At 55.0% G+C, this 140,400-nt stretch overlaps 1 protein-coding gene across 1 annotated transcript; it reads right to left on the bottom strand.

Annotated features, from left to right (window-relative positions):
* Positions 1–23,943: 23,943 nt before the first annotated feature.
* On the bottom strand, positions 23,944–120,837 carry LOC147114469 (dynein regulatory complex subunit 11-like). Its single transcript, XM_085992166.1, has 3 exons — positions 120,608–120,837; positions 49,488–49,815; positions 23,944–24,732 (listed from the first exon to the last, which is right to left on the bottom strand). The coding sequence occupies exons 1-3, from the start codon at positions 120,616–120,618 to the stop codon at positions 24,583–24,585; spliced, it is 489 nt and encodes a 162-aa protein (XP_085848292.1). The 5' UTR covers positions 120,619–120,837; the 3' UTR covers positions 23,944–24,582.
* Between the last annotated feature and the right edge of the window lie 19,563 nt (positions 120,838–140,400).

Genomic DNA, 140,400 nt, shown 5'->3' with positions numbered 1-140,400 from the left:
TCGAATTCTAGAATGAGACCTGCAGAGGGGCTGGCTCAGTCCCCAAAACTCCTTCACACAGCGTTGAATCTCTCCAGAAGTCTCTCTCTCTCTCTCTCAGAATGCGTGGTGCAAAAATGTCGCCGACAAAAAAAGGCAAAGGGGAAGCAGCCGTCTTTAAATAGCGCTCCCCAGTCATTTCCCAACTGCAAAGCGCTCCCCTCAACCTGTCGTTGCTAGCGGCAGGCGGTAAGGCAGGGGGCGCCACTCAATATCCGGTCCGGGGCGCTACCGGGGCGTTGCACACTCGACTGATGTCACGATCTGCCGGCGCAGGAGATCATGGCGGTTAGTGTTTAGCGCCGCTGCAAAATGTCTGGTCAATTTCGCGAGCGGCGCAAACATCGCCGCCCCCGGGCGCTAGTTGCTTTGCGCCCCATTAGCACCCTCTTAGGGTACTAACTGGAGATGCAAAGCAACTGAATTTTTCCCCCAAAGAGACAGACAGACAGACAGACAGAGAGAGACAGAGAGACAGAGAGAGAGAGGGACAGAGGGAGAGAGGGACAGCGAGACAGAGAGAGAGACAGACAGAGAGAGACAGAGAGACAGAGGGAGAGAGGGAGAGAGGGACAGAGACAGAGAGACAGAGAGAGACAGAGAGACAGAGAGAGAGAGAGAGACAGAACAGAGAGACAGAGAGAGAGAGAGACAGAGAGAAAGAGAGACAGAGAGACAGAGAGAGAGAGAGACAGAGAGACAGAGAGAGGGACAGACAGAGACAGAGAGACAGAGAGAGACAGAGAGACAGAGAGAGAGAGAGAGAGATGCAGAGAGAGACAGAGAGAGAGAGAGACAGAGGGAGACAGAGGGAGACAGAGAGACAGAGAGAGAGAGAGAGAGAGAGACAGAGAGACAGAGAGGGGAGACAGAGAGAGACAGAGAGACAGAGAGAGAGAGAGAGAGAGAGAGACAGAGAGAGAGAGAGACAGAGAGAGACAGAGAGAGAGACAGAGAGACAGAGAGAGGGAGACAGAGAGAGAGAGAGACAGAGAGAGACAGAGAGAGGGAGACAGAGAGAGAGAGAGACAGAGAGAGACAGAGAGAGAGAGAGAGAGAGAGACAGAGAGAGACAGAGAGACAGAGAGAGGGAGACAGAGAGAGAGAGAGACAGAGAGAGACAGAGAGAGAGAGGCAGAGAGACAGAGAGAGGGAGGAAAAAGACAGTCAGAGAGAGCGAGAGCACAGTGTTAGGAAAGAATGGGATGACTTTACAAATATTCTATGAGAACAGACTGTGCAATAACAAGGTGCTTGTTATCGATGGAGGTCCAGTGATGGGGAACAGCTGTAGCCTGTCATTGAATGATGGACACTATCTGCTCATCTTGGGTCTGACGTGTTGTTGGGTGGTCTGTGGATTGAGGGAACCTCTGTGTATTTAGGGGAGGGGGAGTGGGAGGTCAGGCTGTGGGCTCCACCGTGGGGATGGGTTTGGAGCTGTCTAGTCCTCCAATGCCCGACCAGTCAGAGTGCAGCTCATCCCAAACCGGCTCTGGACCTCGAGAGGCTGGGCCTCCTCCCTGGGCAATGCAGTCCTCCCCAGTTTTGCGTTTGTGAAGGGCACCGGCGGCAAGAGGCGGGGAGCGTCCTGTGGATCCCCGGTGGTGAAAGCTTTCGACACCCTGAGATCCCCTCGATGGCCAGTGTGCGACTCTCCATTCCCATGGAGTGGCTCTCTCTGTGAGTGTGAGCAGTGTAAGTGTGAGCAGTGTGAGTGTGAGCAGTGTGAGTGTGAACAGTGTGAGTGTGAACCGTGTGAGTGTGAGCAGTGTTAGTGTGAGCAGTGTGAGTGTGAACAGTGTGAGTGTGGTGAGTGTGAGCAATGTGAGTGCGGGCAGTGTTAGTGTGAGCAGTGTTAGTGTGAGCAGTGTGAGTGTGAGCATAGAAACATAGAAGATAGGAGCAGGAGTAGGCCATTCGGCCCCTCGAGCCTGCTCCGCCATTCAATGAGATCATGGCTGATCATCCAAATTCAGTACCCGGTCCCTGCCTTCTCCCCATATCCCTTGATCCCTTTAGACTCAAGAAATATATCCAACTCTTTCTTGAATATATTTAATGAACTGGCCTCCACCGCCCTCTGTGGCAGAGAATTCCACAGGTTCACCACTCTCTGGGTGAAGAAATTCCTCCTCATTTCAGTCCTAAATGGCTTACCCCTTATCCTTAGACCATGACCCCTGGTTCTGGACTCCCCGGCCATCAGAAACATCCTTTCTGCATCTAGTCTGTCCAGACCTGACAGAATTTTATAGGTTTCGATGAGATCCCCTCTCAATCTTCTAAACTCCAGTGAGTATAAGCCCAATCGACACAATCTCTCCTCGTACGTCATTCCTGCCATCCCAGGTATCAGCCTGGTGAATCTTCGCTGCACTCCCTCCATGGCAAGAACGTCCTTCCTCAGGTAAGGTGACCAAAACTGCACACAATACTCAAGGTGCGGTCTCACCAAGGCCCTGTACAACTGCAGCAAGACATCCTTGTTCTTGTACTCGAACCCTCTTGCTACGAAGGCCAACATACCATTTGCCTTCTTAACCGCCTGCTGCACCTGCATGCTTACCTTCAGCGACTGGTGCACAATAACACCCAGGTCTCTTTGCACTTCCCCTTCTCCCAATCTATTGCCATTCAAATAATAATCTGCCCTCCTGTTTTTGCCACCAAAGTGGATAACCTCACATTTATCCACATTAAAGTGCATTTGCGATGTTTCTGCCCAATCACCCAACCTGTCCAAATCGTACTGGAGTTTCATGACATCCTCCTCACAGCTTACCCTCCCACCCAGCTTTGTGTCGTCTGCAAATTTGGAGATATTACATTTAATTCCCTCGTCCAGATCATTAATATATATTGTGAACAGCTGGGGTCCTAGGACCGATCCTTGCGGTACCCCACTAGTCACTGCCTGCCACTCGGAAAATGACCCATTTATTCCAACTCTTTGCTTTCTGTCCACCAACCAGTTCTCCATCCAAGTCAATACCTTGCCCCCAATCCCATGTGCCTTAATTTTGCACGCTAATCTCTTATGTGGGACCATATCGAAAGCCTTCTGAAAGTCCAAATACACCACATCCACTGGTTCTCCCTTATCTATTTTACCAGTTACATCCTCAAAAAATTCCAGTAGATTAGTCAAGCATGATTTACCTTTTGTAAATCCATGTTGACTTTGTCCGATCCAGTCACTGCTTTCCAAGTGCTCTGCTATTACATCTTTTATAATGGACTCTAGCATTTTCCCCACTACCGATGTCAGGCTTACCGGTCTATAATTCCCTGCTTTTTCTCTGCCACCTTTTTTGAATAGTGGGGTAACATTAGCTACCCTCCAATCCATGGGTACTGTTCCAGAGTCTATTGAGTTCTGGAAGATGACCAGCAATGCATCTACTATCTCTAGGGCCACTTCCTTAAGTACCCCGGGATGTAGATTATCAGGCCCTGGGGATTTATCGGCCTTCAGTCCCATCAATTTTCCTAACACCATTTCCCTACAAATACTGATTTCTTTCAGTTCCTCCCTCTCATCAGACCCTATGTTCCCCGACATCTCTGGGAGGTTATTTGTGTCCTCCTTTGTGAAGACAGAACCAAAGTATGTATTTAGTTGGTCTGCCATTTCCTTGTTTCCCATTTATAAATTCCCCTGATTCTGACTGTAAGGGACCTACGCTTGACTTCACCAATCTTTTTCTCTTCACATATCTATAAAAGCTTTTACAGTCAGTTTTTATGTTCCCTGCAAGCTTACTCTCATATTCTATTTTCCCTTTCTTAATTAATCCCTTTGTCCTCCTTTGTTGAATCCTAAACTGCTCCCAATCCTCAGGTTTACTGCTTTTTCTGGCCAATTTATATGTCCTCTCCTTGGATCTTATGCTATCCCTAATTTCCCTTGTTAGCCACGGTTGAGTCACCTTTTTTGTTTTATTTTTATGCCAAACTGGGATGAACAAATTCTGTAGCTCATCCATTCGGTCTTTGAATGTTTGCCATTGCCTAGCCACCGTCAACCCTTTGAGTGCCATTCCCCAATCAATCCTACCCAACTCGCTCCTCAGACCATCGTAGTTTCCTTTATTTAAATTGAGGACCCTTGTCTCGGAGTCAACTACTTCATTCTCACAGTGTTAGTGTGAGTGTGAGCAGTGTGAGCAGTGAGTGTGAGCAGTGTGTGTGTGAGTGAGAGCAATGAGTGTGGGCAGTGTGTGTGTGAGTGTGAGCAGTGAGTGTGAGCAGTGTTAGTGTGAGTGAGAGCAATGAGTGTGAGCAGTGAGTGTGAGCAGTGTGTGTGAGAGTGTGAACTGTGTGAGTGTGAGCAGTGTTAGTGTTAGTGTGAGCAGTGAGCAGTGAGCAGTAAGTGTGAGCAGTGTTAGTGTGAGTGTGAGCAGTGAGTGTGAGCAGTGAGTGTGAGCAGTGTTAGTGTGAGCAGTGAGTGTGAGCAGTGTTAGTGTGAGTGTGAGCAGTGAGTGTGAGCAGTGAGTGTGAGCAGTGTGAATGTAAGTGAGAGCCCCTCCGGCTCAGGGCAGTGGGGGAGCTGCAGAGATGCCCAAATCCGGTTTCCTCCCACAGTCCAAAGATGTGCGGGTTAGGTTGATTGGCCATGATAAAAAAAATTGGCCCTTAGTGTTAGGGGGATTAAATACGTGGGGTTACGGGGATAGGGCTTGGGTGGGATGGCTGTCGGTGTAGGGACCGGGTGCTAGGGTTTGGATGATCAGCCATGATCTCGTTGAATGGTGGAGCAGGCTCGAAGGGCCGAATGGCCTACTCCTGCTCCTATCTTCTATGTTTCTATGTTTCTATGTTTCTATCCCCAGAATGAATGTGGAAAGCTGCGGCTCTTTACTGGGTTTACATGGAGCTCTGCTGCCCTCCTGTGGCTCCGTAGGTTAACTACACAAGCTGCTGGGCTCTGGGAGCGAGAGGAAGGAAGGGAAACACACAGCAGGTTCAAGGGCCAATTGACAATCAGTCCCAGCCCAAACACAATCCTTCCCAGCCGTGGGTCTGACATTGATTCCCAGCAGTTTGGGTTTTTAATTTCAGACCAGCTCCTTCCCATCCTCCCTCTCCATTTTCCACGAGCAGTAAATATCAAAGGAACTAGTTGTGGCAGGGCAGAGGATGTCAAGTGTCCTGACTCAGCAGTACCCCATGGCATGAGTGCGAGGGAATGAGCTACAATGGTTGTGATCTTCCAAAATTCCATCGATTCTAGAACGGTCCCAGCGGATTGGAAGGTAGCAAATGTAAGCCCAATATTTAAGAAAGGAGGGAGAGAGAAAATGGGGAACTACAGACCAGTTAGCCTGACATCAGCAGTAGGGAAAATGTTACATTATTAAGGACGTGGTAACAGGGCACTTAGAAAATAATAATAGGATTGGGCCGAGTCAACACGGATTTATGAAAGGGAAATCGTGAGGTTGTAACTAGCAGAATAGATAAGGGGGAACCAGTGGATGTGGTGTATTCGGATTTTCAGAAGGCTTCGATAAGGTTGTACGAAAGGCTGATATTTAGATATTTAGTAGACGAGAATCATATATGTACAACTTCAAGTGTAGCCATTGACCAAATAATATTACCCATAATTACTCCTGGGTAACTAGAAAACTTGTTCAAAATGTAGCTGCGAGGGCAGTCAAAAGCAGTTTTGACTAAGTTTTGATAACAAACAGCAACAGACTGCGAGTGAAGGTTAAATCATTAAGTAACATATTATAATGCTGTATAGAACTTAGAATTCACTTAACAAAACTATAAACAAGATAACACTGAACATGGCAAAGTTGGTGGAGAAATACTGGAAAGGTGGGATGCTACCTTAGTCTGAGTGACAATGGTATTTTGGCCATTAGAACCAATTAAAAAAGGTGATTATGTTAAAGACCATATATGGACACTGGCCAAACCGACTTTTGATAAGAAAAGGGTTAAAACCTCGATACCCAAAGAACAACTTCACACAGATGTACTGCGAGGACAAAGGAACAGACTTAAGATGACATCATCTGTGTCCGAGAGGTTCCAGAGACCCAGGGCTGCGAGCTACTCGTTAAATCTATCGCCTAATGTTAAGTATATTACGCTGTATGCTTAATAAATCTTGATCTATTGCTCAAACATACTGGCTGCTGCCTATTGGTGTCTTGTCCAAGAACTCAGAGATCGTTAAGATCTTACAAATTGGCACCCCAGATGGGACAAGACAAAACGGCTAGTATTGTGTAATAGATTGGACCTCGAAAGTAGCTTCCGGATCAGCTGCTGCTCTTGAGGAGGGATAAACCCAGTGGGGAGTGGGGAGTGCCCCTGAATTGCGTGCCGATAGTTATTGATGTTAGAGGTCTGTTAAGAAAATCACCAAATGGCTAGTAAAAGTTGTGTTAATGCAAAAAGAGTAAGTTAGACAGAAGCGCCTGTGCGGAGGAAGTGCAGGTATTATTGACAGAAAGTTTAATCAAAGGAGACCGAGTCCCCTTTGAAAAAGTGATAAACTTTATTCTGGAAAATCTGTCTCAGAAAAAACACAACGGGTTAAGAGAGAAGCACAGCCAGGTGATTAAGCATAAAGTGCAGGAGAGAGAGGGAGAGATAAAAAAGGAAAAAGATCTAATTTGCAGGCTAACCAATCTGAAAACTCAGCAAAGGAAGGGAAAAAACAGGGATTTGGAAAGCCAGGAAAAGCTGCTGAGACACCGATTTAAAAAGAAAAAAAAAGAGAAACTTAAAAGTTTTACCGACATGGAAGTTATTAACGTCTGTGCCGAGACAAATAAAACACAAGATTGCTGAGTGAAAGGAAACTTAAAAAAATGCTAGAATTTCAGTTTGTGTGAAAATGTGTGTTAAAGTGTGAATGTTTTCCTGACTATGAATGTTTAAGAAGTTACAGTATTTCTTTTGTCTGAAAAGTATGTCTTTAAAAAAAAGATTCCGTTGTGTGTGTTTTAGCTCCACCCACTTCTCTGTGTTAAAAGCGTTTAAATCTTTTGTCTTGTCTTGGATTTTGGAAGTTTTAAGAATGTGCGAATAAGATTGTGCCCCAAGAATTGGAAAAAAAAATTTGAACTAATTTAAGCTAAACTGGTGTGTAAAAACTGAGAAGAACAGCAAAAAGTTTGTTTAACAAAAGATTAAGTTTCAGTCTAAGATTTAACCTTGGAGTCACGGTTGCTATGGTGAAATCTTCCAAAGCAGTTTGATTTGATTTGCTTAAATGTGAAAAACTAATTTTTTCTCCAGTTATATTCCATGTTTTTACAGTATTTTGGAAAGACATCTGAAGAAAGGACAATAAGAAATATGACGTAATTTACTGTTTTCTGCAAGAATGTGTTATTTTGTTTTGTTTTATCTGTTCTGTTCATGTTTAGTAAAAGTGTGAAAACACAACTGTCTTTTTTGATCGGGAAAGTTTTTTTAAATTTACGTGAAGTGACGCAATTGCGTGTGCCTGACATTTCGCTCCACCTTCTTAAAAACCTGCAAAGGAGTTAACCCTTTCCACTGACAGCTGTTTAAGTTCACCAGGCAGCAACTTTAGTATTACTGAATGAAATTTAAAGATATAGGGCTAGATTTTCAGTATAGGCAGTTTTGGGGCGCTAACTTTAGCGCCCGCCCGAAGTTAGCGCCCGCCCCAAAGTAGCGTCCCGTTGCCGGGAATTCAGTGGCTTCGCCCTAAGAGGTTGGTGGAGCGCTAAAAGAGGCGTTCCACTACTCTCTTTAGGCGCTAAGTCGGCGGTCCAGAGGGATAGCGCCCAGGCGGGGCGCAGCACGGGTGCGGTCATTTTTGCACTGACAGCAGACCCCGTGGTGCCGACCAGCTCTTAAAGGGGGAAGGGACGAATTGGTCTGCTGCCACGCCCTGCACACTGCAGCCTTGCAAAGAGGCCTCAACACTACTGCTCAGCCCCAGGGAGTCATGGCAACGCCAGAGAAGGCCCGTCAGCGTGCCCTGCGCTTCTCAGAGGGTGATCTGGACATAATGGTCACAGCTCTGGAGGTGAGGCGCAAGATCTTGTTTCCAGAGAGTGGGAGGAATCCAACCCACCACGACTACACCAAAGCCTGGAAGCAGATCGCCCAGAGGGTGACGTTCACCGGCGAGGCCCCCAGGACCCACAAACAATGCCGTAAGAAATACAACGATCTGACCAGGATTGTGAGGGTGAGTAGCCTTTCCAGTCTCCTCCTCATTCTTGCATGTACACCTGACATGATGGGCAAAGGGACCTGAAAGTCCTATTGGCCAGCCCTCAGCCAGCAGCATTGGGACAGTCATGAGCATCAAATGGCCATTCGGCACTCTACACTTTGGCCAAGCTATTCCACCATGGGAGGCAGTGGACAGTCCATCAGGGCTTCACTCTGTCCAAGCTATTCCACCATGGGAGGCAGTGCACACTACATCAGGGCTTCACTCTGTCCAAGCTATTCCACCATGGGAGGCAGTGCACACTACATCAGGGCTTCACTCTGTCCAAGCTATTCCACCATGGGAAGCAGTGCACAGTACATCAGGGCTTCACTCTGTCCAAGCTATTCCACCATGGGAAGCAGTGCACAGTACATCAGGGCTTCACTCTGTCCAAGCTATTCCACCATGGGAGGCAGTGCACACTACATCAGGGCTTCACTCCGTCCAAGCTATTCCACCATGGGAGGCAGTGCACACTACATCAGGGCTTCACTCTGTCCAAGCTATTCCACCATGGGAGGCAGTGCACACTACATCAGGGCTTCACTCTGTCCAAGCTATTCCACCATGGGAGGCAGTGCACACTACATCAGGGCTTCACTGCGCACTTACAGCCCGTCCTTTCTCTTGCAGGCTAAAGTAGCGTTTAATCGCCAGGCCCGTGCCAGGGGTGGCCGCGCCAAGCTGCAGAAGCTCACTCGGCTGGAGGAGCGTGTGTGTGTGCTCATGGGAGCCCGTGTGATTGTCCCCACAGCGTGCGGTGTATCCGACCCTCCACTGCCCGGCAATGGTAAGGACCTCGCCTTTTGGCCCTCTCGCGTCGCACTGGCCCATCCGAGCTACCTCCTTTGCCACTGTCCCACCAATGCGCTGAATCCCACCAGTCCTAACTCCCTCGCTGACGCCGTCTCCTCACTCTGAAGCTACTCTTGTGCATTCCTGCTTTCAGCTGGTGACGACCAGGACCCTGAGGCTGCCAGTGACAGCACCTCCGACCAGGAGGAGGAGGAGGAGCAAGCCGGACCTTCGGGGGAACAGTCACGTCCCGCAGGAGAGGAGGAAATGCTTGACACCTCCTCACTGGACGAGTGCCTGGAGGAACTGTCGCAGGGCAATGCAGCTTCTGGGACCAGTGGCGTCCAGCCACCCAGCAGCCGTGCGCGTGGCCCGCGGCCTTCCCCCCAAAGGGGGGAAGGATCAGAGGGGAGTGCTGCTGCTCGGCACACTCGCCGTCACCAACGCGGCAAGGGTCCCCTAGTTCGGCCCCCTCCTCCCCAACGGGAGAGTCGCGACTCCAGTCCGGACACCTTCACTTCGGAGGAGGTGCGGAAGCTCGATCAGATGGCCGACGACTCGGACCGGCGCCACACGGAGCTCATGAGCGTGGTGGGGCGCATGCCTGAGGCCATCGAGTCGCTGGCGACCAGTGTGCACGAGTTCGGGGCAGCAACTGCCGCGACTGGCCGCATGCTAACTGATGCCGTCAAGACCCTGGCGGATGTGATGCGCGCGCACACCAGGACCACAGGGCCACTCACTGCTGCCACACGCGCTGTCTCAGGCAGGCATCGCCAGGGCAGGCGCCGCGCTGGACCATCCCAGCAAGCCGGCCGTCGGCTGATTGCTGCGGATCTTGCAGTGCGGGCCCGGCCGAGTGCCACCGCGCCACAGCACCAGCCAGCGCATCCCAGACGCCAGCTGGCCCACATTGCGCCATCCGTCGCCGCCATTCCCCCTCTGGGGCGTCGACGGCAAGCGGCTGCAGCTGATGGTGGCCAGGCTCAGGTGCGCCACTCAGCAGACGGCCCCTCGAGGCCCAAACGCCGTGTAGGCCGCCCCCCAGCGGCATCTGGCGGAAGGGCATCTGAGCCTCAGGCGCCTTCCCCCAGCCTCGCAGCAGCCACTGGGCAGAGCTTGCGAAGGAGCAGCAGGCAGGGCAGGGGAGGCAAAATGCTGGCCAAGGTCTCGCCCTCGCGGACCACTCAGTAGAGGGTGTGGCCAGCTTTCCTTTAATATGGTGGTGGCCATCTTTATTTTGCCCATGGTTGTGCTTTTGGAGGGCTTTTTTTTTGCGTTAGGCCGACGTTGAGGCCCGGTTTCAATAAAGGTGGAGTGGCTCCTCCCCAGTTTGTGCGAGTGAGTCGTTTGTTGGGCTTTTTGTGGGGCCCGTTTATTGTTTTTGGGGATTCATGTGGGAAGGACTTTTCATTTTTGTGCAATAAAAAATTATCTTTATTCATGCAGTCTCCATGGTTGTTCTTCTTAGTGTTTGTTGGCTTCGCCGGCTGAGGGCTTGCGGAGCGGCTGCATTCATCTTCCCTCATGGCCCCTGGCCATTCCCTGACAGGGGGCTTAGAAGTACCGTGTAATAAGGTGGCGTCGTGCGGCCCTTGGCCCTGGTCGCTCCCTCCCGGGAACGTACTCCTGCTCCTCCTCCTCCTCCTCATGCTCCTCCTGCTCCTCCTCCTGAGGTGCTGGTCCAACGTCAGGTGGCAGTGCCTGAGTCCTGCGGATAGCCAGGTTGTGTAGCATGCAGCAAACCACCACAAATTGGGAGACCCGGTCCGGCGAATACTGGAGAGCTCCTCCGGAGCGATCAAGGCAGCGGAACCGCTGCTTGAGGACCCCAATAGTTAGCTCGATGATGTTGCGGGTGGTTTGATAGCTCTCGTTGTAGGCCTCTTCAGCAGCGGTCCTGGGCGCGCGAAGCGGGGTCATGAGCCAGGTGCACAAAGGATAGCCTTTGTCCCCGATGAGCCATCCTCTTGGGGAAGGCTGTGCCTGGAACATGTCATGCACAGTACTCTGCCGCAGGATAAAGGCATCGTGGCTGCTGCCTGGGAAGCTGGCATTGACTGCCATGATGCGCTGCTTGTGGTCACATACCAGCTGCACATTCAGAGAATGGTAGCCCTTCCTGTTGCGATACTGCTCGCCATGCTCCAGAGGGGCCCGCAAAGCCACATGCGTACAGTCAATGGCGCCCTGCACCAAGGGGAATTCCCCGAGTCTGGCAAATCCCAATGCGCGCTGATGCTGGCTCTCGAGGGCCATGGGGAAGGAGATGAATTGGCTTCTCCTTCTGAACAGTGCTTCGGTCACGTGGCGGATGCAGCGATGCGCGCCGTACTGGGAGATGTTTGCTATGTCCCCAGCAGCGTATTGGAAGGAGCCGGTGGCATAGAAGTTCAATGCCACCGTCACCTTCACTTCCACCGACAGAGACGTCCTGCACCTGAGCTTTGGCCGCAGATCTCGGCGAAGCAGGTGGCAGATCTCTGCAATCACCTCCTTTCGGAATCGGAGCCTTCTAACACATCGCGCGGCACTCATGTTTAGGTAGGAGCGCTGCTGGCGGTATAGCCTGACTGGGTAAGGCCTACGTGGCCGACGCCTGTAGTCCCCTCTGCCTCTAGCCAGGGCTGCCCCTCTCACAATGCGTCTGCGAGCCCTACGGATATGGCGCTGCAGCTGCGCGTTGGCACCCCATGCAGCCCCCATCAAATCCTGGCAAACAGTCTAATTTCCAAATGGCCACTTGCAGCGCTATTGCCCGAGTCCAAAAATACCTGGCTCTTGCTGCTTGAAACCAGTTAGCTATCCTCCTTGTTGTGTCTCCAGAAATGCGTTGCACAAGACTGTTTTCTGAAAAAAGGATGGCCTTTATACTGGAGAGGACATTCCCTTTAATTAGCGCCCCCCGGGGCCCGCGCTGGTTGTGTTGCGTTCCTTTTTCCAAACGCTCCGGCCGCCCGCCGCACAATGGGGCGGTCCGACTGAAGTTTGCAATCGGGGCGGCCAAAGGGCGTTGCACGAGGATGTGACGTCATTTTCTGCGCGCGCATCCGGGCGGGCGCTAAACTTTGCTCCGGCGCTAACGGGCAACTTAATTTGGGGCGGAGCGCAAACTGCGCTGCGCCCGGGCGCTACACGCATAGCGCCCGGAAATCACTTCTCTTAAGGCGCTAACTGCTGGCGCAAGCTACTGAAAATCTAGCCCATAGGACATTATTAAATTTAAGTTTCTTAATTTTAAGTTAATATTTCCCCACAGTGACAGAAGGAAAATTATGATTTGATAAATTAACCCCTTGGGCTCTAAGCAGAGCCACAATGGATTCTCTTCTTTCTATTATTATATGAAAGTTATCTTGTAAACTAATTGCAGCACTTCTGTCTCTAATGTTAAAACACTGTGTAAGCCACCTAGCCTGAGAATCACTTATTTCTGAAATTGGAAATGGAAGATAAATTGATAGAAATGAAATTGACATTGACAAAACCTGTCAGTTCAACAATACTGCTGTTTGGATTTTGGGATAATTTTGAAATAACAAAATGGACTCAGGCACTATATATTGGGTTACTTTTGGGAAAATAAAAGATCCTCTAAAATAATGATAAATAAAAAGTGTTAATAACTTGGACCAAATGAGAATGTTTGATATGTTTTCAATCTTAAATATTGTACTGGACAGTAAAGTTCCTCCAGGGCTCATGAATGAGATATGAATGATAATTAATGGGATGTGTAAAATGGAGAGAGGAAGTGATTGATGGTGCGAGATAGAAACAGGAGAATTACACCACCAACTGAGAATTTTCCAAACTTTCTAGTGAAAGTCAGGAAAGTGTAGTTAAGAACAGTAAATTGATAGCTTGCTCTTGGAGACATTTGTGTCCCTGCCTATAATGAACTTTTTAAGAAAACTTTGATAGTCCAGCCACTACCCAAGACACCAGAACCATGCGGTGGAAGATGAACAAAGACCTACAGACAATCTTTTGATAAGATCACCTGAAAGCTCGAGAATGGCTTGTATCGAATGGCATGTGTGGCATAATATGGAGATACCGATGAGTGTGCAAATGTGATTTGTTACGTATGAAGCAATTACCATCCGGGAATGTATGTTGAATCTGCACTGAAGAACGGATCTCAGACATGCTCAGTTACTTGACAACAGCAAGACATGTGGCTCAGGAGAGCGAGACAACCTTTAAAGCATTGACACATACTCCATCGAGAAACTATCTAATTGATGAAACAATCAGAATAGAGTTAAACACACTGGTACCTGTTTGAGGGATTGAAATTGAAGTTGAAGTGGAGAGTTGGATTGGGACAATTGAGGGCTAAGGAGAAATCATGTTCAGTAAGAATTATCCACAAGATGGATACGAGTAAGAGAGATCTGGAGAATCTTTTAAGTCCATGGTTTGTTGATTAGATGTTAAACTGTAATGTTTTGAAATGATTGTAAGACTGAATCTAACTGTGACTGTAATAATTGTGTTTTGTAGGTAACAGAGCGTGGGAAAAACCAGTGTGAATCCAGTATGAGGTGATTTTGGTGGTGCCTCCTGTGTCACTACTACCTCAACTACCATGCTTTATGGGTCTAACAGGACCTCTCCCATCAACTAACACATTTTTAAGTATGAGCTGCACAATTATGTGGCACAATTCGGACATACATTCCCCTGTTGCCTGAGGCTGGTGTCGGGGGCAGTGAGACCGGAGACCCAATGAGTATTTAAACTCACTTTCGTGGGCATTCTTACCAATCTCAGACCAGTGGCGGCATTCCAGAGCCACGTCACGATTCAAAACGTGATGCGGGCAGGAGGGAGCAGCTGATTGGGTGAATACGGCCAGGGAGTATTTATACTACTCTATAGTTTGACAGTTAAGGTTCATAGTTTATAAAGTTTAGAAGGTCTTAATTTTTTTGTGGTTATAGTTTCTAGTGCTAGTAACCAAGGGCCCTTGAGTATACCATTTAATTGTAGTGTAATTGGTGGTGTTGATTTGATTTAAGTTAATTTAAATTAATTGAAGGGTAAGTCATGGCAGGACAGCTCAGTACCGTGGTATGCTCCTCCTGCACTATGTGGGAAATCAGGGACACTTCCTGTGTCCCTGATGACCATGTGTGCGGGAAATGTATCCAGCTGCAGCTACTGGCAGATCGCATTGCAGCGCTGGAGCTGTGAATGGATACATACTGGAGCATTCGCGATGCTGAGGACATCATGGATAACACATTTAGGGAGTTGGTCACACCGCAGGAAAAGGCTGCACAGGCAGGAAGAGAATGGGTGACTGCTAGGCAGAGTAGTAGGTGCAGGCAGGTAGTGCAGGGGTCCCCTGTGGCCATCACCCTCTCGAACAGATATACCGCTTTGGATATTGTTGGGGGGGATGGCTTATCGGGGGGAAGGCAGCAGCAGCCAACTTCCCGGCACCATGAGTGGTTCTGCTGCACAGGACAGGAGGAAAAAGAGTGGGAGAGCGATAGTAATAGGGGATTCTATTGTAAGGGGAACAGATAGACGTTTCTGCGGCCACAAACGAGTCTCCAGGATGGTATGTTGCCTCCCTGGTGCAAGGGTCAAGGATGTCTCGGGGTGGCTGCAGAGCATTCTGGAGGGGGAGGGTGAGCAGCCAGTTGTCGTGGTGCATATAGGTACCAACGATATAGGTAAAAACCGGGATGAGGTCCTAAAAGCTGAATATAGGGAGTTAGGAGGTAAATTAAAAAATAGGACCTCAAAGGTAGTAATCTCAGGATTGCTACCAGTGCCACGTGCTAGTCAGAGTAGAAATAGAAGGATATTTCAGATGAATACGTGGCTAGAGGAATGGTGCAACGGGGAGGGATTCAAGTTCCTGGGACATTGGAACCAGTTCTGGGGGAGGTGGGACCAGTACAAACTGGACGGTTTGCACCTGGGCAGGGCCAGGACCGATGTCCTAGGGGGAGTGTTTGCTAGTGCTGTTGGGGAGGGTTTAAACTAACATGGCAGGGGGTTGGGAACCTGTGCAGGGAGACAGAGGAATGGGAAACAAGGATAGAAGCAAAAGACAGGAAGGAGAAAAGCAAAAGTGGCAGGCAGAGAACTCAAGGATTTAAATCAAACAGGGCCGCAGTAAATAATAGTTCTAAAAGGTCGAAGAGTGTTAAAAAAAACAAGCCTGAAGGCTTTGTGTCTTAATGCGAGGAGCATTCGTAATAAGGTGGATGAATTAGCTGCGCAAATAGATGTAAATGGATATGATATGATTGGGATTACGGAAACATGGCTCCAGGGTGCCCAAGGCTGGGAACTCAACATCCAGGGGTATTCAATATTCAGGAAAGACAGGCAAAAAGGAAAAGGAGGTGGGGTAGCATTGCTGGTTAAAGAGGAGATTAACACAATAGTAAGGAAGGATATTAGCTCTGATGATGTGGAATCTGTATGGGTAGAGCTGAGAAATACCAAGGGGCAGAAAATGTTAGTGTGGGAGTTGTATACATAACCCCAAACAGTAATGCCGAGGTTGGGGATGGCATTAAACGGGAAATTAGAGACGCATGCAATAAGGGCACAGAAGTTATCATGGGTGACTTTAATCTACATATAGATTGGGCTAACCAAATTAGTAACAATACTGTGGAGGAGGAATTCCTGGAGTGTATATGGGATGGTTTCCTGGACCAATATATCGAGGAGCCAACTAGAGATCAGGCCATCTTAGACTGGGTATTATGTAATGAGAAAGGATTAATTAGCAATCTTGTTGTGCGAGGCCCCTTGGGGCGGAGCGATCATAATATGATCGAATTCTTCATTAAGATGGTGAGTGAAGTATTTGACTCAGGGACTAGGGTCCTGAATTTAAATAAAGGAAACTATGATGGTATGAGGCACGAGTTGGGTAGGATGGATTGGGGAATTTTACTTAAAGGGTTGATGGTGTATAGGCAATGGCAAACATTTAATGATCGCATGGATGAATTACATAATTTGTTCATCACTGTTTGGCATAAAAATAAAACAAAAAAGGTGACTCAACATTGGCTAACAAGGGAAATTAGGGATAGCATAAGATCCAAGGAGAGGACATATAAATTGGCCAGAAAAAGCAGCAAACCTGAGGATTGGGAGCAGTTTAGGATTCAGCAAAGGAGGACAAAGGGATTAATTAAGAGGGGGAAAATAGAGTATGAGAGTAAGCTTTCAGGGAACATAAAAACTGACTGTAAAAGCTTCTATAGATATGTGAAGAGAAAAAGATTGGTGAAGTCAAGCGTAGGTCCCTTGCAGTCTGAATCAGGGGAATTTATAATGGGGAGCAAAGAAATGGCAAATCAATTAAATGCATACTTTGGTTCTGTCTTCACAAAAGAGGACACAAATAACCTCCCAGAGATGTCAGGGAACATAGGGTCTAATAAGATGGAGGAACTGAATGAAATCAGTATTTGTAGGGAAATGGTGTTAAGGAAATTGACAGGATTGAAGGCCAATAACTCCCCAGGGCCTGATAATCTACATCCTAGGGTACTTAAGGAAGTGGCCCTAGAAATAGTAGATGCATTGCTCGTCATCTTCCAAAATTCTATAGATTCTGGAACAGTTCCCATGGATTGGAGGGTAGCTAATGTTACCCCACTATTCAAAAAAGGTGGTAGAGAGAAAACGGGGAATTATAGACCGGTAAGCTTGACATCGGTAGTGGGGAAAATGCTAGAGTCCATTATAAAAGATGTAATAGCAGAGCGCTTAGAAAACAGTGACAGGATCGGACAAAGTCAACATGGATTTACAAAAGGTAAATCATGCTTGACTAATCTACTGGAATTTTTTGAGGATGTAACTGGTAAAATAGATAAGGGAGAACCAGTGGATGTGGTGTATTTGGACTTTGAGAAGGCTTTCGATAAGGTCCCGCATAAGAGATTAGCGTGTAAAGTTAAGGCACATGGGATTGGGGGCAAGGTACTGACTTGGATAGAGAACTGGTTGGCAGACAGGAAGCAAAGAGTTGGAATAAATGGGTCTTTTTCCAAGTGGCAGGCAGTGGCTGGTGGGGTACTGCAGGGATCGGTGCTAGGACCCCAGCTATTTACAATATATATTAATGATCTAGACGAGGGAAGTAGATGTAATATCTCCAAGTTTGCAGATGACACAAAGCTGGGTGGGCGTGTGTGCTGTGAGGAGGATGCAGAGAAACTCCAGTATGATTTGGACAGGTTGGGTAATTGGGCAGATTTATGGAAGATGCAGTATAATGTGGATAAATGCGAGGTTATCCACTTTGGTGGCAAAAACAGGAAGGCAGATTATTATCTGAACGGCAATAGATTGAGAGAAGGGGAAGTGCAACCAGACCTGGGTGTCCTTGTGCACCAGTCGCTGAAGGTAAGCATGCAGGTGCAGCAGGCAGTTAAGAAGGCAAATGGTATGTTGGCCTTCGTAGGAAGAGGATTCGAGTACAGGAACAAGGATGTCTTGCTACAGTTGTACAGGGCCTTGGTGAGACCAAAGCTTGAGTATTGTGTGCAGTTTTGGTCGCCTTATCTGAGGAAGGATGTTCTTGCCATGGAGGGAGTGCAGTGAAGATTCACCAGACTGATACGTGGGATGGCAGGAATGACGTATGAGGAGAGATTGGGTCGATTGGGCTTATACTCGCTAGAGTTTAGAAGAATGAGAGAGGATCTCATTGAAACTTATAACTTTCTAACAGGATTGGACAGACTAGATGCAGGAAGGATCTTCCCGATGGCGGGGGAGTCCAGAACCAGGGGGTCACAGTCTAAAGAGAAGGGGTAAGCCATTTACATAGAGTCATAGAGTCATAGGCCTAGAAATTCAGTATAGCCACTTTTGGGGCGGTAAAGTCGGGCGGCCGCTAAAGTTTGCGCCCGGCGCAAAGTCGCGCCCCCTTCGCTGATATTCAGTCGCATCGCCCCAAGAGGTTGCTGCTGCGCTAAAACAGGCGATGCACAACTATCTTTAGGCGCTATGCCGGCGGTGCTGAGCAATACCCCCGAGGCCGGGCGCAGTGCCGGTGCGGCGAGTTCTTGATTGACGACAGACACTCTGGCGCCGGTCAGCTCTTAAAGGGGGAGGGTGGATTTGTTTGCCTGCCACGCCCTGCACACTGCAGCCCTCAACCTAGGCCTGACCACTTCAGCTTCACCTGCACAACGCCCAGGGCTATGGAGAAGGCCAGGGAGAGAGCGCAGCGCTTCAGCGACGGTGGCCTGAGGCTGCTGGTTGGCGGAGTGGAGCGCAGGCGCCATGTTCTGTTCCCAGAAGGTGGCAAGAGGCCGCTGCCCAGCGCCTACCAGAAAGCCTGGAGGGAGGTCTCCAACAGGGTGTCTTCCAACAGCGTGGTTGCCAGGACTCCTGTGCAATGCCGGAAGAAGTTCAACGACCTCACTCGGGTTGTCAGGGTGAGTACCCTTTCCAGTGTCCTCCTCATCCTTGAATGTGCACCTCACATTATGGGCAAAGGGACCTGAGAGCCCTAATGGCCAGCCCTCATCCAGCAGCTATGGGACTGGCATGAAAATCACTTGCACATTCAGCACTTTACACACTGTACAAGCTATTCGACCATGGGAGGCATTGCAGACAAGATCAGGGCTACACACTGTACAAGCTATTCGACCATGGGAGGCATTGCAGACAAGATCAGGGCTACACACTGTACAAGCTATTCGACCATGGGAGGCAGTGCAGACAAGATCAGGGCTTCACACTGTACTTAGAGGCCGTCCTTTCTCTTGCAGGCCAAGGTGGCGCACAACCGGCGCAACCGAACTGAGACCAGGGGAGGCCGTCCTGACCTCAAAGAGCTCTCCGACCTCGACCAGCGTGTGGAGCGCATTATGGCAGGCCGGCTGATTGGCCCCATTGCCAGTGGAGATGCCGACCCTGTTCTGGGCACCAATGGTAAGGGCATCACCTTTTGGACCTCTCTCGTTCCACTTGCGCATGAGATCAGCATCCTTTGCCACTGTCCGACCAATGTGGTGAATGGCAGCACTCATGCCTCCCTCGCTGCCGCCCTGTCCTCACTCTAAAGCTACTCTTGTGCCTTCCTGCTTTCAGATGGTGAATCGTCAGGTGAGGAGGCGGGCCCTCAAGCTGCCACTGTCAGCCCTTCGGAAGACGAGGAGGAGGAAGAGGAAGCCGGCCCATCAGTGCCACCCTCAGCCGCGCCAGCCCATGGCGATGTAGGGGACACGTCTTCCCTGGAGGGGAGCCGGGGGGAAGGGTCGAAGGAGAGTGAAGCTCCGGGGCCCAGCGGCCTGCAGCAACGCGGGAGGGGTGGGGAAGCTCGGCGGACTTCTCCCCAGAGGGTGAGTGCGGCCTCCAGTCCTGCGACGGTCAGCGCAGAGGAGGTCCAGCTCCTGGAGGAAATGGCCGTCCAGGCTGAGCGCAGGCACAATGAGCTCATGGCTGCAGTGGCAAGGATGCCTGACTCCATTGAGTCTTTGTCAAGGAGTGTGCAGCAATTTGGAGCAGCACAGGCCAGGAGTCTGCAGGGCTTCGCGGCAGCACAGGCGGCTTCGAGCCAAGTGCTCAGTCGTGCCGTCCATTCACTGGCTGTTGTCATGCGGACACAGACCAGGGCCACACGGGCACTAACTGCTGCCACCCTCGCTGGATCAGCCAGGCATCGCCACGGCACCCGCCGCGCAGCAGCAGCCCAGCAGTCTGTCCTTCAGCTGTTTGCTGCGCATGCTGCAGTGCTGGCCCATGCGAGTGCCAATGTATCAGGCGACCAGGGAGCACCTGCGATCTGTCAGGTTGGCACCATTCCTGCAGCCGACACTGCCACTCCGCCATTGCAGCTGCCATGAGCCGCTGGACAGACTGCTGCCGCCCAGCCAGAGTTGGAGCAGTCAGCAGCCGGCCACTCCAAGGCCAGAGCTGGTGCAGGCCGACCCCCAAGGGCATCTGCCGTCACGCCATCTGCCCCTCAGCAGCCTTCCCCCAGCCTTGCTGCAGCCACTGGGCTCCCATTGAGGAGGAGCTGCAGGGCGGGCAGGGGCCAGGCAAGGATGCAAAAGGCATCGCCCTCGCAGGGCAAAAAGTAGAAGGTATGCTCAAATGCCTGTTGAGTTTTTGTAAGGCCGAGACTGGTGTCTTTCTTTCTTTTTGTAAGGCCGAGACTGGTGCAGTTGTGTTTTTGTAAGGCCGAGACTGGTGTCTTTCTTTCTTTTTGTAAGGCCGAGACTGGTAGTTTTGTGTTTTTGGAGGGGGCTTCTCCATATGAGGATGTAATGTGGGAAGGGCAGAGGTTTTCAATAAATTATTGTTGTTAAATTGCACTGTGCATGGTTTTTTGGTTAAGTCCTGGTTGCCCTGCTCGGCTGAGGGCTTGTGGAGTGGCTACATTCATCTGCTGACATTGGCACAAGCCATTCCCTGAGAGGGGGCCTAGAACCGACTTGCAATAAACCGCCGACGGGCGGCTCTTGCACTTTCTGCCTCCCTCCTGTGCTGGTCCTCCTCCTCCTCCTCCTCCTCCTCAGGTGGTCCTCCAATCTCTGGTGGCAGTGGCTGAGTCCTGCGGATAGCCAGGTTGTGCAGCATGCAGCAAACGACCACGAAATAGGAGACTCGCTCCGGCGAATATTGTAGGGCTCCACCAGAACGATCCAGACAGCGGAACCGTTGCTTCAGGACGCCGATTGTTTGTTCGATGATGTTCCTGGTCGCTTGATGGCTATCATTGTATCCCTCTTCAGCAGGGGTGCTGGGCGCACGGAGCGGGGTCATCAGCCAGGTACACAAAGGATAGCCTTTGTCCCCGATAAGCCATCCTCGTGGGTGAGGCTGGGCCTGGAACATGTCTGCCACAGAATGAAGGCATCGTGGCTGCTGCCTGGAAAGCGGGCATTGACAGCTAGGATGAGCTGCCTGTGGTCACACACCAGCTGGACGTTCAGTGAATGGTAGCCCTTCCGGTTGCGGTAATCCTCGGCATTCTCCAGAGGTGCCCGCAAAGCCACATGCGTGCAGTCAATGGCGCCCTGCACCATGGGGAAGCCCGCGAATGCTGCAAAGCCCATTGCACGCTGTTGCTGCTTGGCAAGGGCCATGGAGAAGGAGATGAACTGACGTCTCCTTTTGAAAAGGGCATTGGTGACCTGGCGGATGCAGCAATGCACGGTGAACTGGGAGATGTTGGCAATGTCCCCAGCAGCGGATTGGAAGGAGCCGGTGGCATAGAAGTTGAGAGCCACCGTCACCTTCACTGCCACCGACAGAGACGTCCTGCACCTCAGCTGTGGCTGCAGATCACCGCCAAGCAGGTGGCAGATCTCTGTGACCACCTCCCTTCGGAATCGCAGCCTCCGAATACACTGCTCTTCAGACATGTTGAGATAGGAGAACTGCTGGCGGTATACCCTGGGTGGGTAAGGCCTCCTTTCCCGACACCTGTTGCCCCCTCTCCGTCTAGCCAGGACTGCCACTCTCTCACGGCGTCTGTGAGCCCTTTGGATGTAATTGAGAAAGCCAGCGTTTACACCCATTGCAGCCCCCATAATATGCTGGCAAACAATGAGATGTCCCTGAAGGCAAAGACAAGTGGAAAGCTGTGGCCTGAAGCCACAAGTACCGGTCCGAGTGATGAGCCAAAGCAGAAAGCTCTCTACCTTGGTCTCTCTGCAAAGATCCGTCTCTCAAGAAGGAGTGCTGCGAAATGGCAGCCTTTTATAGTGCAGGAGGAGTGCCCTTTAATTTGCGCCCCCCGCGCCCCGCATCGACTGAGCACCGTTCCACTGTAACAGTCGCTAGGGGCGCCAAGCGCACAATGGGGCGAAGCAACTGAATTTCCGGTTTGGGGCGCACAAAGGGCATTGCACGAGAAAATGACGTCAGGATCTGCGCGCGCAGCTGAGCGCGCGCAAAGACTTTGCGCCGCCGCTAAATCTTGCGTGAAGTTGGGGCGAGGCGCAGATCGCGCTGCGCCCGGCCGCTAGCCGCCTAGCGCCCAACATCTACTCCTCCTAAGGCGCTACCGGCTGGCGCAACCAACTGAATTTCTAGGCCATAGAGTTATACAGCACAGAAAGAGGCCCTTCGGCCCATCGCGTCCGCGCCGGCCATCAATCCCTGTCTAATCTAATCCCATTTTCCAGCATTTGGTCCGTAGCCTTGTATGCTATGGCATTTCAAGTGCTCATCCAAATGCTTCTTGAATGTTGTGAGGGTTCCTGCCTCTACCACCCTTTCAGGCAGTGAGTTCCAGATTCCAACCACCCTCTGGGTAAAAAAGTTCTTCCTCAAATCCCCTCTAAACCTCCTGCCCCTTACCTTGAATCTATGCCACCTTGTTATTGACCCCTCTACTAAGGGAAAAAGTTCCTTTCTATCTACCCAATCTATGCCCCTCATAATTTTGTACACCTCAATCAGGTCCCCCCTCAGCCTTCTCTGCTCCAAGGAAAACAGCCCCAGCCTGTCCAGTCTCTCTTCATAGCTGAAGCGCTCCAGCCCAGGTAACATCCTGGTGAATCTCCTCTGCACCCTCTCCGAAGCAATCACATCTTTCCTATAGTGTGGCGACCAGAACTGCACACAGTATTCCAGCTGTGGCCTAACCAGCATTTTGTACAGCGCCATCATAACCTCCCTGCTCTTATATTCTATGCCTCGGCTAATGAAGGCAGGTATCCCATATGCCTTTTTAACCACCCTACCCACCTGTTCTGCTGCCTTCAGGGATCTATGTACATGCACATCAAGGTCCCTCTGATCCTCTGTCTTTCCTAGGATCCTACCATTCATTGTGTATTCCCTTGCCTTGTTAGTCCCTCCAAAATGCATCGCCTCACACTTTTCAGGGTTAAATTCCATTTGCCACTGTTCCGCCCATCTGACCAACCCATCTATATCGTCCTGCAGACTGAGGCTACCCTCCTCGCTATTTACCACCCCACCAATTTTCGTGTCATCTGCGAACTTACTGATCATACCTTTTACTACAGAGATGCAGAGGAATTTCTTCGCCCAGAGAGTGGTGAACCTGTGGAATTCTCAACCACAGAAGACAGTGGAGGCCAATTCATTAAATATATTCAAGGAGTTAGATATATTTCTTAAGGCTAAAGGGATCAAGAGATATGGGGAGAAGGCAGGAACAGGGTACTGAGTTCGAATGATCAGCCATGATCTCATTAAATGGCGGAGCAGGCTCAAGGGGCCGAATGGCCTACTCCTGTTCCTATCTTCTATGTTTCTATGTTGGCCTTTATTGCAAGAGGATTGGAATATAAGAGTAAGGAAGTCTTATTACAATTATATAGGGCCCTGGTGAGACCACACCTGGAGTATTGTGTACAGTTTTGGTCTCCTTACCTAAGGAAGGATATACTTGCGGAGTGCAACGAAGGTTCACCAGACTGGTTCCTGGGATGGGGGGATTGTCCTATGAGGAGAGAATGAGGAGGTGCTGTCGAAGAAGACTTGGCGAGTTGCTGTGTATTCCCTAGAGTTTAGAAGAATGAGTGGTGATCTCATTGAAACATACAAAATTCTTACAGGGCTTGACAGGGTAGATGCAGGGAGGATGTTTCCCCTGGCTGGGGAGTCTAGAACCAGGGGTCACAGTCTCAGAATAAGGGGTCGGCCATTTAGGACTGAGATCGCTAGATTTTTGGTTGTGAAGGAATGAGCTACAATACGGGGCGGGGGGATGAGTGTGAGGGTTTGAGCAGTAATGCAGGGGGTATATAGACACAATCGTATGTTTCCACACATAGGATTACTGTAGTGGCGCTTCTTAGTTTCCAAACAGGCAGCCACTGAGCTGTGGGGCTTTTAACAATGAGTAGACGCGTGTCGAAATAAAACGTTCCCAAACGTAGCTTTGTCTTTTAAATTGTTTACTATAACACTTTACGAACAGAATTACAAAGCAAACACGTATAAACGAACACGGTCAAAAACTGTATTGCTCCAGCCCTCACAACTTCTGCCTCCTTCAGCCACGTGGAGTTTAAACTGTAAAATGGCTGCTGGCTATGTGATGATCTTAAGGACTGTACCATTGTGGCAAGAATGAGGGGGGTATCTCGGACTATACTACTGGAGCAAGAAAATAGGGGGTTTCTTAATACAATAAGTCAGTCAGGTAAATTAACTGTATTATGCTATTTAACCAATATTTTAAAGTATTTTCTTAAATTTTCATGGCTCTTACATTCCGGCCCCTAATTGACTAGGCACATGAAGCATATCAATTACTCAAACATTAAGAGTCATAAACTAATGAGTTCAACATATTTACAATATAAGTGTCCACTTTTTTCGTTCAGGAACTTTTCACGCTGCTTCTTGTAGCAGGCAGAGCTTTGTGATCGGTCTTTCCAGGGTACTGGTCTTGGTTTGCAAACAAACGCGACGAACGACGCCTCTGGAGTCTGGCATGGTCTTAATTATTTTTCCCATCAACCAAGAATTTCTAGGGGCTGAATCATCCACGATTAAGACAATGTCTCCGACAATGAAGTTCCTCTTTATTTTGGACCATTTTTGACGCTCCTGTAGCAGAGGTAAGTATTCTCTTGTCCATCTGGTCCAGAAAAGGTCCGACATATACTGAACTTGCCTCCACTTCCGACGGGCATACAGATCTTCCTTTTGAAGACTCCCGGGGGCATGGCTGGCTGTGTTTTCAACAACAACAGGTGGTTCGTGTTAAGTCTGTGGGTTGTATTATAAATAATCACAGACTCCACGGTTAACAAAATAAAACACGTCTTTACTATTCAGAGGCTCGGGCGATTCCTGCCCTAGTTAACGTATTCCAACCCTTATATACTGGTGTGGTCATTATCGGTATTACAGTATACATGAGCCAATAAATAGTGCCACCCTAAAGTAGTGCTCTTAAAGGCAAACGGTTACATTCTATAGTTCCCTTAAAGGTAAACGGTTACATACACAACACTCCTCCCTTTCTAGCTTATTACTTACAGAATCCCGTTAAACATACAATCTTCAACTTATATAGACAGTTTGCAGATATACTCTCGATGGAGTCAACGTCATATAACAATTTACAGATATACTCTCGATGGAGTCAACGTCATATAACTTCATGTTTAACATAACATAATAACATATATAACTTCATGTCAAAACAGATCACAGATTCAGTCTCCGTAGGAACAGTTGCAACATACTCTTAGTGGAAACAGTTTACAGGTTCAGTCTCTGTGGAGGTTTCCGGATTCTGTCCGGATAACGCCGCAGTGGTGTCGTCATTCCCAGCGGTCCAGTAGGTGTCTCTGGTAAAGTCGATTCAGCTGGAACAACAGTGTCAGGTTTATCTGATTCTAGTATTACTAGATCAGAAGTAGGTGTTCTGGGTACTTCAGTTTCAACATTACTCGGGTAAGGTGGTGAAGTCGGCTGCTCATTTGTGGCGGACCCTATGATCTGGTCAACATGGCGCCTTATTACCTTGTCCCCAATGTCCACCGTGTACATCAACGGTCCTAGCCTTTTTTTAATAGTTCCAGGCTGCCATTTCTCCGTACGGTAGTCCCGGGCCAAAACTTGTTGCCCCATCTGGAAAGATCTGGTGGCCCTTTCATTCATGCCCTGGAATTGCCGGTTCTCTACGTCCCTTCTTACGTTTGGTTTGAGCAAATCCAGCCGGCATCTTAGGCGTCTATTGCAAAACATCATTGCGGGAGTTTGATTCGTGACCGCATGTGTTGCATTTCGATAGGCCAACAAAAAGCTATCCACCTTATGCTGTAAACTTACGTCTTCATTACTCATGGCCTTTATGGCCTTCTTGAAGGTCTGGACAAATCTTTCAGCCAGTCCATTGGAGGCGGGATGGTATGGGGCTGATGTGTAATGTTTAACCCCATTGCTTTTTAGAAATTTCTTAAATTCCTCAGACACAAATTGCGGCCCGTTATCGGAACAGACCTGTTCTGGCAGACCATTCCGCGCAAACATTGTCCTTAGCACCGTAATGGTTTTTTCCGTCGTGGTGGTGGTCATCTTAATTACTTCCGGCCACTTGGAGTGGGCATCTACCGCTATTAAGAACATCGAGTCCATGAAAGGGCCCGCAAAGTCGATGTGTACTCTTTGCCAGGGAGATGAGGGCCACTCCCATGGGTGCAGAGGAGCCTGTGGTGGCGCGTTCTGAACCCTCTGACATCCTAGGCAATTCTTCGTTATCTCCTCTATGTCCCCATCGATGCCTGGCCACCACACAAACGCCCTAGCTAGGTTCTTCATCTTTACGCCCCCCAGGTGTCCTTCGTGCAGCTCCTTGAGTATTTTCTTTTGGAGTTTGGGTGGAATCACCACTCTAGACCCACACATCAGGGTTCCTCGACACACAGACAGTTGTTCTTTCCTCTGTGCGAATGCTTGCAGTGTTGGTTCGCACTGCGCTGGCCATCCCTCCACCGTTAAGTCATAGACTCGTGAAAGAGTCGGGTCATTCCTTGTCTCATTTTCGATCATTGAGTTCGTGATCGGCAAACACTCCACTATTGATGAGTGAAACAACTCTACTGGGTCTACTGTCCTCGCTTCTTCTACCATTGGCAATGGCAAGCGTGATAGCCCATCAGCGTTTCCATGTTGCTTGGACCGTTTGTATTCAATATCATACTGGTGTGCCCCAAGTAAGACTGACCATCTTTGTAGCCTTTGTGCTGTCATGTTGGACACGGCCTTGTTCGGGTTAAATATGGACACCAACGGCTGGTGGTCTGTCAGCAATGTGAACCTCTTACATTGCAAGTAATGGTTGAATTTCTTCACGCCCCACACAAGACTGAGGGCCTCCCTGTCTATCTGGGCGTAATTTCGCTCCGCGGGTGTCAAAGATCGGGATGCAAAAGCCACTGGCCTTTCCGAGCCATTTGGTAGCCTGTGCGAAAGTACTGCTCCAATTCCGTACGGTGAAGCATCACACGCCAGCCGAAGGGGTAACGCTGGGTTGAAATGAGCCAACACTTCTTCAGAGGTAATCAACTCCTTGCTTCTGCGAAAAGCCTTTTTGCACTCCTCACTCCACTTCCATGGTGTCTCCTTTCGCAACAGCTCATTCAGTGGATGCAGCACCGTGGACAAATTTGGTAGGAACTTGTGGTAGTAATTGATTAACCCCAAGAATGATCTTAACTGTGACACGTTCCCTGGAGCGGGAGCCTTCACGACTGCTTCTATCTTCTCCGGTGATTTATGTAGTCCCTCGCGGTCAATGATATGACTGCAGTATGAGATTCGTTTTTGGAAAAACTCACACTTATTGCGGTTAACCCTAAGGCCATACTCCTTTAACCTGGTGAGTACCAGTTTCAAATTCGTGAGGTGTTCCTCTTCATCCATTCCCGTGATTAGGATATCATCCAAATAGCACTGCGTGCTTGGAATTCCTTGTAACACCTGTTCCATGGCCCTCTGCCAAATTGCTGGTGCCGAAGCCACTCCAAAGACCAGTCTGTTATAACGGTACAACCCTCTGTGGGTATTGATAGTTAGGTATTGGCGTGACTCTTCCTCAACCTCCATCTGTAAATATGCCTGAGCTAGGTCTATCTTCGTGAAGTGTTTTCCTCCAGCCAACGAAGCGAAAATATCTTCAATCCTTGGCAGCGGGTATTGTACCGACTGAAGCACCGGGTTCACTGTGATCTTGAAATCCCCGCAGATACGGACCTTCCCCGCGGGGTCCCCCTGGCTTACTACTTGGTGAGGATTTCATGATGGGTACAATGGCCGTGGCCCACTCACTGTGGTCTACTTTTGACAGAACCCCTGATCGTTCAAGTTCTTCTAGTTCTGCCTCCACTGCTGGTCGTATTGCATACGGTACCGACCTGGCCTTACAAAACTTTGGGCTTGCATGTTCTGCAATCTTGACCTTTGCTTTAATACCTCGTAGCTTTCCCAGTCCTTGCTGGAATACCTCTTCAGCTTCGTCTAATATTCTGGCCAACCGTTCAGGTTTGACGTCCTCTTTTTCGGGCTCCACCGTCATGGTGTTTAGTGCATGCCAATCCATCTTTATTTTCCGGATCCACTCCCGTCCCAGAAGTGGTGGGCCTCCCTCAGACAACACATACAGCTCCAACCGGTGGTGAACTTTATCTTTGTATTTCACCTTGACCTCTATCTTCCCGATGGGGAATACTTTTTGCCCCGTGTATGTCTTCAGTATCAGATCCGCATCCCGTAGTGGAATATGCTTGAAAAACTTTTGATAGTCATGCTTATTCATGACCGTCAATGCCGATCCGGTGTCCACTTCCATTTTTACTGGGACCTTTTCAATCGGTAGCGTTATCCAAATAGTTTGACGGTCGGCTTCATTGCTCACGTTGTGAATTCTTAGACCGTCCAGTCCTCTGCCTTTGGCGTGTGTGTCCGACTTCTGTTCCTTCAGACTCTTCCTATTTGCGTCATGTACCTTTCTGTCCCATTTTTGTGAGGACTCATTATTGTTGCACGTCGTTCCTGACCGGCACACTTTAGCTATGTGCCCGATCTTGCCACATTTCCAGCATTCCTGGTTTTTACCCCAGCATTGCTTTTGATCGTGTGTTGACTTCCCACAACGATAGCATTTGGTGATATTACCTCGTTTAGGCATCTTCTTCTCTTCTCGAGCACAACACAAGTATTTCTTTACTTATTATTAATTTTCTTCTCTTCTTGAGAACACCACAAGTATTTCTTTACTTATACTTATTTTTCCTCTCTTCTTGAGAACACCACAAGTATTGCTTCACTTATTTCTTGTTTCTGAAAATTCTTATTAATTTTCTAAGATGGCGGTTTCCCGCTTCTGCCTTCTTCCCCAGCGGTTTTCCCGCGAAAAATGGCGGCTTTCCCGCGCTTCTCGCTCTCCCCGCCCACTTCAATGGCGGTTTTCCCGCGCTTCTCGCTCTCCCCGCCCACTTCAATGGCGGTTTTCCTGCGCTTCTCATCGCTGACTTTCAGCCCGACTGCGGCCCTTATCTCCTGTGCGATCGCTGGTGCGCCGCCCGCCCGAAGCGGTTCTCAGCCCTTATCACCGGTGCGATCGCTGGCCCGCTAAGCGCCTCCCGCTTGAAGCGGCTCCCGGCCTCTGGCTCACCTGCTCGCGCGGCTCTTGCTCGCTCCCTCCCGGGCTCTGGCTTACCCGCTCGCGCGTTTCACCGCGGCTCTTATCAGGGATTGCGATCGCCCTTATCTCCCGATCGGTGGCCCTGTCTTTGCAGCCACGCTGCTCGGCTTACCCACGAGGTTATGGAGGCTTCAGGGTCCTAATGCCTGTCGCTTCCAGTCGCTGGAAGCTGTCAGGATTTCTGCTGCCCTTCAGTTTTCAGTGGGGTGTTGAGGATTGAAACCTCTCTTCAACGTCCTGTCTTTGGACGAAGCCGCCGTGGAATAACTGCCGCAGGGTTCGAACCGACTCGTCGCCAATGTTAAGTCTGTGGGTTGTATTATAAATAATCACAGACTCCACGGTTAACAAAATAAAACACGTCTTTACTATTCAGAGGCTCGGGCGATTCCTGCCCTAGTTAACGTATTCCAACCCTTATATACTGGTGTGGTCATTATCGGTATTACAGTATACATGAGCCAATAAATAGTGCCACCCTAAAGTAGTGCTCTTAAAGGCGAACGGTTACATTCTATAGTTCCCTTAAAGGTAAACGGTTACATACACAACAGTTCGGAGTCAGGGCTTCGAGGTCATTGGGATCATCTGATGTCTTAGTTATCGGTCGGTCATTAATGATGGCTTCGACCTCACACAGAACGGTTTGGAGTCCCTCGTCGTCAAGCGCTTGCTGCTTCAGTACAGAACTGAGTAGTTTTCTTACGGTGCGTATCTGTCTTTCCCAGACACCTCCATGGTGGGCTGCAGCCGGAGGATTGAAGATCCACTTAATTCCTGTTTGCATCATGGCTTCCTGTATTTTAAGCTGATTCCAACCTTCAATAGCTTCCCGTAGTTCTATCTCCGCTCCGACGAAATTAGTGCCATTATCAGAACGCATAATGGACACCTGTCCTCTTCTACAGACAAAGCGCCGCAAGGCGTTAATACAGGAATCAGTGTCAAGCGTGTGTGCCACCTCAATATGAACTGCTCTGATGGTCAAACAAGTGAAAAGCACACCATATCTCTTGACAAGGCTCCGTCCTCGCTTTACCTCGAAAGGCCCGAAATAGTCCACCCCTACGTTTGTAAATGGGGGCTTGTCTGGTAACAAACGGTCTTCAGGCAGGTCTGCCATTTTCTGCTCCCCAGCTCTAGCGTGTAACCGTCTGCAAACAATGCATTCAGAGAGTATTTTTCTTATTACAGAATTAGCTCCTGGAATCCAGTATCTTTGTCTTAGCTTCGCAAGCACGTGATTCCTCCCACTGTGTCCAATACTCTGCTGTATATGCTGAAGAATGAGAGTGGCAACCCGGAGGTCCTTAGAAAGGATAGCAGGATGCTTGGCCTCCTCTGGCATAGCAGATTTGTTTAGTCTCCCTCCCACCCTCTGTACTCCATCTTGCAGTGTAGGGTCCAGCTTGTAGATATGACTACCTTTCTTGATTGGAGTATTTCGCTGTAAAGCTTCGATTTCTTCTGGGTATCTTTGTCTTTGACTGAAGCAAACTATCTCCCTCTCAGCCTTGGCCAAATCCTCCACGGTCAATGAATTCTTACCCAATGTGGTCTCGTGCTGATGCATATACTGCTGTAGAAGCATTCTCTGCTTATCGGGGTTACTTTCAGACTGACTGATAGTGGCTCGGTACTCTTTTCTCTTACCGCTCAGGTGTAGCAGCAACTCTTTCAACCTTAGAAACCATGCAACTGCTTTCCTCAACTGGTGCCATCCTGCGAAATGGTTAACAAGCTTGTTCACTGTGTCAAAGTTCTCTTTCGTAGTTATGAGATTTACTGTGACTGATCTCTTGACTTCGACGTCGTCTTCAGCAATCTGACTTGGCATATCTGGTCTTTCTGGCCATGATCTCTCTGTTTCCAGCAGATAACTTGGGCCTTGTATCCAAGTTTCACTCCTCATGAAGTTTTCAGCCTTCAATCCCCGTGAGGCTTGATCTGCTGGGTTTAATGAGGCGTTTACATACCTCCATTGAGATGGTTGTGTGGCTTCTCTAAAGGATGAGATTCTGTTTGCTACAAAGGTCTTGAAGCGTATCTTCTCATTCTCTATATACTTCAGCACCGTCGTGCTATCCGTCCAGAAGACAGATTCTTCTAGTGGGAGCTGTAACTCTTTCCGCATCACCTGGTCAACTTTAACTGCAACAACTGCTGCCGTCAACTCCAGTCTCGGGATGGTGACCTGCTTCAGCGGAGCCACCCTGGATTTCCCCATGAGGAAGGCACAATGTTTCTGGCCCTGTTGATTTGTCAGCAAGAGGTAAGTAGCCGTGCCATAGCCGTCCTCACTGGCGTCCGAGAAATGATGTAGTTGAGCCGTCTTTGTAACTCCAAAACTCACAGGCTTGATGCATCTACTGACGTTGAAGCTAGAAAGTTGTTGCAAATCTGTCAACCATCTGAGCCATCTCTGAGCTTGACCTTCTGGGATATCTTCATCCCATCCTCTCTTGTCTCTACACAGCTCTCGTAGCATCAGCTTCACCGGCAGAATGAGTGGTGCCAGGAATCCAAGAGGGTCGTAGATGGAACTGACCACGGAGAGAATCCCTCGTCTTGTGGATGGTCTTTCGTTCACCATTATTCTGAAGTTGAACGTGTCTGACTCAATGCACCATTGTACACCAAGAGCTCTCTCGATAGGAAGGACATCGTGGCTCAGGTCCAGATCTTTGACTTCAGTGGCTCTTTCCTTTTCTGGGATAGACGCTAGAACTGCTCTGCTGTTGCTTATCCACTTAGTCAGATGGAATCCTCCATTCGAACACAGAGTTCTAAGGTCTCTTGACAGTGCGATGGCATCGCCTTCTGTTGACACGGACTTCAGACAGTCATCGACGTAAAAGTTTCTGAAGATTGTCTCCACAGCCTCTGATGGTGCTTTGCCTTTGCCATCTTCTGCAGTTTTTCTGAGAGCGTAGCTTGCACAGCTGGGAGATGATGTGGCTCCGAACAAGTGTACAGCCATTCTACATTCCACCATCGCTTGAATAACGTCACCATCTGGCCACCAAAGGAAACACAGGAGATCAGCATCTTCATCAGGGATTCTAACTTGGTAGAACATTGATTCTATGTCTGCCATCATGGCAACGAGCTCTTGTCTAAACCTAGTCAAGACGCCAATGAGGGTATTAGTAAGATCAGGACCTTGAAGCAGCTGGTCGTTCAGTGAAGTTCCTCTGAATGAGGCGGCGCAGTCAAACACTACACGGATCTTTTTCTTCTTTGGGTGATACACACCGTGATGAGGAATGTACCAGACCCTTCCATCGTCTCTGTTCAACAGTTCCTCGGGCACTTTTACAGCATAGCCTTTCGCTATGATGTTTCTCATGAAGCCTTTGTAGTCTTCGTGAAAGTCGGGGTTCTTGTTCAGCTTTCTCTTTAGACTGATGGCGCATTGCTCTGCTATGCAGCGATTGTTCGGCATCTTCGCGGTCTGTCTTCTCAGTGGCAAACCAATGTGATAGTGGCCATCGATGAACTGTGTAGACCTTGTCATCAAATCCATGAACTGATGGTCTTCTTGTGACATCTCTGTCTTTTCCTCGCAGCTGCGTTCTGAAAAGTCTGCGTTGAACTGCTGTATCAACAGCTCTTCAATGCTTGCGATAGGGATGCGATTAACTGTGACATTTTGTCGTTCCTCCTTGTTCGACTTGTTGCCATCATCTCTCCTTAACGGTCCATTGACTACCCATCCAAGGGCTGTCCTGACGGCGTAGGGTCCGTCATCCTTGCTGTTTATCACCTGCCATGGCTCCATAGTTTTGTAGGCATTGGTTCCAATTAATAGGCCAATTTCTGCTTCAATGTATGGGAGACGCACCTTTTCTAGGTAAGGCCATCTATCCACATCCTTCTGCAGGACTAAGTTCCCTATTCTAACAGGAATCTCCCTCTGTGTGAAAACATTAGGCAGGTCTATGAAGTCCTTCTCTTCAAGTCCACACACTTCTAGGTCTGACAGGATATAACTTTGCATTGACTTCTCATGACCCATGGTGCGTAGTAGGATTTCTGTTCTTCTGCCTCTAACGTTCAGCTGTCGCATGAGTGATTCTGTGCAGAACGTTGCTGAACTACCTGGATCCATGAAGGCGTAAGTCGCCACGAACTTCTCACTCCTCTTAGACTTGATCTTTACTGGTACGATGGCAAGAATACAATCACTGTCACCGGCCCCAGTGAATCCACAAGTCTCTGGTTCTAGCGACACCAGAGCACTTGAAACAACCTTCTCGTCGGTATTGTTTTCTTCACTCTTCTTAGAGACTTGTTCTTCTTTATGGATATGCAGCAGACTGGGATGTTTCCGAGTGCACTCTCTGCATGTCGTTCTTTGCTTACAGTTTCTACTCAGGTGCCCCTGAGAGAGACATCCAAAACATAGGCCATTGTACTTCAGGAATTCGATTCTGTCCTTATGTGGCTGTGCTTTGATGTCACTGCAGAAATCCAATGTATGATTCTTCTGGCAGAATAAACATGGCTTCTGAAAGGCATTAGCAGGCGTCACTGTGCTGCTCTTTTTGGGAGATGAGTTCTGAGACCTTTCTTCCCCAGCCTGAGTGACGATAGTTGCAAAGCTGCTTCCCCTGGAAACACCTTTCCTGAGAATCTTTGATTCAACAGGCTTGGCTTTCACTCTTCCATCAGTAGTCGGGCTGACATCCTGGATGTTTCCAAACAATGGGTCCCTAGCAATTTTAGCCTGTTTGTCTATGAAATTCACTAAGTCTGCAAACCTGACTCTACTTTTCCGTCTCTCCATTATCTCAAAGGCTGTTCTTCTCCATTGTTCTCTCATCCTGTAAGGAAGCTTAGAGATGATGATTCGCATAGTCGTAGGATTGTCCATCTCTTCCATGAATTCAACATCCTCCATGGTGTTGCAACATCCTATGAGGAAAAGAACATGTGCGTTCAATGCCTCTCCGTCCTCCGATCTGATCTGTGGCCACTTGGTAGCCTTTTCAATATATGCAGTGGCTATCTTCAGCTCATTACCATAGTGCTCCTGCAGCAACTTCCTGGCTTCTATGTATCCCCGGTCCGGTCTCATGTGTTCACAGCTTCTGACCAGGTCTTGTGGTTTACCACTGGTGTACTGTCCCAGGTAGTACAACTTATCACTGCTGCTCTCTGTTTTGGAGTCAATGGCTTGTTCGAAGGATCTGATGAAGGGCTTATACTTGAGTGGGTCACCTTGGAACACTGGTATGTCTCTTTGAGGGAGTCGAAACAGATTCTGTTGTTTTACAAGCATCTCTGTAATTTCGTTCTGACGTTGCATCACTCGGTATAGGCTTCTCCCTGTGTCTTCAGGCCTCTGGTGGTCATCAGCAGGGTCTAGTCTAGACCATCTGACGTCTGGGGTAGCATCACGTGCTCCTGTTAGTGGAGAGGCCACTCTTCCACGCTGTAATGTCAGGAGATGGCCTTCGGACTCTCTTGTAACTCTTGAAGGTGCCCTGGATCCAACTCTATGTGACAACGTTGACTGGCAGTATTCGCTCACGCCATCCCGTGAGCCTTCGTAATCTTCATACACACTCAACCTGGCATCTGAGACCGCAATAGCTGTTTTTATCTCCAGCTGTTCTTTCTTTGCCTGCACTTGGGCCTGTTGGGCCTGCAGTTGGGCCTGCAGTTGGGCCTCTTGGGCCTGCAGTTGGGCCTCTTCCCGTTCAAGAGCTTGCTTCTCCGCTAAAGATGCTGCGCGCACCATCAACGCCGCCCGTTCAACCTCCTCTCTCATGCGTCGCGACGAGCATGTGGTAGAAGCGACTGACCTGCGTCCAGAAACAGAGCTACCTTCTTTTTGATTTTTGCCCAGTCTGGCTGAAGTCTCTGAAATGCTATCATCTGGTCCGACTTCATCGTCAACTTTCTCTTTCTCTGCTGTATCAGCATCTTGACGAATCCTTAACATCCACTGTTCTGTGGCCTTGACATAGTCCTTAATGCTGGATGATTTAAGATCAAACCAGTTGTGCTGATCGGCTTTTCCCTCTTCTTCAGACAAAAGTGCTAATACATCTTCATTGAGTACATTAAATTCTTCATGCAGCTTGGAGAAATCGTAATGCATTATGTCTTCGGCTTTCTTAATATTAGCATTATCTTCCATGAGACAATCAATTATCTTCATTTTTCCAGTTATCTGAGCTAATTTAGCCTTCCTTGCACCTATGCTTCTATGTAACTTCTCTTCCATTGCCTTTGGGGTGAGCTTTATTTCCCTCTTTTGGCTAGCAATCCTTCTGGCTGAGGGAAGCTCCTGGCTCCGCAAGGCCTCGGCCATTTTACCCGCAGCTCTTATTTAGCTTCTCAATAGAATGAACAAAGCAAGTAACAGTCACTGTACCTTCGCTTTCTTATATTGTCGTCTGGCTCCGTGACCATTCGGGTATACGTTCGCCGACAATTCCGTCCTTTCCTTCTTAGGGAGCTAGTTTTTGACTAATGTAGTGGCGCTTCTTAGTTTCCAAACAGGCAGCCACTGAGCTGTGGGGCTTTTAACAACGAGTAGACGTGTGTCGAAATAAAACGTTCCCAAACGTAGCTTTGTCTTTTAAACTGTTTACTATAACACTTTACGAACAGAATTACAAAGCAAACACGTATAAACGAACACGGTCAAAAACTGTATTGCTCCAGCCCTCACAACTTCTGCCTCCTTCAGCCACGTGGAGTTTAAACTGTAAAATGGCTGCTGGCTATGTGACGATCTTAAGGACTGTACCATTGTGGCAAGAATGAAGGGGGTATCTCGGACTATACTACTGGAGCAAGAAAATAGGGGGTTTCTTAATACAATAAGTCAGTCAGGTAAATTAACTGTATTATGCTATTTAACCAATATTTTAAAGTATTTTCTTAAACTTTCATGGCTCTTACATTTACATAGGATAGAAGAACATAAGAAACAGGAGCAGGAGTCGGCCATTTGGCCCCTCGAGCCTGCTCCACCATTCAATAAGATCATGGCTGATCTTCAACCTCATCTCCACATTCCCGCCCGATCCCCATATCCCTTGATTCCCTTAATATTCAAAAATCTATCGATCTCTGTCTTGCATATACTCAATGACTGAGCCTCCACAGCCCTCTGGGGCAGAGAATTCCAAAGATTCACCACCCTCTGAGTGAAGAAATTTCTCCTCATCTCAGTCCTAAATGGCCGACCCCTTATTCTGAGACTGTGACCCCTGGTTCTAGACTCCCCAGCCAGGGGGGAAACATCCTCCCTGCATCTACCCTGTCAAGCCCTGTAAGAATTTTGTATGTTTCAATGAGATCACCTCTCATTCTTCTAAACTCTAGAGAACATAGGCCTAGTCTACTCAATCTCTCCTCATAGGACAATCCCCCCATCCTAGGAACCAGTCTGGTGAACCTTCGTTGCACTCCCTCTATGGCAAGTATATCCTTCCTTAGGTAAGGAGACCAAAACTGTCCACAATACTCCAGGTGTGGTCTCACCAGGGCCCTATATAATTGCAGTAAGAGGTCTTTACTCTTATACTCAAATCCTCTTGTAATAAAGGCCAACATACCATTTACTTTCCTAATTACTTGCTGTACCTGCATGTTAACTTTCAGTGATTCATGTGCAAGGACACCCAGGTCCCTCTGAACACCAACATTTCCCAATCTCTCACCATTTAAAAAATATATACGGCACAGAAACAGGCCATTCGGCCCAACCAGTCCATGCCAGTGTTTATGCTCCACTCGAGCCTCCTCCCGCCTTTCCTCATCTAACTCTATCAGCGTAACCCTCTATTCCCTTCTCCCTCATGTGCTTGTCTAGCCTCCCCTTAAATGCATCGATACTATTCGCCTCAACCACTCCCCGTGGCAGCAAGTTCCACATTCTCACCACTCTCTGGGTAAAGAAGTTTCTCCTGAATTCCCTATTGGATTTCTTGGTGACTATCTTATATTGATGGCCTCTAGTTATGCTCTTCCCCACAAGTGGAAACATTCTCTCTGTATCCACTCTATCAAAACCTTTCATCATTTTAAAGACCTCGTTTAGGTCACCCCTCAGCCTTCTTTTTTCAAGAGCAAAGAGACTCGGCCTGTTCATCCTTTCCTGATATGTATACCCTCGCATTTCTGGTATCATCCTTGTAAATCTTCTCTGCACCCTCTCCAGTGCCTCTATATCCTTTTTATAATATGGTGACCAGAACTGCACGCAGTACTCTAAGTGTGGTCTAACCAAGGTTCGGTACAGGTTTAGCATAACTTCCCTACTTTTCAATTCAATCCCTCTAGAAATAAACCCTAGTGTTTGGTTTGCTTTTTTTATGGCCTTGCTAACCTGTGTTGCAACTCTTAGTGATTTGTGTATTTGTACTCCGAGATCCCTTTGTTCCTCTACCCCACCTAGACTCGCACCCTCCAAGTGATAAGTGACCTCCCTATTCTACCTACCAAAATGTAATACCTCACATTTATCTGTGTTGAATTTCATTTGCCAATTATATGCCCATTCTGCAAGTTTATTAATGTCCTCCTGTAATTTGTTGCAGTCCTCCTCAGTATTGACTATCCCCCCAATTTGGTGTCATCTGCAAATTTAGAAATTGTGTTTTTGATTCTAAAGTCTAAATCATTAATATAAATTATGAACAACAGTGGTCCCAGCACTGATCCTTGTGGAACACCACTACCCACCTTCTCCACTGGGAATAGCTACCCTTTACCCCCACTCTCTGCTTTCTGTCTTGAAGCCAGCCAGCAATCCATTCTGCTCCTTGTCACCCTGATTCCACATTCTCTGACCTTATTCAATAGTCTGTTATGTGGTACCTTATCGAAGGCCTTTTGAAAATCTAGATATATCACATCAACTGCATTATCCTTGTCTACTCTCTGTTACCTCTTCAAAAAATCAATGAGCTTGGTCAAGCAAGACTTTCCCTTTTGAAATCCATGCTGACTATTCATTTTATATTTTTGGTTTCTAGATGTTCTATTTTCTCCTTTAGTAGGTAGGGGTTCCATTATTTTTCCTACCACCGATGATAAGCTGACTGGTCTAAGTTCTATCTCCCTTCTTAAATATCAATATTAGGTTAGCTATCCGCCAGTCCTCTGGCACTGCACCTTTTTCTAACAAATTATTAAATATGTGTTTAGTAATGCCTCTGCTATCTCTTCCCTAGATTCTTTTAAAATGCGTGGATGTAATCCATCCAGACCAGGGGGGTTTATCCTCTTTGAGTTTGATTAGTTTATTTAATATATCTCTTTTTATTTTAAGTGCAGTTATCTCATTACTAATCTCATCGTCCGATGTCATGTCCGCCTGTTCTATCTCCCTGGTAAATACTAAAGCAAAGTAATTATTTAATATTTCAGCCATCTCTCTATTGCTGCCTGTGGTATTATCCTGTCGATCCCTTAATGGCCCTATTCCCATCCCAACCTTCCTTTTTTTATTGATGTGCCTGTAAAATATTTTACTATTTTGTTTTATGTTCCTTGATAATTTAATTTCATAGTTGCTCTTTGCCTTCCAAATTGTTTTTTTGACTTCTCTCCTAATCTCTTTGTATCCTCCCTTATCATGCACTCCCCTGCTGTCCATATACTTAATGTATTGTCCATGTACTTAATGTATTAGAGCCAGTTCTTTCGGAAGTGAAGTTAGGGAACACGCGGATACATTAGCATAGTGGTTATTTTATTGGACTAGTAATCCGGAGACATGAGTTTAAATCCCACCACGGCAGCTGTGGAATTTAAATTCAGTTAACTGAATAAATCTGGAATAAAAAGCTAGCATCAGTAATGGTGACCATTAAACTAATGTCCTTTAGGGAAGGAAATCTGCTGTACTTACCTCATCTGGCCTATATGTGTCTCCAGACCCACAGCAATGTGGTTGACTCTTAACTGCCCTCTGAAATGGCCGAACAAGCCACTCAGTTGTATCAAAAACCACTACGAAAACTATAATCCACACGTACTGCAGCAATTCAAGAAGGTGGCTCACCACCAAAAGGGCAACTAGGGATGGGCAATAAATGCCAGCAATGCCCAAATCCCGTGAATGAATAAAAAAAACTTCTACACACGAAGGGTGGTAAAGTTTGTAACTCTCTTCTACAAATGGCAGCTGATGCAAGATCAATTGTTAATTTTAAATTGGAGATTGATAGATTTCTGTTAACCAAAGGTATCAAGGGATATGGGCAAAGGCGGGTATCTGGAGTTAGGTCACAGATCAGCCATGATCTCATTGAATGGCAGAATAGGCTCGAGGGGCTCAATGGCCTTCTCCAGGTCCTATATTTGCGAGCCTAGACAGTGAGTGTTGGCAATTCAGCTGTGGAGACCCTCACTGTCAAGCCTAATCCTGTCCTGATCTGTTGTACACACATATACACACACACTCACTCACTCACCTCACACACTCACTCACTCACTCACCTGCAGTGGGTGCAGTGGTGTGGGAACCATAGTTAACGTTTTTCCCAAGGTACTGAACCAATTGTATCACCCGACTGCTCCAGCTGAGGGAAGTGCACTCACCAGAGAACCAGGGACCTTCGGGTTTATATAACTTGGTACCACCCGCATAGATTATTTACCCCCAGCCACTGGAATAACCATATCGAAATGAAGTTAACAATAACTTTGTGCGGCTCTCTTTCCAGAAAGTATTGACTGTTACTGGACTGTGGCTACTTTGCCCAAGTTAGTCCTCGTGTCTGAATCTAGACTGAGAGAGTTGGCAGGCCATTCCACCATGAGGGACCTCCCACTGAGCATGATCCTGACCTCACTCAACATCGACACACACACGCACTTTCCAGAAGGGGTCACCGAGTACTGATCAAAATGGGAACCTTGACTGATTTTCCCTGTCTCTAGCCCAGGGGCATTAAAGTCCATTGTCGCATCCATACTGTGGCATATTATTCCTGCACTCTGTTGAACACCGTTTTAAATGTTTCCCATTGCTGTTCTACATCATTGTTTGCCAATATTGTTGCCCATTTTTTCCCCCAAGTGTTATTCTCAGCCCCTCAAAATCAGCTTTTCTCCAATCTATTACCCGGATTTTCATCATACTTATGTCCTTCTCAATTATCATCTTATAGCATATTATATTATGATCACTATTGCCCAACCATCTTCAGCTGCTTCATCAATGACCTTCGCTCCAGCATAAGATCAGAAATGGGGATGTTCGCTGATGACTGCACAGTGTTCAGTGCCATTCACAACTCCTCAGATAATGAAGCAGTCCATGCCCGCATGCATCAAGACCTGGACGACATTCAGGCTTGGGCTGATAAGTGGCAGGTAACATTTGCGCCACACAAGTGCCAGGCAATGACTATCTCCAACAAGCGAGAGTTTAACCACCTCCCCTTGACATTCAATGGCATTACCATCGCCGAATCCCCCACCATCAACATGCTGGGGGTCACCATTAAACAGAAACTTAACTGGACCAGCCACATAAATACTGTGGCAACAAGAGCAGGTCAGAGGCTGGGTATTCTGCAGCGAGTGTCTCACCTCCTGACTCCCCAAAGCCTTTCCACCACCTATAAGGCACAAGTAAGGAGTGTGATGGAATACTCTCCACTTGCCTGGATGAGTGCAGCTCCAACAACACTCAAGAAGCTCGACACCATCCAGGACAAAGCAGCCCGCTTGATTGGCACCCCATCCACCACCGTAAACGTTCACTCCCTCCACCACCAGCGTACCGTGGCTGCAGTGTGTACCATCTACAAGATGCACTGCAGCAACTCGCCAAGGCTTCTTCGGCAGCACTTCCCAAACCTGCGACCACTTCCACCTAGAAGGACAAGGGCAGCAGGCACATGGGAACACCACCACCTCCAAGTTCCCCTCCAAATCACACACCATCCTGACTTGGAAGTATGTCGCCGATCCTTCATCGTCGCTGGGTCAAAATCCTGGAACTCCCTCCCTAACAGCACTGTGGGAGCACCTTCACCACACGGACTGCAGCGGTTCAAGAAGGCGGCTCACCACCACCTTCTCAAGGGCAACTAGGGATGGGTAATAAATGCTGGCCTTGCCAGTGACTCCTAGATCCCATAAACGAATTAAAAAAAGATGTTCCCCATCTTTTACTTCTCTTACCTGCTCTGGTTCATTCCCCATTACTAGATTCAATAGTAAATCCTCCGCATCCACCACCACCCTCCTCCGCCTGGCTGAACTTGCTCTCACATTGAACAACTTCTCCTTTGACTCCACTCAATTCCTCCAAATTAAAGGTGTTGCTATGGGTACCCGCATGGGTCCTAGCTATACCTACCTTTTCGTAGGATATGTGGAACAGTCTTTGTTCCAGTCCTACTCGGGTCCCCTCCCTCACCTCTTTTTCCGGTACATTGATGACTGTATCAGTGCCGTTTCCTGCTCTCGCCCTGAACTAGACAATTTCATTCACTTTGCCTCCAATTTCCACCCTTCCCTCACCTTCACATGGTCCATCTCCGACTCTTCCCTTCCCTTCCTCGACTTCTCCGTCTCCATCTCTGGGGATAGGCTATTGATAAACATTCACTACAAACCCACTGACTCCCACAGCTACCTGGACTACACTTCCTCCCACCCCGCCTCCTGTAAGGACTCTATTCCATTCTCCCAGTTTCTCCGTCTCCGCCGCATTTGCTCCAACGATGCCACCTCCACACCAGTGCTTCCGACATGTCTTCCTTTTTCCTCTACCGTGGTTGACACGGCCTTCGACCGTGTCCATTCTATCTCCGCACTTCTGCCCTCACCCCTGCCCCTCCCTCCTGGAACCACGATAGGGTTCCCCTTCTCCTCACCTTTCACCCCACCAGCCCCCACATTCATAGAAACATAGAAGATAGGAGCAGGAGTAGGCCATTCGGCCCCTCGAGCCTGCTCCGCCATTCAATGAGATCATGGCTGATCATCCAAATTCAGTACCCTGCCCCTGCCTTCTCCCCATATCCCTTGATCCCTTTAGCCTTAAGAAATATATCCAACTCCTTCTTTAATATATTTAATGAACTGGCCTCCGCCGCCCTCTGTGGCAGAGAATTCCACAGGTTCACCACTCCCTGGGTGAAGAAATTCCTCCTCATTTCAGTCCTAAATGGCTTACCCGTTATCCTTAGACTATGACCCCTGGTTCTGGACTCCCCGGCCATCGGAAACATCCTTCCTGCATCTAGTCTGTCCAGGCCTGACAGAATTTTATAGGTTTCAATGAGATCCCCTCTCAATCTTCTAAACTCCAGTGAGTATAAGCCCAATCGACCCAATCTCTCCTCATACGTCATTCCTGCCATCCCAGGTATCAGCCTGGTGAATCTTCGCTGCACTCCCTCCATGGCAAGAACGTCCTTCCTCAGATAAGGCGACCAAAACTGCACACAATACTCAAGGTGCGGTCTCACCAAGGCCCTGTACAACTGCAGGAAGACATCCTTGTTCCTGTACTCGAACCCTCTTGCTACGAAGGCCAACATGCCATTTGCCTTCTTAACCACCTGTTGCACCTGCATGCTTACCTTCAGCGACTGGTGCACAAGAACACCCAGGTCTCTTTGCACTTCCCCTTCTCCCAATCTATTGCCATTCAAATAATAATCTGCCTTCCTGTTTTTGCCACCAAAGTGGATAACCTCACATTTATCCACATTATAGTGCATTTGCCATGTCTCTGCCCAATCACCCAACCTGTCCAAATCGTACTGGAGTTTCACGACATCCTCCTCACAGCATACCCTCCCACCCAGCTTTGTGTCATCTGCAAATTTGGAGATATTACATCTAGTTCCCTCGTCCAGATCATTAATATATATTGTGAACAGCTGGGGTTCTAGGCTCGATCCTTGCGGTACCCCACTAGTCACTGCCTGCCACTTGGAAAACGACCCGTTTATTCCAACTCTTTGCTTTCTATCTGCCAACCAGTTTTCTATCCAAGTCAATACCTTGCCCCCAATCCCATGTGCCTTAATTTTGCACGCTAACCTCTTATGCGGGACCTTATCGAAAGCCTTCTGAAAGTCCAAATATACCACATCCACTGGTTCTCCCTTATCTATTTTACTAGTTACATCCTCAAAAAATTCCAGTCGGTTAGTCAAGCACGATTTACCTTTTGTAAATCCATGTTGACTTTGTCCGATCCCGTCACTGCTTTCCAACTGCTCTGCTATTACATCTTTTATAATGGACTCTAGCATTTTCCCCACTACCGATGTCAGGCTTACCGGTCTATAATTCCCCGCTTTTTCTCTACCACCTTTTTTGAATAGTGGGGTAACATTAGCTACCCTCCAATCCATGGGTACTGTTCCAGAGTCTATCGAATTCTGGAAGATGATCAGCAATGCATCTACTATTTCTAGGGCCACTTCCTTAAGTACCCTAGAATGTAGATTATCAGGCCCTGGGGATTTATCGGCCTTCAGTCCCATCAATTTTCCCAACACCATTTCCCTGCAAATACTGATTTCTTTCAGTTCCACCCTTTCATCAGACCCTATGTTCCCCGGCATCTCTGGGAGGTTATTTTTGTCCTCCTTTGTGAAGACAGAACCAAAGTATGTATTTAATTGGTCCACCATTTCTTTGTTCCCCATTATAAATTCCCCTGATTCTGACTGCAAGGGACCTACGCTTGACTTCACCAATCTTTTTCTCTTCACATATCTATAAAAGCTTTTACAGTCAGTTTTTATGTTCCCTGCAAGCTTACTCTCATATTCTATTTTCCCCTTCTTAATTAATCCCTTTGTCCTCCTTTGTTGAATCCTAAACTGCACGCAATCCTCAGGATTATTGCTTTTTCTGGCCAATTTATATGTCCTCTCCTTGGATCTTATGCTATCCCTAATTTCCCTTGTTAGCCACGGTTGAGTCACCTTTTTTGTTTTATTTTTATGCCAAACTGGGATGAACAAATTCTGTAGTTCATCCATTCGGTCTTTGAATGTTTGCCATTGCCTATCCACCGTCAACCCTTTGAGTGACATTCCCCAATCAATCCTACCCAACTCGCTCCTCAGACCATCGTAGTTCCCTTTATTTAAATTTAGGACCCAAGCCTCTGAGTCAATTACTTCATTTTCCATCTTAATGAAGAATTCGATCATATTATGATCGCTCCGACCCAAGGGGCCTCATACAACAAGATTGCTTATTAATCCTTTCTCATTACATAATACCCAGTCTAAGATGGCCTGATCTCTGGTTGCTTCCTCGACATATTGGTCCAGGAAACCATCCCGTAAACACTCCAGGAATTCCTCCTCCACAGTATTGTTACTAATTTGGTTAACCCAATCTATATGTAGATTAAAGTCACCCATGATGACTGCTGTGCCCTTATTGCACGCTTCTTTAATTTCCCTTTTAATGCCATCCCCAACCTCCGCCTTACTCTTTGCAGGTCTATATAACCGCTCCCACTAACGTTTTCTGCCCCTTAGTATTTCTCAATCCTACCCATACAGATTCCACATCATCAGAGCTAATATACTTCCTTACAATTGTTTTAATTCAATGGAACATCCTCTGCCATTTCCGCCACCTCCAACGTGATCCCACCACCAAACGCATCTTCCCCCCCCTCCCCTTTCAACATTCTGTAGGGACCGCTCCCTCCGAGACACCCTAGTCCACTCCTCTATCACCCCCAGCACTCCTTCCCCTTCGCCCATGCAAGTGCAGGAGAGGCAACACCTGCCCTTATACCCCCCCCTCTTCCCACTGTCCAGGGCCCCAAACACCCCTTCCAGGTGAAACAGCGATTTACTTGTACTTTTTGCAATCTAGTATACTGTATTCGCTGCTCACGATGTGGTCTCCTCTACACTGGGGAGACCAAACGCAGATTGGGCGACCGCTTTGTGGAACACCTCCGTTCGGTCCATAAGGGTGACCCCGAGCTTCCGGTCGCCTGTCATTTTAATTCACCGCTCCATTCCCACTCGGACCTCACCGTCCTTGGCCTCTTGCATTGTTCCACGGAAGCTCAGCGTAAACTCGAGGAACAGCACCTCATCTTCCGACTAGGCACTTTACAGCCTTCCGGACTCAATATCGAGTTCAACAATTTCAGATCATAACCTCGGCCCCTATTACATTTTTATATATATTTTTTATCCACACCTTTGTTTTGTGCCCTTCCCCCTTTTTTTTCTGTCCCACATGGCAGCTGTCTCCCATTCTGCCAGCGCATTTCACACCTAATCTAGAGCCGTCTTTTGTCTCCACTAGTCCTATCACCATCTCGTCTGGTTTTGAATACCTCTTAATGTCTCTTCACTTCCCTTGTTCTTTATCCCCATTCCCCAGCCCCCAAACTGGCCTTTAATCTGTTTCATTTGCTGTGTTTTTTCAGTCCTGATGAAGGGTTTCGACCTGAAACGTTGACTCTATTTCTCTCTCCACGGATATTGCCTGGCCTGCTGAGTTTTTCCAGCATTTTGTGTTGTTATTTCGGATTTCCAGCATCCGCAGTATTTTGCTATCGTAAATCCTCCCTTGTTGGGCTTTTTACATATTGGATTAGAAAGGAGTCCTTTACACATTGTAGGAACTCCATTCCCTTATCCCCTTTACCTACCTCTCCTGTTCAATATCGTTTTCACAAGTGGAGGATACAAGTAACACCCCAGAAATAGCTGTAAATCAGGAAATGTAAGGGAGGGAGGAAAATTCCAATCACCAGGGAAGTGGTGCTGAGCAAATTGTTGGAGCTGCGGGTTGACAAGTCCCTGGGTCCTGATGGACTTCATCCTAGGGTCTTAAAAGAAGTGGCTAGTGAGATAGTTGATGCGTTGGTTTTAATTTTCCAAAATTCCCTAGATTCGTGCAAGGTTCCATTAGATTGGAAAATAGCAAATGTAACTCCTTTATACAAAAAGGGAGGGTGACAGAAACCAGGAAACTACAGGCCAGTTAGCTTAACATCTGTCATAGGGAAGATGTTAGAAGCTATTATTAAAGACGTTATAGCAGGGCACTTAGAAAAGTTCAAGGTTATCAGGCAGAGTTAACATGGTTTTGTGCAAGGGAATTCATGTTTAACCAATTTATTGGAGTTCTTTGAGGAAGTAACATGTGCTGTGGATAAAGGGGAACTGGTGGATGTACTGTACTTAAATTTCCAGAAGGCGTTTGATAAGGTGCCACATCAAAGGTTATTGCAGAAAATAAATGCTCATGTTGTAGGGGGTAACATATTGGCATGGATAGAAGATTGGCTAGCTAACAGGAAACAGAGAGTAGGCATAAATGGGTCATTTTCTGGTTGGCAAGATGTAACGAGTGGTGTGCCACAGGGATCAGTGCTGGGGCCTCAACTTTTTACAATTTATATAAATGACTTGGATGAAGGGACCGAAGGCATGGTTGCTAAATTTGCTGATGACACAAAGATAGGTAGGAAAGTAAATTGTGAAGAGGACATAAGGAGGCTACAAAGAGATATAGATAGGTTAAGTGAGTGGGCAAAGATCTGGAAAATGGAGTATAATGTGGGAAAATGTGAAATTGTCCATTTTTGGCAGGAAGAATAAAAAAGAAGCATATTATCTAAATGGTGAGAGTTTGCAGAGCTTCAGTTATACAGGGCATTGGGGAGACCACATCTGGAGTACTGTGTACAGTCTTGGTCTCCTTATTTAAGGAAGGATGTAAATGCATTGGAAGCAGTTCAGAGAAGGTTTACTAGACTAATACCTGGAATAATTGCAAAATACTGCTGATGAAGGGTCCCAGACCTGAAACGTTAACTCGGTTTCTCTCTCCACCGATGCTGCCTGGCTTGCTGAGTATTTCCAGCATTTTCTGTTGTTATTTAATACCTGGAATGGGCGGGTTGTCTTTTGAGGAAAGGTTGGACAGGCTAGGCTTGTATCCGCTGGAGTTTAGAAGAGTAAGAGGTGGAAGGGAGGTGGAGGAAGAAACATATAGGGGGAAAAATTCAGTATCTATCCGTTTGGGGCGCGATTATTGGCCGTGCGCAAAGTTTAGCGGATGATACAAAAATTGGTGGGGTGGTAAATAGCGAGGAGGGTAGCCTCAGTCTGCAGGACGATATAGATGGGTTGGTCAGATGGGCGGAACAGTGGCAAATGGAATTTAACCCGGAAAAGTGCGAGGTGATGCACTTTGGGGGGACTAACAAGGCAAGGGAATACACAATGAATGGTAAGACCCTCGGCAAGACGGAGGTGCAGAGGGATCTAGGGGTGCAAGTACACAGATCCCTGAAGGCGGCGGAACAGGTGGATAAGGTGGTAAAAAAGGCATATGGGATACTTGCCTTCATTAGCCGAGGCATAGAATATAAGAGCAAGGAGGTTATGATGGAGCTGTATAAAACACTGGTTAGGCCACAACTGGAATACTGTGTGCAGTTCTGGTCGCCACACTACAGGAAGGATGTGATCGCTTTGGAGAGGGTGCAGAGGAGATTCACCAGGATGTTACCAGGGCTGGAGCGCTTCAGCTATGAAGAAAGGCTGGGCAGATTGGGTTTGTTTTCCTTGGAGCAGAGGAGGCTGAGGGGGGACATGATTGAGGTGTACAAAATTATGAGGGGCATAGATAGGATGGATACTGAGGAGTTTTTTCCCTTAGTAGAAGGGTCAATAACTAGGGGGCATAGATTCAAGGTAAAGGGCGGGAGGTTTAGAGGGGATTTGAGAAAGAACTTTTTCACCCAGAGGGTGGTTGGAGTCTGGAACTCACTGCCTGAAACTCACTGCCTGAAAGGGTTGTGGAGGCAGGAACCCTCACAACATTGAAGAAGCATTTGGATGAGCACTTGAAATGCCATAACATACAAGACTACGGACCAAATGCTGGAATATGGGATTAGATTAGACGGGGCTTGATGGCCGGCACGGACACGATGGGCCGAAGGGCCTCTATCCGTGCTGTATAACTCTATGACTCTATGACTCTATGACTCTATAAGGGGTCGCCCATTTAAGACAGAGATGAGGAGAAATTTTTTCTCAGAGGGTCGTGGGTCTTTGGAACTCTCTTCCTCAGAGGGCGGTGGAAGCAGAGTCTTTAATATTTTTAAGCCAGAGGTAGATAGATTCTTGGTAAGCAAGGGGGTGAAAGGTTATCGGGGAGGCGGGAATGTGGAGTAATCGGATCAGCCATGATCTTATTGAATGGCGGAGCAGGCTCGAGGGGCCGAGTGGCCGACTCCTGCTCCTAATTCGTATGTTCGTAATTAATATCTGGGTGGTTGAAATCCCCCATGATTATTATTCTATGTTTTTTACTAATTTCCCTAATTTGTCTGCATATTTCTTCCTCCACCTCCCTTCCACTATTAGGTGGTCTGTAGACTACGCCTATTAGTGTGATTAATCCTTTATTATCTTTTATTATCTCTATCCATATGGATCTATTTTTGTCTTGCTGATATCAGCATCACTTTTTTCTCCTGCCATTATATTATCCCTAATAAGTAGACCTTCTCTATCTTTTCTAAATATGTTGCACCCGGCAATGTTTAATTCCCAGTCCTGGTTTTTCTGTAGCCATGTCTCAGTAATCCCTACTATGTCTGGTTCCTCGCAATGTATGATTGCCTCCAGCTCCCCTGTTTTATTACGGACACTGTGTGCATTGTTGTACAGACAGTTTAACTCCTTTTTAACAGGATTTCCTCTCACTTTATGTTTAACTATCTTTTTAGACTCTTCTATAAGTCTATTTATTCCCTTGCCATCAATGTCCTCCCTTACTTTATTCTTTCCTGTGCTCTCTCTTCCTGTTTTGTTTATATTTAGGCTGGTTACGTTTCTTGTAGATCCCTCCCCCATCTTACTTGTTTAAAGCCTTTGTCACCTCTCTATTTACCCTTTCCGCTGGGACACGGGTCCCATCCCGGCTCAGGTGGAGCCCGACCCATGTATTAAATACGTGTACAATCTCACACCCAAAATATGTGTTTAAACACTAAAGGATAATGTTAACACATCCACACTGAAGGGGCGTGTTTACACACTCCCAAACAACAGCACACGTTTACACACTCACACGCACACGTTTACACACTCACACACACACTGAAGCAATAGTTAAGTCATATACAGAGATATATGAACACAATGATACACTCAGACAATATGCTTACACACTCAATAAGTGCACTCATGCAGTAATGCACCCAACTGACACAATCACAGAATACGCTTACACACTCAGTCTCACACACTCAGTCTTACACACCGGTGTCAGTTTCAGGTCCTGGATCACATCGTCCATAAAGTGAAACTCCGAGAGCCCTTTCTCCACCATCTCCTTCCGCACCTCGAGAATCCGACCCATCACCCCTTCCAGGAGCATCTGAACGACCCGCCATTTCTGGGGGTGAGCCATTTGGTCCTGGACAATCTCCAGCTTGCGGAAGATCCGGATGTACTTGATGAAGAGGTTGTTCTGGTATCGGAAGAAGGCCATTCCGTCCTTGTTGATGTCCAGCGATGTGCCAGATGTCTCTAAATCCAGCAGGTCACTCAGGCTGTACTGGGCTCTCATCCACAGGCGATTGAAGGTGCTGGGAAAGGGTCGGACATCAGAGTTAGAATCCTGACCCGTGAGCATCTCAGACACGACAAACCACCAATTACTGCTCCCGAGGGAGAGGAATCCGTGGAACCCAGAGACAGCCCCTGAATTGATACTTTAAATAACATTCCAACAGTGCGAGGGATACAGACTCCAACAGACAGCACCCACTGGGATCGATACACCGGCACAATCCACTAGAGATCCACCATACCCTGGGACCCTCACCAAACTCCTCGCAGGGACAACCAGGGGCCGTTACCAAGGGACCGTTACCCAGGGACCGTTACCCAGGGACCGTTACCCCGGGACCGTTACCCAGGGACCGTTACCCAGAGACCGTTACCCAGGGACCGTTACCCAGGGATCGTTACCCAGGGACCGTTACCCAGGGGCCGTTACCCAGGGACCGTTACCCAGGGACCGTTACCCAGGGACCCTGACCCCGGGACCGTTACCCAGGGACCGTTACCCAGGGACCGTTACCCAGGGACCGTTACCCTGGGAACGTTACCCCGGGACCGTTACCCAGGGGCCGTTACCCAGGGACAGTTACCCAAGGACAGTTACCCAGAGACCGTTACCCAGGGACCGTTACCCAGAGACCGTTACCCAGGGACCGTTACCCCGGGACCGTTACCCCGGGACCGTTACCCAGGGACCGTTACCCAGGGACCCTGACCCCGGGACCGTTACCCAGGGACCGTTACCCAGGGACCGTTACCCTGGGAACGTTACCCCGGGACCGTTACCCAGGGGCCGTTACCCAGGGACAGTTACCCAGGGACCGTTACCCAGGGACCATTACCCAGGGACCGTTACCCAGGGACCGTTACCCAGGGACCGTTACCCCGGGACCGTTACCCTGGGAACGTTACCCAGGGACCGTTACCCAGGGACCGTTACCCAGGGACCGTTACCCAGGGACCGTTACCCAGGGGCCGTTACCCAGGGACCGTTACCCTGGGAACGTTACCCCGGGACCGTTACCCAGGGACCGTTACCCAGGGACAGTTACCCAGGGACCGTTACCCAGGGACCGTTACCCAGGGACCGTTACCCAGGGACAGTTACCCAGGGACCGTTACCCCGGGAACGTTACCCAGGGAGCTTTACCCCGGGACCGTTACCCAGGGACCGTTACCCAGGGACCGTTACCCAGGGACAGTTACCCAGGGACCGTTACCCCGGGACCGTTACCCCGGGACCGTTACCCCGGGACCGTTACCCAGGGACCGTTACCCCGGGACCGTTACCCAGGGACCGTTTCCAAGGGACCATTACCCCGGGACCATTACCCAGGGACCGTTACCCAGGGACCGTTACTCAGGGACCGTTACCCCGGGACCGTTACCCCGGGATCGTTACCCCGGGACCGTTACCCAGGGGCCGTTACCCAGGGACCGTTACCCAGAGACCGTTACCCAGGGACCGTTACCCCGGGACCGTTACCCAGGGACCGTTACCCCGGGACCGTTACCCCGGGATCGTTACCCCGGGACCGTTACCCAGGGGCCGTTACCCAGGGACCGTTACCCAGAGACCGTTACCCAGGGACCGTTACCCCGGGACCGTTACCCAGGGACCGTTACCCAGGGACCGTTACCCAGGGGCCGTTACCCAGGGACTGTTACCCAGGGACCGTTACCCAGGGACCGTTACCCAGGGACCGTTACCCAGGGACCGTTACACAGGGGCCGTTACCCCGGGACCGTTACCCAGGGACCGTTACCCCGGGACCGTTACCCAGGGACCGTTACCCAGGGACCGTTACCCCGGGACCGTTACCCAGAGACCGTTACCCAGGGACCGTTACCCAGGGACCGTTACCCAGGGACCGTTACCCAGGGGCCGTTACCCCGGGACCGTTACCCAGGGACCGTTACCCCGGGACCGTTACCCAGGGACCGTTACCCAGAGACCGTTACCCAGGGACCGTTACCCCGGGACCGTTACCCTGGGACCGTTACCCAGAGAGCGTTACCCAGGGAACGTTACCCAGGGACCGTTACCCAGGGACCGTTACCCAGGGACCGTTACCCCGGGACCGTTACCTAGAGAGCGTTACCCAGGGAACGTTACCCAGGGAACGTTACCCAGGGACCGTTACCCAGGGACCGTTACCCAGGGACCGTTACCCCGGGACCGTTACCTAGGGTCCGTTACCCAGGGAACGTTACCCAGGGACCGTTACCCCGGGACCGTTACCCAGGGACCGTTACCCAGGGACCGTTACCCCGGGACGGTTACCCAGGGGCCGTTACCCAGGGACCGTTACCCAGAGACCGTTACCCAGGGACCGTTACCCCGGGACCGTTACCCAGGGGCCGTTACCCAGGGACCGTTACCCAGAGACCGTTACCCAGGGACCGTTACCCCGGGACCGTTACCCAGGGACCGTTACCCAGGGACCGTTACCCAGGGACCGTTACCCAGGGGCCGTTACCCAGGGACCGTTACCCAGGGACCGTTACCCAGGGACCGTTACCCCGGGACCATTACCCAGGGACCGTTACCCAGGGACCGTTACTCAGGGACCGTTACCCCGGGACCGTTACCCCGGGATCGTTACCCCGGGACCGTTACCCAGGGGCCGTTACCCAGGGACCGTTACCCAGAGACCGTTACCCAGGGACCGTTACCCCGGGACCGTTACCCAGGGACCGTTACCCCGGGACCGTTACCCCGGGATCGTTACCCCGGGACCGTTACCCAGGGGCCGTTACCCAGGGACCGTTACCCAGAGACCGTTACCCAGGGACCGTTACCCCGGGACCGTTACCCAGGGACCGTTACCCAGGGACCGTTACCCAGGGGCCGTTACCCAGGGACTGTTACCCAGGGACCGTTACCCAGGGACCGTTACCCAGGGACCGTTACCCAGGGACCGTTACACAGGGGCCGTTACCCCGGGACCGTTACCCAGGGACCGTTACCCCGGGACCGTTACCCAGGGACCGTTACCCAGGGACCGTTACCCCGGGACCGTTACCCAGAGACCGTTACCCAGGGACCGTTACCCAGGGACCGTTACCCAGGGACCGTTACCCAGGGGCCGTTACCCCGGGACCGTTACCCAGGGACCGTTACCCCGGGACCGTTACCCAGGGACCGTTACCCAGAGACCGTTACCCAGGGACCGTTACCCCGGGACCGTTACCCTGGGACCGTTACCCAGAGAGCGTTACCCAGGGAACGTTACCCAGGGACCGTTACCCAGGGACCGTTACCCAGGGACCGTTACCCCGGGACCGTTACCTAGAGAGCGTTACCCAGGGAACGTTACCCAGGGAACGTTACCCAGGGACCGTTACCCAGGGACCGTTACCCAGGGACCGTTACCCCGGGACCGTTACCTAGGGTCCGTTACCCAGGGAACGTTACCCAGGGACCGTTACCCCGGGACCGTTACCCAGGGACCGTTACCCAGGGACCGTTACCCCGGGACGGTTACCCAGGGGCCGTTACCCAGGGACCGTTACCCAGAGACCGTTACCCAGGGACCGTTACCCCGGGACCGTTACCCAGGGGCCGTTACCCAGGGACCGTTACCCAGAGACCGTTACCCAGGGACCGTTACCCCGGGACCGTTACCCAGGGACCGTTACCCAGGGACCGTTACCCAGGGACCGTTACCCAGGGGCCGTTACCCAGGGACTGTTACCCAGGGACCGTTACCCAGGGACCGTTACCCAGGGACCGTTACACAGGGGCCGTTACCCCGGGACCGTTACCCAGGGACCGTTACCCCGGGACCGTTACCCAGGGACCGTTACCCAGGGACCGTTACCCCGGGACCGTTACCCAGAGACCGTTACCCAGGGACCGTTACCCAGGGACCGTTACCCAGGGACCGTTACCCAGGGGCCGCTACCCCGGGACCGTTACCCAGGGACCGTTACCCCGGGACCGTTACCCAGGGACCGTTACCCAGAGACCGTTACCCAGGGACCGTTACCCCGGGACCGTTACCCTGGGACCGTTACCCAGAGAGCGTTACCCAGGGAACGTTACCCAGGGACCGTTACCCAGGGACCGTTACCCAGGGACCGTTACCCCGGGACAGTTACCTAGAGAGCGTTACCCAGGGAACGTTACCCAGGGAACGTTACCCAGGGACCGTTACCCAGGGACCGTTACCCAGGGACCGTTACCCAGGGACCGTTACCCCGGGACCGTTACCCAGGGACCGTTACCCAGGGAACGTTACCCAGGGACCGTTACCCCGGGACCGTTACCCAGGGACCGTCACCCAGGGACCGTTACCCCGGGACCGTTACCCCGGGACCGTTACCCAGAGAGCGTTACCCAGGGAACGTTACCCAGGGACCGTTACCCAGGGACCGTTACCCAGGGACCGTTACCCAGGGACCGTTACCCAGAGACCGTTACCCAGGGACCGTTACCCAGGGACCGTTACCCCGGGACCGTTACCCAGAGAGCGTTACCCAGGGAACGTTACCCAGGGACCGTTACCCAGGGACCGTTACCCAGGGACCGTTACCCCGGGACCGTTACCCAGGGACCGTTACCCAGGGACCGTTACCCAGGGGCCGTTACCCAGGGACCGTTACCCAGGGGCCGTTACCCCAGGACCGTTACCCAGGGACCGTTACCCAGGGACCGTTACCCAGGGGCCGTTACCCACGGACCGTTACCCAGGGACCGTTACCCAGGGACCGTTACCCAGGGACCGTTACCCAGGGACCGTTACCCCGGGACCGTTACCCAGGGGCCGTTACCCAGGGACCGTTACCCAGGGGCCGTTACCCAGGGACCGTTACCCAGGGACCGTTACCCAGGGACCGTTACCCAGGGACAGTTACCCAGGGACCGTTACCCAGGGACCGTTACCCCGGGACCGTTACCCAGGGACCGTTACCCCGGGACCGTTACCCAGTGACCGTTACCCAGGGACCGTTACCCACGGACCGTTACCCAGGGACCGTTACCCAGGGACCGTTACCCAGGGACCGTTACCCCGGGGCCGTTACCCAGGGACCGTTACCCAGGGACCGTTACCCAGGGACCGTTACCCCGGGACCGTTACCCAGGGACCGTTACCCAGGGACCGTTACCCAGGGACCGTTACCCAGAGACCGTTACCCAGGGACCGTTACCCACGGACCGTTACCCAGGGACCGTTACCCAGGGACCGTTACCCAGGGACCGTTACCCCGGGGCCGTTACCCAGGGACCGTTACCCAGGGACCGTTACCCAGGGACCGTTACCCCGGGACCGTTACCCAGGGACCGTTACCCAGGGACCGTTACCCAGGGACCGTTACCCAGGGACCGTTACCCAGGGGCCGTTACCCAGAGACCGTTACCCAGGGACCGTTACCCAGGGACCGTTACCCAGAGACCGTTACCCAGGGACCGTTACCCACGGACCGTTACCCAGGGACCGTTACCCAGGGACCGTTACCCAGGGACCGTTACCCCGGGGCCGTTACCCAGGGACCGTTACCCAGGGACCGTTACCCAGGGACCGTTACCCAGAGACCGTTACCCCGGGACCGTTACCCAGGGACCGTTACCCAGGGACCGTTACCCAGGGACCGTTACCCAGGGACCGTTACACAGGGGCCGTTACCCCGGGACCGTTACCCAGGGACCGTTACCCAGGGACCGTTACCCAGGGACCGTTACCCAGGGACCGTTACCCCGGGACCGTGACCCAGGGACCGTTACCCCGGGACCGTTACCCAGGGACCGTTACCCCGGGACCGTTACCCAGGGACCGTTACCCAGGGACCGTTACCCCGGGACCGTTACCCAGGGACCGTTACCCAGGGACCGTTACCCAGGGACCGTTACCCAGGGACCGTTACCCCGGGACCGTTACCCAGGGACCGTTACCCCGGGACCGTTACCCAGGGACCGTTACCCAGGGACCGTTACCCAGGGGCCGTTACCCAGGGACCGTTACCCCGGGACCGTTACCCAGGGACCGTTACCCCGGGACCGTTACCCCGGGACCGTTACCCCGGGACCGTTACCCACGGACCGTTACCCAGGGACCGTTACCCAGGGACCGTTACCCAGGGACCGTTACCCAGGGACCGTTACCCAGGGACCGTTACCCAGAGACCGTTACCCAGGGACCGTTACCCAGGGACCGTTACCCCGGGACCGTGACCCAGGGACCGTTACCCCGGGACCGTTACCCAGGGACCGTTACCCCGGGACCGTTACCCAGGGACCGTTACCCAGGGACCGTTACACAGGGGCCGTTACCCCGGGACCGTTACCCAGGGACCGTTACCCCGGGACCGTTACCCAGGGACCGTTACCCCGGGACCGTTACCCAGGGACCGTTACCCAGGGACCGTTACCCAGGGACCGTTACCCAGGGGCCGTTACCCAGGGACCGTTACCCCGGGACCGTTACCCCGGGACCGTTACCCAGGGACCGTTACCCAGGGACCGTTACCCAGGGACCGTTACCCCGGGACCGTTACCCAGGGACCGTTACCCAGGGGCCGTTACCCAGGGACCGTTACCCAGGGACCGTTACCCCGGGACCGTTACCCAGGGACCGTTACCCAGAGACCGTTACCCAGAGACCGTTACCCAGGGACCGTTACCCACGGACCGTTACCCCGGGACCGTTACCCAGGGGCCGTTACCCAGGGACCGTTACCCAGGGATCGTTACCCAGGGACCGTTACCCAGAGACCGTTACCCAGGGACCGTTACCCCGGGACCGTTACCCAGGGATCGTTACCCAGGGACCGTTACCCAGGGACCGTTACCCAGGGACCGTTACCCAGGGACCGTTACCCAGGGACAGTTACCCCGGGACCGTTACCCAGGGACCGTTACCCAGGGACCGTTACCCAGAGACCGTTACCCAGAGACCGTTACCCAGGGACCGTTACCCAGGGACAGTTACCCCGGGACCGTTACCCAGGGACCGTTACCCAGGGACCGTTACCCAGAGACCGTTACCCAGAGACCGTTACCCAGGGACCGTTACCCAGGGACCGTTACCCAGGGACCGTTACCCACGGACCGTTACCCCGGGACCGTTACCCAGAGACCGTTACCCAGGGACCGTTACCCAGAGACCGTTACCCAGAGACCGTTACCCAGAGACCGTTACCCAGGGACCGTTACCCAGGGACCGTTACCCAGGGACCGTTACCCAGAGACCGTTACCCAGAGACCGTTACCCAGGGACCGTTACCCCGGGACCGTTACCCAGAGACCGTTACCCAGGGACCGTTACCCAGGGACCGTTACCCAGGGGCCGTTACCCCGGGACCGTTACCCAGGGACCGTTACCCAGGGACCGTTACCCAGAGACCGTTACCCAGGGACCGTTACCCCGGGACCGTTACCCAGGGACCGTTACCCAGAGACCGTTACCCAGGGACCGTTACCCAGGGACCGTTACCCAGGGACCGTTACCCAGGGACCGTTACCCAGGGGCCGTTACCCAGGGACCGTTACCCCGGGACCGTTACCCAGGGACCGTTACCCAGGGACCGTTACCCCGGGACCGTTACCCAGGGACCGTTACCCCGGGACCGTTACCCCGGGACCGTTACCCAGGGACCGTTACCCAGGGACCGTTACCCACGGACAGTTACCCAGGGACCGTTACCCAGAGACCGTTACCCAGGGACCGTTACCCAGGGACCGTTACCCCGGGACCGTTACCCAGGGACCGTTACCCAGGGACCGTTACCCAGGGACCGTTACCCCGGGACCGTTACCCAGGGACCGTTACCCAGGGACCGTTACCCACGGACCGTTACCCAGGGACCGTTACCCAGGGACCGTTACCCAGGGACCGTTACCCAGGGACCGTTACCCAGAGACCGTTACCCAGGGACCGTTACCCAGGGACCGTTACCCAGGGACAGTTACCCAGGGACCGTTACCCAGGGACCGTTACCCAGGGACCGTTACCCAGGGACCGTTACCCCGGGACCGTTACCCACGGACAGTTACCCAGGGACCGTTACCCAGAGACCGTTACCCAGGGACCGTTACCCAGGGACCGTTACCCCGGGACCGTTACCCCGGGACCGTTACCCAGAGACCGTTACCCAGGGACCGTTACCCAGGGACCGTTACCCAGGGACCGTTACCCAGAGACCGTTACCCAGGGACCGTTACCCAGGGACCGTTACCCCGGGGCCGTTACCCAGGGACCGTTACCCAGGGACCGTTACCCCGGGACCGTTACCCAGGGACCGTTACCCAGAGACCGTTACCCCGGGACCGTTACCCAGAGACCGTTACCCAGGGACCGTTCCCCAGGGACCGTTACCCAGGGACCGTTACCCAGGGACCGTTACCCAGAGATCGTTACCCAGGGACCGTTACCCAGGGACCGTTACCCAGGGGCCGTTACCCAGGGACCGTTACCCAGGGACCGTTACCCAGGGACCGTTACCCAGAGACCGTTACCCCGGGACCTTTACCCAGGGACCGTTACCCAGAGACCGTTACCCAGGGGCCGTTACCCAGGGACCGTTACCCAGGGGCCGTTACCCAGGGACCGTTACCCCGGGACCGTTACCCAGGGACCGTTATCCAGAGACCGTTACCCAGGGGCCGTTACCCAGGGACCGTTACCCAGGGACCGTTACCCAGGGACCGTTACCCAGGGACTGTTACCCCGGGACCGTTACCCAGAGACCGTTACCCAGGGACCGTTACCCAGGGACCGTTACCCCGGGACCGTTACCCAGGGGCCGTTACCCAGGGACCGTTACCCAGGGACCGTTACCCCGGGACCGTTACCCAGGGACCGTTACCCAGGGACCGTTACCCAGGGACCGTTACCCAGGGACCGTTACCCCGGGACCGTTACCCAGAGACCGTTACCCAGAGACCGTTACCCAGGGACCGTTACCCCGGGACCGTTACCCCGGGACCGTTACCCAGGGACCGTTACCCAGGGACCGTTACCCAGGGACCGTTACCCGGAGACCGTTACCCCGGGACCGTTACCCCGGGACCGTTACCCAGGGACCGTTACCCAGGGACCGTTACCCCGGGACCGTTACCCAGAGACCGTTACCCAGGGACCGTTACCCAGGGACCGTTACCCCGGGACCGTTACCCAGGGACCGTTACCCCGGGACCGTTACCCCGGGACCGTTACCCAGAGACCGTTACCCAGGGACCGTTACCCCGGGACCATTACCCAGGGACCGTTACCCAGGGACCGTTACCCCGGGACCGTTACCCAGAGACCGTTACCCAGGGACCGTTACCCAGGGACAGTTACCCACGGACCGTTACCCAGGGACCGTTACCCCGGGACCGTTACCCCGGGACAGTTACCCAGGGACCGTTACCCCGGGACCGTTACCCAGGGACCGTTACCCAGGGAGTGTTACCCAGGGACCGTTACCCAGAGACCGTTACCCCGGGACAGTTACCCAGGGGCCGTTACCCAGGGACCGTTACCCCGGGACCGTTACCCACGGACCGATACCCAGGTACCGTTACCCAGGGACCGTTACCCAGAGACCGTTACCCAGGGACCGTTACCCAGGGACCGTTACCCAGAGACCGTTACCGAGGGACCGTTACCCAGGGACCGTTACCCAGGGACCGTTACCCAGGGACCGTTACCCAGGGACCGTTACCCAGAGACCGTTACCCAGAGAGCGTTACCCAGGGACAGTTACCCAGGGACCGTTACCCAGGGACCGTTACCCAGAGAGCGTTACCCAGGGACCGTTACCCCGGGACCGTTACCCAGGGGCCGTTACCCAGAGACCGTTACCCAGAGACCGTTACCCAGAGAGCGTTACCCAGGGACAGTTACCCAGGGACCGTTACCCCGGGACCGTTACCCAGGGACCGTTACTCAGGGACCGTTACCCCGGGACCGTTACCCAGGGGCCGTTACCCAGAGACCGTTACCCAGGGACCGTTACCCAGGGACCGTTACCCAGAGACCGTTACCCAGAGACCGTTACCCAGGGACCGTTACCCAGGGACCGTTACCCAGGGGCCGTTACCCAGGGACCGTTACCCAGAGACCGTTACCCAGGGACCGTTACCCAGGGACCGTTACCCAGGGGCCGTTACCCAGGGACCGTAACCCAGGGACCGTTACCCAGAGACCGTTACCCCGGGACCGTTACCCCGGGACCGTTACCCAGGGACCGTTACCCAGGGACCGTTACCCAGGGACCGTTACCCAGGGACCGTTACCCAGAGACCGTTACCCAGGGACCGTTACCCAGGGGCCGTTACCCAGGGACCGTTACCCAGGGACCGTTACCCAGGGACCGTTACCCAGAGACCGTTACCCCGGGACCGTTACCCCGGGACCGTTACCCAGAGACCGTTACCCAGGGACCGTTACCCAGGGACCGTTACCCAGGGACCGTTACCCAGAGACCGTTACCCAGGGACCGTTACCCAGGGGCCGTTACCCAGGGACCGTTACCCAGGGACCGTTACCCCGGGACCGTTACCCAGAGACCGTTACCCAGAGACCGTTACCCAGGGACCGTTACCCAGGGACCGTTACCCAGGGGCCGTTACCCAGGGACCGTTACCCAGGGACCGTTACCCAGGGACCGTTACCCAGAGACCGTTACCCCGGGACCGTTACCCCGGGACCGTTACCCAGAGACCGTTACCCAGGGACCGTTACCCCGGGACCGTTACCCAGGGACCGTTACCCAGGGACCGTTACCCAGGGACCGTTACCCCGGGACCGTTACCCAGGGACCGTTACCCAGGGACCCTGACCCAGGGACCGTTACCCAGGGACCGTTACCCAGGGGCCGTTACCCAGGGACCGTTACCCAGGGACCGTTACCCCGGGACCGTTACCCCAGGGACCGTTACCCAGGGACCGTTACCCAGGGACCGTTACCCCGGGACCGTTACCCAGAGACCGTTACCGAGGGACCGTTACCCAGGGACCGTTACCCAGGGACCGTTACCCAGGGACCGTTACCCAGGGACCGTTACCCAGAGACCGTTACCGAGGGACCGTTACCCAGGGACCGTTACCCAGGGACCGTTACCCAGGGACCGTTACCCAGAGACCGTTACCCCGGGACCGTTACCCAGGGACCGTTACCCAGGGACCGTTACCCAGGGACCGTTACCCAGGGACCGTTACCCCGGGACCGTTACCCAGGGACCATTACCCCGGGACCGTTACCCAGGGACCGTTACCAGGGACTGTTACCCAGAGACCGTTACCCCGGGACCGTTACCCAGAGACCGTTACCCCGGGACCGTTACCCAGGGACCGTTACCCAGGGACCGTTACCCAGGGACCGATACCCAGGGACCGTTACCCAGAGACCGTTACCCCGGGACCGTTACCCAGGGACCGTTACCCAGGGGCCGTTACCCAGGGGCCGTTACCCAGGGACCGTTACCCCGGGACCGTTACCCAGGGACCGTTACCCAGGGACCGTTACCCAGGGGCCGTTACCCAGGGACCGTTACCCAGGGGCCGTTACCCAGGGACCGTTACCCCGGGACCGTTACCCCGGGACCGTTACCCAGAGACCGTTACCCAGGGACCGTTACCCAGGGGCCGTTACCCAGGGACCGTTACCCAGGGACCGTTACCCAGGGACCGATACCCAGGGACCGTTACCCAGAGACCGTTACCCCGGGACCGTTACCCAGGGACCGTTACCCAGGGACCGTTACCCAGGGACCGTTACCCCGGGACCGTTACCCAGGGACCGTTACCCAGGGACCGTTACCCAGGGACCCTGACCCAGGGACCGTTACCCAGGGACCGTTACCCAGGGAGTGTTACCCAGGGACCGTTACCCAGAGACCGTTACCCAGGGGCCGTTACCCAGGGGCTGTTACCCCGGGACCGTTACCCAGAGACCGTTACCCCGGGACCGTTACCCAGGGACCGTTACCCAGGGACCGTTACCCAGGGGCCGTTACCCCGGGACCGTTACCCAGAGACCGTTACCCAGGGACCATTACCCCGGGACCGTTACCCAGAGACCGTTACCCCGGGACCGTTACCCCGGGACCGTTACCCAGAGACCGTTACCCCGGGACCGTTACCCAGAGACCGTTACCCCGGGACCGTTACCCCGGGACCGTTACCCAGAGACCGTTACCCAGGGACCGTTACCCAGGGACCGTTACCCAGGGACCGTTACCCAGGGACTGTTACCCAGGGACCGTTACCCCGGGACCGTTACCCAGAGACCGTTACCCCGGGACCGTTACCCAGGGACCGTTACCCAGAGACCGTTACCCAGGGACCATTACCCCGGGACCGTTACCCAGAGACCGTTACCCCGGGACCGTTACCCAGGGGCCGTTACCCAGGGACCGTTACCCAGGGACCGTTACCCCGGGACCGTTACCCCGGGACCGTTACCCAGAGACCGTTACCCCGGGACCGTTACCCAGAGACCGTTACCCAGGGACCGTTACCCAGGGACCGTTACCCAGGGACCGTTACCCAGGGACCGTTACCCCGGGACCGTTACCCCGGGACCGTTACCCAGGGACCGTTACCAAGGGACCGTTACCCAGGGACCGTTACCCAGAGACCGTTACCCAGGGACCGTTACCCCGGGACCGTTACCCAGGGACCGTTACCCAGGGACCGTTACCCAGGGACCGTTACCCAGAGACCGTTACCCCGGGACCGTTACCCAGGGACCGTTACCCAGGGACCGTTACCAAGGGACCGTTACCCAGGGACCGTTACCCAGGGACCGTTACCCAGGGACCGTTACCCCGGGACCGTTACCAAGGGACCGTTACCCAGGGACCGTTACCCAGGGACCGTTACCCAGGGACCGTTACCCCGGGACCGTTACCCAGAGACCGTTACCCAGGGACCGTTACCCAGGGACCGTTACCCAGGGACCGTTACCCAGGGACCGTTACCCCGGGACCGTTACCCAGGGACCGTTACCCCGGGACAGTTACCCAGGGACCGTTACCCAGGGACCGTTACCCAGGGACCGTTACCCCGGGACCGTTACCCAGGGACCGTTACCCCGGGACCGTTACCCAGGGACCATTACCCAGGGACCGTTACCCACAGACCGTTACCCAGGGACCGTTACCCAGGGACCATTACCCAGGGACTGTTACCCACAGACCGTTACCCAGGGACCGTTACCCAGGGACCGTTACCGAGGGACCGTTACCCAGGGGCCGTTACCCCGGGACCGTTACCCCGGGACCGTTACCCAGGGGCCGTTACCCAGGGACCGTTACCCAGGGACCATTACCCAGGGACCGTTACCCCGGGACCGTTACCCAGAGACCGTTACCCAGGGACCGTTACCCAGGGACCGTTACCCAGAGACCGTTACCCAGGGACCGTTACCCCGGGACCGTTACCCCGGGACCGTTACCCAGAGACCGTTACCCAGGGGCCGTTACCCAGGGACCGTTACCCAGGGACCGTTACCCAGGGACCGTTACCCAGGGACCGTTACCCCGGGACCGTTACCCAGAGACCGTTACCCAGGGACCGTTACCCAGGGACCGTTACCCCGCGACCGTTACCCAGGGACCGTTACCCCGGGACCGTTACCCAGGGACCGTTACCCAGGGACCGTTACCCCGGGACCGTTACCCAGGGACCGTTACCCAGGGACCGTTACCCAGAGACCGTTACCCAGGGACCGTTACCCAGGGACCGTTACCCAGGGACCGTTACCCAGGGACCGTTACCCAGGGACCGTTACCCAGAGACCGTTACCCAGGGACCGTTACCCAGAGACAGTTACCCAGGGACCGTTACCCAGGGAACGTTACCCAGGGACCGTTACCCAGAGACCGTTACCCAGGGACCGTTACCCAGGGACCGTTACCCAGGGACCGTTACCCAGAGACAGTTACCCAGGGACCGTTACCCAGGGACCGTTACCCAGGGACCGTTACCCAGGGACCGTTACCCAGAGACAGTTACCCAGGGACCGTTACCCAGGGACCGTTACCCAGAGACCGTTACCCAGGGACCGTTACCCCGGGACCGTTACCCCGGGACCGTTACCCAGGGACCGTTACCCAGGGACCGTTACCCAGGGACCGTTACCCAGAGACCGTTACCCAGGGACCGTTACCCAGGGACCGTTACCCCGGGACCGTTACCCAGGGACCGTTACCCAGGGACCGTTACCCAGAGACCGTTACCCAGGGACCGTTACCCAGGGACCGTTACCCCGGGACCGTTACCCAGGGACCGTTACCCAGGGACCGTTACCCAGGGACCGTTACCCCGGGACCGTTACCCCGGGACCGTTACCCAGAGACCGTTACCCAGGGACCGTTACCCCGGGACCGTTACCCCGGGACCGTTACCCCGGGACCGTTACCCAGAGACCGTTACCCAGGGACCGTTACCCAGGGACCGTTACCCAGAGACCGTTACCCAGGGACCGTTACCCCGGGACCGTTACCCCGGGACCGTTACCCAGGGACTGTTACCCAGGGACCGTTACCCAGGGACCGTTACCCAGGGACCGTTACCCAGGGACCGTTACCCAGGGACCGTTACCCAGGGGCCGTTACCCACGGACCGTTACCCAGAGACCGTTACCCAGAGACCGTTACCCAGGGACCGTTACCCATAGACCGTTACCCACGGACCGTTACCCAGGGACCGTTACCCAGGGACCGTTACCCCGGGACCGTTACCCAGGGACCGTTACCCAGGGACCGTTACCCAGGGACCGTTACCCAGGGACCGTTACCCCGGGACCGTTACCCAGGGACCGTTACCCAGGGACCGTTACCCAGGGACCGTTACCCCAGGACCGTTACCCAGAGACCGTTACCCCGGGACCGTTACCCAGAGACCGTTACCCCGGGACCGTTACCCAGGGACCGTTACCCCGGGACCATTACCCACGGACCGTTACCCAGGGACCGTTACCCAGGAACCGTTACCCCGGGGCCGTTACCCACGGACCGTTACCCCGGGACCGTTACCCAGGGACCGTTACCCAGGGACCGTTACCCCGGGACCGTTACCCAGGGACCGTTACCCCGGGACCGTTACCCCGGGACCGTTACCCCGGGACCGTTACCCAGGGACCGTTACCCAGGGACCGTTACCCACGGACCGTTACCCAGGGACCGTTACCCAGGGACCGTTACCCCGGGGCCGTTACCCACGGACCGTTACCCCGGGACCGTTACCCCGGGACCGTTACCCATAGACCGTTACCCAGGGGCCGTTACCCAGGGACCGTTACCCACGGACCGTTACCCAGAGACCGTTACCCAGGGACCGTTACCCAGAGAACGTTACCCAGAGACCGTTACCCAGGGGCCGTTACCCAGGGACCGTTACCCAGGGACCGTTACCCAGGGACCGTTACCCAGGGGCCGTTACCCAGAGACCGTTACCGAGGGACCGTTACCCAGGGACCGTTACCCCGGGACCGTTACCCAGGGACCGTTACCCCGCGACCGTTACCCCGGGACCGTTACCCAGGGACCGTTACCCAGGGACCGTTACCCAGGGACCGTTACCCAGGGGCCGTTACCCAGGGACCGTTACCCAGGGACCGTTACCCCGCGACCGTTACCCCGGGACCGTTACCCAGGGACCGTTACCCAGGGACCGTTACCCAGAGACCGTTACCGAGGGACCGTTACCCAGGGACCGTTACCCAGGGACCGTTACCCAGGGACCGTTACCCCGCGACCGTTACCCCGGGACCGTTACCCAGGGACCGTTACCCAGGGACCGTTACCCAGGGACCGTTACCCAGGGGCCGTTACCCCGGGACCGTTACCCCGGGACCGTTACCCAGAGACCGTTACCCAGGGACCGTTACCCAGGGACCGTTACCCAGGGACCGTTACCCCGGGACCGTTACCCCGGGACCGTTACCCAGGGACCGTTACCCCGGGACCGTTACCCAGGGACCGTTACCCAGAGACCGTTACCCAGAGACCGTTACCCAGGGACCGTTACCCAGAGACCGTTACCCAGGGGCCGTTACCCAGGGGCCGTTACCCAGGGACCGTTACCCAGGGACCGTTACCCAGGGGCCGTTACCCAGGGACCGTTACCCAGGGACCGTTACCCAGGGGCCGTTACCCAGGGACCGTTACCCAGGGACCGTTACCCAGGGATCGTTACCCAGGGGCCGTTACCCAGGGACCGTTACCCAGGGACCGTTACCCAGGGGCCGTTACCCAGGGACCGTTACCCAGGGACCGTTACCCAGAGACCGTTACCCAGGGGCCGTTACCCAGGGACCGTTACCCAGGGACCGTTACCCAGGGACCGTTACCCAGGGACCGTTACCCACGGACCGTTACCCAGGGACCGTTACCCAGGGACCGTTACCCAGGGACCGTTACCCAGGGACCGTTACCCAGAGACCGTTACCCAGGGACCGTTACCCAGGGACCGTTACCCAGGGACCGTTACCCAGGGACCGTTACCCAGAGACCGTTACCGAGGGACCATTACCCAGGGACCGTTACCCCGGGACCGTTACCCAGGGACCGTTACCCAGGGACCGTTACCCAGGGACCGTTACCCAGGGACCGTTACCCAGAGACCGTTACCCAGGGACCGTTACCCCGGCACCGTTACCCAGGGACCGTTACCCAGGGACCGTTACGCAGGGGCCGTTACCCAGGGACCGTTACCCAGGGACCGTTACCCCGGGACCGTTACCCAGGGACAGTTACCCAGGGACCGTTACCCCGGGACCGTTACCCCGGGACCGTTACCCCGGGACCGTTACCCAGGGACCGTTACCCAGGGACCGTTACCCAGGGACTGTTACCCAGGGACCGTTACGCAGGGGCCGTTACCCAGGGACCGTTACCCAGGGACCGTTACCCCGGGACCGTTACCCAGGGACAGTTACCCAGGGACCGTTACCCCGGGACCGTTACACCGGGACCGTTACCCCGGGACCGTTACCCAGGGACCGTTACCCCGGGACCGTTACACCGGGACCGTTACCCAGGGACCGTTACCCAGGGACCGTTACCCAGGGACGGTTACCCACGGACCCTTACCCAGGGATCGTTACCCAGGGACCGTTACCCAGGGACCGTTACCCAGGGACGGGTACCCAGGGACCGTTACCCCGGGACCGTTACCCCGGGACCGTTACCCAGGGACGGGTACCCAGGGACCGTTACCCAGGGACCGTTACCCAGGGACCGTCACCCAGGAACTGTTACCCAGGGACCGTTACCCCGGGACCGTTACCCCGGGACCGTTACCCAGGGACCGTTACCCAGGGACAGTTACCCAGGGACCGTTACCCAGGGGCCGTTACCCAGGGACCGTTACCCAGGGACCGTTACCCAGGGACCGTTACCCAGGGACCGTTACCCAGGGGCCGTTACCCAGGGGCCGTTACCCAGGGACCGTTACCCCGGGACCGTTACCCAGGGACCGTTACCCCGGGACCGTTACCCACGGACCGTTACCCAGGGACCGTTACCCCGGGACCGTTACCCAGGGACCGTTACCCCGGGACCGTTACCCACGGACCGTTACCCAGGGACCGTTACCCCGGGACCGTTACCCACGGACCGTTACCCAGGGACCGTTACCCAGGGACAGTTACCCAGGGACCGTTACCCAGGGACCGTTACCCCGGGACCGTTAGCCAGGGACCGTTACCCAGGGACCGTTACCCAGGGACCGTTACCCCGGGACCGTTACCCCGGGACCGTTACCCAGAGACCGTTACCCAGGGACCGGTACCCCGGGACCGTTACCCAGGGACCGTTACCCAGGGACCGTTACCCCGGGACCGTTACCCAGAGACCGTTACCCCGGGACCGTTACCCAGATACCGTTACCCAGGGGCTGTTACCCAGGGACCGTTACCCAGAGACCGTTACCCAGAGACCGTTACCCAGTGGCCGTTACCCAGGGACCGTTACCCCAGGACCGTTAACCAGGGACCGTTACCCAGGGACCGTTACCCAGAGACCGTTACCCAGGGACCGTTACCCAGAGACCGTTACCCCGGGACCGTTACCCCGGGACCGTTACCCAGGGACCGTTACCCAGGGACCGTTACCCAGGGGCAGTTACCCCGGGACCGTTACCCAGGGACCGTTACCCAGGGGCAGTTACCCAGGGACAGTTACCCAGGGGCCGTTACCCAGGGACCGTTACCCAGGGGCAGTTACCCAGGCACCGTTACCCAGGGACCGTTACCCCGGGACCGTTACCCAGAGACCGTTACCCCGGGACCGTTAGCCAGGGACCCTTACCCCGGGACCATTACCCAGGGACCGTTACCCAGGGACCCTGACCCCGGGACCGTTACCCAGGGACCGTTACCCAGGGACCGTTACCCAGTGAGCGTTACCCCGGGACCGTTACCCAGGGACCGTTACCCCGGGACCGTTACCCAGGGACACTGACCCCGGGACCGTTACCACGGGACCGTTACCCAGGGACTGTTACCCAGGGACCGTTACCCAGGGACCGTTACCCAGGGACCGTTACCCAGGGACCGTTACCCCGGGACCGTTACCCAGGGACCGTTACCCCGGGACCGTTACACCGGGACCGTTACCCAGGGACCGTTACCCCGGGACCGTTACCCAGGGACCGTTACCCCGGGACCGTTACCCCGGGACCGTTACCCAGGGACCGTTACCCAGGGACCGTTACCCCGGGACCGTTACCCCGGGACCGTTACCCCGGGACCGTTACCCAGGGACCGTTACCCAGGGACCGTTACCCCGGGACCGTTACCCAGGGACCGTTACCCAGGGACCGTTACCCAGGGATCGTTACCCGGGGATCGTTACCCAGGGAACGTTACACCGGGACCGTTACCGAGGGACCGTTACCCAGGGATCGTTACCCAGGGACCGTTACCCAGGGACCGTTACCCAGGGACCGTTACCCAGGGACCGTTACCCCGGGACCGTTACCCCGGGACCGCTACCCAGGGACCGTTACCCAGGGACCGTTACCCAGGGACCGTTACCCCGGGACCGTTACCCAGGGACCGTTACCCAGGGACCGTTACCCAGGGACCGTTACCCAGGGACCGTTACCCAGGGACCGTTACCCAGGGGCCGTTACCCAGGGACCGTTACCCAGGGGCCGTTACCCAGGGACCGTTACCCAGGGACTGTTACCCCGGGACCGTTACCCAGGGACCGTTACCCAGGGATCGTTATCCAGGGACCGTTACCCAGGGACCGTTACCCAGGGATCGTTACCCAGGGACCGTTACCCAGAGACCGTTACCCAGGGACCGTTACCCAGGGACCGTTACCCCGGGACCGTTACCAAGGGACCGTTACCCAGGGACCGTTACCCCGGGACCGTTACCCAGGGACCGTTACCCAGGGACCGTTACCCAGGGACCGTTACCCAGGGACCGTTACCCAGGGAGTGTTACCCAGGGACCGTTACCCAGGGACCGTTACCCCGGGACCGTTACCCAGGGACCGTTACCCAGGAGCCGTTACCCAGGGGCCGTTACCCAGGGACCGTTACCCCGGGACCGTTACCCCGGGACCGTTACCCAGAGACCGTTACCCAGGGACCGTTACCCAGGGACCGTTACCCAGGGACCGTTACCCAGGGACCGTTACCCCGGGACCGTTACCCCGGGACCGTTACCCAGGGACCGTTACCCACGGACCGTTACCCAGGGACAGTTACCCAGGGACTGTTACCCCGGGACCGTTACCCAGGGACCGTTACCCAGGAGCCGTTACCCAGGGGCTGTTACCCAGGGACCGTTACCCCGGGACCGTTACCCAGGGACCGTTACCCAGGGACCGTTACCCAGGGACCGTTACCCAGGGATCGTTACCCACGGACCGTTACCCAGGGACTGTTACCCAGGGACCGTTACCCAGGGACCGTTACCCAGGGACTGTTACCCAGGGACCGTTACCCCGGGACCGTTACCCAGGGACTGTTACCCAGGGACCGTTACCCAGGGACCGTTACCCAGGGACTGTTACCCAGGGACCGTTACCCCGGGACCGTTACCCAGGGACTGTTACCCAGGGGCCGTTACCCAGGGACCGTTACCCAGGGAGCGTTACCCAGGGAGCGTTACCCAGGGACCGTTACCCAGAGACCGTTACCCAGGGACCGTTACCCAGGGACCGTTACCCAGGGACCGTTACCCAGGGGCCGTTACCCAGGGGCCGTTACCCAGGGACCGTTACCCAGGGGCCGTTACCCACGGACCGTTACCCAGAGACCGTTACCCAGGGACCGTTACCCAGGGACTGTTACCCCGGGACCGTTACCCACGGACCGTTACCCAGAGACCGTTACCCAGGGACCGTTACCCAGGGACTGTTACCCCGGGACCGTTACCCACGGACCGTTACCCAGAGACCGTTACCCAGGGACCGTTACCCAGGGACCGTTACCCAGGGACCGTTACCCCGGGACCGTTACCCACGGACCGTTACCCAGGGACCGTTACCCACGGACCGTTACCCAGAGACCGTTACCCAGGGACCGTTACCCAGGGACAGTTACCCAGGGACCGTTACCCAGAGACCGTTACCCAGGGACCGTTACCCAGGGGCCGTTACCCAGGGACCGTTACCCAGGGACCGTTACCCAGGGACCGTTACCCAGGGATCGTTACCCAGGGACCGTTACCCAGGGGCCGTTACCCAGGGGCCGTTACCCAGGGGCCGTTACCCAGGGACCGTTACCCAGGGGCCGTTACCCCGGGACCGTTACCCCGGGACCGTTACCCAGGGACCGTTACCCCGGGACCGTTACCCCGGGACCGTTACCCAGGGACCGTTACCCAGGGACCGTTACCCCGGGACCGTTTCCCAGGGGCCGTTACCCAGGGACCGTTACCCAGGGACCGTTACCCAGGGACCGTTACCCAGGGACCGTTACCCCGGGACCGTTACCCCGGGACCGTTACCCGGGACCGTTACCCAGGGGCCGTTACCCCGGGACCGTTACCCAGGGACCGTTACCCAGGGACCGTTACCCAGGGACCGTTACCCCGGGACCGTTACCCAGGGACCGTTACCCAGGGACCGTTACCCAGGGACCTTTACCCAGGGACCGTTACCCCGGGACCGTTACCCAGGGACCGTTACCCAGGGACCGTTACCCAGGGACCGTTACCCAGGGACCGTTACCCAGGGAACGTTACCCAGAGACCGTTACCCAGGGACCGGTACCCCGGGACCGTTACCCAGGGACCGTTACCCAGGGACCGTTACCCAGGGACAGTTACCCAGGGACCGTTACCCAGAGACCGTTACCCAGGGACCGTTACCCAGGGACCGTTACCCAGGGACCGTTACCCAGAGACCGTTACCCAGGGACCGTTACCCAGGGACCGTTACCCAGAGACCGTTACCCAGGGACCGTTACCCAGGGACCGTTACCAAGGGACCGTTACCCAGAGACCGTTACCCAGAGACCGTTACCCAGTGGCCGTTACCCAGGGACCGTTACCCAGGGACCGTTACCCAGGGACCGTTACCCAGGGACCGTTACCCAGGGACCGTTACCCCGGGACCGTTTCCCAGGGACCGTTACCCAGGGACCGTTACCCAGGGACCGTTACCCAGGGACAGTTACCCAGGGACCGTTACCCAGGGACCGTTACCCCGGGACCGTTACCCAGGGACCGTTACCCAGGGACCGTTACCCAGGGACCGTTACCCAGGGACCGTTACCCCGGGTCCGTTACCCAGGGACCGTTACCCAGGGACCGTTACCCAGGGACCGTTACCCAGGGACCGTTACCCAGGGACCGTTACCCCGGGACCGTTACCCAGGGACCGTTACCCAGGGACCGTTACCCCGGGTCCGTTACCCAGGGACCGTTACCCAGGGAGCGTTACCCAGGGACCGTTACCCAGGGACCGTTACCCAGGGACCGTTACCCAGGGACCGTTACCCAGGGACCGTTACCCAGAGACCGTTACCCCGGGACCGTTACCCCGGGACCGTTACCCAGGGACCGTTACCCAGGGACCGTTACCCAGGGGCAGTTACCCCGGGACCGTTACCCAGGGACCGTTACCCCGGGACCGTTACCCAGGGACCGTTACCCAGGGGCAGTTACCCAGGGACAGTTACCCAGGGACCGTAACCCCGGGACCGTTACCCAGAGACCGTTACCCCGGGACCGTTAGCCAGGGACCGTTACCCAGGGACCGTTACCCAGGGACCGTTACCCAGTGAGCGTTACCCCGGGACCGTTACCCAGGGACCGTTACCCCGGGACCGTTACCCAGGGACCCTGACCCCGGGACCGTTACCACGGGACCGTTACCCAGGGACCGTTACCCAGGGACCGTTTCCCCGGGACCGTTACCCAGGGACCGTTACCCCGGGACCGTTACCCCGGGACCGTTACCCAGGGACCGTTACCCCGGGACCGTTACCCAGGGACCGTTACCCCGGGACCGTTACCCCGGGACCGTTACCCAGGGACCGTTACCCAGGGACCGTTACCCCGGGACCGTTACCCCGGGACCGTTACCCCGGGACCGTTACCCAGGGACCGTTACCCCGGGACCGTTACCCAGGGACTGTTACCCCGGGACCGTTACCCAGGGACCGTTACCCAGGGACCGTTACCCAGGGATCGTTACCCGGGGATCGTTACCCAGGGACCGTTACCCCGGGACCGTTACCCAGGGACCGTTACCCCGGGACCGTTACCGAGGGACCGTTACCCAGGGATCGTTACCCAGGGACCGTTACCCCGGGACCGTTACCGAGGGACCGTTACCCAGGGATCGTTACCCAGGGACCGTTACCCCGGGACCGTTACCCAGGGACCGTTACCCAGGGATCGTTACCCAGGGCCCGTTACCCAGGGACCGTTACCCCGGGACCGTTACCCAGGGACCGTTACCCAGGGACCGTTACCCAGGGACCGTTACCCCGGGACCGTTACCCAGGGACTGTTACCCAGGGACTGTTACCCCGGGACCGTTACCCAGGGACCGTTACCCAGGGGCCGTTACCCAGGGACTGTTACCCCGGGACCGTTACCCAGGGACAGTTACCCAGGGACTGTTACCCCGGGACCGTTACCCAGGGACCGTTACCCAGGGGCCGTTACCCAGGGACTGTTACCCCGGGACCGTTACCCAGGGACAGTTACCCAGGGACTGTTACCCCGGGACCGTTATCCAGGGACCGTTACCCAGGGATCGTTAGCCAGGGACCGTTACCCAGGGACCGTTACCCAGGGACCGTTACCCAGGGACTGTTACCCCGGGACCGTTACCCAGGGACAGTTACCCAGGGACCGTTATCCCGGGACCGTTACCCAGAGACCGTTACCCAGAGACCGTTACCCAGAGACCGTTACCCCGGGACCGTTACCCAGGGACCGTTACCCCGGGACCGTTACCCACGGACCGTTACCCAGGGACCGTTACCCAGGGACAGTTACCCAGGGACCGTTACCCAGGGACCGTTACCCCGGGACCGTTACCCAGGGACCGTTACCCAGGGACCGTTACCCAGGGACCGTTACCCCGGGACCGTTACCCCGGGACCGTTACCCAGAGACCGTTACCCAGGGACCGGTACCCCGGGACCGTTACCCAGGGACCGTTACCCAGGGACCGTTACCCCGGGACCGTTACCCAGAGACCGTTACCCCGGGACCGTTACCCAGAGACCGTTACCCAGGGGCTGTTACCCAGGGACCGTTACCCAGAGACCGTTACCCAGAGACCGTTACCCAGTGGCCGTTACCCAGGGACCGTTACCCCAGGACCGTTAACCAGGGCCCGTTACCCAGGGACCGTTACCCAGAGACCGTTACCCAGGGACCGTTACCCAGAGACCGTTACCCCGGGACCGTTACCCCGGGACCGTTACCCAGGGACCGTTACCCAGGGACCGTTACCCAGGGGCAGTTACCCCGGGACCGTTACCCAGGGACCGTTACCCAGGGGCAGTTACCCAGGGACAGTTACCCAGGGGCCGTTACCCAGGGACCGTTACCCAGGGGCAGTTACCCAGGCACCGTTACCCAGGGACCGTTACCCCGGGACCGTTACCCAGAGACCGTTACCCCGGGACCGTTAGCCAGGGACCCTGACCCCGGGACCATTACCCAGGGACCGTTACCCAGGGACCCTGACCCCGGGACCGTTACCCAGGGACCGTTACCCAGGGACCGTTACCCAGTGAGCGTTACCCCGGGACCGTTACCCAGGGACCGTTACCCCGGGACCGTTACCCAGGGACACTGACCCCGGGACCGTTACCACGGGACCGTTACCCAGGGACTGTTACCCAGGGACCGTTACCCAGGGACCGTTACCCAGGGACCGTTACCCAGGGACCGTTACCCAGGGACCGTTACCCCGGGACCGTTACCCAGGGACCGTTACCCAGGGACCGTTACCCCGGGACCGTTACACCGGGACCGTTACCCAGGGACCGTTACCCCGGGACCGTTACCCAGGGACCGTTACCCCGGGACCGTTACCCCGGGACCGTTACCCAGGGACCGTTACCCAGGGACCGTTACCCCGGGACCGTTACCCCGGGACCGTTACCCCGGGACCGTTACCCAGGGACCGTTACCCAGGGACCGTTACCCCGGGACCGTTACCCAGGGACCGTTACCCAGGGACCGTTACCCAGGGATCGTTACCCGGGGATCGTTACCCAGGGAACGTTACCCCGGGACCGTTACCGAGGGACCGTTACCCAGGGATCGTTACCCAGGGACCGTTACCCAGGGACCGTTACCCAGGGACCGTTACCCAGGGACCGTTACCCCGGGACCGTTACCCCGGGACCGCTACCCAGGGACCGTTACCCAGGGACCGTTACCCAGGGACCGTTACCCAGGGACCGTTACCCAGGGACCGTTACCCAGGGACCGTTACCCAGGGACCGTTACCCAGGGGCCGTTACCCAGGGACCGTTACCCAGGGGCCGTTACCCCGGGACCGTTACCCAGGGACCGTTACCCAGGGACTGTTACCCCGGGACCGTTACCCAGGGACCGTTACCCAGGGATCGTTATCCAGGGACCGTTACCCAGGGACCGTTACCCAGGGATCGTTACCCAGGGACCGTTACCCAGAGACCGTTACCCAGGGACCGTTACCCAGGGACCGTTACCCCGGGACCGTTACCAAGGGACCGTTACCCAGGGACCGTTACCCCGGGACCGTTACCCAGGGACCGTTACCCAGGGACCGTTACCCAGGGACCGTTACCCAGGGAGTGTTACCCAGGGACCGTTACCCAGGGACCGTTACCCCGGGACCGTTACCCAGGGACCGTTACCCAGGAGCCGTTACCCAGGGGCCGTTACCCAGGGACCGTTACCCCGGGACCGTTACCCCGGGACCGTTACCCAGAGACCGTTACCCAGGGACCGTTACCCAGGGACCGTTACCCAGGGACCGTTACCCAGGGACCGTTACCCCGGGACCGTTACCCCGGGACCGTTACCCAGGGACCGTTACCCACGGACCGTTACCCAGGGACAGTTACCCAGGGACTGTTACCCCGGGACCGTTACCCAGGGACCGTTACCCAGGAGCCGTTACCCAGGGGCCGTTACCCAGGGACCGTTACCCCGGGACCGTTACCCAGGGACCGTTACCCAGGGACCGTTACCCAGGGACCGTTACCCAGGGACCGTTACCCAGGGACCGTTACCCAGGGATCGTTACCCACGGACCGTTACCCAGGGACTGTTACCCAGGGACCGTTACCCAGGGACCGTTACCCAGGGACTGTTACCCAGGGACCGTTACCCCGGGACCGTTACCCAGGGACTGTTACCCAGGGACCGTTACCCAGGGACCGTTACCCAGGGACTGTTACCCAGGGACCGTTACCCCGGGACCGTTACCCAGGGACCGTTACCCAGGGGCCGTTACCCAGGGACCGTTACCCAGGGAGCGTTACCCAGGGAGCGTTACCCAGGGACCGTTACCCAGAGACCGTTACCCAGGGACCGTTACCCAGGGACCGTTACCCAGGGACCGTTACCCAGGGACCGTTACCCAGGGGCCGTTACCCAGGGGCCGTTACCCAGGGACCGTTACCCAGGGGCCGTTACCCACGGACCGTTACCCAGAGACCGTTACCCAGGGACCGTTACCCAGGGACTGTTACCCCGGGACCGTTACCCACGGACCGTTACCCAGAGACCGTTACCCAGGGACCGTTACCCAGGGACTGTTACCCCGGGACCGTTACCCACGGACCGTTACCCAGAGACCGTTACCCAGGGACCGTTACCCAGGGACCGTTACCCAGGGACTGTTACCCCGGGACCGTTACCCACGGACCGTTACCCAGGGACCGTTACCCACGGACCGTTACCCAGAGACCGTTACCCAGGGACCGTTACCCAGGGACAGTTACCCAGGGACCGTTACCCAGAGACCGTTACCCAGGGACCGTTACCCAGGGGCCGTTACCCAGGGACCGTTACCCAGGGACCGTTACCCAGGGACTGTTACTCAGGGACCGTTACCCAGGGATCGTTACCCAGGGACCGTTACCCAGGGGCCGTTACCCAGGGGCCGTTACCCAGGGGCCGTTACCCAGGGACCGTTACCCAGGGGCCGTTACCCCGGGACCGTTACCCCGGGACCGTTACCCAGGGACCGTTACCCCGGGACCGTTACCCCGGGACCGTTACCCAGGGACCGTTACCCAGGGACCGTTACCCCGGGACCGTTTCCCAGGGGCCGTTACCCAGGGACCGTTACCCAGGGACCGTTACCCAGGGACCGTTACCCCGGGACCGTTACCCCGGGACCGTTACCCGGGACCGTTACCCAGGGGCCGTTACCCCGGGACCGTTACCCAGGGACTGTTACCCAGGGACCGTTACCCAGGGACCGTTACCCCGGGACCGTTACCCAGGGACCGTTACCCAGGGACCGTTACCCAGGGACCGTTACCCCGGGACCGTTACCCAGGGACCGTTACCCAGGGACCGTTACCCAGGGACCGTTACCCAGGGACCGTTACCCAGGGACAGTTACCCAGGGACCGTTACCCAGAGACCGTTACCCAGGGACCGTTACCCAGGGACCGTTACCCAGGGACCGTTACCCAGAGACCGTTACCCAGGGACCGTTACCCAGGGACCGTTACCCAGAGACCGTTACCCAGGGACCGTTACCCAGGGACCGTTACCAAGGGACCGTTACCCAGAGACCGTTACCCAGAGACCGTTACCCAGTGGCCGTTACCCAGGGACCGTTACCCAGGGACCGTTACCCAGGGACCGTTACCCAGGGACCGTTACCCAGGGACCGTTACCCCGGGACCGTTTCCCAGGGACCGTTACCCAGGGACCGTTACCCAGGGACCGTTACCCAGGGACAGTTACCCAGGGACCGTTACCCAGGGACCGTTACCCCGGGACCGTTACCCAGGGACCGTTACCCAGGGACCGCTACCCAGGGACCGTTACCCAGGGACCGTTACCCCGGGTCCGTTACCCAGGGACCGTTACCCAGGGACCGTTACCCAGGGACCGTTACCCCGGGACCGTTACCCAGGGACCGTTACCCCGGGTCCGTTACCCAGGGACCGTTACCCAGGGACCGTTACCCAGGGACCGTTACCCAGGGACCGTTACCCAGGGACCGTTACCCAGAGACCGTTACCCCGGGACCGTTACCCCGGGACCGTTACCCAGGGACCGTTACCCAGGGACCGTTACCCAGGGGCAGTTACCCCGGGACCGTTACCCAGGGACCGTTACCCCGGGACCGTTACCCAGGGACCGTTACCCAGGGGCAGTTACCCAGGGACAGTTACCCAGGGACCGTAACCCCGGGACCGTTACCCAGAGACCGTTACCCCGGGACCGTTAGCCAGGGACCGTTACCCAGGGACCGTTACCCAGGGACCGTTACCCAGTGAGCGTTACCCCGGGACCGTTACCCAGGGACCGTTACCCCGGGACCGTTACCCAGGGACCCTGACCCCGGGACCGTTACCACGGGACCGTTACCCAGGGACCGTTACCCAGGGACCGTTTCCCCGGGACCGTTACCCAGGGACCGTTACCCCGGGACCGTTACCCCGGGACCGTTACCCCGGGACCGTTACCCTGGGACCGTTACCCAGGGACCGTTACCCCGGGACCGTTACCCCGGGACCGTTACCCAGGGACCGTTACCCAGGGACCGTTACCCCGGGACCGTTACCCCGGGACCGTTACCCCGGGACCGTTACCCAGGGACCGTTACCCCGGGACCGTTACCCAGGGACTGTTACCCCGGGACCGTTACCCAGGGACCGTTACCCAGGGACCGTTACCCAGGGATCGTTACCCGGGGATCGTTACCCAGGGACCGTTACCCCGGGACCGTTACCCAGGGACCGTTACCCCGGGACCGTTACCGAGGGACCGTTACCCAGGGATCGTTACCCAGGGACCGTTACCCCGGGACCGTTACCGAGGGACCGTTACCCAGGGATCGTTACCCAGGGACCGTTACCCCGGGACCGTTACCCAGGGACCGTTACCCAGGGATCGTTACCCAGGGACCGTTACCCAGGGACCGTTACCCCGGGACCGTTACCCAGGGACCGTTACCCAGGGACCGTTACCCAGGGACCGTTACCCCGGGACCGTTACCCAGGGACAGTTACCCAGGGACTGTTACCCCGGGACCGTTACCCAGGGACCGTTACCCAGGGGCCGTTACCCAGGGACTGTTACCCCGGGACCGTTACCCAGGGACAGTTACCCAGGGACTGTTACCCCGGGACCGTTACCCAGGGACCGTTACCCAGGGGCCGTTACCCAGGGACTGTTACCCCGGGACCGTTACCCAGGGACAGTTACCCAGGGACTGTTACCCCGGGACCGTTATCCAGGGACCGTTACCCAGGGATCGTTAGCCAGGGACCGTTACCCAGGGACCGTTACCCAGGGACCGTTACCCAGGGACTGTTACCCCGGGACCGTTACCCAGGGACAGTTACCCAGGGACCGTTATCCCGGGACCGTTACCCAGAGACCGTTACCCAGAGACCGTTACCCCGGGACCGTTACCCAGGGACCGTTACCCCGGGACCATTACCCAGGGACCGTTACCCAGAGACCGTTACCCCGGGACCGTTACCCAGGGACCGTTACCCAGGGACCGTTACCCAGGGACCGTTACCCAGGGACCGTTAACCCCGGGACCGTTACCCAGGGACCGTTACCCAGGGACCGTTACCCAGGAGCCGTTACCCAGGGGCCGTTACCCAGGGACCGTTACCCCGGGACCGTTACCCAGGGACCGTTACCCCGGGACCGTTACCCAGGGACCGTTACCCCGGGACCGTTACCCCGGGACCGTTACCCAGGGACCGTTATCCCGGGACCGTTACCCCGGGACCGTTACCCAGGGACCGTTACCACGGGACCGTTACCCAGGGACTGTTACCCCGGGACCGTTACCCCGGGACCGTTACCCAGGGACCGTTACCCAGGGACCGTTACCCAGGGACTGTTACCCAGGGACCGTTACCCAGGGACAGTTACCCCGGGACCGTTACCCAGGGACCGTTACCCAGGGACCATTACCCACGGACCATTACCCAGGGACCGTTACCCCGGGACCGTTACCCAGGGACCGTTACCCAGGGACCGTTACCCAGGGACCGTTACCCCGGGACCGTTACCCAGGGACCGTTACCCAGGGACCGTTACCCAGGGACCGTTACCCAGGGAACGTTACCCAGGGACCGTTACCCAGGGACCGTTACCCAGGGACCGTTACCCCGGGACCGTTACCCAGGGATCGTTACCCAGGGACCGTTACCCAGGGCCCGTTACCCAGGGACCGTTACCCAGGGACCGTTACCCAGGGACCGTTACCCCGGGACCGTTACCCCGGGACCGTTACCCAGGGACCGTTACCCAGAGACAGTTACCCCGGGACCGTTACCCAGGGACCGTTACCCCGGGACCCTGACCCAGGGACCGTTACCCCGGGACCGTTACCCCGGGACCGTTACCCAGGGACCGTTATCCCGGGACCGTTACCCCGGGACCGTTACCCAGGGACCGTTACCCCGGGACCGTTACCCAGGGACTGTTACCCCGGGACCGTTACCCCGGGACTGTTACCCAGGGACCGTTACCCCGGGACCGTTACCCAGGGACCGTTACCCAGGGACCGTTACCCCGGGACCGTTACCCAGGGACCGTTACCCAGGAACCGTTACCCAGAGACCGTTACCCAGGGACCGTTACCCAGAGACCGTTACCCAGGGACCGTTACCCAGGGACCGTTACCCAGGGACCGTTACCCAGGGACAGTTACCCAGGGACTGTTACCCAGGGACCGTTACCCAGGGACCGTTACCCAGGGACCGTTACCCAGGGAACGTTACCCAGGGACCGTTACCCCGGGAACGTTACCCAGGGAACGTTACCCAGGGACCGTTACCCAGGGACCGTTACCCCGGGACCGTTACCCAGGGACCGTTACCCAGGGACCCTGACCCAGGGACCGTTACCCAGGGACCGTTACCCAGGGAACGTTACCCAGGGACCGTTACCCAGGGAACGTTACCCAGGGACCGTTACCCCGGGACCGTTACCCAGGGACCCTGACCCAGGGATCGTTACCCAGGGACCGTTACCCAGGGACCGTTACCCCGGGACCGTTACCCAGGGGCCGTTACCCCGGGAACGTTACCCAGGGACGGTTACCCAGGGACCGTTACCCAGGGACCGTTACCCCGGGACCGTTACCCCGGGACCCTGACCCAGGGACCGTTACCCAGGGACCGTTACCCAGGGACCGTTACCCCGGGACCGTTACCCAGGGACCGTTACCCAGAGACAGTTACCCCGGGACCGTTACCCAGGGACCGTTACCCCGGGACCCTGACCCAGGGACCGTTACCCCGGGACCGTTACCCCGGGACCGTTACCCAGGGACCGTTATCCCGGGACCGTTACCCCGGGACCGTTACCCAGGGACCGTTACCCCGGGACCGTTAACCAGGGACTGTTACCCCGGGACCGTTACCCCGGGACTGTTACCCAGGGACCGTTACCCAGGGACCGTTACCCCGGGACCGTTACCCAGGGACCGTTACCCAGGGACCGTTACCCAGGGAACGTTACCCAGGGACCGTTACCCCGGGAACGTTACCCAGGGAACGTTACCCAGGGACCGTTACCCAGGGACCGTTACCCCGGGACCGTTACCCAGGGACCGTTACCCAGGGACCCTGACCCAGGGACCGTTACCCAGGGACCGTTACCCAGGGACCGTTACCCCGGGAACGTTACCCAGGGACCGCTACCCAAGGACCGTTACCCAGGGACCGTTACCCAGGGAACGTTACCCAGGGACCGTTACCCAGGGAACGTTACCCAGGGACCGTTACCCCGGGACCGTTACCCAGGGACCCTGACCCAGGGATCGTTACCCAGGGACCGTTACCCAGGGACCGTTACCCCGGGACCGTTACCCAGGGGCCGTTACCCCGGGAACGTTACCCAGGGACGGTTACCCAGGGACCGTTACCCAGGGACCGTTACCCCGGGACCGTTACCCCGGGACCGTTACCCAGGGGCCGTTACCCCGGGACCGTTACCCCGGGACCGTTACCCAGGGACCGTTACCCAGGGGCCGTTACCCCGGGACCGTTACCCAGAGACCGTTACCCAGGGACCGTTACCCAGGGATCGTTACCCAGGGATCGTTACCCAGGGACCGTTACCCCGGGACCGTTACCCAGGGACCGTTACCCAGGGGCCGTTACCCCGGGACCGTTACCCAGAGACCGTTACCCAGGGACCGTTACCCAGGGGCCGTTACCCCGGGACCGTTACCCCGGGACCGTTACCCAGGGACTGTTACCCCGGGACCGTTACCCAGGGACCGTTACCCCGGGACCGTTACCCAGGGGCCGTTACCCAGGGACCGTTACCCAGGGACCGTTACCGAGGGACCGTTACCCAGGGACCGTTACCCAGGGGCCGTTACCCAGGGGCCGTTACCCAGGGACCGTTACCCCGGGACCGTTACCCAGGGGCCGTTACCCAGGGACCGTTCCCCAGGGACCGTTACCCAGGGACCGTTACCCCGGGACCGTTACCCAGGGACCGTTACTGAGGGACCGTTACCCAGGGACCGTTACCCAGGGACCGTTACCCCGGGAACGTTACCCAGGGACCGTTACCGAGGGACCGTTACCCAGGGACCGTTACCCAGGGACCGTTACCCCGGGACCGTTACCCAGGGACCGTTACCCAGGGACCGTTACCCCGGGAACGTTACCCAGGGAGCGTTACCCAGGGACCGCTACCCCGGGAACGTTACCCAGGGATCGTTACCCAGGGACCGTTACCCAGGGACTGTTACCCCGGGACCGTTACCCCGGGACCGTTACCCAGGGATCGTTACCCAGGGACCATTACCCCGGGAACGTTACCCAGGGAGCGTTACCCCGGGACCGTTACCCAGGGACCGTTACCCAGGGACCGTTACCCCGGGACCGTTACCCAGGGATCGTTACCCAGGGACCGTTACCCCGGGTACGTTACCCAGGGACCGTTACCCAGGGACCGTTCTCCCGGGACCGTTACCCATGGGCCGTTACCCGGGGCCGTTACCCCGGGACCGTTACCCAGGGGCCGTTACCCAGGGACAGTTACCCAGGGACTGTTACCCAGGGACCGTTACCCCGGGACCGTTACCCAGGGATCGTTACCCAGGGACCGTTACCCCGGGAACGTTACCCAGGGAGCTTTACCCCGGGACCGTTACCCAGGGGCCGTTACCCAGGGACAGTTACCCAGGGACAGTTACCCAGGGACCGTTACCCCGGGACCGTTACCCAGGGACCGTTACCCAGGGACCGTTACCCAGGGACCGTTACCCAGGGACTGTTACCCCGGGACCGTTACCCCGGGACCGTTACCCCGGGACCGTGACCCAGGGACCCTGACCCAGGGACCGTTACCCAGGGATCGTTACCCCGGGAACGTTACCCAGGGGCCGTTACCCAGGGACCGTTACCCCGGGACCGTTACCCAGGGACCGTTACCCAGGGACCGTTACCCAGGGACCCTGACCCAGGGACCGTTACCCAGGGACCGTTACCCCGGGAAAGTTACCCAGGGAGCGTTACCCCGGGACCGTTACCCAGGGACCGTTACCCAGGGACTGTTACCCCGGGACCGTTACCCCGGGACCGTTACCCAGGGACCGTTACCCGGGGAGCGTTACCCCGGGACCGTTACCCAGGGACGGTTACCCCGGGACCGTTACCCAGGGACCGTTACCCAGGGACCGTTACCCAGGGACGGTTACCCCGGGACCGTTACCCAGGGACCGTTACCCAGGGACCGTTACCCAGGGACCGTTACCCAGGGACCGTTACCCCGGGACCGTTACCCAGAGACCGTTACCCAGGGACCGTTACCCAGGGACCGTTACCCAGGGACCGTTACCCAGGGACCGTTACCCCGGGACCGTTACCCAGGGACCGTTACCCAGGGACCGTTACCCAGGGACCGTTACCCAGGGACCGTTACCCAGGGACGGTTACCCAGGGACCGTTACCCAGGGGCCGTTACCCAGGGACCGTTACCCCGGGACCGTTACCCAGAGACCGTTACCCAGGGACCGTTACCCAGGGACCGTTACCCAGGGACCGTTACCCCGGGACCCTGACCCAGGGACCGTTACCCAGGGACCGTTACCCAGGGACCGTTACCCAGGGACCCTGACCCAGGGACCGTTACCCAGGGACCGTTACCCCAGGGACCGTTACCCAGGGACCGTTACCCCAGGGACCGTTACCCAGGGACCGTTACCCAGGGACCGTTACCCAGAGACCGTTACCCCGGGACCGTTACCCAGGGACCGTTACCCCGGGACCTTTAACCAGGGACCGTTACCCAGGGACCGTTAACCAGGGACCGTTACCCAGGGACCGTTACCCAGAGACCGTTACCCAGGGACCGTTACCCAGAGACCGTTACCCAGGGACCGTTACCCAGGGACCGTTACCCCGGGACCGTTACCCAGGGACCGTTACCCCGGGTCCGTTACCCAGGGACCGTTACCCAGGGACCGTTACCCAGGGACCGTTACCCAGGGACCGTTACCCAGGGACCGTTACCCAGAGACCGTTACCCCGGGACCGTTACCCCGGGACCGTTACCCAGGGACCGTTACCCAGGGACCGTTACCCAGGGGCAGTTACCCCGGGACCGTTACCCAGGGACCGTTACCCCGGGACCGTTACCCAGGGACCGTTACCCAGGGGCAGTTACCCAGGGACAGTTACCCAGGGACCGTAACCCCGGGACCGTTACCCAGAGACCGTTACCCCGGGACCGTTAGCCAGGGACCGTTACCCAGGGACCGTTACCCAGGGACCGTTACCCAGTGAGCGTTACCCCGGGACCGTTACCCAGGGACCGTTACCCCGGGACCGTTACCCAGGGACCCTGACCCCGGGACCGTTACCACGGGACCGTTACCCAGGGACCGTTACCCAGGGACCGTTTCCCCGGGACCGTTACCCAGGGACCGTTACCCCGGGACCGTTACCCCGGGACCGTTACCCCGGGACCGTTACCCTGGGACCGTTACCCAGGGACCGTTACCCCGGGACCGTTACCCCGGGACCGTTACCCAGGGACCGTTACCCAGGGACCGTTACCCCGGGACCGTTACCCCGGGACCGTTACCCCGGGACCGTTACCCAGGGACCGTTACCCCGGGACCGTTACCCAGGGACTGTTACCCCGGGACCGTTACCCAGGGACCGTTACCCAGGGACCGTTACCCAGGGATCGTTACCCGGGGATCGTTACCCAGGGACCGTTACCCCGGGACCGTTACCCAGGGACCGTTACCCCGGGACCGTTACCGAGGGACCGTTACCCAGGGATCGTTACCCAGGGACCGTTACCCCGGGACCGTTACCGAGGGACCGTTACCCAGGGATCGTTACCCAGGGACCGTTACCCCGGGACCGTTACCCAGGGACCGTTACCCAGGGATCGTTACCCAGGGACCGTTACCCAGGGACCGTTACCCCGGGACCGTTACCCAGGGACCGTTACCCAGGGACCGTTACCCAGGGACCGTTACCCCGGGACCGTTACCCAGGGACAGTTACCCAGGGACTGTTACCCCGGGACCGTTACCCAGGGACCGTTACCCAGGGGCCGTTACCCAGGGACTGTTACCCCGGGACCGTTACCCAGGGACAGTTACCCAGGGACTGTTACCCCGGGACCGTTACCCAGGGACCGTTACCCAGGGGCCGTTACCCAGGGACTGTTACCCCGGGACCGTTACCCAGGGACAGTTACCCAGGGACTGTTACCCCGGGACCGTTATCCAGGGACCGTTACCCAGGGATCGTTAGCCAGGGACCGTTACCCAGGGACCGTTACCCAGGGACCGTTACCCAGGGACTGTTACCCCGGGACCGTTACCCAGGGACAGTTACCCAGGGACCGTTATCCCGGGACCGTTACCCAGAGACCGTTACCCAGAGACCGTTACCCCGGGACCGTTACCCAGGGACCGTTACCCCGGGACCATTACCCAGGGACCGTTACCCAGAGACCGTTACCCCGGGACCGTTACCCAGGGACCGTTACCCAGGGACCGTTACCCAGGGACCGTTACCCAGGGACCGTTAACCCCGGGACCGTTACCCAGGGACCGTTACCCAGGGACCGTTACCCAGGAGCCGTTACCCAGGGGCCGTTACCCAGGGACCGTTACCCCGGGACCGTTACCCAGGGACCGTTACCCCGGGACCGTTACCCAGGGACCGTTACCCCGGGACCGTTACCCCGGGACCGTTACCCAGGGACCGTTATCCCGGGACCGTTACCCCGGGACCGTTACCCAGGGACCGTTACCACGGGACCGTTACCCAGGGACTGTTACCCCGGGACCGTTACCCCGGGACCGTTACCCAGGGACCGTTACCCAGGGACCGTTACCCAGGGACTGTTACCCAGGGACCGTTACCCAGGGACAGTTACCCCGGGACCGTTACCCAGGGACCGTTACCCAGGGACCATTACCCACGGACCATTACCCAGGGACCGTTACCCCGGGACCGTTACCCAGGGACCGTTACCCAGGGACCGTTACCCAGGGACCGTTACCCCGGGACCGTTACCCAGGGACCGTTACCCAGGGACCGTTACCCAGGGACCGTTACCCAGGGAACGTTACCCAGGGACCGTTACCCAGGGACCGTTACCCAGGGACCGTTACCCCGGGACCGTTACCCAGGGATCGTTACCCAGGGACCGTTACCCAGGGCCCGTTACCCAGGGACCGTTACCCAGGGACCGTTACCCAGGGACCGTTACCCCGGGACCGTTACCCCGGGACCGTTACCCAGGGACCGTTACCCAGAGACAGTTACCCCGGGACCGTTACCCAGGGACCGTTACCCCGGGACCCTGACCCAGGGACCGTTACCCCGGGACCGTTACCCCGGGACCGTTACCCAGGGACCGTTATCCCGGGACCGTTACCCCGGGACCGTTACCCAGGGACCGTTACCCCGGGACCGTTACCCAGGGACTGTTACCCCGGGACCGTTACCCCGGGACTGTTACCCAGGGACCGTTACCCCGGGACCGTTACCCAGGGACCGTTACCCAGGGACCGTTACCCCGGGACCGTTACCCAGGGACCGTTACCCAGGAACCGTTACCCAGAGACCGTTACCCAGGGACCGTTACCCAGAGACCGTTACCCAGGGACCGTTACCCAGGGACCGTTACCCAGGGACCGTTACCCAGGGACAGTTACCCAGGGACTGTTACCCAGGGACCGTTACCCAGGGACCGTTACCCAGGGACCGTTACCCAGGGAACGTTACCCAGGGACCGTTACCCCGGGAACGTTACCCAGGGAACGTTACCCAGGGACCGTTACCCAGGGACCGTTACCCCGGGACCGTTACCCAGGGACCGTTACCCAGGGACCCTGACCCAGGGACCGTTACCCAGGGACCGTTACCCAGGGAACGTTACCCAGGGACCGTTACCCAGGGAACGTTACCCAGGGACCGTTACCCCGGGACCGTTACCCAGGGACCCTGACCCAGGGATCGTTACCCAGGGACCGTTACCCAGGGACCGTTACCCCGGGACCGTTACCCAGGGGCCGTTACCCCGGGAACGTTACCCAGGGACGGTTACCCAGGGACCGTTACCCAGGGACCGTTACCCCGGGACCGTTACCCCGGGACCCTGACCCAGGGACCGTTACCCAGGGACCGTTACCCAGGGACCGTTACCCCGGGACCGTTACCCAGGGACCGTTACCCAGAGACAGTTACCCCGGGACCGTTACCCAGGGACCGTTACCCCGGGACCCTGACCCAGGGACCGTTACCCCGGGACCGTTACCCCGGGACCGTTACCCAGGGACCGTTATCCCGGGACCGTTACCCCGGGACCGTTACCCAGGGACCGTTACCCCGGGACCGTTAACCAGGGACTGTTACCCCGGGACCGTTACCCCGGGACTGTTACCCAGGGACCGTTACCCAGGGACCGTTACCCCGGGACCGTTACCCAGGGACCGTTACCCAGGGACCGTTACCCAGGGAACGTTACCCAGGGACCGTTACCCCGGGAACGTTACCCAGGGAACGTTACCCAGGGACCGTTACCCAGGGACCGTTACCCCGGGACCGTTACCCAGGGACCGTTACCCAGGGACCCTGACCCAGGGACCGTTACCCAGGGACCGTTACCCAGGGACCGTTACCCCGGGAACGTTACCCAGGGACCGCTACCCAAGGACCGTTACCCAGGGACCGTTACCCAGGGAACGTTACCCAGGGACCGTTACCCAGGGAACGTTACCCAGGGACCGTTACCCCGGGACCGTTACCCAGGGACCCTGACCCAGGGATCGTTACCCAGGGACCGTTACCCAGGGACCGTTACCCCGGGACCGTTACCCAGGGGCCGTTACCCCGGGAACGTTACCCAGGGACGGTTACCCAGGGACCGTTACCCAGGGACCGTTACCCCGGGACCGTTACCCCGGGACCGTTACCCAGGGGCCGTTACCCCGGGACCGTTACCCCGGGACCGTTACCCAGGGACCGTTACCCAGGGGCCGTTACCCCGGGACCGTTACCCAGAGACCGTTACCCAGGGACCGTTACCCAGGGATCGTTACCCAGGGATCGTTACCCAGGGACCGTTACCCCGGGACCGTTACCCAGGGACCGTTACCCAGGGGCCGTTACCCCGGGACCGTTACCCAGAGACCGTTACCCAGGGACCGTTACCCAGGGGCCGTTACCCCGGGACCGTTACCCCGGGACCGTTACCCAGGGACTGTTACCCCGGGACCGTTACCCAGGGACCGTTACCCCGGGACCGTTACCCAGGGGCCGTTACCCAGGGACCGTTACCCAGGGACCGTTACCGAGGGACCGTTACCCAGGGACCGTTACCCAGGGGCCGTTACCCAGGGGCCGTTACCCAGGGACCGTTACCCCGGGACCGTTACCCAGGGGCCGTTACCCAGGGACCGTTCCCCAGGGACCGTTACCCAGGGACCGTTACCCCGGGACCGTTACCCAGGGACCGTTACTGAGGGACCGTTACCCAGGGACCGTTACCCAGGGACCGTTACCCCGGGAACGTTACCCAGGGACCGTTACCGAGGGACCGTTACCCAGGGACCGTTACCCAGGGACCGTTACCCCGGGACCGTTACCCAGGGACCGTTACCCAGGGACCGTTACCCCGGGAACGTTACCCAGGGAGCGTTACCCAGGGACCGCTACCCCGGGAACGTTACCCAGGGATCGTTACCCAGGGACCGTTACCCAGGGACTGTTACCCCGGGACCGTTACCCCGGGACCGTTACCCAGGGATCGTTACCCAGGGACCATTACCCCGGGAACGTTACCCAGGGAGCGTTACCCCGGGACCGTTACCCAGGGACCGTTACCCAGGGACCGTTACCCCGGGACCGTTACCCAGGGATCGTTACCCAGGGACCGTTACCCCGGGTACGTTACCCAGGGACCGTTACCCAGGGACCGTTCTCCCGGGACCGTTACCCATGGGCCGTTACCCGGGGCCGTTACCCCGGGACCGTTACCCAGGGGCCGTTACCCAGGGACAGTTACCCAGGGACTGTTACCCAGGGACCGTTACCCCGGGACCGTTACCCAGGGATCGTTACCCAGGGACCGTTACCCCGGGAACGTTACCCAGGGAGCTTTACCCCGGGACCGTTACCCAGGGGCCGTTACCCAGGGACAGTTACCCAGGGACAGTTACCCAGGGACCGTTACCCCGGGACCGTTACCCAGGGACCGTTACCCAGGGACCGTTACCCAGGGACCGTTACCCAGGGACTGTTACCCCGGGACCGTTACCCCGGGACCGTTACCCCGGGACCGTGACCCAGGGACCCTGACCCAGGGACCGTTACCCAGGGATCGTTACCCCGGGAACGTTACCCAGGGGCCGTTACCCAGGGACCGTTACCCCGGGACCGTTACCCAGGGACCGTTACCCAGGGACCGTTACCCAGGGACCCTGACCCAGGGACCGTTACCCAGGGACCGTTACCCCGGGAAAGTTACCCAGGGAGCGTTACCCCGGGACCGTTACCCAGGGACCGTTACCCAGGGACTGTTACCCCGGGACCGTTACCCCGGGACCGTTACCCAGGGACCGTTACCCGGGGAGCGTTACCCCGGGACCGTTACCCAGGGACGGTTACCCCGGGACCGTTACCCAGGGACCGTTACCCAGGGACCGTTACCCAGGGACGGTTACCCCGGGACCGTTACCCAGGGACCGTTACCCAGGGACCGTTACCCAGGGACCGTTACCCCGGGACCGTTACCCAGAGACCGTTACCCAGGGACCGTTACCCAGGGACCGTTACCCAGGGACCGTTACCCAGGGACCGTTACCCCGGGACCGTTACCCAGGGACCGTTACCCAGGGACCGTTACCCAGGGACCGTTACCCAGGGACCGTTACCCAGGGACGGTTACCCAGGGACCGTTACCCAGGGGCCGTTACCCAGGGACCGTTACCCCGGGACCGTTACCCAGAGACCGTTACCCAGGGACCGTTACCCAGGGACCGTTACCCAGGGACCGTTACCCCGGGACCCTGACCCAGGGACCGTTACCCAGGGACCGTTACCCAGGGACCGTTACCCAGGGACCCTGACCCAGGGACCGTTACCCAGGGACCGTTACCCCAGGGACCGTTACCCAGGGACCGTTACCCCAGGGACCGTTACCCAGGGACCGTTACCCAGGGACCGTTACCCAGAGACCGTTACCCCGGGACCGTTACCCAGGGACCGTTACCCCGGGACCTTTAACCAGGGACCGTTACCCAGGGACCGTTAACCAGGGACCGTTACCCAGGGACCGTTACCCAGAGACCGTTACCCAGGGACCGTTACCCAGAGACCGTTACCCAGGGACCGTTACCCCGGGACCGTTACCCAGGGACCGTTACCCAGGGACCGTTACCCAGGGACCGTTACCCCGGGACCGTTACCCAGGGACCGTTACCCAGGGACCGTTACCCAGGGACCGTTACCCAGAGACCGTTACCCCGGGACCGTTACCCAGGGACCGTTACCCAGGGACCCTGACCCAGGGGCCGTTACCCAGGGACCGTTACCCAGGGACCGTTACCCAGGGACCGTTACCCAGAGACCGTTACCCAGGGACCGTTACCCAGGGACCCTGACCCAGGGGCCGTTACCCAGGGACCGTTACCCAGGGACCGTTACCCCGGGACCGTTACCCCGGGACCGTTACCCAGAGACCGTTACCCAGGGACCGTTACCCAGGGACCGTTACCCTGGGACCGTTACCAAGGGACCGTTACCCCGGGACCGTTACCCAGGGACCGTTACCCAGGGACCGTTACCCAGAGACCGTTACCCCGGGACCGTTACCCAGGGACCGTTACCCCGGGACCGTTACCCCGGGACCGTTACCCAGGGGCCGTTACCCCGGGACCGTTACCCAGGGACCGTTACCCAGAGACCGTTACCCCGGGACCGTTACCCAGGGACCGTTACCCAGGGACCGTTACCCCGGGGACCGTTACCCAGGGACCGTTACCCAGGGACCGTTACCCCGGGACCGTTACCCAGGGACCGTTACCCAGGGACTGTTACCCCGGGACCGTTACCCCGGGACCGTTACCCCGGGACCGTGACCCAGGGACCCTGACCCAGGGACCGTTACCCAGGGACCGTTACCCCGGGACCGTAACCCAGGGGCCGTTACCCCGGGACCGTTACCCAGGGACCGTTACCCAGAGACCGTTACCCCGGGACCGTTACCCAGGGACCGTTACCCCGGGACCGTTACCCAGGGACCGTTACCCGGGGACCGTTACCCCGGGACCGTTACCCAGGGACGGTTACCCCGGGACCGTTACCCAGGGACCGTTACCCAGGGACCGTTACCCAGGGACCGTTACCCAGGGACTGTTACCCCGGGACCGTTACCCCGGGACCATTACCCCGGGACCGTGACCCAGGGACCCTGACCCAGGGACCGTTACCCAGGGACCGTTACCCCGGGAACGTTACCCAGGGGCCGTTACCCAGGGACCGTTACCCCGGGACCGTTACCCAGGGACCGTTACCCAGGGACCGTTACCCAGGGACCCTGACCCAGGGACTGTTACCCAGGGACCGTTACCCCGGGAACGTTACCCAGGGAGCGTTACCCCGGGACCGTTACCCAGGGACCGTTACCCAGGGACTGTTACCCCGGGACCGTTACCCCGGGACCGTTACCCAGGGACCGTTACCCGGGGACCGTTACCCCGGGACCGTTACCCAGGGACGGTTACCCCGGGACCGTTACCCAGGGACCGTTACCCAGGGACCGTTACCGAGGGACCGTTACCCAGGGACCGTTACCCAGGGACCGTTACCTCGGGACCGTTACCCAGGGACCGTTACCGAGGGACCGTTACCCCGGGACCGTTACCCAGGGACCGTTACCCCGGGACCGTTACCCAGGGACCGTTACCCAGGGACCGTTACCCCGGGAACGTTACCCAGGGAGCGTTACCCAGGGACCGTTACCCCGGGAACGTTACCCAGGGATCGTTACCCAGGGACCGTTACCCAGGGACTGTTACCCCGGGACCGTTACCCCGGGACCGTTACCCAGGGATCGTTACCCAGGGACCGTTACCCCGGGAACGTTACCCAGGGAGCGTTACCCCGGGACCGTTACCCAGGGACCGTTACCCAGGGACCGTTACCCAGGGACCGTTACCCCGGGACCGTTACCCAGGGATCGTTACCCAGGGACCGTTACCCCGGGAACGTTACCCAGGGACCGTTACCCAGGGACCGTTCTCCCGGGACCGTTACCCAGGGGCCGTTACCCGGGGCCGTTACCCCGGGACCGTTACCCAGGGGCCGTTACCCAGGGACAGTTACCCAGGGACTGTTACCCAGGGACCGTTACCCCGGGACCGTTACCCAGGGATCGTTACCCAGGGACCGTTACCCCGGGAACGTTACCCAGGGAGCTTTACCCCGGGACCGTTACCCAGGGGCCGTTACCCAGGGACAGTTACCCAGGGACAGTTACCCAGGGACCGTTACCCCGGGACCGTTACCCAGGGACCGTTACCCAGGGACCGTTACCCAGGGACCGTTACCCAGGGACCGTTACCCAGGGACTGTTACCCCGGGACCGTTACCCCGGGACCGTTACCCCGGGACCGTGACCCAGGGACCCTGACCCAGGGACCGTTACCCAGGGACCGTTACCCCGGGAACGTTACCCAGGGGCCGTTACCCAGGGACCGTTACCCCGGGACCGTTACCCAGGGACCGTTACCCAGGGACCGTTACCCAGGGACCCTGACCCAGGGACCGTTACCCAGGGACCGTTACCCCGGGAACGTTACCCAGGGAGCGTTACCCCGGGACCGTTACCCAGGGACCGTTACCCAGGGACCGTTACCCCGGGACCGTTACCCCGGGACCGTTACCCAGAGACCGTTACCCCGAGGCCGTTACCCAGGGACCGTTACCCAGGGACCGTTACCCAGGGACCGTTACCCAGGGACCGTTACCCAGAGACCGTTACCCAGGGACCGTTACCCAGGGACCGTTACCCAGGGACCGTTACCCAGGGACCATTACCCAGGGACCGTTACCCAGGGACCGTTACCCAGGGACCGTTACCCAGGGACCGTTACCCCGGGACCGTTACCCAGGGACCGTTACCCAGGGATCGTTACCCAGGGACCGTTACCCAGGGACCGTTACCCCGGGACCGTTACCCCGGGACCGTTACCCAGGGGCCGTTACCCCGGGACCGTTACCCAGGGACCGTTACCCACGGACCGTTACCCAGGGACCGTTACCCAGGGACCGTTACCCAGGGACCGTTACCCAGGGACCGTTACCCCGGGACCGTTACCCCGGGACCGTTACCCAGGGACAGTTACCCAGGGACCGTTACCCAGAGACCGTTACCCAGGGACCGTTACCCAGAGACCGTTACCCAGGGACCGTTACCCAGGGACCGTTACCCAGGGGCCGTTACCCAGGGACCGTTACCCAGAGACCGTTACCCAGGGACCGTTACCCAGGGACCGTTACCCAGGGACCGTTACCCCGGGACCGTTACCCCGGGACCGTTACCCAGGGACCGTTACCCAGGGACCGTTACCCAGGGACCGTTACCCCGGGACCGTTACCCAGGGACCGTTACCCAGGGACCCTGACCCAGGGACCGTTACCCCGGGACCGTTACCCAGGGACCGTTACCCAGGGACCGTTACCCAGGGACCGTTACCCAGGGACCGTTACCCAGGGAACGTTACCCAGGGACCGTTACCCAGGGACCGTTACCCAGAGACCGTTACCCAGGGACCGTTACCCAGGGACCGTTACCCAGGGACCGTTACCCCGGGACCGTTACCCAGAGACCGTTACCCAGGGACCGTTACCCAGGGACCGTTACCCAGGGACAGTTACCGAGGGACCGTTACCCCGGGACCGTTACCCAGGGGCCGTTACCCAGAGACCGTTACCCAGGGACCGTTACGCAGGGACCGTTACCCAGGGACCGTTACCCCGGGACCGTTACCCAGGGACCGTTACCCAGAGACCGTTACCCAGGGACCGTTACCCAGGGCCCGTTACCCAGGGACCGTTACCCAGGGACCGTTACCCAGGGCCCGTTACCCAGGGACCGTTACCCAGGGACCGTTACCCAGGGACCGTTACCCAGGGACCGTTACCCCAGGACCGTTACCCAGGGACCGTTACCCAGGGACCGTTACCCAGGGACCGTTACCCAGGGACCGTTACCCCGGGACCGTTACCCAGGGACCGTTACCCAGAGACCGTTACCCCGGGACCGTTACCCAGGGACCGTTACCCAGGGACCGTTACCCAGAGACCGTTACCCCGGGACCGTTACCCAGGGACCGTTACCCAGGGACCGTTACCCAGAGACCGTTACCCCGGGACCGTTACCCAGGGACCGTTACCCAGGGACCGTTACCCCGGGACCATTACCCAGGGACCGTTACCCCGGGACCGTTACCCAGGGACCGTTACCCAGAGACCGTTACCCCGGGACCGTTACCCAGGGACCGTTACCCAGGGACCGTTACCCAGAGACCGTTACCCCGGGACCGTTACCCAGGGACCGTTACCCAGGGACCGTTACCCAGGGACCGTTACCCCGCGACCGTTACCCAGGGACCGTTACCCAGGGATCGTTACCCAGGGACCGTTACCCAGGGACCGTTACCGAGGGATCGTTACCCAGGGACCGTTACCCAGGGACCGTTACCCAGGGACCGTTACCCCGGGACCGTTACCCAGGGACCGTTACCCAGGGACGGTTACCCCGGGACCGTTACCCAGGGACCGTTACCCAGGGACCGTTACCCAGTGACCGTTACCCCGGGACCGTTACCCAGGGGCCGTTACCCAGAGACCGTTACCCCAGGACCGTTACCCAGGGGCCGTTACCCAGGGGCCGTTACTCAGGGACCGTTACCCAGGGACCGTTACCCAGGGACCGTTACCCAGGGACCGTTACCCAGGGACCGTTACCCAGGGACCGTTACCCAGGGAACGTTACCCAGGGACCGTTACCCAGGGACCGTTACCCCGGGACCGTTACCCAGGGACCGTTACCCAGGGACCGTTACCCCGGGACCGTTACCCAGGGACCGTTACCCCGAGACCGTTACCCAGGGAACGTTACCCCGGGACCGTTACCCAGGGACCGTTACCCAGGGACTGTTACCCCGGGACCGTTACCCAGGGACCCTGACCCAGGGACCGTTACCCAGGGACCGTTACCCAGGGACCGTTACCCAGGGACCGTTACCCAGGGACCGTTACCCCGGGACCGTTACCCAGGGACCGTTACCCAGGGACCGTTACCCAGGGACCGTTACCCAGGGACCGTTACCCACGGACCGTTACCCCGGGACCGTTACCCAGGGGCCGTTACCCAGGGACCGTTACCCAGGGACCGTTACCCCGGGACCGTTACCCAGGGGCCGTTACCCAGGGACCGTTACCCAGGGACCGTTACCCAGGGACCGTTACCCAGGGGCCGTTACCCCGGGACCGTTACCCAGAGACCGTTACCCAGGGACCGTTACCCAGAGACCGTTACCCCGGGACCGTTACCCAGGGACCGTTACCCAGGGACCGTTACCCAGGGACCGTTACCCAGGGGCCGTTACCCAGGGACCGTTACCCAGGGACCGTTACCCAGGGACCGTTACCCAGACACCATTACCCAGGGACCGTTACCCCGGGACCGTTACCCAGGGACCGTTACCCAGGGACCGTTACCCAGGGACCGTTACCCAGGGACCGTTACCCCAGGACCGTTACCCAGGGACCGTTACCCAGAGACCGTTACCCAGGGACCGTTACCCAGGGACCGTTACCCAGGGACCGTTACCCAGGGAACGTTACCCAGGGACCGTTACCCAGGGACCGTTACCCCGGGACCGTTACCCAGGGACCGTTACCCAGGGACCGTTACCCCGGGACCGTTACCCAGGGACCGTTACCCCGAGACCGTTACCCAGGGACCGTTACCCAGGGACCGTTACCCAGGGGCCGTTACCCAGAGACCGTTACCCCGGGACCGTTACCCAGGGACCGTTACCCAGGGACCGTTACCCAGGGACCGTTACCCAGGGGCCGTTACCCAGGGACCGTTACCCAGGGACCGTTACCCAGGGACCGTTACCCAGGGACCGTTACCCAGACACCATTACCCAGGGACCGTTACCCCGGGACCGTTACCCAGGGACCGTTACCCAGGGACCGTTACCCAGGGACCGTTACCCAGAGACCGTTACCCCGAGGCCGTTACCCAGGGACCGTTACCCAGGGACCGTTACCCAGGGACCGTTACCCAGAGACCGTTACACCGGGACCGTTACCCAGGGACTGTTACCCAGGGACCGTTACACCGGGACCGTTACCCAGGGACCGTTACCCAGGGACCATTACCCAGAGACCGTTACCCAGAGACCGTTACCCAGGGACCGTTACCCCGGGACCGTTACCCCGGGACCGTTACCCCGGGACCGTTACCCAGGGACCGTTACCCAGGGACCGTTACCCAGGGACCGTTACCCCGGGACCGTTACCCAGGGACCGTTACCCAGGGACCGTTACCCAGGGGCCGTTACCCAGGGACCGTTACCCAGGGACCGTTACCCCGGGACCGTTACCCCGGGACCGTTACCCAGGGGCCGTTACCCAGGGACCGTTACCCAGGGACCGTTACCCAGGGACCGTTACCCCGGGACCGTTACCCAGGGGCCGTTACCCAGGGGCCGTTACCCAGGGACCGTTACCCAGGGACCGTTACCCAGGGGCCGTTACCCAGGGGCTGTTACCCAGGGACCATTACCCAGGGACCGTTACCCAGGGACCGTTACCCAGGGACCGTTACCCAGGGACCGTTACCCCGGGAACGTTACCCAGGGACCGTTACCCAGGGACCGTTACCCAGGGACCGTTACCCAGGGACCGTTACCCCGGGACCGTTACCCAGGGACCGTTACCCAGGGGCCGTTACCCAGGGACCGTTACCCAGGGACCGTTACCCCGGGACCGTTACCCAGGGACCGTTACCCCGGGACCGTTACCCAAGGACCGTTACGCAGGGGCCGTTACCCAGGGACCGTTACCCAGGGACCGTTACCCAAGGACCGTTACCCAGGGACCGTTACCCAGGGACCGTTACCCAGGGACCGTTACCCAGGGACCGTTACCCCGGGACCGTTACCCAGGGACCGTTACCCCGGGACCGTTACCCAAGGACCGTTACCCAGGGACCGTTACCCCGCGACCCTGACCCAGGGACCGTTACCCAGGGACCATTACCCAGAGACCGTTACCCAGGGACCGTTACCCAGGGACCGTTACCCAGGGACCGTTACCCAGGGACCGTTACCCCGGGACCGTTACCCAGGGACCGTTACCCAGGGACCGTTACCCAGGGACCGTTACCCCGGGACCGTTACCCAGGGACCGTTACCCAGGGACCGTTACCCCGGGACCGTTACCCAGGGACCGTTACCCAGGGACCGTTACCCAGGGACCGTTACCCCGGGACCGTTACCCAGGGGCCGTTACCCCGGGACCGTTACCCACGGACCGTTACCCAGGGACCGTTACCCAGGGACCGTTACCCAGAGACCGTTACCCAGGGATCGTTACCCCGGGACCGTTACCCAGGGACCGTTACCCCGGGACCGTTACCCCGCGACCGTTACCCAGGGACCGTTACCCAGGGACCGTTACCCCGGGACCGTTACCCCGGGACAGTTACCCAGGGCCCGTTACCCCGCGACCGTTACCCAGGGACCGTTACCCAGGGACCGTTACCCAGGGACTGTTACCCAGGGACCGTTACCCAGAGACCGTTACCCAGGGACCGTTACCCAGGGACCGTTACCCAGGGCCCGTTACCCCGCGACCCTGACCCAGGGACCGTTACCCAGGGACCGTTACCCAGGGACCGTTACCCAGGGACCGTTACCCAGGGACCGTTACCCAGGGACCGTTACCAAGGGACCGTTACCCAGGGACCGTTACCCAGCGACCGTTACCCAGGGACCGTTACCCAGGGACCGTTACCCAGGGACCGTTACCCAGGGGCCGTTACCCACGGACCGTTACCCAGGGGCCGTTACCCAGGGACCGTTACCCAGGGAACGTTACCCCGGGACCGTTACCCAGGGACCGTTACCCAGGGGCCGTTACCCAGAGACCGTTACCCAGGGACCGTTACCCAGGGACCGTTACCCAGGGACTGTTACCCAGGGACCGTTACCCAGGGGCCGTTACCCAGAGACCGTTACCCAGGGACCGTTACCCCGGGACCGTTACCCAGGGACCGTTACCCCGGGACCGTTACCCAAGGACCGTTACCCAGGGACCGTGACCCAGGGACCGTTACCCCGGGACCGTTACCCAGGGACCGTTACCCCGGGACCGTTACCCAGGGACCGTTACCCAGGGACCGTTACCCAGGGACCGTTACCCCGGGACCGCTACCCAGGGACCGTTACCCAGGGACCGTTACCCCGGGACCGTTACCCCGGGACTGTTACCCAGGGACCGTTACCCAGGGACCGTTACCCAGAGACCGTTACCCAGGGACCGTTACCCCGGGACCGTTACCCACGGACCGTTACCCAGGGACCGTTACCCCGGGACTGTTACCCCGGGACCGTTACCCAGAGACCGTTACCCAGGGACCGTTACCCAGGGACCGTTACCCAGGGACCGTTACCCAGGGGCCGTTACCCAGGGGCCGTTACCCAGGGACCGTTACCCCGGGACTGTTACCCCGGGACCGTTACCCAGGGACCGTTACCCCGGGACCGTTACCCAGGGACCGTTACCCAGAGACCGTTACCCAGGGACCGTTACCCAGGGACCGTTACCCAGGGACCGTTACCCAGGGACCATTACCCAGGGACCGTTACCCAGGGACCATTACCCCGGGACCGTTACCCAGGGACCGTTACCCAGAGACCGTTACCCAGGGACCGTTACCCAGGGACCGTTACCCAGGGACCGTTACCCAGGGACCGTTACCCCGGGACCGTTACCCCGCGACCGTTACCCAGGGACCGTTACCCAGAGACCGTTACCCAGGGACCGTTACCCAGGGACCGTTACCCCGGGACCGTTACCCAGGGGCCGTTACCCAGGGACCGTTACCCAGGGACCGTTACCCAGGGACCGTTACCCCGGGACCGTTACCCAGGGACCGTTACCCAGGGACCGTTACCCCGGGACCGTTACCCAGGGACCGTTCCCCCGCGACCGTTACCCCGGGACCGTTACCCAGGGACCGTTACCCAGGGACCGTTACCCAGAGGCCTTTACCCAGAGACCGTTACCCAGGGGCCGTTACCCAGGGACCGTTACCCAGGGACCTTTACCCAGGGACCGTTACCCAGGGACCGTTACCCAGGGGCCGTTACCCAGGGACCGTTACCCAGGGGCCGTTACCCAGGGACCGTTACCCAGGGACCGTTACCCCGGGACCGTTACCCAGGGACCGTTACCCAGGGACAGTTACCCAGGGACCGTTACCCAGGGACCGTTACCCAGGGACCGTTACCCCGGGACCGTTACCCAGGGGCCGTTACCCCGGGACCGTTACCCAGGGACCGTTACCCAGGGACCGTTACCCAGAGACCGTTACCCAGGGGCCGTTACCCAGGGACCGTTACCCAGGGACCGTTACCCAGGGACCGTTACCCCGGGACCGTTACCCCGGGACCGTTACCCAGGGACCGTTACCCAGGGACCGTTACCCAGGGGCCGTTACCCCGGGACCGTTACCCAGGGACCGTTACCCAGAGACCGTTACCCAGGGACCGTTACCCAGGGACCGTTACCCAGGGACCGTTACCCAGAGACCGTTACCCAGGGGCCGTTACCCAGGGACCGTTACCCAGGGACCGTTACCCAGGGGCCGTTACCCAGGGACCGTTACCCAGGGACCGTTACCCAGGGGCCGTTACCCAGGGACCGTTACCCCGGGACCGTTACCCAGGGACCGTTACCCAGGGGCCGTTACCCCGGGACCGTTACCCAGGGACCGTTACCCAGGGGCCGTTACCCAGGGACCGTTACCCAGGGGCCGTTACCCAGGGACCGTTACCCAGGGACCGTTACCCCGGGACCGTTACCCAGAGACCGTTACCCAGGGACCGTTACCCAGGGACCGTTACCCAGGGACCGTTACCCAGGGGCCGTTACCCAGGGACCGTTACCCAGAGACCGTTACCCCGGGACCGTTACCCCGGGACCGTTACCCAGGGACCGTTACCCAGGGACCGTTACCCAGGGACCGTTACCCAGGGACCGTTACCCCGGGACCGTTACCCAGGGACCATTACCGAGGGACCGTTACCCAGGGACCGTTACCCAGGGACCGTTACCCAGGGACCGTTACCCCGGGACCGTTTCCCCGGGACCGTTACCCAGGGACCGTTACCCAGGGACCGTTACCCAGGGACCGTTACCCAGGGACCGTTACCCCGGGACCGTTACCCAGGGACCGTTACCCCGGGACCGTTACCCAGGGACCGTTACCCCGGGACCGTTACCCAGGGACCGTTACCCAGAGACCGTTACCCAGGGACCGTTACCCAGGGACCGTTACCCAGGGACCGTTACCCCGGGACCGTTACCCAGGGACAGTTACCCAGGGGCCGTTACCCAGGGACCGTTACCCCGGGACCGTTACCCAGGGACCGTTACCCAGGGACCGTTACCCCGGGACCGTTACCCAGGGACCGTTACCCAGGGACCGTTACCCAGGGACCGTTACCCCGGGACCGTTACCCCAGGGACCGTTACCCAGAGACCGTTACCCAGGGATCGTTACCCCCGGGACCGTTACCCAGGGACCGTTACCCCGGGACCGTTACCCAGGGACCGTTACCCAGGGACTGTTACCCAGGGACCGTTACCCCGGGACCGTTACCCAGGGACCGTTACCCAGGGACCGTTACCCAGGGACCGTTACCCCGGGACCGTTACCCCGGGACCGTTACCCAGGGACCGTTACCCAGGGACCGTTACCCAGGGACCGTTACCCAGGGACCGTTACCCCGGGACCGTTACCCAGGGACCGTTACCCAGGGACCGTTACCCCGGGACCGTTACCCAGGGACCGTTACCCCGGGACCGTTACCCAGGGACCGTTACCCAGGGACCGTTACCCAGGGACCGTTACCCAGAGACCGTTACCCAGGGACCGTTACCCCGGGACCGTTACCCAGGGACCGTTACCCAGGGACCGTTACCCAGGGACCGTTACCCCGCGACCGTTACCCAGGGACCGTTACCCCGGGACCGTTACCCAGGGACCGTTACCCAGGGACCGTTACCCCGGGACCGTTACCCAGGGACCGTTACCCCGGGACCGTTACCCAGGGACCGTTACCCCGGGACCGTTACCCAGGGACCGTTACCCAGGGACCGTTACCCCGGGACCGTTACCCAGGGACCGTTACCCAGGGACCGTTACCCCGGGACCGTTACCCAGGGACCGTTACCCAGGGACCGTTACCCCGGGACCGTTACCCCGGGACCGTTACCCCGGGACCGTTACCCAGGGACCGTTACCCAGGGACCGTTACCCCGGGACCGTTACCCAGGGACCGTTACCCAGGGACCGTTACCCCGGGACCGTTACCCAGGGACCGTTACCCAGGGACCGTTACCCAGGGACCGTTACCCCGGGACCGTTACCCAGGGACCGTTACCCAGGGACCGTTACCCCGGGACCGTTACCCAGGGACCGTTACCCAGGGACCGTTACCCAGGGACAGTTACCCAGGGACCGTTACCCAGAGACCGTTACCCCGGGACCGTTACCCAGGGACCGTTACCCCGGGACCGTTACCCAGGGACCGTTACCCAGGGACAGTTACCCAGGGACCGTTACTCAGGGACCGTTACCCAGGGACCGTTACCCAGGGACCGTTACCCAGGGACCGTTACCCCGGGACCGTTACCCAGGGACCGTTACCCAGGGACCGTTACCCCGGGACCGTTACCCAGGGACCGTTACCCAGGGACGCACCACCCAAGGATCGATAGCTTTTGTTAAGGGATATGGTTGCAATGTGGGAAACTGGAGATCAGCCACCATTTAATTGAATGGAGGAACAGGCTCGAGGGGCTGAATGGCCTCCTCCTGTTCCTGTGTAACAGGCTCGACGGGCTGAATGGGCCTCCTCCTGTTCTTGTGTAACAGGCTCGAGGGGCTGAATGGCCTCCTCCTGTTCCTGTGTAACAGGCTCGAGGGGCTGAATGGCCTCCTCCTGTTCCTGTGTGACTGGGGGCGCTAACTTCGCCGGGGCGCTGATTTTCCCATGTAGCTGCGAGCCAATATCGCGGCGTTATGTGCTGCAGTGCCGCGGTACTGCAGGCCTTCGTCCCCTTATTAAAGGGGATCGGCCTGGCGCAGCGAGACCCGGCGCCCAGATGGGCCACCAGGGATTGGGAGTGCCGGCAAACGACCCCTCAGGAGGATTGCCGGGCTCACAGAGAGCAGCCGGGTGTGGGGGTGGTGGGTGGTGTTCACGGGGGCCGGGGACAGCAACAAAAATGGCCGCCCACCAGTCCCCCTTTAACAAGCGCCGCCCCAGCCGCTGGTCGGCCTCCATGACTGCGGCGGACATAGTGTCCGGCGGTAAGTCGGGGGGCACCACCGAATATTACAGCTGGGGCGATGCGCACGGCGATGATATCATTGCCGGCAGCGCTAACCTCCCGCTGAATTTCACCCAGGCGCTAACGAGAGGTGCAAATCAACCCAATTTAGCGCCCTGACTCTATGAGTACAGCACGGGGTTAGATACAGAGTAAAACTCCCTCTACACTGTCCCATCAAACACTCCCAGGGCAGGTACAGCACGGGTTAGATACAGAGCAAAGCTCCCTCTACACTGTCCCATCAAACACTCCCAGGGCAGGTACAGCACGGGTTAGATGCAGAGTAAAGCTCCCTCTACACTGTCCCCATCAAACACTCCCAGGGCAGGTACAGCATGGGTTAGATACAGAGTAAAGCTCCCTCTACACTGTCCCCATCAAACACTCCCAGGGCAGGTACAGCATGGGTTAGATACAGAGTAAAGCTCCCTCTACACTGTCCCATCAAACACTCCCAGGGCAGGTACAGCACGGGTTAGATACAGAGTAAAGCTCCCTCTACACTGTCCCATCAAACACTCCCAGGGCAGGTACAGCATGGGTTAGATACAGAGTAAAGCTCCCTCTACACTGTCCCAACAAACAGTCCCAGGGCAGGTACAGCACAGGTTAGATACAGAGTAAAGCTCCCTCTACACTGTCCCATCACACACTCCCAGGGCAGGTACAGCACGGGTTAGATACAGAGTAAAGCTCCCTCTGCACTGTCCCATCAAACACTCCCAGGGCAGGCACAGCACGGGTTAGATACAGAGTGAAGCTCCCTCTACACTGTCCCATCAAACACTCCCAGGGCAGGTACAGCACGGGGTTAGATACAGAGTAAAGCTCCCTCTACACTGACCCATCAAACACTCCCAGGGCAGGTACAGCACGGGGTTAGATACAGATTAAAGCTCCCATTACACTGTCCCATCAAACGTTCCCAGGGCAGGTACAGCATGGGATTAGATACAGAGTAAAGCTGCTTCTACACTGTCCCATCAAACACTCCCAGGGCTGGTACAGCACGGGTTAGATACAGAGCAAAGCTCCCTCTACATTGCCCCATCAAACACACCTAGGGCAGGTACAGCTAGGGTTAGATATAGAGTAAATCTCCCTCTACACTGTCCCATCAAACACACCCAGGGCAGGTACAGCATTGGTTAGATACAGAGTAAAGCTCCCTCTACACTGTCCCATCAAACACTCGAGGGCATGTACAGCACGGGTTAGATATAGAGTAAAGCTCCCTCTACACTTTCCCATCAAACACTCCCAGGGCAGGTAAAGCACGGGTTAGGTACAGAGTAAATCTCCCTCTACACTGTCCCATCAAACACTCCCAGGGCAGGTACAGCACGGGTTAGATACAGAGTAAAGCTCCCTCTACACTGTCCCATCAAACACTCGAGTGCATGTACAGCACGGGTTAGATATAGAGTAAAGCTCCCTCTGCACTTTCCCATCAAACACTCCCAGGGCAGGTAAAGCACGGGTTAGGTACAGAGTAAATCTCCCTCTACACTGCTCCATCAGACACTCCTAGGGCAGGTACAGCACAGGTTAGATACAGAGTAAAGCTCCCTCTACACTGTCCCATCGAACATTCCCAGGGCACGTACAGCACGGGTTAGATGGAGAGTAAATCTCCCTCTACACTCTCCCATCAAACACTCCCAGCGCAGGTACAGCACGGGTTAGATAGTGAGTAAATCTCCCTCTACACTGTCCCATCAAACACTCCCAGGGCAGGTACAGCACGAGTTAGATGCAGAGTAAAGCTCCCTCTACACTGTCCCATCAAACACTCCCAGGGCTGGTACAGCACAAGTTAGATGCAGAGTAAAGCTCCCTCTACACTGTCCCATCAAACACTCCCAGGGCAGATAACACACGGGGTTAGATACAGAGTAAACCTCCCTCTACACTGTCCCATCAAACACTCCCAGGGCAGGTACAGCGCGGGTTAGATACGGAGTAAAGCTCCCTCTACACTGTCCCATCAAACATCCCCAGGGCAGGTACAGCATGGGTTAGATACAGAGTAAAGCTGCCTCTGCACTGCCCCATCAAACACTCCCAGGGCAGCTACAGCACGGGGTTAGATACAGAGTAAAGCTCCTTCTACACTGTCCCATCAAACGTTCCCAGGGCAGGTACAGCATGGGATTAGATACAGAGTAAAGCTCCTTCTACACTGTCCCATCAAACATCCCCAGGGCAGGTACAGCATGGGTTAGATACAGAGTAAAGCTGCCTCTGCACTGCCCCATCAAACACTCCCAGGGCAGCTACAGCACGGGGTTAGATACAGAGTAAAGCTGCCTCTGCACTGCCCCATCAAACACTCCCAGGGCAGCTACAGCACGGGGTTAGATACAGAGTAAAGCTCCTTCTACACTGTCCCATCAAACGTTCCCAGGGCAGGTACAGCATGGGATTAGATACAGAGCAAAGCTCCTTCTACACTGTCCCATCAAACACTACCAGGACAGGTACAGCATGGGTTAGATACAGAGTAAACCTCCGTCTACACTGTCCCATCAAACACTCCCAGGGCTGGTACAGCACGGGTTAGATACAGAGCAAAGCTCCCTCTACACTGCCCCATCAAACACACCTAGGGCAGGTACAGCTAGGGTTAGATATAGAGTAAATCTCCCTCTACACTGTCCCATCAAACACACCCAGGGCAGGTACAGCATAGGTTAGATACAGAGTAAAGCTCCCTCTACACTGTCCCATCAAACACTCGAGGGCATGTACAGCACGGGTTAGATATAGAGTAAAGCTCCCTCTACACTTTCCCATCAAACACTCCCAGGGCAGGTAAAGCACGGGTTAGGTACAGAGTAAATCTCCCTCTACACTGTCCCATCAAACACTCCCAGGGCAGGTACAGCACGGGTTAGATACAGAGTAAAGCTCCCTCTACACTGTCCCATCAAACACTCGAGTGCATGTACAGCACGGGTTAGATATAGAGTAAAGCTCCCTCTGCACTTTCCCATCAAACACTCCCAGGGCAGGTAAAGCACGGGTTAGGTACAGAGTAAATCTCCCTCTACACTGCTCCATCAGACACTCCTAGGGCAGGTACAGCACAGGTTAGATACAGAGTAAAGCTCCCTCTACACTGTCCCATCGAACATTCCCAGGGCACGTACAGCACGGGTTAGATGGAGAGTAAATCTCCCTCTACCCTCTCCCATCAAACACTCCCAGCGCAGGTACAGCACGGGTTAGATAGTGAGTAAATCTCCCTCTACACTGTCCCATCAAACACTCCCAGGGCAGGTACAGCACGAGTTAGATGCAGAGTAAAGCTCCCTCTACACTGTCCCATCAAACACTCCCAGGGCTGGTACAGCACAAGTTAGATGCAGAGTAAAGCTCCCTCTACACTGTCCCATCAAACACTCCCAGGGCAGATAACACACGGGGTTAGATACAGAGTAAACCTCCCTCTACACTGTCCCATCAAACACTCCCAGGGCAGGTACAGCGCGGGTTAGATACGGAGTAAAGCTCCCTCTACACTGTCCCATCAAACATCCCCAGGGCAGGTACAGCATGGGTTAGATACAGAGTAAAGCTGCCTCTGCACTGCCCCATCAAACACTCCCAGGGCAGCTACAGCACGGGGTTAGATACAGAGTAAAGCTCCTTCTACACTGTCCCATCAAACGTTCCCAGGGCAGGTACAGCATGGGATTAGATACAGAGTAAAGCTCCTTCTACACTGTCCCATCAAACATCCCCAGGGCAGGTACAGCATGGGTTAGATACAGAGTAAAGCTGCCTCTGCACTGCCCCATCAAACACTCCCAGGGCAGCTACAGCACGGGGTTAGATACAGAGTAAAGCTGCCTCTGCACTGCCCCATCAAACACTCCCAGGGCAGCTACAGCACGGGGTTAGATACAGAGTAAAGCTCCTTCTACACTGTCCCATCAAACGTTCCCAGGGCAGGTACAGCATGGGATTAGATACAGAGCAAAGCTCCTTCTACACTGTCCCATCAAACACTACCAGGACAGGTACAGCATGGGTTAGATACAGAGTAAACCTCCGTCTACACTGTCCCATCAAACACTCCCAGGGCAGGTACAGCACAGGTTAGATACAGAGTAAAGCTCCTTCTACACTGTCCCATCAAACTCTCCCAGGGCAGGTACAGCATGGGTTAGATACAGAGTAAAGCTCCCTCTACACTATCCCATCAAACGCTCCCAGGGCAGGTACAGCATGGGTTAGATACAGAGTAAAGCTCCCTCTACACTGTCCCATCAAACGTTCCCAGGGCAGGTACAGCATGGGATTAGTTTCCGAATAAAGCTCCCTCTACACTGTCCCATCAAACACTCCCAGGGCAGGTACAGCACGGGTTAGGTACAGAGTAAATCTCCCTCTACACTGTCCCATCAAACATTCCCAGGGCAGGTGCAGCACGGGTTAGATACAGAGTAAAGCTCCCTCGACACTGTCCCATCAAACATTCCCAGGGCAGGTGCAGCACAGGTTAGTTGCAGAGTAAATCTCCCTCTACAGAGTCCTGTCAAACTCTCCCAGGGCAGGTACAGCATGGGTTAGATACAGAGTAAAGCTCCCTCTACACTGTCCCATCAAACACTCCCAGGGCAGGTACAGCACGGGTTAGATACAGAGTAAAGCTCCCTCTACACTGTCCCATCAAACACTCCCAGGGCAGGTACAGCACGGGTTAGATACAGAGTAAAGCTCCCTCTACACAGTCCCAATCAAACACTCCCAGGGCAGGTACAGCACGGGTTAGATACAGAGTAAAGCTCCCTCTACACTGTCCCATCAAACACTCCCAGGGCAGGTACAGCACGGGGTTAGATACAGAGTAAAGCTCCCTCTACACTGTCCCATCAAACACTCCCAGGGCAGGTACAGCACGGGTTAGATACAGAGTAAAGCTCCCTCTACACAGTCCCAATCAAACACTCCCAGGGCAGGTACAGCACGGGTTAGATACAGAGCCCAGCACGTGAGTACAAAAGACAAGGCTGAAGCATTTGCAATTATCTTCAGCCAGAAGTGCCGAGTGGATGATCCATCTCGGCCTCCTCCTGAGGTCCCCAGCATCACAGATGCCAGTCTTCAGCCCATTCAATTCACTCCACGTGATGTCAAGAAATGGCTGAAGACACTGGATACTGCAAAGGCTATGGGCCCTGACAACATTCCGGCAATAGTACTGAAGACTAGTGCTCCAGAACTAGCTGTGCCCCTTGCCAAGCTGTTCCAGTACAGCTACAACACTGGCATCTACCCGGCCATGTGGAAAATTGCCCAAGTATGTCCTGTCTACAAAAAGCAGGACAAATCCGACCCGGCCAATTACTGTCCCATCAGTCTACACTCAATCATCAGCAAAGTGATGGAAGGTGTCGTCGACAGTGCTATCAAGCGGCACTTACTCACCAATAACCTGCTAACTGACGCCGAGCTTGGGTTCCACCAGGGCCACTCAGCTCCTGACCTCATTACAGCCTTGGTCCAAACATGGACAAAAGAGCTGAACTCAAGAGGTGAGGTGAGAGTGACTGCCCTTGACATCAAGGCAGCATTTGATCGAGTGTGGCATCAAGGAGCCCTAGCAAAACTGAAGTCAATGGGAATCAAGGGGAAAACTCTCCATTGGTTGGAATCATACCTAGCACAAAGGAAGTTGGCTGTGGTTGTTGGAGGTCATTCATCTCAATCACATGACATCACTGCAGGAGTTCCTCAGGGCAGTGTCCTAGGCTCAACCATCTTCAGCTGTTTCATCAATGACCTGCCCTCCATCATAAGGTCAGAAGTGGGGATGTTCGCTGATGATTGCACACTGTTCAACACCATTCGAGACTCGTCAGATACTGATGCAGTCCGTGTCCATATGCAGCAAGACCTGGACAACATTCAGACTTGGGCTGACAAGTGGCAAGTAACATTCGCACCACACAAGTGCCAGGCAATGACCATCTCCAACAAGCGAGACTCTAACCATCCCCCCTTGACATTCAATGGCATTACCATCGCTGAATCCCCCACTATCAACATCCTGGGGGTCACCATTGATCAGAAACTGAACTGGACCAGCCATATAAATACTGTGGCTACAAGAGCAGGCCAGAGGCTGGGAATTCTGCGGCGAGTGTCTCACCTCCTGACTCCCCAAAGCCTTTCCACCATCTACAAGGCACAAGTTGTAGTGTATGTACTTTGAAGAAGGAACTATATTCTGCAGCCCCTGTATACTGCAGTACCAGTAGTGACCACCCCTGTATATAAGCCTGTATAGTAGTTCCAGTTTTGTCTCCATTCAGGAAACACCTGTTATAGCCAACTTCTGCAGTCCGTGTCTCAATTACACACGGACATTACATTGGCGATGAACAGATCCGAACTTACCTACAGTTCTGCACCACCTCACGGGGATCCATCCCTGAAGCGAAGTTATTAGAGGTCGAAGCCAGAAGGAAGAAATCCAAAAAGAGAAAAAACAAACAAACAGAAGAAACGGGCGTCGACCGTGGGCAGCCGCCCTCTGATTCATCGAATTCGAAGATTTGCAGGAGAGGCTTTCGAGAGCTGGGCTTGGTTATCCAGTCTATGGTGTTCCAGCTAATCGGGCTGGTGGCAGGTAGTACACTGATCCTTCCTGGGCTGCGGTGGGCTAGAGCTCGATCGGGTGGCTTTTCAACGGGGCCGAGCAGCGTTGTCGGGAAGAGGAGAGAGAGAGAGAGGGTGGAGCACACAGGGCGCGGCCGGTGCTACGAAGCCGGGCAGCGTACAGACCCGAGAAGAGGGAGGAAAGTGTCCCATAGGGTCTGCTCTGATGACGGGAACAGTAATTAAAATAAAAGAAAAAGAAATTAGAAGCGCAGAAAGCCGCGAGGAGCTGCAGTTTGCCACGTTGGCAGCAGCGCGGGGGGAAGCGCGCGAAGACCATAGGGCGTCGCCATCAAGGCATAAAAACGCCAGCAACAGCGTTGGCAGCAGCGGAAAAGACAGAAAGCGCGGGAGGCGCCATCTTAATCCAGCGGGGAAGAAGGAAAAGCGCGGAAGGCGCCATTTTGTTCAATCGGGGAAGAAGGCAAAGTGCGGGAGGTGCCATTTTGTTCAATCGGGGAAGAAGGCAAAGCGCGGGAGGCGCCATCTTAGATCTCCAAGATGCCGAAGACTGGCAATATCACTGCCTTCGATAATGAAATAGAGGACTGGACCACGTATGTGGAAAGAGTCGAAGTATATTGCAAGGCAAATGAAGTAGCCGATGAGAAAAAGGCATCGGTACTACTAAACTTAATGTGCGCAAGAACGTACGGCCTATTGCGGAACCTGATCACTCCAGTCAAACCGATGGAGAAGAGTTTTAACGAAATTGTTGATATCCTACAGGAACACCTAAATCCTACACCGCTGCTGATAGCAGAAAGATTTAAATTCCACAAGAGAAATCAGCATAAAGATGAGAGCAATGCTGATTACCTTACGGAACAACGCAAGCTATCAAAGCACTGCCAGTTCGGAGCAGAACTGGCAGATACCCTATGGGACAAATTTGTCTGTGGACTCCTGAGTGAAGGAACCCAGAAGAGGTTACGCTCAGAGAAAGAGCTGACGCTAGATAAGGCTTTCAGCGTGGCAGTATCGTACGAAGCAGCAGCAAGGGGAGCTGCGGAAATACAGCAAAAGCCACAGGAATACGGCACCCATGAAATGACACGGGGATTTGAAAAATGTTATCGCTGCGGCAGAACAACCCATGACCAGAAGGACTGCTGGTTCAAGGACAATACATGCAGGCAATGCGGAAAGATGGGACACATTGCACGAGTTTGCAGGTCCGGGAAGAAGACTAACGACAACTAAAAGACTACTAAGGAAAAGTACAGGAAAGTACAAAAGATGACGGACAGTAGTTCCGAAGACCAGAAGAGCGATAGTGAATCTGGGAACAAGAGACTAAGCTGTCTCAAACTACACAACGTAATCGCAAAAGAGGATCACCGAACCATTTGGGTCACCCTCACGATAGCAGGGTCCCAAGTCAAAATGGAATTGGATACAGGATCAGCCCTGACCATCATGAATCGACGAGACTACGAGCGGCTATTCTCACACATACCCTTGAAAGACACATCCATTGTCTTGAAGACATATAAGGGGCAGAAAGTATACCCCAGAGGGAAAATAAGGGTGCCTGTCGAATACAACGGCAAGGAAATACAGAAATTGTATCTGTACATACTGCAAGATGGTGGACCACCATTATTGGGACGTGAATGGATCAGAAAGATAAGTTTAGACTGGCACTCCATTCAGGCACTGACTGTGGCTGGTAAAAAGTATGACGACGTCACACCTGGAAGATTGTCAAAAATCTTAGCTAACGCTAAAGAGGTATTTCAACAAGGACAAGGAACTCTTAAAGGCATAACCGCCTCGATAAAAATAGAAGAGAATGCAATTCCCAAGTTTTTCAAAGCAAGACCGGTACCGTATGCAATTCGCCCAGCCGTCGAGGCAGAGCTGGAGAATCTGGAGAATACAGGCATGTTATCTAAGGTAGAGTGGAGCGAGTGGGCGACACCCATCGTTCCTGTCATGAAGAAAACGTTAAACAATAAGTCTGAGGTGCCAAGGAAGGTTCGCATCTGTGGGGACTTCAAGGTGACTGTGAACCCAGTCCTTCACACAGTACAGTATCCTCTTCCGAGGAGAGAAGATACTTTCGCCTCACTATCTGGAGGGAAACGTTTTACAAAAATTGACCTAGCGCAAGCATATTTGCAGATGGAGGTTGAAGAATCCTCTAGGAAATATCTCACGATAAACACTCACAAAGGTCTTTACCAGTATAATCGACTGGTATTCGGAGTAGCATCAGCTCCGGCTATATGGCAAAGAGCGATGGAACAAGTCCTGCAAGGGATTCCGGGGACACAGTGTTACTTGGACGATATCCTAGTGACAGGTGAAAATGACAGTGAACACCTTGCCAACCTAGAGCAGGTGCTCACTAGACTAAGAGAACATGGGCTACGAGCCAATCGCCCCAAGTGTGAGTTTTTTAAGAAACAAATATCGTATTGGGAGAAGGGGAAGTGCAAAGAGACCTGGGAGTCCTTGTGCACCAGTCGCTGAAGGTAAGCATGCAGGTGCAGCAGGCGGTTAAGAAGGCAAATGGTATGTTGGCCTTCGTAGCAAGAGGGTTCGAGTACAGGAACAAGGATGTCTTGCTACAGTTGTACAGGGCCTTGGTGAGACCGCACCTTGAGTATTGTGTGCAGTTTTGGTCACCTTACCTGAGGAAGGACGTTCTTGCCATGGAGGGAGTGCAGCGAAGATTCACCAGGCTGATACCTGGGATGGCAGGAATGATGTATGAGGAGAGATTGTGTCGATTGGGCTTATACTCACTGGAGTTTAGAAGATTGAGAGGGGATCTCATCGAAACCTATAAAATTCTGTCAGGTCTGGACAGACTAGATGCAGGAAGGATGTTTCTGATGGCCGGGGAGTCCAGAACCAGGGGTCATAGTCTAAGGATAAGGGGTAAGCCATTTAGGACTGAAATGAGGAGGAATATCTTCACCCAGAGAGTGGTGAACCTGTGGAATTCTCTGCCACAGAGGGCGGTGGAGGCCAGTTCATTAAATATATTCAAGAAAGAGTTGGATATATTTCTTGAGGCTAAAGGGATCAAGGGATATGGGGAAAAGGCAGGGACAGGGTACTGAATTGGATGATCAGCCATGATCACATTGAATGGCGGAGCAGGCTCAAAGGGCCGAATGGCCTACTCCTGCTCCTATCTTCTATGTTTCTATGTTTCTATGTATTGTGGCCACGTGATTGATGAAGAGGGGTTACATAAGTCCCCTGACAAAATTGAAGCGGTAGTTAAGGCTCCAGCGCCTGAAAATGTGTCGCAACTGAGGTCGTTCCTCGGATTGGTGAATTACTACCATAAGTTTTTGCCGAATTTGTCCACAATTCTGCACCCACTGAACGCCCTACTACAAACTGGAGTAGCATGGAAATGGAGCGATGAATGCAAGCGGGCCTTTCAGAAGTGTAAATGCTTGATCACTTCAAGAGAAGTATTGGCTCACTACAACCCATCACTACCGATAAGACTGGCGTGTGATGCATCTCCCTACGGCATTGGAGCGGTACTGTCACATTCCTTGATGGTTCGGAGAGGCCGATAGCTTTTGCGTCACGCTCGTTAACTTCAGCCGAGCGTAACTACGCCCAGATTGACAGAGAGGCCCTCAGCCTGGTGTGGGGGGTGAAGAAGTTCAATCACTACCTGCACGGACAGAAATTTACTCTACTAACTGATCATCAACCTCTTGTCTCCATTTTCAACCCTAAGAAGGGCGTCCCAATAATAATAATAATAATCAACTTTATTGTCATTGTTAGTGCACAAGTGCAGTACAACGAAATGTAGGCTTGTGGCTCCCGAGAGTGTACATTTAGATTAAGACATTTAAACATTCAACATACATTTGACTTGTAATACATTAACATAAACATAACCATAATAAAGTGCATTGGCAGATGTGCAGGCTTTAGAGTTTATTTGTAGAGTTCAGTAGGATGACAGCCCTGGGAAAGAAGCTGTTCTTAAATCTGGTCGTACGGGTGCGAATGCATCTGTAGCGTCTCCCAGATGGCAGGAGGGTGAACAGACTGTGGCTGGGGCTGTGGCTGGGGCTACAGAGGTGGTCCCTTTCCCTAGGGGCACACCAATATGACATAGAGTACAAAGGAACTAAACAGCATGGGAATGCTGATGGATTGTCGCGCCTACCGTTGCCGACGGTGGAAGAAGCACCTGCAGTGGATCCTGTGGAGATATTCCACTCGACCATAGTCGAATGTCTACCTATGACGAATGCAAACATAGAAAAGGAAACACGAAATGACCCGACACTCTCCAGGGTCTATGATTTAACGGTGAAGGGATAGCCAGCACATGGCGAACCACTGTTGCCAGCATTCTCGCCGAGAAGAGAACAGCTGTCAGTGTGCTGAGGAACCTTGATGTGTGGATCCAGAGTAGTAATTCCACCCAAATTGAAGGATAGAGTGCTCAATGAGCTTCATGAGGGTCATCTGGGAGGGGTAAAAATGAAGAACTTAGCCAGAACATTTGTGTGGTGGCCGGGAATCGATAGAGAAATCGAAGAGATGACCAAGAGCTGTACAGGATGCCAGAAGGTCCAAAACGCCCCACCACAAGCCCCTCTACATCCATGGGAGTGGCCCTCATCTCCATGGCAAAGGGTACACATTGATTTTGCTGGTCCATTTACGGACTCGATGTTTTTAATTGCGGTGGATGCACATTCAAAGTGGCCAGAGGTAATAAAAATCTCCTCAACCACCACTGAAAAAACTATCACAGTCTTACGAACCATATTCGCCAGAAATGGGCTGCCTGAACAGATTTGCTCCGACAATGGACCACAGTTTGTGTCTGAAGAGTTCCGGAGGTTCTTAAAGAACAATGGTGTTAAGCATTACACATCCGCCCCATCATCCAGCCACCAATGGATTGGCTGAGAGGTTCGTTCAAACATTCAAGAAGGCTATCAAGGCAATGTGTAATGAAGACATACCCCTACAACACAAGGTGGATAACTTCTTGTTTGCCTACCAGAATGCGACACATGCGGTTACCAACCAAACTCCAGCCATGATGTTCTTCAATCGAAGACTAAGATGCCGCTTGGATTTGGTTAAGCCAAACATCAGAAGAGATGTGGAGAACAGGCAGTTTCAGAATACGAATGAAAGGCCAACCAGGAGTTTCAAGATAGGTCAACCAGTTTTGGCCCGGGACTACCGCACAGAGAAATGGCAGCCAGGAACGATCTGCACACGGCAAGGACCTCTAATGTGTACCGTGGACGTTGGAGAGAGCATTGTAAGATGCCATGCTGACCAGATTCTAGAGTCACTGGAAAACGTCAAATCTACACCACGATCCTATACACCTGGTGATGAAACCGAAGTACCAATTGCATCGACCTCAGAATCGATGATATTGGAAGCAGACGAACCAAACAACGACGTTGATCCCGAATCAACTTTGCCAGAAGAACCTGATACCCCAAAGAGGCGTTATCCGGACAGAATCAGGAAGCCTCCTCAAAGACTGAATTTATAATTGCTTAACTTCAGCTAATGTATATAGCAACTGTAATTGTAAATATGTTATTTAATTATTAATCGAATGTTATGTACTGTTTAGCTAAAAGGGGAGGAATTGTAGTGTATGTACTTTGAAGAAGGAACTATATTCTGCAGCCCCTGTATACTGCAGTACCAGTAGTGACCACCCCTGTATATAAGCCTGTGCAGTAACTTTGTATAGTAGTTCCAGTTTTGTCTCCATTCAGTAAACACCTGTTATAACCAACTTCTGCAGTCCGTGTCTCAATTACACACGGACATTACACAAGTCGGGAGTGTGATGGAATACTCTCCACTTGCCTGGATGAGTGCAGCTCCAACAACACTCAAGAAGCTCGACACCATTCAGGATAAAGCAGCCTGCTTGATTGGCATTCCATCCACCACCTTCAACATTCACTCCCTCCACCACCGGCGCACTGTGGCTGCAGTGTGTACCATCTACAAGGTGCACTGCAGCAACTCGCCAAAGCTCCTTCAACAGCACCTTCCAAACCCGCAACCTCTACCACTTAGAAGGACAAGGGCAGCAGACGCATGGGAACATCACCACCGACAAGTTCCCCTCCAAGCCACACACCATCCTGACTTGGACCTGTATCGCCGTTCCTTCACTGTCGCTGGGCCAAAATCCTGGAACTCCCTCCCTAACAGCATTGTGTGTGTACCTACACCATATGGACTGCAGCGGTTCAAGAAGGCGGCTCACCACCATCTTCTCAAGGGCAATTAGGGAATGGGCAATAAATGCAGGCCTAGCCAGCGACGCCCACATCCCATCAATGAATTAAAAAAAAACTCCCGCTACACTGTCCCATCAAACACTCCCAGGGCAGGTACAGCACGAGTTAGATGCAGAGTAAAGCTCCCTCTACACTGTCCCATCAAACACTGCCAGCGCAGGTACCACACGGGGTTAGATACAGAGTAAAGCTCCCTCTACACTGCCCCATCAAACACTCCCCGGGCAGGTACAGCACGGGTTAGATGCAGAGTAAAGCTCCCTCTACACTGTCCCATCAAACACTCCCAGGGCAGGTACAGCACGGGTTAGATACAAAGTAAAGCTCCTTCTACACTGTCCCATCAAACACTCCCAGGGCAGGTACAGCACGGGTTAGATACAGAGTAAAGCTCCCTCTACACTGTCCCATCAAACGTTTCCAGGGCAGGTACAGCATGGGATTAGATTCAGAATAAAGCTCCCTCTACACTGTCCCATCAAACACTCCCAGGGCAGGTACAGCACGGTTTAGATAAAGGGTAAAGCTCCCTCTACAATATCCCATCAAACAATCCCAGGGCAGGTACAGCACAAGTTAGATACAGAGTAAAGCTCCCTCTACACTGTCCCATCAAACACTCCCAGGGCAGGTACACCACGGGTTAGATACAGAGTAAAGCTCCCTCTACACTGTCCCATCAACCACTCCCAGGGCAGGTACAGCACGGGTTAGATACAGAGTAAAGCTCCCTCTACAGAGTCCTGTCAAACACTCCCAGGGCAGGTACAGCACGGGTTAGATACAGAGTAAAGCTCCCTCTACACTGTCCCATCAAACACTCCCAGGGCAGGTTCAGCACGGGTTAGATACAGAGTAAAGGTCCCTCTACACAATCCCAATCAAACACTCCCAGGGTAGGTACAGCACGGGTTAGATACAGAGTAAAGCTCCGCTACACTGTCCCATCATACACTCCTAGGGCAGGCACAGCACTGGTTAGATACAGAGTAAAGCTCCCTCTACACTTTCCCATCAAACACCCCCAGTGTATGTACAGCACGGGTTAGATACAGAGTAAAGCTCCCTCTACACTGTCCCATCAAACACTCCCTGGGCAGATACAGCACGTGTTATATAGAGAGTAAAGCTGCCTCTACAGAGTCCCGTCAAACACTTCCAGGCAGGTACAGCACAGGTTAGATACAGAGTAAAGCTCCCTCTACACTGTCCCATCAAACACTCCCAGGGCAGGTACAGCACGGGTTAGATACAGAGTAAAGCTCCCTCTACACTGTCCCATCAAACACTCCTAGGGCAGGTACAGCACGGGTTAGATACAGAGTAAAGCTCCCTCTACACTGTCCCATCAAACACTCCCAGGGCAGGTACAGCACGGGTTAGGTACTGAGTAAAGCTCCCTCTACACTGTCCCATCAAACGTTCCCACGGCAGGTACAGCATGGGATTAGATACAGAATGAAGCTCCCTCTACACTGTCCCATCAAACATTCCCAGGGCAGGTACAGCACGGGTTAGATATAGAGTAAATCTCCCTCTACACTGTCCCATCAAACACTCCCAAGTGAGGTATGTATTGATTTCTTTGTGGGTTCAATGAGGAGACATTTATGAAAGAGAATGTCTTTTAATCTAAAGCTTTGTTCAACTCTTTTATACAGCTTTTACTGGAGACATGATGCTGTGATGCATCTAGAACGAAACTGAAACTAAACTCAACTGCCTTGCTTGTCTCGGTCACATGACCTCTGCTGGTCAGGCACAAGCAATCAATACCTGCAAACATGCTGCTAAGGCATCATAATCGAACAGGCAAATACCATCTCTATTTGCTGATATCATTACATCTCCTTTCCTTAAAACAAAAGTATTTTACTTTTAACTAACAACATGTTTTCTTTGTATTAATCTGCATTTTAACTGTAACACGTAATGAACTTACATTATCATTATCATGATCAAGGTTTTTTAACCTTGCTTTGCGTGTTCACATGAAATATGTCAATACACTAGAACTTGAAGAAAGAATAAGATAACATTACTTCCTTCTATAACAATAGTCCTTAAATTTGCTCAATGAGTCTCTCAGGAGGCTTCACGTGTCTTGAGGATTTTCTGATTGATTGTCCTTGACTCTGAGTTGTTGCCTCAGATGATTGGTTCTCAGCTGTGTGATCAGGTTGTTCAACAGTATCAGTCTCTTGACCTGCTGTGGCTGGTCCCATGAGAAGATCTTGACGATTTCTTCTCAGAACAGCACCCTCATCTGTCTGAATGGTGTATGATCTTGGTTGAACTTCACTCAGGACAGTTCCCTTCTGAGTCCATGTGTTTGTTTTGTCTTTCAACCTTACTTGGTCACCAGTGTGGAGTTCAGGTAGGTTTTGTGTTCCTCTGTCATAGTAGTACTTTTGCTTTTCTTTCTGTTGCTCTTTGAACTTCCTCACTTTCTCCCCCTCTTTTGTTTTCAGGAGGTTCTCCGGGATGGGTAGGTTTGACCTTAGCCGACGTCCCATCAGGAGTTGGGCTGGTGACATACCACACTCGAGCGGTGTTGTGTGGTATACAAGCATGCTTTGGTAGAAGTCAGTTCCACTGTCTTTTGCCTTGTACTTCAGTCTTTTCACTGTGTTTGCGGGCTCTCCTGGGTCAACAGCTCTGGACAACGTGTCTGCTGTATACATCAGCTTACCCAGTGTGTATGCAACATTCAGTTCATCATAGACTGTCTCTCCTTCGCTTTCCACAATGAGGACTCTCTTTACCAGGTTCAGTCTCTCACAGGCTTTTAAACCTAGTATGGCTTGCACATCCTTTGGCACCACGATTAATGCTAGCGTGTGCTCTCTGTCCTTGTGTGTCACTTTGACAATGCATCTTCCTTTCACTGGTATTTCAGTACCTGAGTATCCTGTCACTTTCACTTTGATTCCATGTATCTTTGGTCTGGGTCTAATTTTCTTAAAATCAGTCTCTGATATCACATTAACTTGTGCTCCAGTATCCAATTTAAATGGAATATGTATGTCATTCACTTTTAGTGTCAACATCCAGTCTCTTTCTTCTTTTTTGTTTTCAGACACAACATCTACATAGAACTCCTCTATGTCGCTTTCATCTACTGCATGGACCTTGCTTTGTTGCATTTGGTTCTTACAGCAACGGGCATAATGGTTGTTCTTGTTGCAACTATTGCATGTTTTACCATATGCTGGACACTTTCTTGGTGGATGCTGTGTACCGCATCGACTACATGACTTTCGATTGTCCCTTTCATTTTCGTTCGCTGGCCACGCCTCTTTTTTCACATTGGCGCTCTTTTTGTTAAACGGTTTGTATCCGTTCTTTCTCACTGCATCCACGTTGCAGCTATTGTCACTGAACAGCTCCTTTGCCTGCAACTTCACAGTCTCTGTAGCCCTACACAATGCTATGGCTTTTCCCAGGTCTAGATCTTGCTCTCTTAGCAGTCTTTCCCTTAGACCATTATCTGGAATACCACACACCAGTCTGTCTTTTATCAGCGAGTCTGTCAGTCCCCCAAATTCACACGATTTGCTTCTGTTTCTCAGTTCAGTCACATACTGATCAATAGTATCACCCATTTTCTGTACACATGTGAAAAATCTGTGCCTCTCAGATACGTTTAGGTATGCAGTAGGCCTCAAACTGTTCCATTATTTTATCTAGCTTCATTTTGTCTCCATCAACAGCGAATGTGAAGTTATTATACACCTCCAGCGCTTCATCACCCACAATATGTAAGAACAGTGACGATTTCTTTTTATTACTTTTCTCGTCAGCTCCGATTGCTGATAAATACAACTCTAAACGTTGTTTGAATCTCCTCCAATTTTCAGCCACATTACCTGTCATCTGAAGCATCGCCTGTGGGTGTAAACCTTCCATTTTTTCACTTCGTTAGCTATTCTCCAATGGTAAGCAACGATGTTCTCTTTTGGCTTGCTAATTTGTGGAGAGCTGATTTAACTTCAAATTTTTTCTCTTCATCTCTTTCAATCACTTCTGACACCATGTATTGATTTCTTTGTGGGTTCAATGAGGAGACATTTATGAAAGAGAATGTCTTTTAATCTAAAGCTTTGTTCAACTCTTTATACAGCATTCAGGAGACACCATTATGCTAGTGATGCTGGTAAGACATGATAATCAAACAGGCAAATACCATCTCTATTTGCTGATATCATTACAAGGTACAGCACGGTGCTGCATCCCCCCGTAATGCCCCTCTGACAGTGCAACGCTCCCTCAGTACTGCCCTTCCGACATTGCGGAGCACCCTCAGTACTGCCCCTCCGACAGTGGGGCTCTCCCTCAGTACTGCCCCTCCGATAGTGCGGCGCTCCCTCAGTACTGCCCCTCCGACATTGCGGAGAGCCCTCAGTACTGCCCCTCCGACAGTGGGGCTCTCCCTCAGTACTGCCTCTCCGACAGTGCGGCACTCCCTCAGTACTGCCCCTCCGACAGTGCAGCACTCCCTCAGTACTGGCGCTCCGACAATGCAGCACTCCCTCAGTACTGCCCCTCTGACAGTGCAGCGCTCCCTCAGTACTGCCGCTCCAACAGTGTGGTGCTCCCTCAGTACTGCCCCTCCAACTGTGCGGCGCTCCCTCAGTACTGCCCCTCCGACAGTGCAGTGCTCCCTCAGTACTGCCCCTCCGACAGTGCAGCGCTCCCTCGGTACTGCCCCTCCGACAGTGCAGCGCTCCCTCAGTACTGCCCCTCCGACAGTGCAGCGCTCCCTCAGTACTGTCCCTCCGACAGTGCAGCGCTCCCTCAGTACTGCCCCTCCGACAGTGTGGCGCTCCCTCAGTACTGCCCCTCCGACAGTGTGGCGCTCCCTCAGTACTGCCCCTCCGACAGTGCAGCGCTCCCTCAGTACTGCCCCTCCGACAGTGCGGCACTCCTTCAGTACTGCTCTGGGAGTGTTGGCCTGGATTATGGGCTCAAGTTTCTGGAGTTGGACTTGACTCACGACCTTCTGACTCAGAGGTGCGAGCTGCTGGCTGAATTGACAAGAGATCAGAATGTGCTGGACGTTGAGCCCCGAGCCTTGTACTGACCTGTGAGCCATGATTCCAGGAATCAGTCTGGGCTTCTGGTCACTGCTGGTCAGTCCCTGTTGGGAGCTCCTGTCACACGATTCTCTGTCTGATTTCAGCACCCACTATTCTAGTTGTCTCTGTGCCTGAGTTCGGGCTCAGGGTCAAGCCCTGAGCGACTGACAGCGCAATAACTGAAGCTTTGGGTCTATTCTGAGACTGACCCCTTCCCCCCCAAACCCAGCCTAACCTTCACCCGAACCCCCTCTGGTCCCGAGGACCCCCCTTTCTGATCTCTTTTAGCCCCTCCCTTGCTAAGCTCGGCCCAACCTGCTCTGTCTCTCAGTCTCGCCGTCTAGACCCATTCGATAACTTTCTCCAGTGAGCTGTCTCCTTGTTAAACCCACCCAGGTCTTTGTAAGCCTGTCCCCAGCACAATCTAACCCCCGCCACACTCTGCGTTCAGTTCACTAATTCAGCCCGGCTATCCTGTCCTGTATCCAGCCTCCGACTCTCTCAATGTCACCCAGTCCGACCCATTCCAGTCCCTCTATCCCAGCTCTCTCTCTCTCTCTCTCTATCCCAGCTCTCTCTCTCTCTCTATCACAGCTCTCTCTCTCTCTATCCCAGCTCTCTCTCTCAATCTCTCTATCCCAGCTCTCTCTCTATCTCTCTATCCCAGCTCTCTCTATCCCAGCTCTCTCTCTCTCTCTCTCCCAGCTCTCTCTCTCTCTATCCCAGCTCTCTCTCTCTCTCTCTATCCCAGCTCTCTCTCTCTCTCTATCACAGCTCTCTCTCTCTATCTCTCTATCCCAGCTCTCTCTCTCAATCTCTCTATCCCAGCTCTCTCTCTATCTCTCTATCCCAGCTCTCTCTATCCCAGCTCTCTCTCTCTCTCTATCCCAGCTCTCTCTCTCTCTCTCTCTCTATCCCAGCTCTCTCTCTCTCTCTCTATCCCAGCTCTCTCTATCTCTCTATCCCAGCTCTCTCTATCCCAGCTCTCTCTCTCTCTCTCTCTATCCCAGCTCTCTCTCTCTCTCTCTATCCCAGCTCTCTCTCTCTCTCTCCCAGCTCTCTCTCTCTCTCTCTATCCCAGCTCTCTCTCTCTCTCTATCCCAGCTCTCTCTCTCTCTCTCTCTATCCCAGCTCTCTCTCTCTCTCTCTATCCCAGCTCTCTCTCTCTCTCTATCCCAGCTCTCTCTCTCTCTCTCTCTATCCCAGCTCTCTCTCTCTCTCTATCACAGCTCTCTCTCTCTATCTCTCTATCCCAGCTCTCTCTCTCAATCTCTCTATCCCAGCTCTCTCTCTATCTCTCTATCCCAGCTCTCTCTCTCTCTCTCTATCCCAGCTCTCTCTATCTCTCTATCCCAGCTCTCTCTCTCTCTCTCTCTATCCCAGCTCTCTCTCTCTCTCTCTCTCTCCCAGCTCTCTCTCTCTCTCTCTATCCCAGCTCTCTCTCTCTCTATCCCAGCTCTCTCTCTCTCTCTCTCTATCCCAGCTCTCTCTCTCTCTCTCTCTATCCCAGCTCTCTCTCTCTCTCTCTATCCCAGCTCTCTCTATCTCTCTATCCCAGCTCTCTCTATCCCAGCTCTCTCTCTCTCTCTCTCTCTCCCAGCTCTCTCTCTCTCTCTCTATCCCAGCTCTCTCTCTCTCTCTCTCCCAGCTCTCTCTCTCTCTCTCTCTCTCCCAGCTCTCTCTCTCTCTCTCCCAGCCAGCTCTCTCTCTCTCTCTCTCTCCCAGCTCTCTCTCTCTCTCCCAGCTCTCTCTCTCTCTCTCCCAGCTCTCTCTCTCTCTCTCCCAGCTCTCTCTCTCTCTCTCCCAGCTCTCTCTCTCTCTATCCCAGCTCTCTCTCTCTCTCTCTCTCTCCCAGCTCTCTCTCTCTCTCTCTCCCAGCTCTCTCTCTCTCTCTCTCCCAGCTCTCTCTCTCTCTCTCCCAGCTCTCTCTCTCTCTCTCCCAGCTCTCTCTCTCTGACTCACCCTCCTCTATCACTCAGTGTCTTGTCCAGTCTCTCTGTTCTGCCCGTGTTTCAGTCTGTGATGCCGGTCTGCTCTCTCTCTCTCTCTCCCTCGCTCCCTCTCTCTGAGCTCCTCTCTCCGGGTGCCTCTGTCTAATTCTCTCTCTCAGTTTTGTTTACTCTGTCTCCCTGGAGACGCGGACAATCGGAAGCCGCAGTTCAGCGAGAACCAGGACTCAGGGATCCGGAGCCGGGCCGGGCGCCCCGCTCTGTCCCTGCGGCTCCGATTCTAAAAGCAGGAAACTCCAGAACAAAACAAAGCCAGCAACACCCAGGAGAAACCTGGAAACCCAGCAGAGAGTAACGTCAGCAGACCCCGAGAGCCCAACAAATCCAGCACAAACCAGCACAATCCAGCAAACACAGAAAAAACTCAGGATACTCCAACACAAACCAGCCAGTGCAGAATCACAGAAAACTCTCCAAATCTCAACAGCCCCAGAAATCCCAACAAACTCTGCCAAACTCAACATAAAGCACTAATTTAGAGGGTTAAATTATGGGACAGGTTGCAGAGGCTAGGCTTGTATTCCCTCGGGTTTACAAGATTAAGGGGTGATCTAATCGAGGTATTTAAGATGATTAAAGGAGTCGATAGGTTAGAGAGAGGGAAACTATTTCCTCGGGGGGGGGGGGCGGGGGGGGGGGGGGGGAGTCCAGAACAAGGGGGCAGAACCTTAAAATTAGAGCCAGGCCGTTCAGGGGTGATGTCAGGAAGCACTTCTTCACACAAAGGGTGGTGGAAATCTGGAACTCTCCCCCGCAAAAGGCTGCTGAGGCTGGGGGTCAATTGGAAATGTCAAAACTGAGATTGATCGATTTTTGTTGGGTAAGGGTACAACAACAACAACTGACGTAATAAAACTCACTACGCACTTGGTTCGAGTATAAAGCAAGGCTTTAATCAACTTGTTTCAAAACATGGAGGTCTAGTTGTACTTCATTAGTTCCTGTCTTACAAAATGTCCCTGGCAAGCTCTTCTCCTTGGATCTTATGCTATCCCTAATTTCCCTTGTTAGCCACGGTTGAGTCACCTTTTTTGTTTTATTTTTATGCCAAACAGGGATGAACAAATTCTGTAGTTCATCCATGCGATCTTTGAATGTTTGCCATTGCCTATCCACCGTCAACCCTTGTGTTGTTTCTGGAAATCCTGTCCCAGGAGCACATCACTGCATAGGTTCTTGAGCACCCCGAGCCGGGTGGAGAAATAAGGGCGGCCATTGAGAATAAGGTCGACAAGACAAAAGCCAGAAGAATTGGTGGTCAGTGTCGTCAGAGCCATTGCAATTTCCCTGTCCGAGGGGTAAATACACAGTTTTAACATACTGACAGCCCGCTCACTGATGAAGCTGTCAGAGCTGCATGAGTCGATTAGTGCACTCAAAATGTGTCCATTTGCCGAAACCTTCGTGGCCGCATGGGAGAGACTTTCGGGAAAAACAGCTGTGATGGGAGGAGGAGCAGCTTTACCCTTGACAGCTGTAACCTTAGTAGTGGTTCTTGGGGGAGGAGCAGTTTTATAGATTGCAGCTGTAACCTTAGTCGTGGCTCTTGGGGGAGGAGTAGTTTTATAGATAGTAGCTGCAAAACTAACAGGAGCTCTCAACTGGTATACCTTAGAAAAGTGGCCTTTCTTACTAACAGAGGCTCTTGACTGGCATACCTTAGAAAAGTGACCTTTCTTGCTGCAACGATTGCAGGTGCGTTATGAGCAGGACAAAATTTCCTATAATGGAACGCACCTCCACAGAAGAAACACTTCTTTCCAGATTGCCAAGATGCCACTAGGGCAGGGTCGTCATCAGTGAAGGCTTCTAGGGTAGGGTTGTCATCCGCTAGGTTAGAGTCATCATCAGTGAGGGCTTCCGCCCGAGACCTATCGAAGGAGTCATTAAAAGTGATAGCAGCAGCCCGTGCATGAGGTAAAAGATAGGTGTCTACATTCCTCTTTGCTAAGTCCAGGGAACATGCTTGGTCATAGGCAGCCTGTAACTCGAGGGTTTTATTCTCCAACAGACGTTGGCATATGAAGGGAGATGCAATCCCATTAATAAAGGAATCACGAGTTAACTCCTCCTGGTACTGCTCAGCTGTGACAGCTTTGAGATTACAATCCTTGCTGAGCCTGCGAAGTTTCTGAAGAAATTCATCAAGTGATTCCCTGGGTTGTTGTCGAGTTGTGGCCAGTAGATGCCGAGCAAAAATTTCGTTTGGGGCCTTAACATATAGTCGCTGTAATATTAGGGTAGCGGAGTCATAGTCTACACAGTCTTCGATATAGTCAAACACATGAGGAGATACATAATTGACAAGTATCTCGAATTTATCAGGTACATTCTCACCACAAACCCTGAGGAAGTTGCTGAAGGTACGATACCAGTGTTTCCATACCTTAGCAGTTGTAGGTGAATTCGGGCCAAGGTCAAGACGGGCGGGTCTGAGTAATTTGTCCATGATAGATTGATTTCTACATCGGAGTTCCCTTCTGCAGTTGAAGTCGTAGCTGGCTGTGCCGAAATCACTGAGCGTGGAGTCGATATGAAGTTGATTAAATTGACGTAATAAAACTCACTACGCACTTGGTTCGAGTATAAAGCAAGGCTTTAATCAACTTGTTTCAGAACATGGAGGTCTAATTGTACTTCACTAGTTCCTGTCTTACAAAATGTCCCTGGGTAAGCTGGGCCCATGCCCGAGTACTTATACTCCTTGGACAGTGCCACCAGCTGGTCGTCCAGTGTTATTTCATGAGTCGTTTCTTCATGATGATGAGATTTATAACAACAACTTACATTTATGCAGCACCTTTCACAGGAGCGATTATCAAACAAAATTTGACAAAGAGCCACATAAGGAGATATTAGGACAGATGAGCAAAGAGGTGAGTTTTAAGGAGCGTCTTAAAGGAGGGAAGAGAAGCGGAGAGGTGGAGAGGTTTAGGGAGGGAATTCCAAAGCTTAGGGCCTTGGTAGCTGAAGGCACGGCCGCCAATTGGAGGAGCACAGAGACCTCGGAGGGTTGTGGGGCGGTAGGAGGTTACAGAGATAGGGAGGGGCGAGGCCATGGAGGGATTTGAAAACAAGGATGAGAATTTTAAAATCGAGGTGTTGCTTAACCGGGAGCCAATGTAGGTCAGTAAGCACAGGGGGTGATGGGTGAACGGGACTGGGTGCGAGTTAGGACACGGGGCAGTGAGCACAGGGGGTGATGGGTGAACGGGACTGGGTGCGAGTTAGGACACGGGGCAGTGAGCACAGGGGGTGATGGGTGAACGGGACTGGGTGTGAGTTAGGACATGGGGCAGTGAGCACAGGGGGTGATGGGTGAACGGGACTGGGTGTGAGTTAGGACACTGGGCAGTGAGCACAGGGGGTGATGGGTGAACGGGACTGGGCGCGAGTTAGGACATGGGGCAGTGAGCACAGGGGGTGATGGGTGAATGGGGCTGGGTGCGAGTTAGGACACGGGGCAGTGAGCACAGGGGCTGATGGGTGAACGGGACTGGGTGCGAGTTAGGACACGGGGCAGTGAGCACAGAGGGTGATGGGTGAACGGGACTGGGTGTGAGTTAGGACACGGGGCAGTGAGCACAGGGGGCGATGGGTGAACGGGACTGGGTGTGAGTTAGGACACGGGGCAGCGAGCACAGGGGGTGATGGGTGAACGGGACTGGGTGCGAGTTAGGACACGGGGCAGTGAGCACAGGGGGTGATGGGTGAATGGGACTGGGTGTGAGTTAGGACACGGGGCAGTGAGCACAGGGGGTGATGGGTGAACGGGACTGGGTGCGAGTTAGGACACGGGGCAGTGAGCACAGGGGGTGATGGGTGAACGGGGCTGGGTGTGAGTTAGGACACGGGGCAGTGAGCACAGGGGGTGATAGGTGAGCGGGACTGGGTGTGAGTTAGGACACGGGGCAGTGAGCACAGGGGGTGATCGGTGAACGGGACTGGGTGTGAGTTAGGACACGGGGCAGTGAGCACAGGGGGTGATGGGTGAACGGGACTGGGTGTGAGTTAGGACACGGGGCAGTGAGCACAGGGGGTGATGGGTGAACGGGGCTGGGTGTGAGTTAGGACACGGGGCAGTGAGCACAGGGGGTGATGGGTGAACGGGACTGGGGGTAAGTTAGGACACGGGGCAGTGAGCACAGGGGGTATGGGTGAACGGGGCTGGGTGTGAGTTAGGACACGGGGCAGTGAGCACAGGGGGTGATGGGTGAACGGAACTGGGTGCGACTTAGGACATGGGGCAGTGAGCACAGGGGGTGATGGGTGAACGGGACTGGGTGTGAGTTAGGACATGGGGCAGTGAGCACAGAGGGTGATGGGTGAACGGGACTGGGTGCGAGTTAGGACACGGGGCAGTGAGCACAGGGGGTGATGGGTGAACGGGACTGGGTGTGAGTTAGGACACGGGGCAGTGAGCACAGGGGGTGATGGGTGAACGGGACTGGGTGCGAGTTAGGACACGGGGCAGTGAGCACAGAGGGTGATGGGTGAACGGGACTGGGTGTGAGTTAGGACACGGGGCAGTGAGCACAGGGGGTGATGGGTGAACGGGACTGGGTGCGAGTTAGGACACGGGGCAGTGAGCACAGGGGGTGATGGGTGAACGGGACTGGGTGTGAGTTAGGACACGGGGCAGTGAGCACAGGGGGTGATGGGTGAACGGGGCTGGGTGTGAGTTAGGACACGGGGCAGTGAGCACAGGGGGTGATGGGTGAACGGGGCTGGGTGTGAGTTAGGACACGGGGCAGTGAGCACAGGGGGTGATGGGTGAACGGGACTGGGGGTGAGTTAGGACACGGGGCAGTGAGCACAGGGGGTGATGGGTGAATGGGGCTGGGTGTGAGTTAGGACACGGGGCAGTGAGCACAGGGGGTGATGGGTGAACGGAACTGGGTGCGACTTAGGACATGGGGCAGTGAGCACAGGGGGTGATGGGTGAACGGGACTGGGTGCGAGTTAGGACACGGGGCAGTGAGCACAGAGGGTGATGGGTGAACGGGACTGGGTGCGAGTTAGGACATGGGGCAGTGAGCACAGGGTGTGATGGGTGAACGGGACTGGGTGCGAGTTAGGACATGGGGCAGTGAGCACAGGGGGTGATGGGTGAACGGGACTGGGTGCGAGTTAGGACACGGGGCAGTGAGCACGGGATGATGGGTGAACGGGACTTGGTGCGAGTTAGGATACGGGGCAGTGAGCACAGGGGGTGATGGGTGAACGGGACTGGGTGCGAGTTAGGACACGGGGCAGTGAGCACAGGGGGTGATGGGTGAACGGGACTGGGTGTGAGTTAGGACACGGGGCAGTGAGCACAGGGGGTGATGGGGGAACGGGACTTGGTGTGAGTTAGGACACGGGGCAGTGAGCACAGGGGGCGATGGGTGAACGGGACTGGGTGTGAGTTAGGACACGGGGCAGTGAGCACAGGGGGTGATGGGTGAACGGGACTGGGTGCGAGTTAGGACACGGGGCAGTGAGCGCAGGGGGTGATGGGTGAACGGGACTGGGTGTGAGTTAGGACACGGGGCAGCTGAGTTTTGGATGAACTGAAGTTTATGGAGGGCTGAAGATGGGAAGCCGGCCAGGGGTGTATTGGAATAGTCGAGGCTAGAGGCAACAAAGGCCCGGATGAGGGTTTCAGGAGTAGATGAGCTGAGGCAAGGGCGGAGTCGGGTGATTGTTACGGAGATGGAAATAGGTGGTCTTGGCGATGGTCTGAAGCCAGGTTTCTGTGCAGTTGTACTTTAGAGACTGGGGTCACGTCTCAAAGGATCCGTCACTCTTAAAGTTCTGGCCTGATCCCAGTCAGTCGTTTGGATTTGCAATGGGTCGGCATGTCTGACTAATGGGGTTGAACGTTTTGAGGAGGTCAATTACATGGTGGACAGTGGAGTGTCGATGGATGTGTCTATATGGACTTCCAGAAGGCATTGGATCAGGTTCCACACAAGAGATTATTGGTCGAAATGAGACCGCACTGAACTGGAGGTAACCTTGTGACACGGGTTGGGAGGTAGGAGAGAGAGAGAGTGGGGATAGAGGGAATGTTCTCTGCTTGGTGGGTGTGACGAGTGGTGTTCCCCAGGGATCTGTACTGGGGCCTCAGCTTTTCACCATATTTATCAATGACTTGGATGAAGGAATCGAGACATGTGCACCAATCCATGCGACTGATTGGGGATCGGACCAGAACTGTTCAGACCCCGGAGTGCATCGCATTCTCCAACCAGTATTCTGTTCTGAGTACTGGTGGGGGCGATGGTTCCTCTGGGGAGTGCAGCCAGAGTCAAGTCCACGGCACCACGGGTGTCTCAGCTGTACAAGGGGGGAGGAAGAAGAGTGGGAGAGCAATAGTGATAGGGGATTTGATAGTTAGGGGAACAGACAGGCATTTCTGTGGCCGCAGCAGTGACTCCAGAAAGATATGTTGTCTCCCTGGTGCCAAGGTCAAAGATGTCACTGAGTGGCTGCAGGACACTCTGAGGGGGGAGGGTGAACAGCCAGAGATCGCTGTCCAGGGATTAGCACCTAAAGAGGGCAATAACTGGGGCGATAGCCAAATTCCGGTGGGGCGCAAGGCGCTTAGCGCCTCGCCCCATATTGAGTATGCATTTAGCGCCGGCGCTAACGCTTAGCGCCCGCTCATGGGCGCAGGCTAATTATGATGTCATCTGAGTGTGCAACGCCTTTTTGGCACCCCAGACGGGAAATTCAGTGGCGCCCCCCTCCGTAGCGCCTGGCGCTATTAGTGACAGTTTTCCTGGGCCTTACCAAGTCGCTCTCGGGCTGGAGGAGCGTTATTTAAAGGGGACTGGTGTGGTTTAAAAAGGGCACACATTTCTGGTGCACAACTTCCTTGAGAGCTACAAAGAGTTGCTGACCTGCACACTGAGAGCCATTTGACCACTGGGCCCACGCTGGCAGAGGAACAGCAGCCTTCTGACCATCACCTTGCTGTTGGTGAGCCTTGACAATGGGGAACCTTCCTGTGGGCACTTATTATGGGGCCTGCATTGGAGGGGAACGTCCTGCTGCTGAATCATCTGGAAAGGGCACTGAGACGCTGGGAGAGGGGGGCGGGCATGGCCAGACGGAGGAGGGCCAACAGACGTCGCCACAGCAGACCTTACGCTGGCAGGGTTTTCCGACAGCAGTTTTCCTACATGAACATGCCGGAGGAGCAGTGTGTCAGAAGGCTGCGATTTAGAAAGGAGGTGGTGACTGAGCTGTACCAGCTGCTTCAGCCAGATCTGCAGCCGGTCTGATACCCCCAAGCCTGTGAAGGGCAAGATGCATGTAAATAGCAGGCATGGCCATTGTAAATGAAGAAAGTGTTTCATTACACAAAATGTGGTTCCTTCAAACATGAGAAAGCTATGGCAACAGAAAGCAAAAGTAATACATTGGCACATAACTGCCTCTCACACCCGGGAGACTGTCCAAAACATAAATCACATTCCGACCATCTTCCTTGGCCTTGATTCCACTGCGCCAACCAAAGCATCCAATGCCCCATCAGTGAGGCGTTCCGCCCTCTGCCTCACCCTTTCCATGTCTTGCTAGGCTGGTGCGCCACAGGTAGGCTCCCACTGCTTTGAAGGCCTACAAGGCAGTGAGTGTGTCTGGTGATGCCAATTGACCTGCCCCTTTAAGAGCTGGCCGGCGCTAGTGTGTCTCAGGGAAAGTGATTATTGAAAGCACCTGCGCTGCGCCCCGCCGCAGCGATATTGGGTAGCGCCTCCGCGTTAGCGCCTTAAGAGTCGCGTGCAGCGCCTGATTTACCACCACAAACACCATCAGGGGCGCAACGACCCAATATCGCGCCAGGTGGCGCTAAGTCACAGCTGGCGGTACTCCTAGCGCTTCGCCAGATCTAACGCCCCAAACGGGGCTATACCGAATTTCTAGGCCTATGTGTTTGCCTGGTGTGTAGATCAGTTCAAAGTCATATCTTTGCAGCTTCATCATGAGTTGTTGAATCCTTGGAGACATCTCATTCAGGTTTTTTTTTACGATGGCAACCAGTGGGCAGTGGTCTGTCTATCTATTTTCTGTCCATTATATTTCTTCAGTCGTACTGACTTTTTCTGTATTTTGGGCTTTTCTTTCATATTTTTAATGTCACTCAGACTGATTAAGTTTGCTTTTGCCCCAGTGTCTAGTTTCAATGTAACTAATGCTCCATTTACCTGCAGTGGCATCATCCATTTGTCCTCTTACTGCATTAACTTTATGTTCAGCATTGTCCATTCCTGAGGGCTGCACATTTTCTGTATCCTTTTCTATATTGTCACATGACACTATTCCTACATAAAAGTCTCACTTAAATCAGTGTCCTCTTTTACTGCATTAACTTTATGTTCTTTTATTGTTTTTACATTTGAAAAGAGTTGTTTGGCAAAGTGATTCTTTCCATTACATTTTGTGCACATTTTCCCAAACACTGGGCATTGTCTTGACTGGTGCTGGTAACCACAGCATTTACAATTGAAAGTTCCATCCTCCGATTGCTTTGCATTCCTGTTCTGCCCACGTTTCTTCCCCTTGCAGGACACAGCACCGACAGCAGCACTGTCACTCACTACAGTCGCACCATTATTAATTTCACTGAAAGTCTTTGCGTGCTGCTGAGCTAGCTCACTGGCATGGCATATTTTCACAGCATCCTCCAATGTTAGTTCGGTTTCTCTCAACAGACGTTCCCTGACCTTTTTATCATGAATACCAAACACAATCTGGTCACGAATCATGGATGATTTCTGTAATGTATATACCTTTAAGGGGGGAACTACTTTTTACAGCTCATGTATACTGTAGTACCAGCAGTAACCACACCTCGATATAGCACTGAATAGTAACTTGTACAGTTCAGTTCCAGAGTGAGCCACGTTGAGTAAACACCTGTTGTACCGTTCTCCTGCAGTCTTGTGTCTTACTACCGACGGACAAAACATTGGCGACGAGGCAAATTCGATCCTACCTGCAACTCTGCATCACCTCCCAGGGATTCGTTCCTGGAGGCCAGTAGATTGGAGGTCAAGGCCAGAGACACAGGCATCGACCACGGGCAACCACCCAGTCATCCAGCAGAGACTCGAGAATTGCGGGGGAGGCTGTTGAGAGCCAGGTTTGGCTTTCCAGTCGAGGTGGTCCAGCGAAACGGGCTGGCAACAGGTAGTGCGCAGACCCTTCCCGGACAGCGGCGGGCTAAAGCCCGACCGAGCGGCACAGCAAAGGGCCGAGCAGCGTCGACGGGAGAGAGAGAGAGAGGGCAGAGCACACAGGGCGCAGTCGGTGTTCAGGGGCCGAGCAGCGTTGAGGAGAGGGAGAGAGTCATGCAGAAACCCGTGAGGCACCGCCATTGCCACGAGGACCGCCGAGAGCGGCGTTGGCAGCAGCGCAGGAGAAGCGCACGGAACCTACAGGGCGCCGCCATTGCCACCAGGACCGCCGAAAGTGGCTTTGCAAGCAGCGGGGGAGGAAGGAAAGCGCGGGAGATGCCATTTTAAGCCATATTAAACCACACCCAAAATGCCGAAGAGTGGCAGTATTACCGCATTTGACAATGAAGTCGAAGATTGGACTACATATGTCGAATGAATAGAGGTATACTGCAAGGCAAATGAGGTGTCAGATGATAAGAAAGCGCCGGTATTGTTAAATTTAATGGGTGCAAAGACGTATGGCTTATTACGAAATCTAGTAACCCCAGCGAAGCCAGTGGAAAAGAGTTTTGGAGACATAGTGACGATACTACAGGAACATTTAAACCCCACACCGCTGCTGATAGCAGAAAGATTCAAGTTTCACAAACGGAACCAGCATAAGGATGAAAGCAATGCTGAATATTTAACAGAACAGTGCAAACTATCGAAACACTGCCAGTTTGGAACGGGACTGGCAGATACCTTAAGGGACAAGTTTGTGTGTGGGCTTCAAAGTGAAGGAACCCAGAAACGGCTTTTATCTGAAAAGGACCTTACGCTGGACAAGGCTTTCAGCATTGCGGTATCATATGAAGCAGCAGCACAGGGCGCTGCAGAGATACAACAGAGACCGCAAGAATATGGCACAAACGAAATGTCATATGGAACAGAGAAGTGCTATCGCTGCGGCAGAACAACACACGACCACAATGATTGCTGGTTCAAAGACAAAGTGTGCAGACAGTGTGGAAAAGTAGGAAACATCGCACGAGTCTGCAGGTCGGGAAAGAAAACCAGCAATAAGAAATCTCCAAAAGAAAAGTACAAGAAGGTACATAAGGTGACGGAGAACAGTTCAGATGAACAAAAGAGCGATACCGACTCCGAAAGCAGGGAGCTGAGTTGTCTGAAATTACATAATGTGATCAAAACGGAGGATCACCGAATCATTTGGGTCACTCTCAAGATAGCAGGAGTCCAGGTAAAAATGGAATTGGACACAGGATCAGCCCTAACAGTCATAAACCGACGGGACTACGAGTGGCTATTCTCACACATACCCTTGAGAGACACAAAAATTATTTTGAAGACGTACACGGGGCAAAAAGTCTACCCCAAAGGAAAAATAAGGGTGACCGTTATATATAACGGTAAGGAAACACCAAAGCTAGACCTGTATGTATTGCAAGATGGAGGACCACCATTACTGGGACGTGAATGGATCCGGAAAATACAGCTGGATTGGCATTCCATACAAGCACTGACTGTGGCTGCCAAAAAGGATGACGACGTTACACCTGGGCGACTGTCAAAGATCCTAACCGACGCGCAAGAAGTGTTCCAGCAAGGACTCGGAACACTAAAAGGCATGACAGCAACAATTAAAATCAAAGAAAACGCAAGCCCAAAATTTTTTAAGGCCAGACCTTATGCAATCCGCCCAGCTGTCGAGGCAGAGCTGGAGAGTTTGGAACGTTCAGGAGTACTGTCTAAGGTAGACTGGAGCGAGTGGGCTACACCCATCGTCCCTGTGATGAAAAAGTCATTGAGCAGCACGCCTGGGGAACCAAGGAAGGTTCGCATCTGTGGGGACTTTAAGGTAACAGTGAACCCAGTCCTTCACACCGTGCAATATCCACTTCCGCGGATTGAAGATATTTTCGCCTCGCTATCTGGAGGGAAATGCTTCACTAAGATTGATCTGGCCCAGGCATATCTGCAAATGGAGGTAGAAGAAGCATCAAAAAAATACCTCACAATCAACACCCATAAAGGTCTCTACCAATACAACCGGCTGGTATTCGGGGTAGAATCAGCTCCGGCTATTTGGCAAAGGGCAATGGAACAAGTCTTGCAAGGGATCCCAGGGACCCAGTGTTATTTGGACGACATCCTGGTCACGGGCGAAAATGACAGTGATCACCTCGCCAACCTGGAGCAGGTGCTCACTAGATTGCAGGAATATGGGCTCCGAGCTAACCGCCCCAAATGCGAGTTTTTTATAAAACAGATCTCGTATTGTGGCCACGTTATCGATAAAGAGGGGTTACATAAGTCCCCAGAAAAGATTGAGGCAGCAGTCAAGGCTCCAGCACCGGAAAACGTGTCACAACTGAGGTCGTTCCTCGGGCTGGTAAACTACTACCATAAGTTCTTGCCAAATTTGTCTGCAATACTACACCCACTGAGCACCCTACTGCAAACTGGAGTGCCATGGAAGTGGAGTGACAAATGTAAGCGAGCTTTTTAGAAGAGCAAAACACTATTCACATCAAAAGAGGTATTGGCCCATTTCAACCCAGCACTACCAATTCGGTTGGCGTGTGATGCGTCACCCTACGGCATTGGAGCGGTGCTGTCGCGCAAATTCTCGGACGGCTCAAAGAGGCCAATAGCCTTTGCGTCATGATCACTAACCTCAGCCGAGCGTAACTACGCCCAGATTGACAGGGAGGCCCTCAGCCTTGTGTGGGGAGTGTAAAAGTTCAATCACTATCTGCACGGGCAGAAATTCACCTTGCTGACTGACCACCAGCCTCTTGTCTCCATTTTTAATCTGAAGAAGGGCGTTCCGGTGATGACTGCGCAACGACTATAACGATGGTCACTCTTTCTAGGGGCGCACCACTATGAGATTGAATATAAGGGCACGAAACAGCATGGAAATGCTGATGGGCTATCACGCCTGCCACTGCCTACTGCGGAGGAAGCACCAGCAGTGGATCCTGTCGAAATATTTCATTCGACTATAGTTGAATACCTACCGGTAACTAACGCTCGTATAGAAAAGGAGACCCGAAATGACCCGACACTGTCTCGGGTATATGATTTGACGGTGAAGGGATGGCTAGCACATGGCGACTCACTGTTGCCAGCATTCTCGACAAGAAGAGAACAGCTGTCAGTGTGCCGGGGGACCTTGATGTGTGGATCCCGAGTGGTAATTCCACCCAAGTTAAGGGATAAAGTGCTCAATGAGCTTCATGAGGGTCATCTGGGAGGGGTAAAAATGAAAAGCCTAGCCAGGGCTTATGTGTGGTGGCTGGGAATCGATAAACAAATCGAGGACCTGACCAAGAGCTGCTCAGGATGCCAGAAAGTCCAAAATGCACCACCACAGGCCCCTCTACACTCATGGGAGTGGCCCTCATCTCCATGGCAACGGGTGCATATTGATTTTGCTGGTCCATTCATGGACTCAATGTTTTTAATAGCCGTGGATGCGCACTCGAAATGGCCTGAGGTCATCAAAATGTCCTCCACCACCACGGAGAAAACTATTGCAGTCCTACGGACCATTTTTGCCAGGAACGGCTTGCCAGAGCAGATTTGCTCCGATAACGGACCACAGTTTGTGTCCGAAGAGTTCCGGAGGTTTACGAATAAGAATGGGGTAAAGCATTACACATCCGCCCCGTATCATCCAGCCACAAATGGATTGGCTGAGAGGTTCGTGCAAACCTTTAAAAAGGCAATAAAGGCTATGTACAATGACAACATTCCGCTGCAGCACAAGGTGGACAATTTCCTGTTTGCCTACAGAAATGCGACACATCCAGTCACCAACCAGGCCCCGGCCATGATGTTCTTTAACCGAAGGTTAAGATCTCGCCTGGATTTGCTCAGACCAAACGTACGAAGAGATGGTGAGAGTAAGCAATTCCAGCACATCCATGAGAAGCCAACAAGGAGCTTCAATGTAGGGCAACCAGTCTTGGCCCACGACTACCGAACAGAAAAATGGCAGCCAGGAACGATATGCACACGGCAGGGCCCACTAATGTACACAGTGGACGTTGGGGAGAACATCGTGAGATGCCATGCTGACCAGATCCTAGAGTCACAAGAACAAGTCAACCCCATGCCTCGCCCATACGTACCTGCTGAGGAACCCGACGTACAGGTCGCATCTACCCCAGAAACAGTAGCATCGGAAGCTGATGAACCAACCGGCGACAGGGGGCCAGAATCGTCTCCGCACCAAGAGCAAGACACTCGGGAAAGGCGCTATCCAGAAAGGATCAGGAAGCCTCCCCAAAGACTGAATATATAAATGGACTATTTTCAGCTAACGTTGTATGTTAAAAGTGTTAATTGTAATTAGTTTGATATTTAATTGTTAAATGAGTGTTAAGATACTGTTAATCTAAAAGGGGAGGAATTGTAATGTATATACCTTTAAGGGGGGAACTACTTTTTACAGCTCATGTATACTGTAGTACCGGCAGTGACCACACCTGTATATAGCACTGAGTAATAATCTGTACAGTTCAGTTCCAGAGTGAGCCACGTTGAGTAAATACCTGTTGTACCGTTCTCCTGCAGTCTTGTGTCTTACTACCGACGGACACAACAATTTCAGTTCAGAGAAATTACATGTCTGTGCTTTCAGTTTCAGATCGGTCACAAAGCTATCAAAAGTCTCATTTTGCTGCTGTGTCTGTGAACGGAACACGTACCTCTCATAGGTCTCGTTCTTTTTGGGAGCACAATGTGTATCAAACTTCTTTAGCACGTCGTCCATTTTTTCTCTGTCCTCCTCTTGATCAAATACAAATGTATTAAATACTTCTATCGCCTGCGGGCCTGCAACCGTGAGCAGCAACGCTATTTTCCTTGCGTCTGGCTTCGTACCGAACCCGATGGCGGCAATGTAGAGTTCGAATTGTCGTTTGAAAGTCCGCCAATTGCAGTCGACATTCCCTGTGAGTTTCAAACCCTCCGGTGGCTTCAAATTCTCCATGTCGCATTTTGCAATATTCAGCAGATATTACCACTCCTGGTACCATGTTATGTTCATAAATAAATAGACGTTTTTATTATGAACAGCTAGCTTGTGCTAGTCATTTATTCAGCCATGTTGACTTGTATACAGTAGCCATGTTGACTCTCTCGACAAGTGCCTCGTATTAAACAAGACCACCCATATAGATGTAGCCCACTATTAAAATATACAGCTACACCTAGTGTACCATTCTAGAATGACATGTTACTGCATATCATTACAGGTGGGATCTGTACAAGCCGGACGGGTTACACCTCAACAGAGCTGGGACCAATATTCTCACTGGGAGGTTTGCTAGTGCTGTTGGGGAGGGTTTAAACCAGCTTGGCAGGGGGATGGGCACCCAGCATATAGGAGTAGAAAAGAGGAATAAGGTGCATAAAAGAGTGAGTGTGTTGGATAGTACTAGAGAAGATAGTACTAGAGGCGATAGTAGTACCATATTAGATGGGAGCAGACTAAGAAAGACTACCAAAAAATCAAAAATGGGTTTAGAATGCATGTATATAAACACACAAAGTGTGGTGAATAAGGTTGGTGAGCTATAAGCACAATTAGCCATGTGGCAATATGATGTTGTGGCAATAACGGAAATCTAGCTTAAAAACAGTGAGGACTGGGCACTTAATATTCAAGGGTACAAGGTGTTCAGGAAAGATAGGGAAGGAAAAAAGGGAGGTGGGGTGGCAGTGCTGATTAAGGAAGACATTGTAGTGTTGGAAAGGGAGGATGTTCTTGAGGGGACAAGGACAGAATCCATTTGGTTAGAGTTGAGGAGCAAAAAGGGCATGATCACGGTATTGGGGGTATTCTACAGGCCTCCAAATAGTGAGTGGGAGGTAGCGGAGTAAATCTGCAGGGGAATCGCAGAGATATGCAAGAGCTATAGAGTGGTGAAATTGGGGGACTTTAATCACCAAATATCGTATGGGATAATGCTAGGGTGTGAAGGAATAGCCATGATTCAGAGAAATACACAATAATATGAACAGATTTCTAATCTATATATATAAATCGGTCGATCTGTCTGTCCTTCTGTCTGTCTGTCCGTCCTTCTGTCTGTCCGTCTGTTATCACGTGTGCGTCTGTCTGGTATGCGCTCAAAAGTTATAGAGCGTACCTACGCGTGCGTTACGTCGAAAGAAAGCTTACCTTTCCAAAACGGTCTTAAGCGTATTTACGTTTTGGCCGGGAAAAATCGCGCCCGCGGTATCCGAAAAACCTTCAACATTCCGCTCATTAGCATCTCATTATCCGCTCATTAGCGACAGAGTGACCTCGAGGTCTTATCGTTCTGAACCGAGGTGAGTAGCCGCCATCTTGCTTCCATTCTTTTTCCTGCTTTCTGCGTCTTTCTTTTCAAATATACATTTCCAGCAAAATAAAATTGAAATTATTAAATTGTTTTAAAAAACACTTCATTCATTTGTAAATATTTTCTCTAACCTGAAGATTCTTTTTCCTACCTTTCCCCGTTTTTGTTAGGCCTGAAAGCCTGGGTGTTTCTTGCCCAGCCAGGCCCAACCTAGGTAATTCTCCCACGGCTTCTGCTAAGCTCCTCACCCCGCCCCCCCGCCCCCCATGTCACGTTACCCGGGGCAACGGCGTCAGCCACGAGGGTCAGGGTGCGCGCGCAGCAGGAGCAGCTGAGACGCGGCGTCTCTCTCTGTTCCGCGCTCGGCTCGGGCGGGGGGGAGCGGGGCTCTCGGGAGTGCGGATCTCGGCCGGGGCTTGGTGAGCGGGAAGGGTTACCCCGGCAACCGGGCCCGCCGGCCGTCTCTCACAGACGCAATCGGCGGACTTCAAGCCGGCTCGGCTGGGGGGGCGGGGCTCGGAGAGCGGGGCTCTCGGGAGTGCGGGGCGGGGTGGGGCTTGGAGACCGGGACTCTCGGGACTGCGGGGCGGGCCGTGCTCTCGGGAGTGGATTGCGGGGCGGGGCGGCGCGGCCGGTGCTTGGGAGGACGGGGGCTTGGAAGGGGGGGGAAGGGTTACCCCGGCAACCGGGCGTGGCTGTCTCTCAGCCTCAAGCCGGCTCACGGCTGTTCTTGGGGCTTGGCTCCATTTGCGGCCGCGGGCCACTCGCCCTCTCTCTCTCCTTCCCTCTGTCTCTCTCCCCCCTCCTCACCCCCCTCCTCTCCCCCCCTCCTCACCCCCCCTCCTCTCCCCCTCCTCCCCTCCCCTCGTCCCCTCCCCCCTCCCCGCCCCCTCCCCCTCCCCGCCCCGCCTCCCTCCCCACCCCCGCCCTCCCCCCTGCCACCACGCCCTCCCCCCCTCCCCTACCCCCCTCCCTCTCCCCTCCCCCCTCCCCTGCCACCCCTCCCTCCCCCCCTCCCCTCCCCCCTCCCCCGCCCTCCCCCGCCCTCCCCTCCCCCACCCTCCCCCTCCCCGCCCTCTCCTCCCCGCCCTCTCTTCCCCCAGTCGCTCTCTCTCTTCCCCCCAGTCGCTCGCTCTCTTCCCCCAGTTGCTCTCTCTCTTCCCCCAGTCGCTCTCTCTCTCTCTTCCAACAACAACATGCCCTCGAAAAAGCCTCGGCACCGCCGGGCACTTCAGCTAGTATCATATATACAAAGCGGTCGATCTGTCTGTCCTTCTGTCTGTCCTTCTGTCTGTCCTTCTGTCTGTCTGTCATCACGTGTGCGTCTGTCTGGTATGTGCTCGAAAGTTATAGAGCGTACTACGCGTGCGTTACGTCGAAAGAAAGCTTACCTTTCCAAAACGGTCTTAAGCGTATTTACGTTTCGGCTGGACAAAAATCGTGCCCGCGGTATCCGAAAAACCTTCAACATTCTGCTCATTAGCATCTCATTATCCGCTCATTAGCGACAGAGTGACCTCGGGGTCGACCAATCGTACGCCGGGTTGCTGGCGTGTTGCCGCCGGGCCCTCCTACGGTCGAGTGATGGGACGATTGACCAATCCTGCGCTTTGGTGACCTGACGGTCGACCAATCGGTGCGTGTGTGGGCGGGCCTTATCGTTCTGAACTGAGGTGAGTCGCCGCCATCTTGCTTCCATTTTTTTCCTGCTTTCTGCGTCTTTCTTTCAATATACATTTCCAGCAAAATAAATTGCCTTCATTACATTGTTTAAAAAAAAACTTCATTCATTTGTAAATATTTTCTCTAACCTGAAGATTCTTTTTCCTACCTTTCCCCGTTTTTGTTAGGCCTGAAAGCCTGGGCTTTCTTGCCCAGCCAGGCCCGAGCTACGTAATTGTCCCACGGCTTCTGCAAAGCTCCCCACCGCCCCCCCCGGTGTCACGTTACCTGGGGCAACGGCGTCGGTCACGAGGGTCAGGGTGCGCGTGCAGCAGGAGCAGCTGCGACGCTGCGTTCTCTCTGTTCCCCGCTCGGCTCGGGCGGGGGGGGCGGGGCTCTCGGGAGTGCGGATCTCGGCCGGGGCTTGGTGAGCGGGAAGGTTACCCCGGCAACCGGGCCGCCGGCCGGGGGCAACGGCGTCAGCCACGAGGGTCAGGGTGCGCGCGCAGCAGGAGCAGCTGAGACGCTGCATTTCTCTCTGTTCCCCGCTCGGCTCGGGCGGGGGGGGGCGGGGCTCTCGGGAGTGCGGATCTCGG

This window comes from Somniosus microcephalus, chromosome 7 (genome assembly GCF_052327205.1).
Source record: "Somniosus microcephalus isolate GS21.2 chromosome 7, FLI_Smic_1.0, whole genome shotgun sequence".
Lineage (NCBI taxonomy): Eukaryota > Metazoa > Chordata > Chondrichthyes > Squaliformes > Somniosidae > Somniosus > Somniosus microcephalus.
Note: the sequence above shows the minus strand (reverse complement) of the source record. Positions and strands in the feature narration are given on the sequence as shown.

Bases quoted from the DNA above. Each gene is read 5' to 3' on its own strand.
- LOC147114469 (XM_085992166.1), bottom strand. The intron at 24,733-49,487 runs GTGTGTAAGACT...TTGAAAACACAG, and splicing joins AGGACCTGAAACTGACACCG to CCAGCCATGCCCCCGGGAGT.